Source organism: Dipodomys spectabilis, unplaced genomic scaffold (assembly GCF_019054845.1).
Source record: "Dipodomys spectabilis isolate Male_0828 unplaced genomic scaffold, ASM1905484v1 ptg000067l, whole genome shotgun sequence".
NCBI classification, from domain to species: domain Eukaryota; kingdom Metazoa; phylum Chordata; class Mammalia; order Rodentia; family Heteromyidae; genus Dipodomys; species Dipodomys spectabilis.
Window position 1 is genome coordinate 3,038,437 of NW_024870744.1, and position 136,609 is coordinate 3,175,045.

Below are 136,609 nucleotides of genomic sequence, written 5' to 3' on the forward strand. Positions count from 1 at the left end.
TTGTTGGTTGTAGGCCTTGAACTCTGGTCCTGGGCGCTGTCCCTCAGCTCAAGGCTAGGCGCTCTACCACTTGAGCCACAGCACCACTTCCGGCTTTTTTCTTTTTGCTTATGTGGTGTTGAGGAATTGAACCCAGGGCCTCATGCATGCAAGGCAAGCACTCTACCACAGAGCCAACTACCCAGCCCCTCTTTTTATTCTTTTAAGCCCTTTTGAAGTGTGCAAAGAATTGGTCTATGTGGATAAAAAGATCAAAGATAAGGGTTCTTTGGAGCTAGCTGGCTTCCAGAAAGACCAGCAAAGGACTGACAGCTCTTCCTAAACCCCCTTTAACACCAGCCCGCTCCACTCAGCTTCCTGTCAATCTAATCCTGAGGACCAATCGAAGGAAAGGAAAGAGCACTTCCGCACCTCAACCGCACTTAGGGGGCGGAACATGGGGGGGCGGGAGCTGCAGTATCAATACGGCCACGTGACCACTCCCATTGGCCAAGACACCTGCCGGCGCGGAATGGTTTGGTGATGCTCATTGGCCAGAGCGGGGATGGCCCACCCGGAGGCCACGCCCCCCGCGTCAGGATGTTTGGTTGCGGTCCCGCCGGGGAAGGAGACGCTGCCCTTCCGCAGCCATGGGCTCCCGGGTGAGTGCGGCCGTCCGGGGCTGAGGCTGCCCGACGGAGGGCATCGCGGCCGGGCTCGCGGAGGACTCGGGGGGGCCGCAGGTGTGCCGGCGTCTGTGGGTCGGGACGGCGCCCAGCTTGGAATGGGCGGCGCGAGCGGGTGGCCTTGCATGGAGGGTCGAACGAGGGCGGCCCCGGGCCCGGAGGGGCGGCCTGGGCCCGGCACGCGGCTGGCCGCAGCCGGGGCCAGGGATCCGGGCCGCCTTGCGGGCTCGTGGGCGGCGCCGAGGGCTGCGGGACGGTCCCCGAGGCTGTTCCCAGGATGGGCAGCGCTTGGGGGGCCCGGCTCGGGCCGCAGATGCAGGTATCGCTGAGGTGCGGCGTGGGGGCGCCCCGGGCCCAGGGCTGCGCGGGAGCGCGCGGTGGGGTGCCCTGGACGGCTGGGCAGAGGGTGAGGAGGAGGGGACGCTGCAGGATCAGGTGGGATGGGGGTGGTGCTCGGCCGGAGGCGGCTATCTAGGGCAGAGGTGCCGGTGGAACGTTCGCGCGAGAAGCCGTGGTGTTGTCAGTGCCCTGCGGCGGAGGTGCCATGCCCAGGACTGTGGAAACGGTGGCTGCCCAGGTGGGGACAGACCCTGTCCAGCACTCAGAGTGTCATCATGCGGTGGCATGTTGTCAACGTGGGGAAGAAGTGGAGGCTTCTCTCCTCGGAGCATGGGAGGTGCCGTGCACAGGCTGGGTTTGAACCCTTGCTTTCAGTGAAAAGAAGGGGGGGGGGTCGAGTGTTGTCACCTTTCTCTTGCTGGGGACTCTCAGGCAAAGGCCAGGCCTCAGTCTGTACTTGCATGTCTGGCCCATAGAGCCGGTATCAGCCATTCTCAAATACTACGTGGACTTCTCCGAAGTGCAGAGTCCCAAAGTCCGTGGGGGTGACACTAGGAACAGTGACAATAGTGGCAGACAGTAGCTAAGAGTGCCCGCTACAGCCTTGGGGGGGGGGTGGAGAGGGTCACACAAGTGACCTTGGGTGAGGTTGCTCATCTTCAGCCTCAGTTTCTCCATCCTGGAGATGAACTATGGTTATGGTGTGTATGTGACTGGACTCAAAGCCCTAGCACATAGCCAGTTGGCCTGTAGTGAGAGCCTGAGGGGAAAAATGTAGGCACTGAGCCTCTAATGTTCTTTTCTTTCCTGTAAGCCAAGCCAGGCTGGGGTCAAGAGGAGAGGCTTACAGAGCTGAACTGCAGGCCCTGACCACTGGAGGTCACAGTTACAGCTCAGATGGGGGCCCCTGGCAGGATGTCTGAGTACCCTGGACAACACTGGCGGTTTCCTTAGTCCTAGAACATTATCCTGCTACCCCTCCCAGCCCCCACCTACACCCTCTCCGCCTAGAGCTGAACTGATAGGACCTTCCGCCCTTCCCACTCATCAGGCAGACGCTGTTTCTTGTGCTGGCTCAGTGACTTTGGCTGTCATCCCAGGGAAACAGGGTCTGCCTTGGCCTGTGTGTACCTTCCATTGGAGGCCCTAGGAGACCTTGAAGGCACCCTTGAGTGTAGTTCTCCTGTTAAGGTGATCAAGACACTTCCTGGTCTTGGGGTGGGCTGTAGGGAACCCAGGGCAGGCCTGGGGACCCTGGGGAAAGTGAACTTGCCCTCTGGGTCCTCCCGGGGCTGCACTTCCTCCTCCATGTCCAACTTAGCACAAGGATTGCATTGAAGAGTCTAGAGTCCGATAGACCTTGATCCAGACCCGGATTCTACCACATATCAGCCACATGACTTTGGATTCCGGATTTAGCCTTCCACAGACTGGAAGTTTTCATAGGAAGGCGGGGGCAGCCTGGGGGAGGGAGAGCACAGAACATCTGCTTCATGGAGTCACTGGGATTTAGTGAAATGAGGGCAGCATGGAAGTTCACGGGTCAGGGTGGTAGTAGTGGTGACTGGAGAAAGATTTTCCTAGTCCAGTCTACAGGAAGTGAGTTCTTCTTGGCTTCCTAGAAGGGGAGGGTGGTGTGATGATTCCATCTGGCGCCTGAAAACTCCGATTAGTACGTGGCCTGTGGGATAAAAAGGTGGAGAAAGAGGCTGGGCACTGGTGGCTCACGCCTGTCATCCTAGCTACTCAGGAGGCTGAGATCTGAGAATCACAGTTCAAAGCTAGCCCAGGCAGGAAAGTCCATGAGACTCTTATCTCCAGTTAACCACCAGAAAACCGGAAGTGGCGCTGTGGCTCAAGCGGTAGAGCGCTAGCCTTGAGCTGAAGAGCTGAGGGACAGCACCCAGGCCCAGAGTTCAAGCTCCACAACCAACCAAAAAATAAAATAAAATAAAGGCAGAGAAAGAGCCCAGCACAGAGGCTCACGCCTGCAATCCTAGCCACTCAGGAGGCTGAGAGCTGAGGATCGTGATTCCAGGCCAAGTCCATGGGACTCTTACTCCATTTAACCATCAAAAAGCCAGAAGTGGAGCTGTGGCTCAAAGTAGAAGTACTACTGGAGTAAAAACACTCAGGGACAGCACCCAGGCCCTGGTTTTAGGCCCATGAATGACAAAAATAAAAACAACAACAACAACAAAGGCTGAGAAAAAGTCTAGCAGCTAGCTCTGAGCTGGTGGGGGACCTGTTTGTCTCCCTGGCCCTGGGTCTCTTTGGATCCAGCATTCCAGACCTGGGCTCAAAGTGGGTGTGTGGGTTGGGGGTAGGTGTGGTAGACTGAGGGCCTTGCATTCCAGATGCAGGCTTTGTGCTCACTTGAAGGCGCTCTGGTGTGCATCTCGGCACATTCTTGTATCTAACCTGGTCATCTCTCTCTCAGTGCGGTGGAGGAACTTTCTGGTATGTGTGGCCCTGCCCTGCCGGGGTGCAGACAGTGCCCGGAACCCAGCCAGCAGCCAGTTGAAGACACTGTGTGTGGACACTCTGGGCCCTGAGGGCTCTTGCCTGGGGTGTCGGTCTTGCCATGGCGTTCCGGAGGACCGAGGGCATGTCCATGATCCAAGCCCTGGCCATGACAGTGGCTGAGATTCCTGTGTTCCTGTACACAACATTTGGGCAGGTAAGGATTGGGGTGTATTGGGATCCTGTCCTTTGCTTACCTCCCTGATTCAAGAAACACTGAGTGTTGCCACTGCTGTCCTGAGCATCTGAGTCTGGGGCCCTGCGCCTGGTGTTTGCCTCAAGGCTGTGTAACTTCTAGTTTCTCCAGTCCATGGGAAGGGTCATTCTGGCCTTCTCTGACAGCCTGAGCTGTTTGAGTGTGTTGGAGCCCCTTGACACTCCCCAAAAGCTCTACCCCATGGGACACAGCCCCACCCAGTGCCCCCAGCCCAGCAGCAGAGGGTGAGCGGGAAGCCCTGGGGTGTATTCACATGCAGTGGTCAGGTGAACAATACATTCACTTCCATCAGCTTTGATCATTGACAAATGGGGACCAGCAGACCTGGGCTTGAGGTTTCTCTGTCTGTCTGTGGTCACTTTCTCTCTCTCTCTCTCTCTCTCTCTCTCTCTCTCTCTCCTGTGCCAATCCTAGAGCTTGAACTTAAGGCCTGGGTGCTGTCTTTGAGCTTCTTTTCACTCAAGTCTAATGTGCTCTACCACTTGAGCCACAGTTCCACTCTAACTTTTTGCTGGTTAATTGGAGATTAAAGTCTCTTACTGGGGCTGGGAAGGTGGCTCAGTGGTAGAGTGCTTGCCTTGCATGCATGAGGCCCTGGGTTCAATTCCTCAGCACCACATAAGCAAAAAGAAAAAAAAAACGGAAGTATCACTGTGGCTCAAGTGGTAGAGCACTAGCCTTGAGCTGAAGAGCTCAGGGACAGTGCCCAGGCCCAGAGTTCAGGCCCCACGACTGGAACCCCCCCAAAAAATAAAGTCTCTTACTGCTTGGGCTAGCTTCAGTCCTTGATCCTCAGACCTCAGCCTTCTGAGTAGCTAGGATTACAGGTGGGAGCTACCAGCACGTGGCTATGGTCATTTGTATTAATAGGTACAAGCCTTAGTTTCCTCTGTTGGCAAACGGTGGGGATTCCAAAGCATTGCCTTTTGTAGCAGGTGCCACATGCGTGCCTGTGCGTGCCTGTGCGTGCCTGTGTGTGCACTGGCTTTGTGCTGTGCTACACCTCTGTGGTCATGTTCAGAGAGGCAGGTCCATTCCCCTTTCCAGTGCTGGCGACTTCTGTCTCCACCGAGTGTCCTGCCCTTGGGAGTTTCCCTGGGCTGGTGTGACACACCTCCTCTCTCTTCCCCAGTCTGCATTCTCCCAGCTGCGCTTGACGCCGGGCCTGCGGAAGGTCCTCTTTGCCACGGCTCTGGGGACCGTGGCCTTGGCTCTGGCTGCCCACCAGCTGAAGAGGCGCCGGCGGAAGAAGAAGCAGGTGGGCCCTGAGGTGGGGGGCGAGCAGCTGGGCACGGTGCCCCTGCCCGTCCTCATGGCCCGCAAGGTCCCGTCAGTGAAGAAAGGTAGGTGGGAAGTGCAGGACGGCCACACCCCGAGGATGTCAGCTGAGCTGCCTGCCTGTCTCAAGCCGAGTTTCCCTCATGTATAAATTGGGGTGACGGTAGAGCCCCCTTCCTGAAGTCATTGTTAGGGCCTGGTGGGGTGAGAGCCAAATGCACGCACGTCTGGCCTAGGTACTGGTTGTGGGTGTTCTCATTACTTGAGGGGGTTCTGAGAGCAGAGATGGGGTGGTGGGCATGATTCAGTAGTAGGCATGGCGCCTGTGTGGAGGGGAACGCTCTCCCCAGGAACGGAGAAGGCACTATAGTGTTTCCACCAAACCATCTCTCCCATTTCCACACTAAGAAAAAGGAGAAAAAAAAAAATGAAGGAGCTGGGCACGGGTGCCTCATATCTATGATCCTAGCTGCTCCGGAGGCAGACCCCTGAGATCTGAGGATCGAGATGTGAAGCCAGCCTGAGCAAAAGGTCTAAGATTCTGTCTCCAATCACAAAGTGCCAGACTAGAGGCAGGGTTTAAGCGGTAGAGCACCAGCCTTGAGTGGAAAAACAAGTGAGAACATGCGACCCTGAGTTTAACCCCCTGTAACGGCACCAAAAAAGAAGAAGAAAAAAGATTAATTTCCTTGTAGATTTGTCCTTTTTAGAGCATACTTCCAAGCTTTGACACACGTGAAGGGCCTATTCAGTCATTCCCTGATGCCCTTGTCCCCTTGTTAGTCCCCGCCGCCCCTCTCCCAGTCCTGGCAGTCTGGTTTTAGAAAACCCTGTAGCTCCTGGTTATCTTGTGACAGCTCCTTGTCACACCTATCTTGTCAGGAGAAACCTGTTTTCTTCCCTCACTTGAAATTCTTTGGTACACTGTGGGCAGATGGCTCACGCCTGTAATCCTAGCTACTCAGGAGGCTGAGGTCCGAGAATTACAGCTCAAAGCCAACCCAGGCAGGAAAGTCTATGAGATTCTTATTTCCAGTCTACTACCAGAAAAGTAATAGAGCATTAGCCTTGAACAAAAATGCTCAGGCATGGGCTGGGAAGTTGGCTCAGTGGTAGAGCGCTTGCCTTGCATGCCTGAGGCCCTGAGTTCGATTCCTCAGCACCACATAAGCAAAAAGAAAAAAGCGGGAAGTGGTGCTGTGGCTCAAGTGGTAGAGCGCTAGCCTTGAGCTGAAGAGCTGAGGGACAGCGCCCAGGCCCAGAGTTCAAGCCCCACCACTGACCAAAAAAAAAAAAATGCTCAGGCACAATGCCCACACCCTAAATTCAAGCCTAGGACTTGCACACACACAACCAAATCATATATATATATATATATATATATATATATGTACATATTGATATCTATATCTATTTAAATCTGACTCAACTGTGATTTGGAAAGAGGATTATTAGCCATTGCTCAGCTCAGGTGGCTGTGCCGGGTGAACAGGACACGCGGAGGGTCTGCGTCCCTGGGCATGTCCTTCCTCCAGGGGCTGTGCTGGCACTAGCTTAGGTCGAGGAGGATGGGCAGGAGGGCCCGGTGGGGCACACCCACCTGACCTGCACCCTGTCCTTCACAGGCTACTCCAGCCGGAGGGTCCAGAGCCCCAGCAGCAAGAGCAACGATACACTGAGCGGCATTTCCTCCATCGAGCCCAGCAAGCACTCAGGCTCCTCCCACAGCTTGGCCTCGGTGAGAGGGGGCAGCACACCCTGTTCCAGGGGTCCCACACAGGCACTGGGAGTTCGTCAGGGATGGAGGTGGGGACAGGTGCAGGGAGAGGAGCTGAGGTCCCTGAGAAGGTGCTTATCTGTGCCGTTACCTGCTGCCGTTTCCTGCCGATGCATGGAGCTAGCAGATGCTGCCAACTGGAGATAAGTAAGACAGAGATGATTGTTGGCCCACCGTGTGGCTTTGGTTTGTTCATGTGTTTAGAAATCCATTCAGCAGCTGGAGGCTTAGGCTCCTCAAGAGACTGAGATCTGAGGATCACAGTTCAAAACCAGAAAGGGCAGAAAAGGCCATGAGACTCTATGTCCAGTGAGCCAGCATAAAGCCAGAAGTGGAAATGTAGCTCAAGTGGTACAGCACCAGCCTTGAGTGAAAAAACTACAGAATGGCACCTGGATGTTGCGTTTAAGTCTTAGAACCAGCACAAAATTTTAAAAGAAAAGAAAGGGGAAAAAAATCTGTTCAGCTAGAAGCGAGCCCCAGCTCCGGGGCCTGGGAACATGGGTGTGAGCAAGACAGGGATCTTGCCTGAGGGAGCCCGGAGCTCCTGCAGGAGCGGGTGAGGGGCGCGCAGGGTGGTGCATGCTCTCCTGTCTGGCTGATGGAGCAGGGGCTGGGCAGGTCTGGGCTCCCCAGGCCAGCCGTGGCTCCCCGTGTCCTCTGCCTTGCTACTTTCTGGGAGCACTTGGCCCACTCAAGCAGGGAGGCCATGTGTCTACGATCAGGCCGAGGAGGGGCCACAGAGGGTCGGGAAGGACTCACACCCTGTCCTTGTCTTTGTGCCTGGCCCCCAGATGGTGGTGGTGAACTCCTCCAGCCCTACAGCTGCGTGCTCGGGACCATGGGAAGCCCGAGCGATGGAAGAGTCTGTGCCCGCCACGGATGGCAGTGCTGAGAGCCTCTATGTGCAAGGTGGGTCCTGGGGTGGTGGGAGGATGGCCTTCCAGCATTCGGCACCTCCACTGTCCCAGATTCCCCGATCAGCAGTGTCCACCTCATAGGGCCGCTCCGGACCCAAGCACACGGTCACCTCATAGGGCCGCTCCGGACCCAAGCACACGGTCCACTGGCTCTTCCTTCCATCACTGCCCCGGGGCCGGCCGCACAGTTCACGGGAATCGGGCTGACTCTCCCTTCTGTCGCTGGTGTGCAGGCATGGAGCTGTTCGAGGAGGCCCTGCAGAAGTGGGAGCAGGCACTGAGTGTGGGCCAGAGGGGGGATGGCGGCAGCACCCCCACCCCAGGGGACAACCTCCGGAACCTGGAGATCGAGTCTGAGGCACTGTCGGAGGTAGGCGGGGTGGGAGACGGGCAGGCCTAGTTCATGAAGGTACTCGAAGTAAATAAAGTAGTTTATATAACAGGCTGAGCACAGGGTCTGGATGTGGTAATTGCTGGGTAAACAGACCTGATAATGGGCCAGTCTTATCAACTCTGCTGTGGTGCCAGGTTGGAGGCACATGCTTGAGATCCTGGAACTCTGGAAGGCAAGGCAGTCTGGGCTACATAGCGAGGGAGGGGAGGAGGGAGCAAGGGAATAATAGGATGGGAGGAAGAATAACAAAGAAAAAGTAGAGGCTGAAGGAGGGAGGGAGGGAAGGGGGAGGTGAAGAATGAAGGGGAAGGGAGGGAGTGTCCTGGAAGAGTGGACAGCAGTGCTGCTCTGTTCACAGGCGATTGGATCTCAGGCCTTTGTTGTTTTTTTCCTTACGCGTTGCTTGGGCACCGGTCGAGTTTTCTATAGTATTTGTTTCTCTGTCCTGAAGGGAAAATTTAGGCTAAAAGTAAACATTTCTGTAAAGATCACACCAGACCTCTGTCCTGGGGTGATGTTCGCTGAAGTGGTCTGTGATAGGTCAAGAGCAGGAAAGGCAGCTAGCAATCTGATTGCTGTTAGTGGGTCAGGCTCTCTGTGGCCACCAAGGGGGGGAGGGGATTGACCGGCTGCGGATGTGACATGTTGGGAGGTAAAGTCTCTTGGACTGTACTATATGGGCTGGCTTCGAACCTTGATCATCAGATCTCAGCCTCTTGAGTAGTTAGGATTACAGCTGTGATCCATCATAGGTACTTGGCTATAATCCTTTTTACTCTTAGTAGCTGAAAGGAGATGCTGGGCATGCACAACCCCATCTAGCTTTCTACTGATTGAGATGGGGCCTCAGTCTCTGGAGTAGCTCGGATTACAGGTGTGCACCACCCTGCCCAGCTCACTGTGCTTCTGCTGTCACACCTAAGAAACCTCGGCCTACACCAAGGTTATTTCACGGAGAAAGAGATGGCAGGCATCCACCATGTGAAGCATGGCCGCCCCGCTGCAGCAGCGTGGCCTGTGGGCCTAGAGTCTTGTGCCCCAGGGCCCTGGTTTCTGTTCTCCCAAGCTCTAGCCAGGTGCCTGGGCCACTTTACCTCCTCGAGTTTCCTCTTTGAAAGAGGATCTCGGTGTCCTTTCCTTTCCTGGGGAGGGGAGAGTTGGGGTGGGGGTGGGTACACCTCCAGGCTGAGCAGCAAGGTCCTGATCTCGGCCTCCGCGATGGCTGCCTGTCTCCTCCCAGCCTTGGGCCGACTGCCCCCGTCTCCTCCCCAGGGTCCAGTTACTGCAGGTGCAGCACTAGCAGCCTCTGTGGAAACTAGTCTGGCCGGCTCTCGCTGCACCTGGGGCCTGCTCCCGGTCTGGGGAACAGCACCCCTCTTCCTGGGCCTGAGCCAGGGGGCAGGGCACTCCTTGAAGACAGTAAGCAGAGGGATCTGCACACACCACCTGCCTGTAGCCAAGGCCCTGCCTGGACCGCCTCTTCTCTGCCACCTCATCCTTTCCAGACAGACAGCCCCTTGCTGCCTAGCCCTGCCAGCACCTGGCCATGACCTCAGAGTGTCGTGGTGCTGGACCTCACGAAGCACCCTCATACCTCGGTACTAGCTCTTCCCTGTCTGCCCTGTTGCCTGCATGCGGTAGCCCTGTTCTGCAAGGAATATCTCTACTTCCCTCAAGGCTTTCCCAGGCACACAGGGTTCATGCATTTCAGGCCCACAGCTTGTTTAGAGCTACAAGGTCCTCTCTTTGTATGCAAAAGCAATCACTGTGGCACCGGAAGTTGTGTCCTTTTTCTGCTTTAAGCCTTTCCTGAGACGCTTGGAGGTGGCACTCTTATTTCTGTTGAGGAAGAGGGTGACTGCTTATCAGAGTCCTCAAAGGAACTGGTGCTGCTGAGAGCTGAACCTGGCTGTTCTCAGCTGTTGAGCAGCTCTGTTTGTTTGGTAGAAAGTCTCATGTTGCATTTAAGGTTTTCTAGAAGCTAGGTATGGTGGTGCATGCCTGTAGTCCTAGCACTTAGGAGGCTGAAGCAGGAGGATCTCAAGTTTACGGCTAGCCTGGGCTAGAAAGTTAGACCTTCTTGTGAAACTATAAAGGTAAAGAACTTGGAGCCAGGCGCCGGTGGCTCATGCCTATAATCCTAGCTACTCAGGAGCCTGAGATCAGAGGATCGCAGTTCAAAGCCAGCCCAGGCAAGAAAGTCCATGAGACTCTTATCCTCCAATAAACCACCAGAAAAACAAGCGGCTCTGTGGCTCAAGTGGTAGAGTGCTAGCCTTGAGCTGAAGAGCTGAGGGACAGCTCAGGTCCAGAGTTCACGACCCATGACTGACAAAAAAAAAGAACTTGGGGTATTGACACAACCTGCCGCGACCAGGGACAAGGCAGTAATGGAGACAGGACCATGGAATTGAGGTTTGGGATACAGGGGACCTGGAGCCTTCCTCAATGGCTAGGATTACAGGCTTAGTGGCAGTTTTTTCCCACGCATGTTTACTCCTGGTTTGGGAGCTCAGTGGGTTGAGCTGATGCCTTTGTTCTCACCACAGCCAGAATCTCAGCGCAGGGAGTTTGCAGAAAAGCTGGAGTCCCTGCTACACCGGGCCTACCATCTGCAGGAAGAGTTCGGCTCCACCTTCCCCTCTGACAGCATGCTGCTGGACCTTGGTGAGGGCCTCTGTGGGGAGCTGGGGAGGGGAGAGCTGGGCCTGGGCCCCAGGGCTGCAGATGCATCACAATCTCTGGATCCTTTGCCAGATGGGGAAACTGAGGCAGGAGTAGAGCTGAGATGAGGCCTGGGCATTGCTGGCCCCTGCCCCTTGGGTGCCAGCCTCAGGGCTTAGGTGTCTGCACCCCCCACCCAACAGCTCTTTGGTGGCTTTGGGCGACCCCTTGTCCTGCTGGTGCTCGGCGGTGGGTGGAGGATGGGTTGGCTCACACAGTGGTTAGCCCAAAGCAGGCCTGAAGGCTGAGGCTTCATTGCCTCGTGGAGGTGGGAGGAGGTGGCATCGCTGAAGTGCACTGGTTGCTCAGTGCAAGGCCAGTTCCCTCCTGGTGCCTATGGTGTGCTGTGCCCTTGTAGTGCATGGCACCCCTCCTCGAGCTTCCCAGGGCACACAGGGCCCCTTCCACATCACTTACACCCAGCTACCAGTAGGACACTAGGGTCCAGAGAGCTTGGCCAGGCTCCCCAGCTAACGAGGTTTCTCCCCTCTGGCCTTCAGTGTGGCTCTGCCTGCTGGAGTCCCCCTTCCTCTGGCACTTCCTCTCCTGGAGGTCGCTCAGCCTCCCAGGGAGGGCAGCCACCTGCCAACCACAACACACCGTCCACTCCTGCTGCCAGACCTCAGTCTGACAGTGGGGCTGTAGTGAGCATGCGCACCTGCTCGGTGCTACCTCCCAGCATGCCGTGGGCAGCCTTGCAGCCCCCAGCTCTCCCACCCAGGCGGAGCCTCTGCAGGCTGGCGGCAGCATTGGGTGCTGGGGTTCCCGCCAGCTCTCGTGGGGGCTCAGCTCGGCTCTGTTCTAGAGAGGACCCTCATGCTGCCCCTGACGGAGGGCTCGCTGCGCCTGCGGGCTGACGACGAGGACAGTCTGGCCTCCGAGGACTCCTTCTTCTCTGCCACCGAGGTGACTTGCTGGGGGGGGTGGGGGTGGTGAGGGGGGGCGGGAGGGGGAGCTGGGGGGACCAACCAGGCAGAGTTTGGGGCCCTAGTGGGTGATCACTCTGTCCATACTGACCTCTCGTTCCTCCAGCCCACTGCTGGAGCTCGTGGCACAGCATTGCTTCCTGCCTTTGCCATGTCGGGGGAAACATAATGTCTCCCCGAGGACGAGAGGACAGAGCGTGCATGTGTCCAGGAGGCAGTCATTCGGGGACAGGAACTGGAGGGGGCAATGTGGAGGTCCAGGGTGGAACTTGAGCCCAGGCCTCCCATTCATGGCATGGCGAGGCTCCCTTTGATGTATCCTGGTAGGCCCATGGTTAGAGTGTGCTGCCGGGGAGGGCAGGTGCCCTGTTCCCCCCCCCACCCCAGGGTGCTGCTTACAGGTCTCCTTGCCCTTCCCCCCCTCTCCCTCCAGCTCTTTGAGTCCCTGCAGGTTGGGGATTTTCCCATCCCCCTCTCCAGGCCCGCCGCCGCCTATGAGGAGGCCCTGCAGCTGGTGAAGGAGGGGCAGGTGGCCTGCCGGACCCTCAGGTGAGGGGAGTGGAGGGGTGGGCAGAGGGGGCGGGAGGCTGGGGTGACCTCAGTGACAGCTGAGGGCTCAGGCCCAGTGCCAGCACAAAAGAAAGGAAAAGGAAAAAGGGCCCCTGGGTGGTGGGTGGGAAGAAGGCAGCCACAGTGGCAGAGCCCCTGCCCATCTCTGCCGAGGAGTTTGGCCATTTTCGTCCTTTGTGGGTGAGGATTATCAACGGGTTGTGGCTAACGGAGGCAGACATCAGCATGAGCCTAGCTCTCATGACCAGACTTGCCACCTGCACCCAGGGCCCAGGACCTTGGCACCAGCCAGAGGTCCCCTGCCAGAGCAAGACAGGGCCAGGCTGGGGGCTCTGCTGGGCAGGGCCTGTGTAGTAACGCTGCCACTCGCCTCAGGACAGAGCTGCTGGGCTGCTACAGCGACCAGGACTTCCTGGCCAAGCTGCACTGTGTTCGGCAGGCCTTTGAGGTGAGCACCCCACAGGGGGGCAGGCCTGTGGCTCCCCTCTCTGCCGGCTTGGGGAGGCTGGCCGCTCACCCGCTGTCCTCCTTCATTCCTCAGGGGCTTCTGGAGGACAAGAGCAACCAGCTGTTCTTCGGGGAGGTGGGCCGGCAGATGGTGGCTGGCTTGATGACCAAAGCTGAAAAGGTAGCTGCGGCCGGGATCCCCAGCCCCCATGTGCACCCCCATTCTACCCTGCTGGTCTGTTTCCTTTCCCTTTTTTCTCCCCCCTAAACTTCAAAAGGTTGTACAAAAGCCAGATACCAGTGGCTCATATCTGTAATTCTAGCTACTCAGGAAGCTGAGATCCAACAATCATGCTTTGGGGGCTGGGAAGGTGGCTCAGTGGTAGAGCGCTTGCCTTGCATGCCTGAGGCCCTGGGTTCAATTCCTCAGCACCACATAAGCAAAAAGAAAAAAGCTGGAAGTGGCGCTGTGGCTCAAGAGGTAGAGCGCTAGCCTTGAGCTGAAGAGCTGAGGGATCAGCGCTCAGGCCCAGAGTTCAGGCCCCACAACCGGACCCAAAAAAAAAAAAAAAAAACAACCAACAATCATGCTTTGAAGCCAGGCCAGGCAAGAAAGTCTATGAGATTCTTTTTTTTTTTTTTTTTGTCGGTCGTGGGGCTTGAACTCTGGGCCTGGGCGCTGTCCCTCAGCTCTTCAGCTCAAGGCGAGCGCTCTACCACTTGAGCTACAGGGCCACTTCCAAGAAAGTCTATGAGATTCTTACCGCCAGTTACCCACTAAAAAGCCAGAAGTGGAACTGTGGCTTAGGGAGTAGAGCATGAGCGTTGAGCAAAAAAGCTCAGGGACAGCATCTAGGCCCTGAGTTCAAGCCCCAGTATTGGCATATACACTCATGCACATGTGCACGCGTGCACGCGCACACACACAAAGTAAAAGAAAATACATGTGAAAGAAATGTATAGATTGAATGTATAGGCCTGAAATCTATTTTGAAAAGTAAAATAAAGCTGGGAGATAGTGACTCACACCTATAATCCTACTTAGGAGGCTGAGATCTGAGGCTCATGGTTCAAAGCCTGCCTGGACAGGAAAGTCCGTGAGACTCTTATCTACAATAAACCACTAGAAAACCAAAAGTGGCGCTGTGGCTCAAGCGGTAGAGCGCTTGCCTTGAGCTGAAGAGCACAGGGACAGCGCCCAAGCCCAGAGTTTAAGCCCCACCACCGACAAAAAATAAAACCGAGAATGAGCTCTGAGGGCATCCTGTAGCCATCAGAGATCTGGGAAAGGGCTGAGACTTTCCCCAAACCAACTTTGAAAAATAAGAGGTCTGTTCTGATTTTTTTTTTTTTTTTTTTTGGAGTCCGGTCGTGGGGCCTGAACTCTGGACCTGGGCGCTGTCCCTCAGCTCTGCAGCTCTAAGCTAGCGCTCTACCACTTGAGCCACAGTGCCACTTCCGGCTTTTTTCTTTCTGCTTGTGTGGTGCAGAGGAATCGTACCCAGGGCCTCAGGCATGCAAGGCAAGCGCTCTACCACTGAGCCACCTTCCCAGCCCCTGATTTTTTTTTTTTAGTTTTATTTTCTTGTAAAGATGCTGTACAGAGAGATTACATTTACATCAGTAAGGTAATAAGTACATTTCTTGTCTGATTTTTTTACTTCTGGCTCAATTGTATAAAATTTACCAACTGTACAGTACAACAGTAAAAGGTCCCCTGTGCCCTCTGACCCTGCTGCAGTCTGTGCCCGCCCACCAGCTTCATGGACACTGTGCCCCTTGGACATAGTCCTCAGCCCATGTGCCCTCCCGTCGGCCCACAAACTTGACATTGTGGAATCACAGTGTACCTCATTCATCTCTACACACGAGGACATGGAGTGATTGCTGCTTAGTGCACAGCCCTCCATTGTGTGGGCTGGCTGTGGCCTATTTCTAATACACGAACATGTTTGGGTGGCATCTGCTCTTCACCGTGGGCATCCTCACACAGATCCCTGGGAGGCCCTGGGAGTTCAGGCTGCAGCAGGTCATTCTGTTGACCAGTGGAGCTTGCCAGTTTGGCCTCTGAGAAGCCTTGGCACTTACGTTCCAAGAACATTGTGTCATGCCTGTATCAGTAACCTGAAGTCCTTGTTGTTTTACCTGGTACTTTATGGAGCTTTGATTATGGGCGAGGTGCCGTCATTTTTTCAGTTCATTGCCCACTTGAGCTTGTTTATATGGGTTTGGTACAGTTTTCTCATGTCTGAGTCTTTTTTTCTCACATGCTTAGTAATCCTACAAATCACATCTGAAAAGCCCCGCACTTACAGGCTCACACCTGTAATCCTAGAAAGGCTGAGAGTTGAAGGATTGCACATTCCTGAACAGAAAAGTATAATAGACTCCATAATAACTAGCAAAAGGCCAGGCTGGTAGTATGGCTGAAGTGGTAGAGTGCCTGTTTAGTAAGAGGTAGGGTTTGTAATTCTACTCAGAATGTTGAGATTGGAAGATCCCAGAATCCAGTTCAGAGCCAGCCCAGGCAGGAAAGGCTGGGAGACTTATCTCCAATTAATCACCAAAAAGGCAGAAGTGGAGTTGTGACTCAAGTGGTGGGGCACCAGCCTTGAGCTTTTAGAAAAGCTAAGCAAGAATGCAAAATACTGAGTTCAAGCCCTAGTACTGGCACAGAACAACAAACGAGCAAGAACCCTTCATCGTCTCACCTCTTCCTCCTTTGTAAGATGTCCGTCACGGCTGCCACCCATAATGGGAGCTGGAACTGGTACGTGAGTGTGGGCGCCTCGCATTGTCCAGACTGAGGGGCGCAGGGCTCTGCTGCAGGCTAGATGCTCTGCTGCTGCTTCATGCTGCGCTGCCCTGGGCTTTGGCATGTGGTGCCTCTGCTCTTAGTACATTATTTCCATTGGTTTTTTTTTTGGTAATAGATCCTGAGGCTTGAACTCGTGTCCTGGACGCTGTCCCTGAGCTGTTATGCTCAAGACTAGCACTCTGCCACTTGAGTCACAGCATCACTTCTAGCTTGTTAGTTGGAGATAAGAGTCCTAACACTTTCCTGCCCTGACTGGCTTCAAACCTGGATTGTCAGATCTCAGCCTCCTGGGTAGTTAGGATTACAGGCGTGAGCCACTAGATCCTGGCTCAATTCTCTCTCTCTCTCTCTCTTTGTCAGTTGTGGGTCTTGAACTCTGAGCTGGGGCGCTGTCCCTCAGCTCTTCAGCTCAAGGCTAGCACTCTACCACTTGAGCCACTGTGCCACTTCCAGCTTTTTCTCCTTATGGGGTACTGAGGAATCGAACCCAGGGCTTCATATATGCAAGGCAAGCAAGCACTCTACCACTGAGCCACCTTCCCAGCCCTTCAATTCTCTTTTTAGCTGAAACAACTTAATTGTGAAATATACATGGAAGAGAGCGAGCAGGGAGCTGTAGGATGGCTCTAGGACCAGAGCCTATGGTGCAGGTGGTCAGGATTAACCCATCCAGCGTCTGCCTTCTGACCTGCAGTGAGCTCTGTGCTACACCTCAGTTTACCTCCAGTTGCTCCTCTGCCTGGCAGATGTATAAAAACTAAAAGTAGAGGTGTGGCTCTAGTGGTAGAGTTTAGCCTTGAATGAAAACACCTAGGCCCTGAGGTCAAGCCTTAGTACCAGCACACACACACACACACACACACACACGCACACGCACACGCACACACAATGGAAGGGGCCACTGGGTAGCCCCCAAACACCAAAGCCTGTGCTAAGTCCCATTAGGGGTCCCTAGGCAGATGGAGCCCGGACTGGCCCCACCTGGATAGATGTCGTGCCCAGTCTCTGGAGTTGTAGAATTGGGCCATTTCCTTACTGTCTGTGAGCCACTCTAAAGCCCTTCTGAGCCCTGTGGGCGTGGCCCCGAACGGGGGGGGGGGGGGGGGGGGGGGGAGGCTTGCCTCTGTGGCGTGTTAGCCACGCCTGCATGCTAGGCAGGCCTTTACCACTGAGGCTCTACCCTAACTCCGTGCCACTCTTGCACTGCTGATGTGCACCTGGGCACTGGGCTGGTGCTGCCCAGACCAGGTAAACATGGGGCTGCGCTTTCCTTCTCTTGCTTCTGAGGCACAAGGTTGCAAAGATTTGGATCTTTGCTCCTAGCTGTTTGTGGAGTGGGAGTGTGCTGGCGGGCTTCACACCGCCCTGGCCAGCCGCAGGTGCTCAGTACCTAAGTTCTCCAGACAATACACTGCCATGGGGAGATGATTCCAGGGCGAAGCTGCAGGCCTCCCTTGCAACATCCCCATGCTCTAGCCCAGCTCGCCCCTGCGAGTGTCCAGCCAGGTCTCAGGGCCTCTCCCCACAACACGGAACAGGCTGTACTTTTCTCCACAGAGCCCCAAAGGCTTTCTGGAGAGCTATGAGGAGATGCTGAGCTATGCACTGCGGCCTGAGACCTGGACCACCACCCGGCTAGAGCTGGAAGGCCGTGGGGTGAGTACCTGATCCCCTCTACCGAGGTCATGGCTGGAGGTCGGGCTGTGGAGCTCCACTGCTTCCAGGCAGCCGAGATGGCGCTGGCGCTGGTCAGAACATGGGTTCCTGTTCTATCCCAGGCCTATGTATGAGGGCAGCCCCTGCTGCACCCCAGTACAAAACGGGGAAACGAGGCCTCCACCTGCACATGGGCTCAAGCGCACAAGCCCTCACATGCGTGTGAGCTCAGTCACACGTGGTGGATGAGGCCTTCATGTGCACGCGGGTTCAGGCACTGCCTCCCTATAGGTGGTGTGCATGAGCTTCTTCGACATTGTGCTCGACTTCATCCTCATGGACGCCTTCGAGGACCTAGAGAACCCCCCGTCCTCCGTGCTCGCCGTCCTGAGGAACCGCTGGCTGTCAGACAGCTTCAAGGAGACGGTGGGCCAACCCCCCCCCCCCCTCCACCCCATCACCTGGTCCCAGGCCATTGCCTGAGCCCCTTCCTGCCATCCTTGCTGGGGACACCAGGGCTGGGTGCCCATCAGGCAGTTCCTGTCTGCACCTGCCTCCATGATCTAGGACTGCTGGGGTCCGGTCCAGACACCCACTTCCATGAGTTTCGCATGAGAGTTCCCTCACATGGTTTCACCTGGGCAGGTCTGCTTGGTCAGAGATGGCATGAGTTCAGCCCAGTTTTGATTCAGTCCAATTAGTTAAGCTAAAATAGGGAAAAACGCCAGCCAGGTGCCAGAGGCTCACAACTATAATAGGAGCTGAGATCTGAGGATCGCAGTTCAAACCAATCCGGAAAAGAAAGTCCATGAGACTTATCTCCAGTTAACTACCAGCAGAAATGGTGCTGTGGCTCAAAGTAGTAGAGTGCTAGCCTTGAGCAAAAGAGCTCAGGGACAGTGTCTAAGACCTGACTTCAAGCTCCAGGACTGAAAAAAATTAAATGGCCTCTTACTTTTTCCCTCAAAGCTGATGCTCTGCCATTTGAGCCACAGGTTCACTTCTGGCTTTTTGGTGGTTAATTGAAGATAGAGTCTCACAGACTTTCCTGCCTCCCCTCCCTCCTTGCCTCAAACTGTGATTGTCAAATCTCATCAGATCTCAGCCTCCTGAGCAGTCAGGATTACAAGGGTGAGTCACAGAACCCGACTAGCCTGGCTTTAGCTAAGCTGGTTACAGACATCACTGTTTTTCCCACAAGCCCAGATGAAGTAGACAGAGGAGGAAACTGAGGCTCAGGGAAGGTCAGTAAGTCCAGAGACCCACAGCAGTAGGGACTAGAGTCCAGAATCAAGTGGAAATAGTGTGTCTGACTCCAAATTGAGAGGAGAGACGGGACAGAGCTCAGGTAGATGAGCTTCATCTTCCTTCCCAGGCAAGGGCAAACTGCAGATAAGAGCTTGATCCCAGACCGGGGGCAGATCAGGCCTGTTCTGACACTGGCTGGTCTTTTTCTCTGCCTTAGGCCCTGGCTACTGCGTGCTGGTCGGTCCTGAAAGCCAAGAGGAGGCTCCTAATGGTAAGTGACAAGAGGAGAGCCATGCCAGAGCCTGGGCATGGCCAAGACTCCCTTAGAGGGAGGAAGGGAAGTGGCCGCCACAGGAGGCCTCCTGGAGCTCCTGAGGCCCATTGTCCCCATGGCTTTTTAACTCCCCATGCTGGCTGTCCATCCTGACATTGCCCCTCCTCCCTTAGGAGCTCCCCAAAGGCCATGGAGGACAGTGTTGTCACCTCCAAAGCTGGAAGTGACCCCAGCATGTGTTCAGAAATTAGCAGAGGAGTGGGGCTTGGGGCAAGCAGGAGGCTTGTGCACACAAGTGGGCTGGCTGAGTCTAGACAATGGCGGTGGCAGGATGCCCAGAGAGCCTGCAGAGCCCTCCTGCCCAGCACGCTGCCGGGCCCTGCCCTGCTCCCCTGTGTGGCTCTGCCGCACACAGCCTGTGCCCGGGTGCTTCCTACCCGGGGCCGCCTCACACCGTCCTCGCGCTGCCACGCCCCCAAGCCGCTTTCCCAAGCACTGGACAGGTGAAGGAGCTGGGATATAAAGGAGCCTTTCAGTTGATTCCACAGCCATACCATGGCTTGGTAAGCCCCACCATGGCTTGGTAAGCCCCGACCCCCTGGACCCCACCTTTAGTCCTTCCTCTCCCCCACAGGTGCCCGACGGCTTCATCTCCCATTTCTACTCCGTATCGGAGCACGTCAGCCCTGTCCTGGCCTTCGGCTTCCTTGGCCCCAAGCCCCAGCTGGCCGAAGTCTGTGCTTTCTTCAAGGTACCCAGGAGCCCCCAGAGGTGCTGTGGATGGGGAGGATAGGTTAGAGCCCTGGCCGTAGAGAAGGGGCTCGGTTGGGTGTGGAGAGCATCACTGGGGCACGCACGCTGACGCCTGTTGTACCCCCAGCACCAGATCGTGCACTACCTGAGGGACATGTTCGACCTGGACAACGTGCGGTACACCTCGGTACCCGCGCTGGCAGAAGACATTCTGCAGCTCTCCCGGCGCCGCAGTGACATCCTACTGGGCTACCTGGGGATGCCAGCGGCCAGCAGTGTCGGCCTCAATGGGGCACTGCCCCGGGAAAATGGGCCCCTGGAGGAGCTGCAGTAGTGGCAGGCACAGGAGAGGGCAGCCTGCTGCCTGGGCCTCGTTCACACCGGGGTAGCAGTGAGAAGGTTCCCCCTTCCTTGGAGTTGGTGTCCAAGGGCTGCGGGGCCCAGGGCTAAGCCATGCGGGTCCCCACCTCATCTGGGAACCCTAAGGCCCAGAGGGCGAACATCCATGGAGAGTTGCTGAGCCCCTATGGGTGCACTCGCTGCCCCTGAGGTTCCCCGGGGGAGCTGGAGCTGCCCGGGCCCGGCCGAGAGAAAAGCAGGAAAGTGGTGTGGAGAACTGAGACAGGAGGAGCTAGGGTGCTCTGGTGTGGGACCCCACAATCTCTGACACCTCCCTCTCCCAAGGCTGCAGGCGAGGGGCTGAGGGGAGGAGGCAAAGGGGGGAGCACAGGCAGGCCCCGTGGGACGGGGGCACCTTGTGGCCATAGGCCTGGGCTGTCAGAGGTACGACAGGCAGGGACCAGCTCTTGACAAATGGAAGCACCAAACCAGGGCACTGTCCCCCCACATCATCACGCCCTTCCAAAGACCATCGTTGCTCCCCCATCTCTGCCACCACCAAAGACGGGTGGAGCTGGGTGCCCCATGCCTTCCCTGTGTCTGGAACTCCCTGGTGGTGCTAGGCATGGAGCTGGGGACTCTGGCCCGGGGGTCACCCAGGCCCCTGTCACCTGTGCTGCCACTGGCGGCCAGGGAGCTGGGGAGGGCAGAGGATGCACCCAGCCCAGCGCCGCTCCCCTCCCCCCTACACACACACAGCAAGAACTGTGCCAGCACTTGGCCTTCAACACTACGCACACATGCTCTGGAGCCATTAGGAGTGTGAGGCCCGCGCTGGCCCTGCGGATCTCCCTGTTAGCCCTTGTCCCAGTTGCCGCAGGGGTCCCGGCAGCCCTGCATTCCCCCATCTCGGCCTGAGATGGGGTTTTCCATACTGCCTTAACACCATCTGGAGGAGCTGCTCCTTCCAGAAGACTCCAGTTGTTTCTGTCCAGGGTCTAGCACTGGCTCCTGGCACAGGGTCCCCTCCCAGGAATGGAGAGGGCCGTTGAGGGCAGGGAGGCCCACTCAGGAGAGGGAGATGTTGGGCATGGCCAGCACCCCAGAGCCTGGTCCCCAGGCTGGAGGAGACATGGGCGCCTGCGTGGCAGATGCCTGGAGGGAGCAGCCCCTCCCCCCTCCGCCCCCACATTCCATTTATTTGCACTTTTCCCCATGCTCTGAATGTAACCCTGGACCACGGCTCTGATGGTCCCAGACGGCGCAGAAGTGGCGTTTTTGTTCTGTCCTGTTTACGTGTCCACGCACTGCCTCTAGCACTCAGTCTGTTGCAGCTTCCAAGTCCGTCCGTCATCAGCTGGGAGTCAAATAAACCATTGAAACAGGCTCCGCGCACGCAGCTGGCCATGGGGTGCGGGCTGCTGGCTTCCTGGGCCAGATCTGGGGGCTTTGACACACTGGGTAGAGGCTCCAGAGGACAAAGGTCAGCGGAGATGTGAAGTGCAGACAGGCCGTGGGTGGTTTGTGCTTTGATCCACATGGACCATCTAGGGGAAGCTGCTGCTCTCATGGTAGGCGTCAGTTTCCACATTGGTAAAATGTAAATATTGGACCAGACCTAAGTACAGACTCGCAGGCCGTTTCTAATCACCTGTCCAGGTGAAGGGCTGGGTGGGCACTAACAGCAGAAGCCAGTCCCACCAGTTCTTTGTTTCTTTGTGCCAGTCCTGAGCTTTGAACTCAGGATCTGGATGCTGGCCTTGAGTTTCTTTTTGCTCAAGGCTAGCACTCTACTTGAGCCACAGCTCCACTTCTGGCCTTTTCTGAGTAGTCTATTAGATAAGAATCTCATGGACTTTCCCACCTGGCTAGCTTTGAATCAGATCTCAGCCTTCTGAAGAGCTAGGATTACAGGTGTGAGCCCCTGTCCAGCTCCACCAGGTTTTGTTTTTTGTTTTCTCCATAATGGGTCTTGAACTCAGGGCCTGGACGCTGTTCTGAGCCTCTGTGCTAGTGCTCTACCACTTTAGTCACAGCACCACTTCCAGTTTTTTGTTTTGTTTTGGAATGGTTAATTAGAGATAAGAGTCTCACAGAGACTTTTCTGCCCAGGCTGGCTTTGAACCACCATCCTCAGATCTCATTCTCTTGAGTAGCTAGGACTAGCTGTGTGAGCCACTGGCAGCCAGCTTCCAGGTTTTTTGTTTTGTTTTTGCCAGTACTGGGACTTGAACTTAGGGCCTGGACACTGTCCCTGAGTTTTTTTGCTCAAGGTTAGTACCCTACTACTTTAGCCACAGTGCCACTTCCAGCTTATTCTGTTTATGTGGTACTTAGGAATTGAACCTGGAGGTTCATGCTTGCTAGGCAAACACTCTACCACTAAGCCACCTTCGCAAAAGATCTAGCCTTTTTTTTTTTTTTTTTGCCGGTTGTGGGTCTTGAACTCTGAGCCTAAGCATTACCCTCAGCTCTTCAGCTCAAGGTAAGCACTCTACCACTTGAGCCACAGTGCTGCTTCCAGGTTTTAATGAGTGTAAACCACATTTTATTTTAAAAGAGGTTCCATTATATTTTCACACATGCACATGTTCCCTTTCTTCTTCTTTTTTTTTTTTTTGCCAGTCATGGGGCCTGAACTCTGGGCCTGGGCACTGTCCCTCAGCTCTTCAGCTCAAGGCTAGTGCTCTACCACTTGAGCCACAGCACCACTTCCAGCTTTTTCTGCTTCTGTGGTGCTGAGGAATCGAACCCAGGGCCTCATGCATGCAAGGCAAGCGCTCTACCACTGAGCCACCTTCCCAGTCCCGCATGTTCCCTTTCCATCTCTGTCCCCCTTATGACAATCTCAAGCAGTTCCATTGTTCATCCACACGTGTGCATGTGTGTGTGCGTGTGCGTGTGTGTGTGTGCGTGTGTGTGCGTGTGCGTGCATGTGTGTGTGCGTGTGCGTGCATGTGTGTGCGTGCGTGCGTGCGTGTGTGTGTGTGTGTGCGTGCGTGCGTGCGTGTGTGTGTGTGTATTCATCCCTCTCCAATCTTCCCCTTTCTGCTGATAGCTCACTCCAACACAGCCTGCTTAACTTTCTCATGGATTTTGTGTGTGTGTTTAGGGGTAGTGGCTGGGGGTACAGCTAGTGGTAAAATTCTTGCCTAGCATAAATGAGGCACTGGGTTCTATCCCTAGCACTAGAAGAAAGCAAACTCAAAAGCTATAAAGAACCAGGAGCTTGTGAATCACACCTATAATCCTACTTACTCACTCGAGAGACTTATGATCTGAGGATCAGGGGTCAAAGCCATCCAAGACAGGAAAGTCTGACATTGCTCTTCAAATTTCCACCAGAAAACTGGAAATGGCACTGTGGTGCAAAGTGGTAGAGCATTAGCCTTGAGTGAAAGCTCAGGGACAATGCCCAGACCCTGAGTTCAAGCCCCACCACCGACAAAAGAAAACACACATAAATGGTTGCTTGTTTTTATGAAGCAGGGCCCATTTTGGCTCAGGTTTGAGATGGTGCAGTCCATGGTCACGTGCCTCCCTCACTGCTGAGTCTCGTGATGCCCCCACATTGTGGGGGAGCATGGTGACACAGTGTGGGCCCCCCTCCTAGTGGACAAGAGGTGGAGAGGAAGAGGCCATGGGTCTTGATCTGGGATTTACAGCCCATTACATCATTCCTTTGATGCTTACAGGTTTGGCCCTCAGGACACCCCCTCCCCCCACACATTGGTCTGAGCACTTCTCTCAAAAGCAAATCCTGTGCCTAGGAACGTCTGCAGGACAGTGCCAGACTTGGGGACCACCAGGCCAAGCCCAGTCACCAATTACATGAGTGATGATGAGCAGAATTGCACAGCAGGCCCCAGGGAGGAGGGCAGAAGCCCAGCATGAAGCAATGACTTTTATGTTGGTGGTGCTGGTATTGGAACCCACCATCTTATACCTGCTCATCTTTGTATCCTTGGCTGGTGCTCTGCCACCTGAGCCATACCTCCAGTCCTGATTTTTTGCTTTTTGGAGACAGTCCAGACTTGTCGACTTCTCTGCCCTTAGTTGGCCTCAAACTTAAGTCCTATGGCAATCAATGAAGATCCTGAGTCGTTAGGACTACAGGCATGGGCCTCCAGGCCCAGCTCTAGCAGGGGTTTTGACAATGAAAGTGGCTTCTAGCTTGAGATTGTTTGTGTTTCTAACTTCCATCTTCTGGACACCAGAGTTCCACAACCTCCCTGAGATGGACATTTCACGAGGATGGAACCCAGGCTAGCCAGCTTCCCTCCTCATCCTAGAGGCCACATGTGGCACCATCTTGGCCAGGAAGCCCAAGCATTTCAAGAAAGAGTGAACCTCTGGCCCAGAGAACAGTGCCCCCTGCATCTCAGGGGGTTTCCTAGCCAGTGTGGTGAGATGCTTGCTTATACTTGGGCCAGATGCACTAGGCCGGCCCCGGCTCTGGGACGAGGCTCAGGAGATGCTGGGCTTTGGGCTTCTTTTGGTCCGGTGGGAGAGGCAGCTAGCAGTTTGGTTCAGAGCCACCAGCCAGGTGCCCCTGGCAGATGGATGCGTGCTTTGGGCCTCACAGCTTTCATTTTTTAGCTGGATGCACTCAGAGCTGATCTGCTGGGTGACTGTGAGGGTAGGACTAAGGATGGGGCGCCTCACAGCCACGTCAGGGATACCACGGGTCTAACCCTGGGCTTAAGAGGAGGCGGGCGCCTCAGACTCCTCCCACACATCTGGGCTGAGTCACCTTCACCTCGCCATCATAGGACCAGGTGATGCTGCCTTGGTGTATCTCCAGAAATGCTGTGATCCCAGCTGTAGAATCTGCCTCTGAGACAGCCCAGGCAAACGTGTAAAGTCCTATTAGAAACAAACTAAAGCAAGGAGAGGACTGGAGGTAGGGCTTGAAGCAGAGTGCCTGCTTAGCAAGTTCAAGGCTCTGAGTTCAAATCCCAGTACCACAAAAATAGAGGAAGAAGCTGGGTGCCAGGTGGTTCACGCCTGTAATCCTAGCTGCTCAGGAGGCTGAGATCTGAGATTCAAGGTTCAAAGCCAGCCCAGGCAGGGAAGTCTGTGAGATTCTTATCTCATTAAGCACATGCACACTTGCGTGGGTATGCATGAGTATGCGTGCATGCACACACACAGGCTATTGCTCTACTACTTGAACCACAACTCCACTTTGGCCTTGCTCCCCGCACCCTCCCACCCCCAGAGTGAGATGGCTCATTGGCTGGGTCTCTAACCAACTGAGCCAAGCTTCCAACCCTTAGAGGACTAGCCTTGAACAAGATAAACAAAAGCTCAGCAAGCCCTGAGTTAAAGCCCCAGGACTAGCAGACTCTCTCTCTCTCTCTCTCTCTCTCTCTCTCTCTCTCTCTCTCCCTCCCTCCCTCCCTCCCTCCCTCTCCTCCTCTCCCCTCCCTCCCCTCTCTCAAAAGAGGAGAAGGAAGGGAAGGAGGGAAGGAAGGAGGCCATGTTCCACTGGCTCATACCTTTAAGACTACCTACTCAGAAGGCTGAGAGCTGAGGATTGCAGTTTGAAGCCAGCCTGGTCAGGAAAGTCTATGAGACTCTTATCTCTAACTACCAAAAAGCCAGAAGTGGAACTGTGGCTCAAGTTGTAGAGCATTAGGTTTGAGCATGAAAACTTAGGGACAGTGCCCAGGCCTTGAATTCAAACCCCAGGATTGGCACCAAAAAGTAAAATAAGAAAGAAAAGCATCTCCAGGCATCTCCAATTGGGCCTATTTGGAAAGGACAATGCAGTCCACATCCATGTTGGCTGCCATAGCTCCAGCGCACTGCTGGCCATACCCCAGATGTCCCCAAGAGCAGCATGTGAAATAAATGTTTATTTCTAAGAGATGACACGGCTTGGGCTGGGTGCTGGTGGCTCACACCTGTAATCCTAGCTACTGAGGAAGCTGAGATCTGAGGATCACAGTTCAAAGCCAGGCCTGGCAGGAAAGTCCATGAGACTCTTATCTCCAATAAACCACCAGAAAACCAGAGGTGGTGCTGTGGCTCAAGTGGTAGAGCGCTTGCCTTGAACTGAACAGCTGAGGGACAGTGCCCGGGCCCAGAGTTCAAGCTCCATGACCAAGGAAAGAAAGAAGAAAAAAAAGAAAGAAAGAAAACACAGCTATGAGACAATTTCAGCGTGGACAAGTCACAGCCACAGTGCTCCATGTGAGTCACAGGTCCAGTGTAGTGTTATAGCTTCTGTTTATAGCTGGTGCAAACTCTAGGCATGCCTAATGGATGTCAGAAGTCGTGTGTGTGTGTGTGTGTGTGTGTTGGGATTGGAGTGCTTCTGGGGTCCTGGCTCCTTATTTGGGGGTTGTTTAGCACATCTAGTTTGTAAAATTGCATCAAGCTACATACACTCAATTCCTGGAATTTTCTGCATGTACGTATGTATAAAAATATACATGGGGATGGGAATGTGACTTAGTGATAGAGTGCTTGCCTGTCATGCCTGAAACTCTACGTTTGATTCCTTAGTACCACAGAAAAAGCCAGAACGGGTGCTGTGGCTCAAGTGGCAGAGTGCTAGCCTTGAGCAAAAAAAGCTCAGGGACAATGTCCAGGCCCTGAGTTCAAGCCCCAGCAGTGGCCAAAAATAAAAATTAAGGAAAAAAATACACACACATATATAATGTGATATACATTGATTTGTCAGTGTCATGCTGCATAGCTCAGGCTGGCCTGGAACTTGCCATGTAGCCCAGGCTGGCCTCAAAGTGAAAATCTTCCTACCTCCACCTCCCAAGTGCTAAGATTACGGGCAGAGTTCATCCTTCCAGGCTAGATGTATTTTGTTATTTTTTTTCAGTGTTGAGGTTTGAACTCAGGACTTTATGCTTGCTCTACCACTGACCCAATTGCCTCCGCCCTTTTACTTTTAGCTATTTTTTATACAGAGTCTTGGTTGTTTATGTCTGGGGCCAGGCACATACTTCAATGCCTCTTGCATCGCAGGACCATGCCCAGGTTACTAGTTGAGATGGGGTTCCTCTAACCTTTTGTCCTGCGTGGTCTTGAAAGTGGAACCCCCTGGTCTCTGCCTCCCAAGTAGCCAAGATTTCAGGTGTTGAGCCACCACGTATGGCTAACGTGTATTTAAACACAGACAGACAGACAGACAGACAGACAGACACACACACACACACACACTCACACCACTCCCAGCCCAGGCTTTGGGTGGCCAGGCCACTGTCCCCCTTTCCCTAGTGACTCACTCCCCTTTCTCTTTCTGGCTTAAGCTGTTTCCTCCACCAGAAATACCCCACCCTGTAATTTCCACTCAGCAGTCCCTCAAGTGCTCTCCAGGGAGAGCACCCTGGGGTCTAACAAGCCTGACTTGTGGACTTGGCCTCTCTGGGCCTACTTGGGAGGGGTAGTACAGCACAGAAGGGTAAGGATTGTCTGGCCCAGGGAAGCTATTTTAGAAAGCTCACAACTCATTCCTCTCATCTCCCGCTTCTCACCTGCTAATAATGGCAGTGCCTGAGGTGGCTAAGGGCAGGTGACAGGGACCAGAGACCAGCAGACCCAAACAAGGCTGGGCAGGAAACTGAGTAAACTGAGCTGGGGGAGGGGCCTTCCAGGCCCACTGGTGGAGTCAAAGTCCCCATCATGACCCCTGCCCAGTCCAGCCACCCTGCCAGACTGGTAGAGCGAGCCACTCTGGCTGATGAATTCTGGTTTATCCTCCCTCCATCCATAAACACTAGTGTTGCTAATGGGACCTAGGCCTTGCTCAGGGATGTTGCCCAGGGCTCTTCCAGGTGGGAGTGCAAGACATCTCTATGGCAGCTCCAGGGAATAGAAAAATAACCAAGGTTCCTTCTATCCCTACTGGGTCCAGTCAGGCCTCAGGAAAACCTGAGAATCTTTTCAATTTCCTTCTTCCTTCCCTCTTTCCTCCTCCTCCTCCTTCACCACCTCTTCCTCTTCCTCCTCATCCTTTTTGTCGGTCATGGGGCTTGAATTCAGGGCCTGGACAATGTTCCTGAGCTCGCTCGCTCTCTCTTTTTTTTTTGTCGGTCATAGGTCTTGAACTCTGGGCTTGGGCGCTGTCCCTGAGCTTTTCAGCTCAAGGCAAGCCCTCTACCACTTGAGCCACAGCGCCACTTCCGGTTTTCTAATGGTTTATTGGAGATAGGAGTCTCATGGACTTTCCTGCCAGGGCTGGCTTTGAACCGAGATCCTCAGATTTCAGCCTCCTGAGTAGCTAGGATTACAGGTGTGAGCCACCAGAACCCGGCTCCTGAGCTCTTTTACTCAAGGCTAGTGTGCTCTACCACTTGAAGCCACAGCACCACTTCCATTTTTCTGGTGGTTAGTTGAAGATAAGAGTCTTACCGAGCCGGGCGCCGGTGGCTCACGCGTGTAATCCTAGCTACTCAGGAGGCTGAGATCTGAGGATCGCGGTTCAAAGCCAGCCTGGGCAGGAAAGTCCGTGAGACTCTTATCTCCAATAAAACCACTAGAAAATCAGAAGTGGCGCTGTGGCTCAAGTGGTAGAGCGCTCCCCTTGAGCTGAAGAGCACAGGGACAGCACCCAAGCCCAGAGTTCAAGCCCTACGACTGACAAAAAAAAAAGTCTTACTGAGCGTTGGTGGCTCACGCCTGTCATCCTAGCTACTTAGGAGACTGAGATCTGAGGATCATGATTCAAAGCCAGGCCAGGCAGGGAAGTCTGTCAGACTCTCATCTCCAATAAAACCACTAGAAAACCAGAAGTGGCGCTGTGGCTCAAGCGGTAGAGCGCTCCCCTTGAGCTGAAGCTCCGAGCTCAGGGACAGGGCCCAGGCCCTGGAAAAAAAATCTCACGGGCTTTTGTGCCTGAGCTGGCTTTGGGCCGCAATCCTCAGATCTCAGCCTCCTGAATAGCTAGAATTCCAGGCGTGAGCCACTGGTGCTTGGTCCCCAAAATCCGAAGTGGAGCTGTGGCCCAAAGGGGTAGAGTGCTAGCCTTGAGTGAAAGAGCTGAGGGACAGCAACCCAGGCCCGGAGCTCAAGCCCACAACCGACAAAAAGAAAAAAGAAAAAAAAAAGCTTCCATCTTCCCCTCTTGTTAAGTGTTTAAGGCCTGGTGTACCCCTCTCCTCCCCAGGAAGTCCCTTTCGACCTGAGCACTTTGTGAACAAAAAGGCAGTCTGGTTAGTAGCAGAAGTCGTACTTGACCTCAGTTTAGTCATGGTTAAAAGTAGGTCAGTTCAGACTCCGTGGTGTCCAGCAGATTCCAACAACGGAACCCTCCTGTCTGGGTTGCAGATCCGCTCGAACCAAAGCTCCCACCAAAGCACAACACGCCCCTCATGCTAGTCCTTGATTGGCTCGCCCTGCCCACCCTTGACGCCAAAACACCTTCGGGTTGGCTGTTCTGCTTTCTGTTCAAGGCTGGAACCCTCCCTTTTCCTGATTGGTCAAACAACTCTCTGCGCTCGCTCCGCATTGGGTGCGGCGTGGGCCGGCTCGCAGGCGCCGAGGGTTCTTGCTGTCTGATTAGCTGCTCCTTGCAGCCCAAAGGGCTGAACACTCAATGGCTGCGCCACTACCTATATCGGCCTCTGATTGGGTGTGTGGCGCCTCCCCGGCGTGATAGGTCAGGACCACCGCCCCCCTCGTTCCCCATTGGCTGCTCAGAGAAGCCCGGTCTCCGGGTAAGATGGCAGCGGACGGACAGTGCTCGCTCCCCGCTTCATGGCGGCCGGTGACCCTCACCCACGTCGAATATCCTGCAGGTAAAAGGCGGCGCGGACTCGGGGGACTTCCTCCTGGGAGCGACCCCCCATCCCCGTGCGCTCCAGGCCGCGCGGGCCCGCGGAGTGGGCGCCGAGGGACCGGGGTGGGAACTGTCAAACCGTGAGCCTTGGAGGGGCTCGGCCGGCGCGCGCCGCGCAGGCGCAGTCGGGCGGCGATGAGCTGGGCGAAATTGCGAGCTACTCGCTCGCGCGCCTTGCGGCTGCGCGGCCGGAGCGCTTCCCCGGGGTCGGGGGCCCGGGTGGGCTGGAACGGGGCCGGGGTCCGTAGGGGGCGGGGAAAGGATCCCCAGCCTGGCCCTTGGCGCTTCGGCCCCGCCCTCTCCCGGCCCCCGGGGGCCTCCGCCGCGCCTGGCGTGCAGGGAGTGCCGGCTTCCTTCGGACCCGGGGCTTCGGGGCGCTCGTTCGAGACGGAGCTCCCTGTTGCAGGGGCGCGCGAGCCGGGGCCGGGCCGGGTCGTGTTCTGGTGCCACGCCCTGAGCGGCGCAGCCGAACGCGCCCGCCCGGTAGGCTGGGGGCCCCGGGGATCGCGACTTGCAGAGCTTGCATCAAACATGCCTCTTGAAGCGCCAGCCGGAGGATCCATTAGCGACGGTTCTGGGGGCGGTCGGCGCGAGTAGTGTGGATCCCGAGTCTGGAGAGGAGACGCATCCCGGCCCTGGTGCAGGCTTGGGCCTCCTGCAAGAGCCTTCTCCCGCCCCCCGCCCCCCTCTCTTCTAACGGCGCCTCTCTTCTAACATGGTGTGGGAATCCAATGATAGCAGGCCTCAGGAGACCATGCCCACGGCCTAGCACCAAGTAAACAGCTATAAATACCTGCAGTTAGGGCCAGGTGCTTACTCACGTCAGTAATCCTAACTACTTAGGAGGCTGAGATCTGCAGATTGCCATTGCAAAAGCCAGCCGGCACAGAAACTTCCTTGAGACACATTTCCAATGAACCACTGAAAAGAAAATTAATTGAAAGAGAGATGTAAGTGGGTCTGTGGTTCAAGTGGTATATAGCCCCAGTCTTGGGCTAAAAAGCTAAGGGACAGCATGTAGTACCAGCACCAAACAAAAATTACTGGAGTTAATGTTGCCCACCTTCCCAGGACCCTTCTGGGTAGGATGTTCAGGACCCTCGGTGACTCCTGAGATGCTCTCACTGCTGCCTTGGTCAGAGACAGGGAAGTGAGGCCCTGCTGAGGGCTCCAGGGCTGCATGCCAGAGAACTTTGACTTTGGGTGTTCTGGGTTATGCTGGGGTGGGGCAGTCCTGCCAAGTTCTGGGCCCTACCCACTTGTCTGCCTGCCTGCCTGCCTTTCCTTCATTCATTCAGCCAGGACCCATTAAGCACATTCCAAGCTAGGCCCTGGGTCTGCTCAGGGTTTTAGAATGGTGGACAGGCCTTGTGGGTTCCTGTACTGATATTCTAAGGAAAATGCTTTATAGGAGGAAAACCAATGCTGGAAGAGAGGATGGCTCATACCTGTAATCCTAGCTACTCAGGAGGTTGACACCTTAGAATTGTGATTCAAAGCCAGCCCAAACAGGAAAATCTATACAATGAACCACCAAAAAAACCCCAGAAGCTGTGGCTCAAGTAGTAGAGTGCCAGCCTTGAGTGGAAAAAGCTAAGGGAGAACACCTATGCCCTGAGTTCATGTCCTAGTATTGGCACCAAAAAAAAGGGGTGGGGGCTGGGAAGGTGGCTCAGTGGTAGAGCGTTTGCCTTGCATGCATGAGGCCCTGGGTTCGATTTCCTTAGCACCACATAAGCAACAAATAAAAGCCAGAAGTGGCACTGTGGCTCAAGTGGTAGAACACTAGCCTTGAGCTGAAGAGCTGAGGGACAGCGCCCAGGCCCAGAGTTCGGGCCCCAAACCGACAACAAAAGGGTGGGGGAGTGGAGGAGAGACTTGGCTAAGGCCTCAGCATCTTCCCTCCTTGGCTTTAGAAAAGCTTCTTGCAAGGCTGGAAACTTTGCAAGTAAGAAGGAAATTGGCAGCTGCGAGCAACATGGTGCATGCAGGCCATGATGAGGGGCATTTGGCCAGTGCCCTGGAAATGCGTCTGAGACCCCTGCGCTTCTCATACCCCTGATCACACTGGACTTGCTTCCCTTATGCATGCTTTAACCTAGTGTTTGTACCTGGACAAGTGTGAGGAGCTAAGCTGGGGTGGAGTGTAGGGAGAAGTGGCTGCCCCGCTCCTGCATCCTTCAGTGTAGAGCGGGAGACAGACGGCCTGGTGGCTGCACCAAGTCGCAGACTGAGAGAGCTGCGTCCCAGTCTGACTTTCTCATTGCCACTGTCGGGGGAACTTTACCCAGTTTGTATTTGCTGCCCTCACCCCAGCAGCGTCCCAGGTGGGGAAGCAGTGTGTGCAAAGGCCTAGAAGTAGGACAGAGTACAGGGTGTCCAGGGAGCTGAGAGCTCCAGGCTTGGAACTGGCGCAGAGCGTGTTAGGGAAGCAGGCCAGGCCGGGCAGCTCAGAGCCTGTGAGCGGGCCTGAAGGACACGCAGCCCAGGGGCGGTGGGAGCCACAGACGGCGTGGGGAGTGGTGAGGCCAGAGTCTTGGCATCAGCTACAGGGTGGCCAATGTGCTGTCACTTGCTGAGGGGACAAAGCGGTGGGGGCACTGGCACGCCTGTCCTGCAGTCATCGGGGCTGGAAGGAGGTGGATGGGGAGGCAGGTGTTCAGAGAAGGAAAGGAGCTAGAACAGTCAGGCGTGGTGGCGCGGTCCTGGACTCTCACATTGGGGAGACTGAGGCTGGAGGTGCACAAGTTCAAGGCCAGCCTGGCTCACATATTAAGACCCTGTCTCCAAAAACAGGAAAGATCTGTTACCTGTTGGTACGGTGGCAGCCCCAGTAATTGAACCAAGGTTGCTGCCCTTTTCTCTAAGGCCAATGCTGAGTGAGCCCCCCTCTGGGTAAGGCCAGGCGGGTACAGCATCTCTGCAGGCCCAGAGTCTGTGCTCAGCCCTCTATGCACACCTCCCTGTTGCTGCGTGAGGCCAGGCTGGTAGTGTGGGCCATCTCACTCACTGTCACCTGCGTGAGTCTCGGCAGAGACTGTGTCCTCGGTGCTAGAGACCATGTCACAGGCTCGTGCTATCCTGTTGGACTTCGCCCAATCAGAGTCTTTGATGTGGACCTAACCTGGGTGATGTCCAGAGAGTGGCAGACTTCTCCAGAGTCCCAGGGTTCAGCAGGGCAGTCCTGGGGTGGCACTGTGGAGGCCCCCTGTGCAGTCCCAGCCTGCCTCTGGTGTCACAGCCTGTGGGGTCAGGATGGGCATAATGGGACCAGGCCAAAGACCTGGATTTCCACCTCTTCCTGGCTCTGACTTTGAGCAACTCACAGACTCCTGCTGGGACTCAGTTCCTTTCTCCTACAACGGGGACGTATTAGAGCCACCTGCTCAGAGCTCACAGTATATGAGCTTCCCATGATATTAATGGCTCATCTGGTCACTGGGCACCCATGACTCTGGTTCTAGCTCTGTGGGGGCCTCCTCTTTGGTCTAGGCCCCACGTGACCTGCAGGGGCTGGCCCCTCTGATGCCTGCGCTCAGTGCTCTTCCTGCCTCCTCGTAGGAGATCTCTCTGGATACCTCCTTGCATACCTGAGCCTCAGCCCTGTTTTTGTCATCACTGGCTTTGTGACCCTCATCATATTCAAGCGGGAGCTGCACACAGTAAGTCTGTCTCTCCCCACCCCCCAACTCCCTTTGCCACTCCGCAGTGCCCCCACCCTGCCAAGCCCATCTGCTTTGCCTTCTTCCTGTCTCTGCCTCCCTGTGTCTGTGTGGATCCCTGGCTGGCCTGGGAGGTCCAGTGTGAGGCTCCGATCACTGATACACAAAAGGCCCAGCTGACTGCATGCGTTTCCCTGGCAGATCTCATTCCTCGGGGGCCTGGCAGTGAACGAAGGGGTCAACTGGCTGATCAAGAACGTCATCCAGGAGCCTCGGCCCTGTGGAGGTAGGGCCTGGGGTCCCCCAGGTCGGGGCCTGGCTGGGAGGTCCCTGTCCTCCGTGATGCTCTGGTCTCTTCTCTCCCTCAGCCCCCCACTCAGCAGTGGGCACCAAGTACGGGATGCCCTCCAGCCATTCCCAGTTTATGTGGTTCTTCTCCGTCTATTCCTTCCTTTTCCTGTATTTAAGGTAAGCTTGGACCTCCCCCGTGGTGACCCAGGCTGGGCTCTGCTGGGGCCTCCGCTTACACCTGGGGACAGCCCTTGGGGTTGGGAGGAGCTGCACTGAAACAGAAGGGGCCTGGACCCCAGGCTGAGGTCTAAGGCTGTCTGATGGGCCTGTTTTCCCAGAATGCACCAAACGAATAACGCCAGGTTCCTGGACTTGCTGTGGAGGCATGTGCTCTCCCTGGGGCTCCTCACGGCGGCCTTTCTAGTCTCCTACAGCAGGTACGGAGGGAGCAGGAGCCAGCCCACCCACAAGTGCCCTGCTGCACTCTTGGGCCTTGGACCCCACCAAACCCTGGTTCCAGAGCCTGTGGGGCAGGGCTGGAAAAGGGCCTGAGGCCTCCAGTTTGAAGGGGCAGGGCTTTAGTTGCCCCCTTCTAGCTCATTCAGGGAGCCTGAGATTCTGGAGACAGCTCTGTGGATTGGCCATTTGTGCCCAGCTTCCTAGAGGAGCCCCTGGAAGACAAAGTCAGAGATCAAAGGCTGGACAGGAGAGAGGCAGCTCCCAGTCAAGCTAGCACATCTAGAGGTGGGGAGCCATTGGAGCCATTATTGGGGTGCAACATCCTGTGTCCTGGTAGAGGTGGAGTGGAGGCTGTGTTCTGGGAGCCTGTCCCGTGGGCACGTGGCTCCACCCGTGTACACACAGGTCCCTGGGGAGCTGGCGCTCGGACATGGGGAGTGTGCGGGCCCGTGGCTGGCTGGCTCTCATCAACTTCCCTTCTGGCCTTGGCCCAGGGTCTACCTGCTGTACCACACCTGGAGCCAGGTGCTCTACGGGGGCATCGCTGGAAGCCTCATGGCCATCGCCTGGTTTGTCTTCACCCAGGAGGTCCTCACCCCGCTGTTCCCCAGGATAGCAGCCTGGTAACCGGCTCCTGGCCATCCCACCCTCACGGCACTGGGGCCTGCTCGTTCCTGTGGGCACAGTGGTGGCAGAAGGGCCCTGTGGTGGCACAAGGCTGCAGGCCTCACCTGCCTGGCTTCTACCTCCCCAAGGGGCTTGCTGCAGGGACTCAGGTCTCCCCAAGCCCAGAAGCCAGAGTGCCAGCCTTTGCTGTTGCCTAGATTCTCAGGGACTTACAAGGCAGCCACAGTCCTGCTGGGCTGTGGGCAGTGTTCCCACCTGAGGTGACACAGTGACACACCTGGGTTCTGGGGTCTCAGGCCAGGCCATGGGGGCGAGTGTGGTGTGGGCCTTGGGAACTGGCAGGCATCTGCCCTGGCGGCAGGCTCAGGGCTTTCTGGTGTCTATTCTCCAGGCCTATCTCTGAGTTCTTCCTCATCCGGGACACGAGCCTCATTCCCAATGTCCTCTGGTTTGAGTATACAGTGACCCGGGCAGAAGCCAGGTGAGTTGAAGGGACAGCGGTCGCCATGGTCCCCACTGGCTTTTCCGGTATTGCCTCATTGAGTTCTCCTGGGCCCCATTTTACAGATGAGTAAACTGAGACAGGAGGGAAGTCCCCACCCGAGCGCTTTCAGGTAGTGGGGGGGGTCGAGCGGGGGGGCTGCTGCGCCTGGCACTTCCCAGGAGCTGGTTATTGGAGACCAGCCTGCACTTGCATAGCAAGTCAGGGCGCAGCTGGGCTGTGCCGTCTCCTGACTCAACTCACCTCACCGTAGCTTCTGGATGGGCTGCCTGTCAGGCTGAGGAGGGCTGCTCCTCCTCCCCAGGGCTTCAGAGGGGCAGTGAGACAGGTCAGGCTCCAGAGGAGGCCTAGGGCAGGGTGGGCCTTGCACTTAGGGAATGTGTGAGTACCTCAAGGTCCAAATTACCCTAACCAGCTTAAGGGCAAAGCCCGGATCCACGAGGAAAAGGGATTTGAGGGTTAGGGCAGGGCAATCTCATTAGAGGAAGAAACCCCAGCTGGCCCAGGAGCTTTCCCCCAGCCTGGCCTGCCTGGCTGGATGCCACCTGCCTTTGTTTACCTAGACACACACACACACACACACACACACACACACACTGCTGGCTGATCACACACACACACAGACACACACACCCCTCTGCTGGCTGGATCACACACACAGACACACACTGCTGGCTGGATCACGCACACAGACGCACACAGACACACACACCCCTCTGCTGGCTGGATCACACACACACACAGACACACACACACACTGCTGGCTGGATCACGCACACAGACACACACACCCCTCTGCTGGCTGGATCACACACACACACACACACACACACACACACACACACACTGCTGGCTGGATCACGCACACAGACACACAGACACACACACCCCTCTGCTGGCTGGATCTCACACACACACACACACACACACACACACACACTGCTGGCTGGATCACGCACACAGACGCACACAGACACACACACCCCTCTGCTGGCTGGATCTCACACACACACACACACACACACACACACACACACACACACACACTGCTGGCTGGATCACGCACACAGACACACACAGACAGACACACACACACACCCCTCTGCTGGCTGGATCACACACACACACACACACAGACACAACCCTCTGCTGGCTGGATCACACACACACACACACACACACACACACACACACACTGCTGGCTGGATCATGCACACAGACACACACAGACACACACACCCCTCTGCTGGCTGGCACACACACACACACACACACACACACACACTCTCTCTCTCTCTCTCTCTCCTGCTCTGTTGTGGTGTGGCAGCCAGGGGACTGTGAGGAGCCAAGGCTGGCTCTGTGTGAGGCAGGTCAGGAGCGAAGTTCAGAGGCTTGTCAGCTAGTGACAGGGGTCCATTCTCCTTGGAGTGATGGGACAGAGCAGACAGGGCTGATGGGGGGGGGGCTGGCAGGGAGGGCTCCTGGCAGAGAAAATGACCTCAGTAGGCCAATGGCTGGGGCCATGTAGCTCAAAGCCTTCTGGGCCTTAGTTAGGTTTCTAGATTTTAATGAGGACCCTAGACAGGCCCTATTTTCCTTTCTGAGCCTTGGTCGATACCTCTAGAAAAGAGGGATAATGGGCCAGGTATATAGTGGTTAATGCTTGTAATCCTAGCTAGTCAGGAAGCAGCGGAAGGAGGTAGTAGTCTGAACAAACTTAAACAAAAGGACTAGGAGTGCTGGGCTCTGGTGGCTCATAGCTACTTAGGAGGCTGAGATCCGGAGATCCATAGTTTGAAGCCATCCTAGGCAGAAAAGTCCATAAGGCTCATCTCCAATTAACCACAAAAAGCCAAAAGTGGAACTGTGGCTCAAGCAGTAGAGTGCTAGCTTTGAGCACAGAAGCTCAAGGACAGCACCCAGGCCCATAGTTCAAGCCCCAGGACTGGCAAACAAACAAACAACACACCCACACAAAAACAACAGCCAGTGCCAGTGGCTCACACCTGTAATCCTAGCTACTTACCAGGCTGGGATCTGAGGATGGTTCAAAGCCAGCTCAGGCTGGAAAGTCCACGAGAGTCTTATCTCCAATGAGCCAACGAAAGCCAGAAATGGAGCTGGGTGACTCAAGTGGCAGAGCACCAGCCTTGAGTGAAAAAGCTAAGGGACAGCATCAAGGCCCCAAGTCAAACCCAGTACTAAAACTAATAAATACATTTAAAAAATAGGGTGATGAAGCCTGCTTCCCTCAGGTTGCTGAGCCCGTTGTGGATATGAGAACCCTTTAAGCCAGGGGCACTGTGCCCCTGCCCGGCCTCCTGCTCCACACCTTCCATGCACGGAGGGAGGGCGCTCTGTTTCGGTGCTGACACTGGCGCCCCCTTGGTTCGTTTGTCTGTACAGAACCGGCCAGCAGCTTCTCGCCTCCCTTATCCCACCCCGTCTCCTGGTTCTTTTTCTGGGCTTCCAAGTTGGGAGGTTGGGATGGTGATGGAGAGTAGCCATGGGCTGGCCGTCTCCAGCTCCCGGCCCGCTGGCTCACACCAGTCACCACTGCCACCATTTCCTGGGTACTGTGACGGGGAGCAGCAGGCACAGGGGCAGGCCCCTGGACACCCGTGTCTCCACACTGACCCCACCCCATTTTACAGGAACAGACAGCGCAAGCTGGGGACGAAGCTGCAGTGACTGGTGGGCCTGTGTGGCCCGCATGGCGCCCGCAGGGTGGGCAGGATGACAGATGGAGGGATGAACAGAGACCTCACCTGACCCAAGTCACCAAGTGGAGCCTTTTTGTTCTTTTCGTTATTTTAATTTTAATGGACAAGGTGGACCAAAGGGCCGAGCCAGTCCCTCCACCAGGACCCTGGAGGGCCTGCTGCCTGGGAGCCACGTGGTCAGAGACCCCGCTGTGCTGCTGCCAGCCTCTAGCTGGGCAGAAAGTGCCCTTGGCCTGGGCACCAGATGTGGGGTAGTGGATGGGGGCTGTGCCTCTGGTCTCCAGCCAGGAATTCCAGGTGAAAAGTGCACGCTATTTATTTTGGGGTTTGTTCAAAGGCAGATGCGATTTGGGGGGAGGGGCTGGAAGAGCTTGTCCTGCAGAGGGGTCCGGTCAGCTTGCAGCCCCTTGCCCAGGCCGGGCCAGGAGAAGCGAAGCACCCGCGCCCCCCCTGCTACCATTGCCATTCCAGAACCTCGCCAGTGTTTCCCGTATGGGGTAGGCCCAGCGAGCACGCACGCGCCTGGCGGCTGCTGCCACCACTCCACCCCGGGTCATCCTCCTGACACCACAAGGGCTTTTTCTGCTCCCTGTCCCCGTGTCCCCTTGTGACAAAAGAGCCTGCACATGTGGGTGCGCCGCACCCAAGGGTTTACAGCTCCTTTTGTCTGGCCATCCAGTAGCAGCGTCACCATCCCTCCTCGAACAAATCGCAAAGGAACCCGGAGTTGGGGCTCCCCCTCCCGCGTGCCGTGTCCGTGCCCCCGTCTTTCCTGGCCGCCCCATCGGCTGGAGCCCCCTGCCCAGCCTGGGGAAGGAAGGGCTCTTCCTAGGGGACCGTCTGTCTCTAGTCGCTCTGCCCCACTCGTTGGAGATGCTTCCAGCCTCCTGGAAGTTTCCAGAAGTGAAGCAGACCCCTCTCTCTTTCGAGAGGTCCGCAATCTGCTGCTGAAGCACAATGTCGTGGTGCTTTACTCGCTCATTTGGTAAAGGATTTGGTAAAGGCTGTGTCCGAAGCCATGGCAGACAGGCAGGGCCGGGCTGGCTCCGGAGGTGGGGCGCCGCCGCATCCCTCCCTCCCTCCCTCCCCGCCGACCGACTGACCGACTGACCGACGAGCCAAGTGTGCGGTGGTTTGATTTAAGGAAATTAAATGAAATTGTTTACTATTGTTTTCAAATAAAATCTTAAACTCTGGTGGCTTGGGCTCATGAACAGAGGCTGGGACACCTGGGGGACATGACCCTTAGGAAAGCACACACTTAGGACCAGGAAACCAGAAGCACCAGGTCCCCTCCAGACCCTGAGGCGGGGGCATGAATGGCCTGTGACATTTCCCACCAGTGCCCACGCAGCCTCCGCACAGGCCTCTCAGCCCACCGCCCAGCTCTCGGCCACAGAACTCGTCCTGGGTCTTAGGGACCCTGTGTGGTGCAGGCTGGGCCAGGCCCAACTCCTAGCATGAGAAGCCCCAGAACTGCCCAGAGTAGAGTGCAAGAGCGCATACAGCGCCCACCCTTCCTAATGTCTCGCGTCCTTTGTTAAGTCAGTACTTCTGCTGTGGGTGGGACTGTCGTGCTTTGGCACATCGAGCTGGGCTGGTAGAGGTCTTGTAGAACTGAGGTGCATGTAGGTCATCCCCACAGCTGGCTCCAGCACGGGAGCTGATCCGCAGTGAGCACGGGTAAAGCAACCTTGTTCTCACATAAGCGTGGGGGATGGGCAGGCTCAGAGGCCTCAGAACCTTGATCTCCAACGAAGGCCACTCCAGACTGGTAGTGACCTGAGGAGGATTCAGTTAGTTGTCAAACTGGTTGTGTGTGTGTGTACTGCTGCTCGGCATTGAACTCAGGGCCTGGACGCTTGTCCTTTAGCTTTTTCCACTCAAGGCTGGCACTCTACCACTTGAGCCACCACACCTGTACTTTTGAATTTTAGGTACTTCATTGGACCTAAGAGTCTCACTTCCTCCCCAGGCTGGCTTTGAACTGCAATCCTCAGATCTCAGCCTCCTGTGCAGCTAGGATGACAGGTGTGAGCCATGCGAGTTACAAGAGCCTTCTCGAATCTCATCAGGAGACTGTGGCAGGCAGGCTCCACCTCCACCTTGCCCTGGGGAGATTTTGCCAGAAGGGACCTGCACTGGCCTCATTGGATCAGCCCTATCCGTACCTCTTTTGCCAGCTTGAACCTGAGTCCTCCACCCACTGCCCTGGGGTAGCTGGGATGACCGTGCAGATGTGGGGTGGGCCTGGGGCTCCCAGGACAAGTCCATCCACTGCGGTCACTTAGTGTTCTAGCAACCTCAACCTGTAAACTGGTTCATCTTCAGATGGGCAAGCCAGAGGCCTCGCCCGAGGGGAGGGCTGCAGGTCAGGCCTGCAAGTACTGGGCTCACAGGCCACCAACCTTCCACCCCGGGGACTTGCTCTGGGGTTTTGAGTGTGCCCCAGTGACTTTGTAAAGGCCTGTGGCCTCTACCTGGCCATGAGCCAGGGGTTGGTCCCTGGCCCATCTGGAACAGGTGTTTGCCCTTGGGGTGAACGTACCTGCCCTTTCTAACTCGTTAGGTTCCATGGGAACAGTTGGGTCAGTTCTTGGGGCCCTGGCCACACTGCCAGCTCCCAGCTCAGGGGACCCTGGAAGGCCCAAGCCAGGATAGGTGAGGAACGCAGCCCTGGATCTGGCACCATCCTTGGCCCAGTGCGCAAATGCGGGGCTGGCCTGCGGCTCCTTTTGGCTTCCCCTGGGAACCCTGCGGTCCAATGGCCCAGTGCCCACACCCCTGCCCCCTAGCCGAAACACCTGCTTAGCCCATTCCCCTTTATTTATGGATTCTCCGGCATGTCCACATGAGGCAACCACGACTGTGGTTCAGGAATCAAGCTGAGTTGGAAGCAACAGGGCTGAGGCCCAGGAGTCACATTATCCAAAAGAGAATGGCAGCACACGGGGCGATGCCTCCAGGTGGGAGGGCCAAGCAAGACCTGGGGGTCTCCCTCCATCTGGAGGCCCCGCCCCTAGCCCCTCAGCCTCAAGGAGGCTCAGAACTAGTCCTCTGTCTCCAGGATGATGGAGCCTGGCCTTGGAGATGACAGGCTTGGGCCAGAGCTGAGCTGGGGAGAAAAGGAAGCTTTTCGACTTCCCTAGCCATGGTTTGTGCATGGCCTGATCCCTTCCTCAGGGAGGCCTCCATGGATGGCATGCTGGGGACTCAGGCTCTCTACTCAGCCCCAGCTGTTTGGGTCTCAGCAGGCCCCCAGGACAGCCCACAAAAGGTACAGGGCTTGGGCCTGCAGCTCCACTACCGATGCTGTCCCTGGCTCAGATCAGGGATCGGGGACACCAGAGCAAAGGAGCGGAGCCCTGGCAGGTGCCCTTCCCCGGGAGGGCTTGGCTGTGGCGCTGGCAAGCTGGGCCCTGGGCTCAGAGCTTGGCCCGAGGGTGGCTCTGCAGCAGCACCCGCATGTCCAGGAGAGCCTTCTCCAAGTAGTGGGCCATACGGGCAGCGTTGGTCTCAGCACAGCTGTTGTAGGCTGACACGGAGAAGTTGATGTGGGTCTCCATGGGGTTATAGCAGACGCCATAGCCATCTGGGACCACAGGCCCAAAGAACATGACACAGTCTGTCTTGGCGGGGACCTGGACACAGTAGGATCAAAGCGCTCAGCCCAAGGCCCACTGCTCCTGCCACGCTGCCACAAGAGCAGCTCCTTCATCTTCCAGCCCTGTGGTCACCTCTTCTGTGGAGTCTTCCTCAGTCTCCTCAGAGACCTGAGCTCTCCCTTCCACCATTCCTCTGATTTCTGAACTTCCCAGGGGGTACTGCTGCCCCACGGCCTTTCCCTGGCTGTACCCTAGCACCTGGCACAGGCTGATCAGGTGTTTCTCTACAACTGACCAGCAAATGACTTAAGTGGGTTCTCTTGAGGGGTTCTGATGCCTTCTCAGCCTGTCTGGGCTGCACCTAGTTCTTTGGGACTCAAACTGCCTTGGCAGTGGGCTTCTGGTGGCCTATGGGGGCCATCTCTCCCCTCCCCCGAAGTCCAGCTGTCAGCAGATTCTCTTCTGCTCCCTGCACTAGGGTGGCTGGGACTGTGGCCTACCTGGCTGGTGGAGAGGTTGAAGTGCATGGCAATCGCATATGAGGTGTCCATGAAGATATCAGGCATGCTCACTAGGTCCTCGATGGCCTGCAGCTTCAGGCCCAGCAGGTGCCGGTCGAAGGCCTCCCCACGGATGGCCTGCAGGGGGCGGAGGAGTGTCAGAAGCAGGTGCTAAGGACCTAGTAGGCATCCTGCCACCTGACTCCTGTGGCAGCCCGGCCCCGTCCGGCCACCGGTCCATCAGGACTAGAGGCCAGGCAGAAGAGCTCCTGACTTCCAGATGGGGAAACTAAGATCAGGGAAAAGCAGAGAACTGTTCTGGGAAGCAGGACAGAGAATGTGGGCTCTGGAGCTGGGTGTGGCTGTCCTGGCTGGGGCCCTGTGGCAGATCCTGGCACTGGAGCCTCAGGGACTTCAGCTGTGGCATGTGGCAGTGAAATCTAGATGTCTGCATGGGACTGGGAACCATCTGTGCTCAGCCAGAGCCAGGACAGGCACACAATCCCTGCCTCCCTGGCCACAGCTGGAGCAGCTGGACCTCCCTGGCAATGGTCACCCTCAGCATCCGGGAAAGAACATGGCTCAGGCGCAGGGGCCTGTGCTATAAGGGATTAGGGACCAGGGAGTTACTGGGCCCAGCCTTGGCTTTTCACTTTAAAATGTGGCCATGCATCTTCAATGAGACATGGCTACAGGACTCACTCACTAGGTCAGTGTAGGCTCGGTGGGCCTGCACGGCCTTCCGCAGTAGCTCCACTTTCTGCTGCTCCTGGAAGGGGGTAAGGATCAGAGGAGGCTGCAATACCATCTCTGCCCTGCTCCTTTCCGACCTCAGTGCCCTCTCCCCACCCAGCTCTAGGGTCCCAGCTCCTTCAGAGCCAAGTATTGGGACCTCCATCTCTCAGTCCCCAGTCAGAGCCCAAAAGAGAGTGGGTGCCTGCTGACAGTCAATAATGAAAGGACAAATGGCTTCCTTTTCTCTTTGGCTGCCAGGAAGCACAGAAGTAAATTCATGGCCTAATCTTCTGTTAGATTATTGCCCACTCCCGGATGGGAATACCGAAGATGCTAATCAATGTGTGCTGACAATGAGCAGGAAGGGAGATGATTCAAGCCCGGGGTTCCCTCCCTGCCCTAGACTGCTCACTGCCACGCTGCAGTCATCCATGGCCTTGACAAAGGCCAGCGAGTCTGTGGAGGCCGAGCGGATGGTGTCGGTGCGGCCCAGGTGGAACATGCGCAGGGAGGCGCTCTCGTACGTGGCACACGCCTGCCGGTAGATCCTGAGTGGGAGACGGGGCTGAGTGCACACCCCTCTGATCCCAGAGGCTGCCCCTCCTCCTGGGGGTGGGGCACACCTGTAGTAGGCCAGCTGTAGGGCCATCTGGATGAAGGCATCGGGACTCATCTTCTGCGACTTGGGGAAGTCCTTCCCAAAGTGGTGGAACACCATCATCGTGATGTCCAGGTCCTGGATCATGCTGGGAGAGGATGTGGAGTGGAATGAGAGGGGAGAAGGCGGCGCCCAATGGCTCGTTGCCAACCCCAGGGACGCCATCTCTGGGCAAGGCTGGGCTCACTGCAGGGCCTTACATGCCAAGGTTCTGCTTGGCCTTCTCGATGTCGTTCTTAATCTCGGGAGTGATGTTGAACCGCAGTTTCTTGGGCATGGGCAGGGGCACCATGGGGGCCCGCACGAGCTCCGGCTTCTTCCTGCAGGAAATGGACCTGGGAGCTCAGGCTCGCACCCATGCCACCAGAGCCTGGAGTTGTCCGGGGGGAGGGGGGGAAAAGCCAAGCTGGCAGGGCCTCTTGGGTGGGCTCTTTGAAATTGACAAGTGGAGAAGGTCTGGGATCAGGCCCCAGGCAGGGGACAGGGGACTTGTCCATGGTCCCAAGGCCAGGAATTCAATGCTGTCCTGACAGACTCTAGAAAGTGTGTCCGCTGCAGCTTCCTGGAGGAAAAAACCACCTTCTAGGTAACAAAGGGAGTGACACGCCACAAGCCACATTTGTCACCTGCCTGTCTCCTCCGGGCTCTGGGGGACAACGCTGTAGCCACACTCACGTGTACTCAATGACGTGATCTAACAGGGTGACGATGGGGGGGCCCTCCGCGGCTGCGTGTTCGTACACGAGCCCACAGGAGCCATCTTCTGCCACGATGAACTGTGGACAAGAGGGGACACTGTCAGCCCCAGGCCCCTGGATGGTGGCCCCTGAGCCAGCCACTCTCTGGTCGGTGTCACAGGAAGGCCCTGAAGCTGAAGTCCGCTGTGCGGACCTCAGTGGCTCCACAAGCTTGCCCTGGCCATGAGTCCTGAGTTACAGGTGCAGGTCACCCCAGCAGGTCTGCGCTCAGCAGCCAGTGGTATACAGACCCCATAATGACAGGCCACTATATGGTAATTACCATGGCATCCAGTTTGTGGCTTCCCTTCAGCGTTACCAGTGGGAGGCGAGGGAGGCCAGGCCAAGGAGGGGCCGGAAGTGCTGGTTCTGGGGCCCAAGCTCAGATATGTGCCTTTGTGGGTGGGAGGCCCTGCCAGGCCCTCACTTGCCTGTAGTGTCTTGTCGAACCAGCGGTTGCCGCTGTTGAGTTTGCTGCCGCCCCCATGCAGCATCTGGCCGGCCACATGGTTGCGGTAGATGTCCTCTGAGACCCTGGGCACCGGCTTGTCCAGACACACAGTAAAGATGCTTTTCTGGATGGAGTGCACCGACTCTCGGTTCACCTTGTCTGGGGGTGGGAGGGAGGGGTGGAGCGATGTGAGGTAGGGTGAGTCCCTGAGGACCTGGGCTCTTCTGCCCTGTTTGTCCCCTTCTGGGAGAGGTGGTCCCCTGCCTCTGGGGCTTCCATGGTATTTCCTGAGTGCTGGGTGCACATTTACAGTCCCTCCGCCATCCCCAGGGTCCTGCACCGCCCTGTGCCCCACCCCACATGCCTGAGGGAGAAGGGGAAATGCAGGGCCCCAGGAGCTGGTGTGGCTGGCAGTGATCTCACAGCTTAGGCTGTGACTCTTGAGGACGATGCCTCTGACTAGTATGGGACTTGGGGAGCGAGGTGGGAGAGGAGGCATAGATGGAGGTGTGCTCCTCAGAGAGAGAAGACTCACCACCCTGACCAAACTGAGCTTCTATGTCCCTATCCCCGATACAGAGTTGAGAGGCTGCAGACCCACACATGGCTGCGCCAGCCTCGTCCTGGGTCCCGGCCTGGCACGCCACGAGGCCTGCACAGGTGGCAGGCACCTTTGATGAGGTTGTTGTAGGCCTTGGCCCAGGTGTTGCGGTGGTTGGAGGTGAGGATGCCCACAGGCTCCTTGTTGGTCTGCAGTGACGAGTTCCAGATCTTCTCCAGCTGCACGAAGATCTGATCGGAGGTGAGGGGCGTCCCATCGCTGTGGTACACGTCCAACTCAAAGAACTGCCGGCCACAGGCAGGGGAGAAAAAGGGGCTGGCTCAGGGTGGCCGCACCCACGGTGGCCCACTAGCCTCCAAAACCTCCCCAAGTGTGGAGGGGACGGAGTCAGGCTGGGGGTAAAAGAGGGAGGTGGTCCTGGATCCCTCTCCTGGGCCCCTCCCAGGCCCCCAGCCCTGAGTGCCCAACCCCTACCTGATAGTTATGCACCACTGTGATATGGGAGGGTGGCTTCTTGCTCTTGATGAAGTTGAAGATGGAGTCCTGCTTGGGACCCGGCACGCGGCAGGAGGACAGGATCTGGTAGTACTGGTTCATGCACAGAGGCTTTCCACCCAGGTGCTCTACTGGCAGGGTCTCGCTGTGGGGAGAAGCACACTGGGCAGGTGATCGGGAAAGAGGCCGGGGGAGAGGCATCCGCTAGGGGCTGTGTTGGCCAGTGGGCACTCACACAAGCAGGCCCCTGCCCCTGCTCATGGGCAGGGCTAAGTGAGTATCAGGAGAGCTGCATTTCCTCTGAGGAGCACTATTCTTTTTGTTGTTTTTGTGTGGTTCCTGGGGCTTGAAGTCATTCAAGCTCTTTTCCTCAAGGCTAGTAACTCTACTACTTGAACCATAGTTCCACTTCTGACTTTTTGGTAGTTTATTGGAGATAAAGTCTCATAAACTTTTTTTTTTTTCCCCCAGGCTGACTTTGAACCATGATCCTCAGATCTCAGTCTCCTGAGTAGCTAGGATTATAGGTGTAAGCCACTGTGCCCAGCTGAAGAAGCACTTTTTTTTAATCGGTCCTGGGGCTTGAACTCAGAGCCAGGGTGCTATCCCTGAGTTTTTTTTTTCCTCAAGGCTAGCACTCTACCACTTGAGCCATGTCTGGCCTTTTCTGTTTATTGAACCCAGGACTTCATGCATGCTAGGCAAGTACTCTACCACGAAGCCATATTTGCAGCCCAATTTTTGTTGTTGTTGTTGGTTGTAGGGCTTAAATCCAGGGTCTAGTGCTGTCCCTGAGCATCTTTGTGCTCAAGGCTAGTGCTCTACCACTTGAGCTATAAAACCACTTCCTTTTTTTTGGGGGGGGGGGACAGGGAGGTTAATTATAGATAAGAGTCTTATGTCTAAGAGACTTTTCTGCCTGAGCTGGCTTCAAATCTTGATCCTCAGATCTCAGCCTCCTGAGTAACTAGGATTGCACATGTGAGCCACTAGTGCCCTGTTCTGGTGGTTAATTGTGAGATAAACTTTCACAGACTTTTCTGCCCAGGTTGGCTTTGAACTACCATCTCAGCTTCCTGAGTAGCTAGAATGACGGGTATGAGCCACCATGCCTGGCTGGAGAAGCACTGTTTATGAGCCCTCTGGAAACTCCCTCCCTTCTTTCTCCCAGGCTTGATTTTGTCACCGACATGATGAAACATGGAGTCCCCTGCTGAGGTGAGATGGGATGAAATCATTAGGAGGAGGTCCCGGTAACTGGGACATGGGACCTAAGCAACTCAGCTTCTAGTGGCCATTGTCCCCAACTCCTGTGGAGACTGAGCCAATAGGAAATGCAAATGACCTCTGAGCCTGGGCTGACAGGTCAGGGCTAGGGGCCAAGTGTGGCGACAGTGTTAGGCAGGCCTGGACAAGGAAGAGGGTGGGGGTGGGGCTGCTTACTTGTCAATCATGGCCTTGAAATCCAACACACCTTCGATGAGTTTGGCAGCAAACCTAGAGGGGTGGATTAGAGATGTGAAGTTGTGTGGCCAGGTCAAGTGTTGGGTGTGGGGGAGGCAGAGCCTGGGCCAAGCACCCGCGGATCCCTTGTCCTGGGATCACCACCTGGGAGCATCCTCTGTAGGGCTCAGGGGGATACAGGTGGCCAGCCAGCCCCACCCACGGAGGGCCTTAAGGGAGGCTGTCACTGCAGTGAGGGCGGTGGCTGGCAGTGTCACCTCAGATCCTTTTCTCCTTCTGATCTTCCTTCTTACCAACCTACAAGTCACTGCAGTCAACCTGGATTTTCTCCCTGAATATTTTTTTTTTGGTGGTTTTACTGAGCTGTTTTTTTCCCTTTGGTTTGGGTCTTGTACTCTCACTTACCTTTTGTGCTCAAGGCTAGTACTCTATCACTTGAGCCACCCTTCTATTTCTGACTTCTTGGTGGTTAGTTGGAGATAAGAATCTTTTCTGCCTGGGCTTTGCTTTGAAACAGGATCCTCGGATCTCAGCTTCCTAAATAGCTGGGACTACAGTAGTGAGCCACTGGTGCCTGGTCCAGCTGGGCTTATGAAGAGGAGTGTCCTGGCCCATGCCAATGATCCCTAGTACCTAGGTCCACCCCAACACAGGGATCACAGCCAGAGTTCTGAGGCTGAAGTTCCAGCCCTTCCCAGGGTGCACTGGTCCCTTTATTCATTATTACGTGTGTGTGTGTGTGTGTGTGTGTGTGTGTGTGTGTGTGTTGCTAGGGATTGAACTCAGGGCCTCATTGGTGCTCTTGCTTGCCCTGGTCTCTTTAAGGGAAGCAGGTGGCAGCACAGAGTGATTAGCAGGTCCTTGGACAGGAGATCCCAGTTGTTGGTATTTTTATCTCTGTTAGGACTGGAACGGGGACTAGGGCAGGGCAGGGCAGGTGACGTGACTGAATGTGGAAAGGGGAATGTGTATAAAGGTCACCCCTGTGGCCAGCTGAGGAGAATTAGGCAGGCCTGGTGCTGCACAGTTAGAAACAACCTATCACCTGAATGGTGATCTCAGTTTCCCCATCTGTAAAGCAGGGACAATGCCTCTTTTCTATTTGTGGAGATAAGAGAAGAGCAGGTTGCAGTCTCCTGGGGAATAGACTTTGGGGTGTTGGAATTTGCAGGGCCCTGGTCCCTGGCTTTCTCCCAGTGCTCACTGGCCCAGCCACTCACCGAAGCTGACCCTGTAGATCTATGAAGTCCTGTTTGGGTAGCATCACGCCCGGGCTGGAGCAGATGACCACAGGCTGGCGGAACTGGAGGTAGGCAGTCTTGAGCCACCAATCGGACAGCTGAACAAGGACCAGGGCGTCAGAGGCAGGGGCACAGGGACTTGATTGGCCCTACTGGCCCCCAACCTTACTCTGCAGCCCAGATGTCCAAGTGAATGTGGAGGCCCAGGCACCCCTTTAGCCCACTGTTTTCCTCTTCACCTGTGCAGTGGATACTGCCAAGAAAGCATGCAAGAGAAGAAACTGGGCAGAGGGCAGTGGCAGAAAGGTGAATAATTTTTCTTTTCTCCCTGTGGTGCTAGAGATTGAACCTGGGGCCTCACACTTACTGATAAAACACATACTCACACACTGAGACACTTCTAACCTCTTCTTTATCTTATGTTCTGATGGTGATTATGCCATATTAGTAGCCCAATACTGGTGGAATATACCTGTAATCCCAGCTACTCAGTAGGTTGAGATCTGAGGATCAAGGTTTGAAGCTAGCCTGGGCAAGAAAGTCTGTGACACTCTTATCTCCAATTAACCAACAAAAAACTGGAAGTAGGGGCTGGGAATGTGACTTGGTGGTAGAGTGCTTGCCTAGCATTCGTGAAGCCCTGGGTTCAATTCCTCAGTACCACATAAGCAGAAAAAGCCAGTGGTGGTGCTGTGGCTCAAGTGGTAGGGTGCTACTCTTGAGCAAAAGAAGCTCAGGAACAGTGCCCGGGCCCTGAGTTCAAGCCCAAGGACTGGAAAAAACAAATAAACAAACAAACAAAAAAACAAACCGAAAGTAGAACTGTGGCTTAAATGGTAGACCACTAACCTTGAGCGCAAAAGCAGCTTAGGGACAATGCCTAGGTCCTGAGTTCAAGCCCCTGGACTGACACAAAAACAAAAACAAACAAAAAACCAAACCTCAAATCCACAATGATACATTCATAAGTAAAAAATGCACCCCTGGAGAGACAGAAGGAAAAAATGGGAAAGACATACTAAAAAAATGTTCAAGCCAGGTATGGCAGCACACACACCTTTCACCCCAGCTACCTGGGAGGAAGATGCAGGAGGATTCAGGGCGCTGTGCCAGCTGGGGCAAAGTGTTAACTAGTTCCTTGCTGAAAAACAAAATAAATACAAAAAGGCTCAGGGCATAGGTCAGAATGGAAAAGCACTGCCTAGCGTATTTGAGAGCTAAGTTCTACCCCAGGACTCAGTACTGAAAAAAAAAAAAAAAAGGTCCAACGAATGAGGTTTTGAACCGGGACCTGTTTAAGGGGGCCCTGGTACAGGGCCGCCCACAGCACCTGGCCCTCCTGTTTTATTGGTATCTTGAGGGGGACTGGCGCTGAGGGTAAATTATTGTGTTGTTGCGGGATGTTGATGACACATCCTGACGATCCTGAGGGACCTTGCTCCGCGTGGGGTGGGGGCAGGGACCTGCCACCGGCACCAGGTTGAATGGCTGCCTTGGGGTTGTGCACACCCAGGTGCCTGGCATGCTTGACTCGTCTGTGCTGACTGCGACTCTCCCCAGTACATGTCCTCCACTGTGCAGGCCCCAAACCCACCGTGCCTCCTCTCCCCCCGCCCCCCAGGCAGCAGCAGGAAATGTCTCTTTGCCACATAGGGAGGGGGGTGCTGCCCACTCAACTCAGGCAAGAGGAGATTGGCGTGTTCCTGAGGACCGCCATGTGCTGACTCATAGCCTGAGGACTGCACTGCCGGCCTTCCTGAGAGGGTCCTCACGAGGCCCTGGCTTGGGTCTGTCTCTCTGGGCCTCAGTTTCCTTGTTGGCAGGAAAGGGCAGCCAAGGGCCTGCAGCCTACCAATACTCCCTAAGCCCCTGGCTAGAGAAAGGGGGGCCTGCAATGTGGGCAACCCCAGAGACAATGCCAGATGGTGGCAGGAGTTCTGTGAGGGGAGAGGTGTGGCGTCACCCCTTTAGTTAGAAGCTTCAGTTTGAAAGAGTCCTTGGTGAAACAAAGCTGGAAAAATGTGATTTTCCTCCTCGGGTCAGCATCCTGACCCCCTGAGGCAAAACCCTGACCTGCCGCCCCCCCCCAGCCCCACACACAACCTTTCTCATTCAGCCATCCTCCAGATCTGTGGGTTCTGTGTCCAGCTTTAACCAACCCAGAATGGAGGATGTTCGGGAAAATCCTCACACCCATACATGCCATGTCTATGCATGTTTTTCTTTGTCATTATCCTTTAAAGCAGGGCATGGTTGGTAAATGTCCCATGTGTGAGCCAAATGAGGTCCTGGAAGTCATTTGGAACCTGGCTAGACAGACCCAAGCTCCTCAGATGGTTCTCGTCAGCCTGTGTGCCCTACTGGCACTGATAAATCTGCATGCCTCACAAATGTTGGTATACATATCCAATGGCTGCTGGGAGCAAAAAGCCCCCTTCCCCCTGTGTAACTTAACTAGTGACAGAGTTCACAGCATGTCAAGCCTTGGAAGCAATCCACAGGTGATCTGGGGTGTGCCGGAGGGTGTGCTTAGGTTAGAAGCAAATGCCATAGCATTTTAAGATGGACCTGAAGGTCTGTGGTGGGTGACCGCTGTGGAGGACATGGCACCACCTTCTGTGGCTACTGAGGGATGACTATGCTTCACAGGCCGGAGCCCAGCTCTGCTTCTTTCCCATAGCTTGCTTCTCCCTTCCTCACCCCAGACTGGCTCTTCACCAAGTTGCTTTGGATCCTATCACGAGTGCCATTGACTGTCTCTTAAACAGTGAGGACCTCACTCACTACCCACCCTGCTCTGAAGCACCAGGTCCAATCCACAAGAATCCCCTCTGGGCTGGGAATGTGGCTTAGTGGTAGAGTGCCTGCCTAGCATACATGAAGCCCTGAGTTTGATTCCTCAGTACCACATACAGAGAAAAAGTCAGAAATGGCGCTATATGGCTCAAGCGATAGAGTGACAGCCTTGAGCACGGAGAGGCTCAGGCACAGAGCCCAGGTCTTGAGTTCAAGCCCTAGAACTGGCAAAAAAAAAAAAAAAAAAAAGGAATCCCCCCAAGTGAAGCACCGCCTCCCCACTCCCACTTCCCTCCTAGTGGCTGGGAGGGAACATAAAATTTTTATGTTTGAATAGAGGACAAATTCAGTGAAATTCAGGATGCAACAGCATAGATGTATTTCCCAAGCTAAACACATTTGTTTAACAGCTCAGACTCAAAACTGGGTGGCACAATCCCTTAGCTGTTTTGCTCAAGGCTATACCACGTAAGCCACAACTCCACTTCTGGCTTTTTGGTTAGAGATAAGTCTCATGGACTTTCCTGACTGGGCTTTGAACTGTGAGCCTCAGATCTCAGCTCTTGAGTAGTTGGGATTACAAGTGTGAGCCACCCACTAGTGCCCAGCTCCTTCCTTCTCTTTGACTTCCCTGGCCCCTGCCCTGCACACCAGCCCACATCTGCCCTAATGGCTCAGATCCTAACCTTCCTGTTGTCCCTCTTCCTGCCCTCCCTGCCCACTCAACATAAAGATGCTGCCATTTTCCAGCCCTCACTCCATCTCCCTCACCTTTTTCCCCTGAGGATTAGGGAAGAACCCAGATTTTTGCATATGCTTTACTACTGAGCCACACCCCAGCCTCTCCTACCTGTGTGCTGTCTATCATTTGTCTACTTCATGGCATGACCCTGCTTGAAATGACTTCACCTACTGCTGTGTCCTCTTTACTGCTGCTTGAGTATCAGCTCTAAGAGGCTCCAGCTAGTCCCTCTTGCTCACCCAACACCCCGGGAGTTGCCAGACTCAGTGTAAGTGCTCAGGAAGCTTCATGGGGTCAAACGTGGGTACATGCCAGAGCAGCAATACTGGAAGCATCTGGTTGTGCAGCTAGTAACAGGCCACAGTGAGGGATTTCTAGGAGGAGCCCCAAGCCCCTGGAACCCTACAGCGGCCCCTCCCATTGCACTCACCCAGTTTTCCATCTTCTTGGCCCTGCGCTCCAGCCCCTTCTGCAGGCGTTCCCCTACACCTCCTGAGGTACGAAACTCATCCACGAGCTGCTTGGTGTGGACCCACTCCTCCTCGCTCACGATGGGCTGCAGTGCCTTGAGGTAACTGTCCAGGGACTGCTGGAGCGAGGGCACGGGCAGCCTGGGCAGTGCATCCTGGTGGGCCTTGAAGCGACTGGAGACACTCATCAAGGTGGAGGGCTTGAGGAAGCCCAGGGGCTTCACCTGTGGAAAGCAGAAGATCTTGCTCATTCTCTCTCCAGCTCCTCACACTGCCACTCTTCACACTGTGGACCTGGGCACTTATGTGCCATTCCTGGGTTTTATGGGTGGTGCCTGCCCTGACTTCCCCGCCTCTCACTGACCTGGCGCTGTAGGCGGGGTGTGGTCATTGATCCTTGGTAGGATTCAGTGGACCCCAGTCAGGATGAATGAACTTGTTTGAGTGGCAGAGGCGAAGGCTGGATGCAGAGACCCCCTACCCCCGTACTCTGGGAAGACAAGTCAGCTAACAGAGTGAGCTAACAGCTCACTCTCCAAGCCCTCCACCTCCCTTTCTCCCACCCATTGGGAAGAGAAAAGCAGAGAGCCATACCGTGACAACACCTCTGGGCGAGGCCACGGTCCCTGGCTTTCTCTTTGTTTGTGAAGTGCAAATAGTGAATGTGGGCAGCCCTGCAGCAAGAGACAGTGGCCTGGCATGGAAGGTGAAAGGTGTCAGAGTGAGAGCAAAAGCAAGGGGGGGTGGTGGTGGTGGAGAGTCCTTGAGACTCTAGAGGTGGCAGAAAGAGACAGAAGGGTCCCAGACTGCTGGCCTGGTCGATCTCTGGCATACTTTTGCTGTCTGCTTCCCATCTCCTATGGCAGGCTGAGGTTCTGAGTCCTGTCTGTCTGCCCTGGCTGGACTTCTAAGCCTAACTGTACTACCAAGTGGGTGGGCAAGCAGAACCTAGCAAGAGGCAGACACCTATTTGGCTAGAAAGAGAAGATGAAAGCCAAGATTCAGGGGGAGGTAGGGTAGCAGTGTTGATGGGTATGGTGGCATCTGGTTGGTGGCAATGACAAGGGAGCTACTAGAAAGCAGCCTCCAAGAGAGGAGAGAAGAGCAGGTGAATGGGTCGGTAGTAGGCAAACGGAGGAAACTTGGGAGGTTTTTTTCCCTGCCTTCAATGGATGGGCCCAGTGCCAGGGAGGTAAGCCAGGAGGTTGTTAAAAAAAAATCCACCTGTCAAAATCTGCACAGGGATCTCTTTGATGTGGGAAAACTTGGCTGGAGGGCAGAAACTGCTGGGCAGATGAACCACCACAGCCATATCAGTTCTGAAATTAGGGCTGGTGCAGGGCAGCAGACACCAAGAAAGGGACACCAGTGGGCAGTGGCTGCCAAGAGCCCTGTCCACTGGTTCTCTCTGAGACTCCTGGGACCCTTCTGGGCGACTCCTCCTCCAACACATGGTTTTCCTCAGCTGGGGTTCATACGGCTGATGGCCAAATTTGGAGGGCTTTTGGTATGAAAAGTGAGGCAAAAGACACTGGCTTCGGGATTGGACTAACTCTGAATTAGTTGATGCAGTGGTCTAGCCAGTCCTTCCTCTCCTTGGTTTTCCTTGCAGTTCAGGGCTCAGGCCAGTCTGGTGGTCCAAACAGATGACCCAGAGGCAGTCTGTGGGACAGGGTACAGCTCTGTTGGAGATGGAAGGGGTCAGATGGACACCAGGCACCACTGGGGTGCCCAAATGTGTTCCCCAAGCCTCTGGCCAGAATGTCTGAGACAGAGCCACAGGAGCAGAGATGGACTTGGATCAATCAGAAAGAAAAGGAATTCAGAACAGGATAGTGGTGTCCGTGGCTGCCCTCTGGGGAGGAGAGGTGGAAGGGGACAGGCTGGGGAAGGAGCTGCCACCTGCCGCCTTGTGCCAGTTCTGAGGACTGCCTGCACAGTCCAACCTGATCCCTCCAGGAGTTCCTCTTCTTACATACAAATCCTGGTGGGCCACTTAATAAACCTGAAGAGAGGAGACTGACCACTCAGATAGGCTTGAACAAGCGGCTGTCGCCTGGACAGGAGCAGCCCAGGGCTGAGCCAAGTGGCAGTGTGCTCTCACACACTGGGAGCGTGGTCCTGGGGCTGGACTGTCCTGGTCTCCTACTTGTCTTGGAGTCTCAGGGTGGAGGCTGGCCCCCGGGTTAGTCAGCATTTTCCAGATCGTTGGGACTAAGCGCTAGAGGACATGGGTTCGAGCCTGCCTCTGACCTAGCTCTGGTCCTGTCAAACTCAGGAAGCCCATCGGCCGACCCCACCCTGGCAGCAGAGGCCTGGGCGGACAGCTGCTGCTCTGCGCTGTCCGGCTCTCCGGGGCCCGCTTCCCTATCCGGGTGCCGCTGCGCAACCCGCCGGGCCCCGCGTCCCCCCGGCCGGTCCAGGGCCCTCTAGGCCGGGCGTTGGCCGCACTCACCACGGTCCTGGCGGCAAGGGCTAACATGTTCACCGTCCGCGTGTGGAAACGCAATCCGCTCCGCCCCTCTCTCTGGGCAAAGTTCGCGCCGCTGCTCGGGCCACTGAGTCTCGGCTAGGTCTCTATCTAGGTCCAAGGTCACCGAGTCACCACAGCGGTCAGCCGGTAGAGGCGGCCCCGCGCCCACCGGGCCGGGCGGGCTGCGGGCGGGCGGCCCCGGGGAGGAGAGCGTGCGTGGGGCGGGGCCTCGGTCGATTGCGGCCCGGGGTGGCTAGGCGCGAGCGGGGCCGGGGACGGTGGTGGGCGGGGCCAATGTAGTGGGCGGGGCCCGGGCCGATTGCGGCCCGTTTGGCTAGGCGCTGAGGGGGTGGAGCCTACAGTGGGCGTGGCCTAGCGGGGGGGGGGGGGAGCGGGCCCGGCCCGGAGCCGCGATGAGCGGTTGAAGACCCCGCGTGGCGCTGGAACTCGAGGCACGGCGGAGGACATCTCCCTCCTCCGCCTCCAAACGCCGTCTGAGCATGAGGAGGCGGTGTCGTGCACCCTTCAAGTCTATCTGGTGTTCTTGAGCGTTACCCCCAGAGTGATAGGAAAACACAACTATGTTGACAGGGAATGGCCTTTCACACTCCTGAGCTCAGCACCACTCACAAAGATGACAGGTGGACTCGGCCCCGCAAAGACATGGCCGAACTGTGCATCGAAACCTGGCGCCCCGCAGAAGTATGGCCGCTGCGGCTTCCCGTCCCGCGGCCGGTGGGGGCGGGCCCGTTGGCGGCCGTTGATGCGCATGCGCCCCGGCGCCCCTCACCAACATGGCCGCCACCCTGGCCGGCACGGCCTCCTCGCCAGCCGTTGGCGGGCTCACTCGTTGAGTGCCCCGCACCGGCATGGCGGTCGTCTTCGCGGGGGTGACTTCAATGTTCCGTTTCCGTTTGTAGCTCGCGGGTGCTCATTTCTCTTTTGGAAGCTCCGAGTCCGCCGCGGACCGGGACGCGGGAGGTCGCGGGGGTGAAAGGGGAGCGGGGCCTCGGGATCCCGGGGCCGGCTGCCGGCGGGAAGATGGCTGAGGGCGAGCGGCAGCCGCCGCCAGGTAGGGCCTGCGGGGCCGGGGCGGGCAGGGGTGGAGAGGGGCGGCAGGGGGCCGGGGCGGGGGCGCCGCGGGACCTCGGGGGGTGCGGGCGGGGAAGGACCCGGACCCCGGGCCGCCGGGGCGGCGGGTGGGGCGCCCGGCGTCGCCTGGGGAGCCCGGGCGTGGGGTGGGGGGCGCGGCGGCCAGCGGGGGGGGGCGGGCTTTCCCACGAGCGTCGCCGGTGCCCGTGGAGGGCTTGGACCCCGCGGGAGGAGTTGGATGGCCGGGACTGGAGGAGGGAGGGCGGGGGGGGGAGGGAGGGCGGGGGGGGGAGGGAGGAGAGGGAGGGCGGGGGGGGGGGAGGGAGGGAGGGCGGGGGGGAGGGAGGAGAGGGAGGAGAGGGAGGGCGGGGGGGGGGGAGGGAGGGAGGGCGGGGGGGAGGGAGGGCGGGGGGGAGGGAGGGAGGGCGGGGGGGGGGGAGGGAGGGAGGGCGGGGGGGGAGGGAGGGAGGGCGGGGGGGGGGGGGAGGGACTCAGGTGCTGCCGCGTTGATGAGACCTTGCGGGGCTGGGCCCAGACCTGCCCGTCGTTCCCTCCTCACCCCCCCCTCCACCCCCGCTCCCCACCTCCCATTCCGGGGCTCTACTGGGCTTTCTGTGGCTGCAAGTTTTATGGGGAGAAACTGCCCTCGGTATCCAGACCACGAGTGCATTTCACATTAAAAGACGGGTTGGGCCGGGAGATGAGAGTCCTGTGGCATCGCCGCCGCCGCCCTCAGAAACTTATTTACAATCGTGGCCTCGTTTCGGTTCCAGGAGAAGGAACAGGCTGTTTGCTGACCCCCTCCACCCCCGGAGCTGTGAAGGACTGGCCGTAGATACCTTTGAAAATTCAAGGGAGGGACAAATAAGTTGGTCAGATACCCACCCTGCCTCACATTGAGTGGATCCCAAGAAAAGTCGAAGGAAAGAGAAACTTTTCATAGAAGATATATTCTTCAACGTATCCCAAAATAGAGTAGCAAAGGTTGGATTCGTTCTGTTAGGGAACTATAAAACCAGGCATTTTGTCTTAATCTGTGCAGAGCTCATGTACACATGCCCTTATAATTTCCGGTGGTAATATCAGGAGAAGCTAGATACAAGGCAGCCAGAATAACAGTGAGGTAGAGACTGATGAATTTGTCTCCACCAGTGGGGGATAGGACCTGCACACTGAAGGCTTGTGGAGGTTAACCCTGGCTTCTGGAAAGATCTAAGAGACCCATGTTGTTTTGAAGCAGCCCTTTCTGGATCAAGTAGAAAGTAGTTCTTTGGAATCTAGCCATTACATTTTTTAAAGTTGTTATTATAAAGGTGATGTACAGAAAGGTGACAGTTACATAAGTAAGAATACACTTCTCTTTGGACAATGTCACCCCTTCCCTTGCTCTCTCCCAGTTTTCCCCTCCTATTCCCACCTACAAATTTTATAGTTAACTTTCAACATAGTGTCCAGTGAGTGTCCCTCTGTGCCTCCCCTTAACCTCCCAAAGACATATAAACCAACAAACAAGACAAAAGGAAAAGAAACAAAAACTGCAAAAAAGAAAAAACAAACCCTGGAGTTCACTTAGATAATTATTATTTCATGTGATCAGATGCACATAGGCATTATACCTTTCTGTTCCTCTCCCAACAGTATCCTCCTCTGGTCTCACCTTGTGAATACCTAGACACCTGTATAATTTATTATGTACCAGTGTATTTTAGATCTAGCTTCTACATATGAGAAAAGATGTATGTTTGTCTCTTACCTTGGCTTACCTCATTTAACATGAGTTGTTCTAGGTCTATCCCCTTTCCCTGCAAATGACATAATATTCTTTTTTTTTTGGTGGGTCATGGGGCCTGAACTCTGGGCCTGGGTGCTGTCCCTCAGCTCTTCAGCTCAAGGCTAGCGCTTTACGACTTGATCCACAGCACCCCGCTTCTTGCTTTTTCTGTGTATGTGGTGCTGAGGAATTGAACCCAAGGCCTCATGCATGCGAGGCAAGCACTCTACCACTGAGCCACCTTCCCAGCCCCCCCCCCTTTTTTGGGGGGGGTCTGGTTGTGGGGCCTGAACTCTGGGCCTGGGCGCTGTCCCTCAGCTCTTCACTTCAAGGCTAGCGCTCTACCACTTGAGCCACAGCGCCACTTCCGGCTTTTTTCTTTTTGCTTATGTGGTGCAGAGGAATCGAACCCAGGGCCTCAGGCATGCAAGGCAACCGCTCTACCACTGAGCCACCTTCCCAGCCCCCCAGCCCCTTTTTTAAAAACATCTTTTTTTTTGGGGGGGGGGGTCGGTCATGGAGCTTGAACTGTCTGTGCCTGGGCACTGTCCCTGCGCTCTTCAGCTCAAGGTGAGCACTCTACCTCTTTAGCCACAGCACCACTTCCGACATAATATTCTTATGCTGTGTAAAATTCCATTGTGTGTGTGTACCACATTGTTTGGATCCGCTCATCTATTGTAGACCTCTGGGCTGTTTCCACAACTTGGCTATTGTGAATAGTGCAGCAATGAACATGGATGTACAAGTGTCTTTATGGTATCCTGGCTTGTGATGTTCTGGGTAGATGGACAGGAATGTTATGGCTGGGTAGTAGGGAAAATGTATGTTTAGTTTTTTGAGGAACCTCCAGAGTGCTGTCCAGAGTGATTGTACTAGTTTACATTCCTACCAACAGTACAATAGGGGAACCCAACCATTTTAAAGTGTCACAGAAAGTTCCTTTCAAGTGAACATACCTCCAGATTCCTTCCCAAGGAAAAACACTTCTTGGTCTGTACCTGGCCTTGAGGGCAAAGGTTAGTTTTCTGAGAAGCACCTCAACAAGTCACTGAAGCAAACATCAGTCTGTCCACAGAATATACAGTCCCAAGAGTGAGCCTTCAAAGACAGGACTCTACTATATGAAGTCACATCCAGTCTCCAGCCTCAGACTCTCAAAAAGAGCCCAGAGCATATTGAGTTCCTCTGGCCTCCCAATATAAGAAGGCAATATCCAGAATTTTAGAGCTGTGCCTTGAAAAGCCCAAGAGGGGGCTGGGAAGGTGGCTCAGTGGTAGAGCACTTGCCTTGCATGCCTGAGGCCCTGGGTTTGATTCCTCAGCACCACATAAGCAAAGAGAAAAATAGCCAGAAGTGTCACTGTGGCTCAAGTGGTAGAGCACTAGCCTTGAGCTGAAGAGCTGAGGGACAGCGCCCAGGCCCAGAGTTCAGGCCCCACGACCAGACCCCCCCCCCCCCCAAAAAAAAAAAAAAAAAGCCCAAGAGGTGCTCCAGGCTCACACCTGTAATCCTAACTACCCAGGAGGCTGAAATCTGAAGATTGCGGTTCAAAGCCAACCTGGGCAGGAATGTCCATGAGACTTATTTCCAGTTAACCACCAGGAAGCCAGAAGTGGTGCTGTGCCTCAAAGTGATAGAGCCCTAACCTTGAGCAAAAGAGCTCAGGAAAAGCATCCAAGCCCCATGATCAACACATACACACACACACAAAAAACAAGAGTGTGGCCAGATGTGGTGGTATATGCCTTTAATCCTAGCAAAGCTAAGATTAGCCTAGACTACATAATGCAATCCTATCTAAAATAGTACTGGGCTACATAGTGCCCCCATCTACAGATATCCCAAGAACGTGTTGTATTACCAAATAGATGGTAACATGTCTGGAAGCATTACAGCATGACCCGTGTTTCCTTACATCTGATGTAGCACACAGCTCCACAATAGGCTCATTTCAAGAGATGCCTGGAGTTTTCAGGACTGTGACTTGCCAATCCAAAATTGTCACCACTGCACTGAATGAAGCATAACTTATTTTTCTTTCTTTTTTGGCCAGTCCTGGGGCTTGAACTCAGGGCTTGAGCACTGTCCCTGAGCTTTGGCTCAAGGCTAGCACTCTACCACTTGAGCCACAGTGCCACTTCTGGCTTTTGCTGTTTATGTGGTACGGAGGAATCAAACCCAGAACTTTGTGCATGCTAGGCAAACACTCTACCACTAAGTTACATTCCCAGCCCAGGAGCATAACTTCTTTGCATTTGATCCAGAAAGACCTGTTTCAAAAGGACCTGGATCTTTCCAGAAGCCATGCATAACCTTCTAAGCCTTCAGTGTACAGGTTCTCTTTCCCAGGACCTCTCCCCCTATTTATGGCGACACACTTTGTCTCTATCTTACTGATAATTCTGGTTGCCTTATATCTTCTCTGTATTTACCAGATCATTGTCAAGATTCTTCAGAGGAGACTCCTCCAGCCACACAGAACTTTATCATTCCAAAAAAGGAGATCCACACAGTTCCTGACATGGGGAAATGGAAGCGTTCTCAGGTATAAGTGTTTGTACTTTGAGGTTGGAACTGGGGTGAGAACTTGTGCTTCCTTAGACAATGGTTTTGTAAGCATGATGGGCTGTGATTTCCTGGCCTTTCTTGCTCTTGGAACCAGAACTGTCAAGCTAGGGAGCTGACAGAGAGCTGATGTCTGTCCTCAGGAGCAGCCCACAGAGATGCTTAATCAGGAAGTTCCCAGTGTAGGAGCCCTGTTGCTTATAGACCATTGCCCCTTGAAACTTTATTTATTTTTTGTCAGTCATGTGGCCTGAAATTGGTGCCTGGGCACTATCCTTGTGCTCTTCTGCTCAAGGCTAGCACTCTACCACTTTTTTTTTTTTTTTTTTTTGGGTCTGGTCGTGGAGCCTGAACTCTGGGCCTGGGCGCTGTCCCTCAGCTCTTCAGCTCAAGGCTAGCACTCTACCACTTGAGCCACAGCGCCACTTCCGGCTTTTTTCTTTTTGCTTATGTGGGGCTGAGGAATTGAACCCAGAGCCTCGAGCATGCAATTCAAGCGCTCTACCACTGAGCCACCTTCCCAGCCCCAGCACTCTACCACTTTGAGCCACAGCACTACTTGTGGTTTTGTGGTAGTTAATTGGTGATAAGAGTCTCAAGGCCTCCCCCACAGTATAACCCCTGCTTTCACTGTATTTGATGTCGGCATAATTTGTGGAGGGGAAGGGGAAAAACAAGTCGTTTAAATAAGGATACAGGTGGACCTGTTGCAACAATGAGAAGTACAAGTTGTCCTGTCGAAAACGAACTTTACAACTTGGGAGGGGGAGGATTGGGTGGGGGAGAGGGAGGATGGGAAGGAATGGGAAGGATAAACAAAGGAGGAGGCTACAATACTTGATAAGAAATGTACTCACTATCTTGCCCATGTAATTGTAACCCCTCTGTACAGTATTTGCACAATAAAAAAAAAATAAATAAAAAAAAAAAGAGTCTCAAGGCCTTTTCTGACTGGGCTGGCTTTGAGCCACAATCCTCAGATCTCAGCCTCCCAAGCAGCTAGGATTACAGGTGTGAGCCATCAGTGCCCGGCTGCCCCTGAATCTTGTTGGACTAATGAACATGAGTCTCCTAAATGATGGCATTCGCCGATTCTTGCTTGCACATAAGGGTAGGTAGAAGACAAATGCTGAGAAGAGAAGAATCTATGTGTCTGAAGGACGCTTTGGCCAGGTACATTGCTGAGCCTAAAAACAGCTGGCAGCTGAGACCTAGAACACTGGGTGTCAAGTTGGCTTTTTCTGCTGCTCAACCCCAATAGTGGGCAGAATGAAACAGCTTGGACCTTCCAGGTCTAGACTGAAAAGATGGAGACTGAGCCAGGCACCAATGGCTCACATTTGTAATCTTAGCTATTTAGGAGGCTTGAGATTGAGGATCACATATCCAAACTAGCCTGGGCAGCATAGTCTGTAAGATTCTAATTTCCACTGAACTACCAAAAACCCAGAAGTGGAACTGTGGATCAAGTGGTAGAATGCTACTCTTGAGCAAAGAAGCTCAGGGACAGTGCCGAGGCCCTGAGTTCAAACTCCAAGACACACACACGCACACACACACACACACACACACACACACGTCTGGGAAAAAGCAAGTCCATTTTGAATTTCTAGGGAAAGTCAAGGACAGATGGTTCTTGTAGGGCTTGTCCTATGTGTTATAGTAGGATCTACCTACTTGCCATACTCCTTGCCTCAGTTGTCACAGCATACATGTCTGTCAATAGATGTCTTTTAGGAGTCAAACCCAGCTAGGAAGCACTCCTTACCCTGACCCACTGAATCCAGGAGTGACTGCTTCTTTTGTTGCTTTGCATGGCTGTGTACTGGCTGCAGTCAGGGCAAGGCTCACACTTGCACTGGGTACAGAGAGTTGTGATCATCACCTGCCTGCTGAGGGCTGTTCTGTAGACTGGCAGGAGGACTTGAGTGCTCCTTTCTAGTACTGGTTTCTGTTGGTTCTTTCCGACATCAGTAGGCTTGGATCAAGAAGAGGGAAGAGGGGCTGAGAAGGTGGCTCAGTGATAGAGCGCTTGCCTTGCATTCATGAGGCCCTGGGTTTGATTCCTCAGAACCACATAAGCAAAAAAAAAAACTAGAAGTGGTGCTGTGGCTCAAGTGGTAGAGCGCTAGCCTTGAGCTGAAGAGCTGAGGGACAGCGTCTAGGCCAAGAGTTCAGGCTCCATGACTGACCAAAAAAAAAAAAAAGAAGAGCTCAGTGCCAGTGGCTCACACTTCTAAGCTATTCAGGAGGCTGAGAACTGAGGATTGCAATTTGAAGACCATGAGACTCTTCAATTAAATAGTAAAAGAGTGGGGTGTGGAGCTATATCTCAAGTAGTAGGACACTGCTAGCTTTGAGCAAAAGAAAAGCTCAGGAACAGTGCCTAGGCTCTGAGTTTAAGCCCCATGACTGGCACCAAAAAAAGGGGAGAGGGAGAAGAAAAGAGATGAAGAGGAAACAAAATAAGCAAGAGTCACTTGCTCCCAGTAGCTGCCTCACTCCATGCTTTTGTTTTTTTAATGTTCAAGAAGGCTAGTACTCTACCACTTGAGCCACACTTCCACTTCTGGCTTTTTGCTGGTTCCTTGGAGTCTCAAGGACTTTCCTGTCCAGGCAGGCTTTGAATCACAGTCCTTAACTCTCAGCCTTCTGAGTAGCTAGGATTACAAGTGTGAGCCACCAGTGCCTGGGTGCTTTCTCATCTCAGTGCTAGGCCAACTTGCAGCCCCACCCAGAAGAGAGGGTCCTGTTAGAAGCTAGATTTGCTGAGAGATGTGGCTATAAATGGAAAATGTCTCTTCAGAGTAGGGCATATACACTTCCATCAGACAACCTACCTGACCTGCCTGGTGGGAAAGATAGCAGGGGTACCTCTTACGCTTTGGTGGTATAGCATGATGGTCACACAGCTGTCTGCTCAGCTTTGCAGTTAGGTTAACTGGATCCTAGCTTCTTGTCTGATGAGATCTGGGTCTTGGAAGACCTTAGGCAGATCCCTTATTACCTTGAAGCCTTGGTTTTCTCACCTGTAAAATGCAAACAGTCGTAGTATTTAACTCATGGGAGTGTCCTGGAAAGCAACTGCCAGTAGCCATTGTGAGCACTCTGTAAATGTCATTTTGATCACTGGATTGCCAGTTCTAGTGGCTGTGTGTTTATTTGGCATTATCGGTCTACTTGTCCTATGACTGGGGTTGGGAGCCAGAGGAAGTTTGGGTGGAGCTGTGCTGGTGGACTCTGATACTCCTCTCTCTTCACCCCTCTCTCCTCTGTTTGATAGGCATATGCTGACTACATTGGATTCATCCTTACCCTCAATGAAGGTGTGAAGGGGAAGAAGCTGACCTTTGAGTACAGAGTCTCTGAGGTAGGCTCAGCAGGGGCCTCTGTGGAAGACGGGGTCTACATATGCAGTTTACTTTTGTTGTCCATAGTTGCAGTTTTTGAAATCTATGAATGGATAAAATTTTTTATTTGGTTTATAGCATATGGTAAATACGCAGTAGCTGTTGTCTGCCAATTTTTGCTGTTTTAAAATATTTTTATTGGCCTATGCTAATTACACATAGGGGATTCACTGTGATGTTTCCATACATGTATGTATTTTACTTTGGTCAAGTTGATTACTTTTTTATGTAATTTGAAATTCAAAATGACAAAAGAAGCTGGGTACTGGTGGTTCATACCTGTAATCCTAGCTGCTCAGGAGGCTGAGATCTGAGGATCAAAGTTTCTCTCTTTCTCTCTCTCTGTCTCCCTCTGTCTCTCTCTCTCTCTCTTTCTCTGTGTCTGTCTCTGTCTCTCTCTCCTCCCTCCTCCCCCCCTCTTTCTCTCTTTTTTTTTTTTTTGGCTGGTCATGGGGCTTGAACTCTGGGCCTGGGTGCTGTCCCTTAGCTTTTCAGCTCAAGGCTAGCACTCTACCACTTGAGCCACAGCACCACTTCCAGCCTTTTCTGCTTATGTGGTGCTGAAGAATGGAACCTAGGGCCTCATGCATGCGAGGCAAACACTCTACCACTGAGCCACCTTCCCAGCCCCTCTTTTTTTTTTTTTTTGGGTCCGGTCATGGGGCCTGAACTCTGGGCCTGGGCGCTGTCCCTCAGCTCTTCAGCTCAAAGCTAGCGCTCTACCACTTGAGCCACAGCATCACTTCGGCTTTTTTCTTTTTGCTTATGTGGTGCTGAGGAATCGGACCCAGGGCCTTGAGCATGCAAGGCAAGCGCTCTGCCACTGAGCCACCTTCTCAGCCCTCCTCTTTTTTTTTTTTTGGCCAGTCCTGAGGCACAGTTCCACTTTTGGCTTTTTCTGTGATTTAATTGGAGATAAGAGTCTCATAGGCTTTCTTGCCCAGGCTGACTTCAAACCATGACCCATCTCAGCTAGGATGGGTAGCTAGGATTATAGGTGTGAGCCACCAGCACCCACTAAAGGTTTTGAAATCAACCTGGGCAGGAAAATCCTGGAGACTCTTACTTCCAATTAACCAGCAAAAAACCAGAAGCAAAGCTGTGGCTCAAGTGGTAGGGCACTGGCCTTGAGCAAAAAAGATAGTTCCAGGCTGTGAGACACCCTCCACCCCTCCCCACCCCCCAGTAAATAGACAAAAAGTAGACTGAGGGTGTGTACAATTCAGTGGTACAGCACTTGCCTAGTGTGGAAAAGGCCTTGGGTTCAGTCCCTTACACAACAAAAAATTAAGGAAAGATGACAGAAGGTTCCCTGGTGAGAAGCATGTATAGCACTAATAAGGAAGTGGGCATCACCCTATGTCTCCCTTCATACTCAACACTTCTCCTCTCTGGGGCTGGAAGTGGCTGCTATACTGAGTTTGGCCCTCATCGTCTACATTGCCCTAGCTTTAGACTTTCTGGCTGTACCTGTGCGTTGGGGCTCTGACATGCTTAACCATACATCTGTGGGCCTTATTTCCTGAAGATGCATTCCCAGAAGTACAAAACGTGGGCCAAAGGGCATAGGTTTTGGTTTTCTTGTTTTTGTTTTTGTTTTTTTGGCTGGGGGGCAGGGGGGATGTGTGGGTTACCTTTGGGTTTACCCTACTCAGTGAGTAGAAAATCTTTGGTTGTTTCAGAGAGAGGCTGTTGGCAGGTGGAGGACCCACTGGAGAGTATCTGTTTGCTGTGGCAATGCCTTCTCCTAGGACAAAGTTTCAGGTCCCCAGTGGCCTCTTGGGTTCATGTCCCAGTTGGCCCAGAACCACCTTAAGCCTCCTATCTCAGACAACTGGGCATAAACAGCCAGTTTCAGTACTTTGGTTCACTTAGCTCTCTAGCCACAGGCTCAGGCCTATTAGGTAAGGTCTGGCCTTGCCCTGGCCCAGTTTCTTCACCTGTCCCAGTCAAACATTGCTTATCACCTTGCCCCTTGGAACTGGCTCTTGCTGGCCCTCTGTGGGTGCTGGCCACAGACACACATCCTGTTCTGCCCACTGAGGGGAGCTGGGCCTGTTCTGGTGTGGCTAGCCTTCCCTTAGGACCACGCCCAGCAGTGGTTCCTTGGATTGGTTCTTCTGTAACAGTGGCTTTGCACAGGACGGTTGGGGGAGGGTGGTGCTCAACTGCTCAGTGTGCCAGAAGTATTGAGAAGAGTCATTAAGGGGGGATGTTGTAATTGCCCCTGTGAAGGCTAGTGCCAAATCCCCGTTGGGTCCTCAGTTGCCTCTGAGGTCTTATGGGAGGTAGCCACAATGAGCAGGTGTTACCTTGGCTTTAAAGCTATTCTTTTAGCAGGATTGTGGTATATTTAAGAGCTAAGATTATGGCAGGGTTTGCTAACGCGCCACTTCTCAGCCGAGTGACCTCAGAGTGGGAAGAGTCAAGCACTCATGGTAACACTGGGAGGAGCCGCCGGGTCCTGCTGGTCCCTACTAAATGCTTTTCCTCTTCTTCCCCTCTGTCACTAGGTGTTGCCCAGCTTGATGTTCAGCAGTGCGCTGTTGGTTTAGCTGAGGTTCAGGGCTCTTCCTGAGCCAGGCTTCTCCTCAGTGCCCATGGGTGGTCAGCTCCTCATTGTGTGTTGAGGGGGTGACTGGCCTTGTCTCCAGAGCTCCTGTGTCTGCCTGTTGCTGTAGGGGCAGCAGCAGGTACTGCTCATGGCATGTGGTGACTCCACACAGGGTTCCCCCCATTGGGGAAAAACTGTGTGTCTCTGTATCCTCTTGCTGCCTTCTGCTGCACATTGGGCTTGAGAGAGCGTGGGATAACTATGGGGGCTCCTGGCTTCTACCCGAAGTGAACTAGAGAACTTGAAGGCAGGGAGTTTGTCTAGACTTGTGGTTGGAAGCTGTCATTTATTTATTATTTATTTACTTAATGTGCTATTACTGGGGCTTGAACTCAGGGTCTTGTTGCCCTCTTGCTTGGCTTTTCCATTCAAGGCTGGCCCTCTGCCACTTCAACCACACCACACTTCTGACTTTTTTTTTTTTTTTTTGTCGGTCGTGGGGCTTGAACTCTGGGCCTGGGCGCTGTCCCTCAGCTCTTCAGCTCAAGGCGAGCGCTCTACCACTTGAGCCACAGCACCACTTCCGGTTTTCTGGTGGTTTATTGGAGATAGGAGTCTCATGGTCTCTCCTGCCCGGGCTGGCTTTGAACCGCGATCCTCAGATCTCAGCCTCCTGAGTAGCTAGGATTACAGGCGTGAGCCACCAGCGCCCGGCACTTCTGACTTTTTTGCTGATAAATTGGAGTAAGAGTCTCATGGATTTGTCTGCCTAGGCTGACTTTGAATTGTGATCCTTAGATCTCAGCTTCCTGAGTAGGAATACAGGTGTGAGTCACCAGTGCCCGCCCAGTTGTTTTTGAGGCAAACTCAGCCTGGGTACATCCCTGAGCTTTTTCTTAGCTCAAGGCTGGTGCTCTACCACTTGAGCTATAGCTCTGCTTGCAGCTTTCTGGTGGTTATTGGAGGTAAGAGTCTCACAGACTTTGCTGCCCGGGCTGGCTTCACACCATGATCCTCAGAGCTCAGCCTAGGATTACAGGCATGAGACACTGGTGCCCAGCTGCTTTGATTTTTTTTAAAAACATACCAAAGAGCATAGAAAAACGGCCAGTAAAACTTTAGGGAAGATTTCACTGGTCTATGAAATGTGTAAAGGAAGTAGCTGGGGAGAACAGCTCAGGTTATTCTTTGAACTTCAGTGGAGTTCCAGCCCTTATCTCCCCCCCCAACCCCCCCTTGCTCTCCCTGCCTGCCCAACAATGGAGGCAGTCCTGGGTCAAAAAGTCCAGCCAGAAGGAGGAGGTGGCAGTCTTAATTATTCATTGATTGAGCCGAGCTAGCAGCTGAGCCTTTGCTCCTGCTGGCCTCCAAGCCACCTTCTTTGTCCCTTTCAGAGTCACACCACAGCCACAGACTGAAATCTCCAGGGGACCCGGAACTTCCTGGGGCCAAGACTATGGCTCATCTCTCAGAAGCCACAGCAGTGTGTGATGTCAGCTTTGGTCTGTGCTGGCAGCATTTCCTGATGACCTGGTTCTCAAAGCCAGGCTCTGGCAGCCCTTACTGTCACATTTCAGCATGGCACTTTGTGCCATCCCAGCCCTTTACCTCAACCAGTGGGAAACTGACTTCCTCCTACTCTCCAATCCAAGCAGTGGGTGAAGAAGAACAGCAGTCAGGGAATAGAGCCAGTGTATATTGCCACCTGCACCCCTGGAGCTCTGTACCGCTGGCCAGGAAGTGTCCTTGTTTTCTGGGCAATCTGCACATGGTGCCCACCCTGACTTCTGCCCTGTCCTCTCAGGCCTAGCTTCCTGTCAGCCTCCTGCTAGTTCTTACCCAGTGCCAGGTATTCTGGAAGTTTGTCCAACCATTTATTCTTATGGACATCAGTAGGATCTGCTACCCAGCAGGGACCTTCATCCTAGGGTGGCTGACTGCTGCTGCGGGGTCATTGCCCTCCACTCCTGTTTCTGGCTTGTTTCTCCTGGGAAGGAGCAGCTGCCCTTCCCTCATAGGCCTTTGCCCAGCCTGATTTTCTGTTTGGTACCGAATAGTGTGTTAATGCTTCACACACGACAGGGTCAACTCCTAGTCTGGTCTTCCCTAAGGAAGCGTTGTGCACCATCCAGGGCTTTCATGAAGAGTCAGCTGCAACATTGTTTGACCTCAGATTGTCTGTGCAGTAACCTAGATATTTAACAATGAAGAATTTTCTGGACAAATCATTCTATATTGATTCAATGAAACATTATTGTGCTTGTGCTTGTTAAGCACTTGAACCATAGGCCAGCCTTTTTTTTTTTTTTTGCCATTAGTATTTTTGGATAGAGTTTCAGATGGGCACTGGTGCTCCTACTGGTACTTCCCTCATAGCTGGGATAACAAGTGCGTACCACTAGGCTCAGATTATTGGTTGAAGTGGGATTTTAATAACTTTTTCCCTGGCCAAGCTGGAACTATGACCCCCTTGATTTCTGCCTCCTAAGTAGATAGTATTATAGACATGAGCCACTGTGCTAAGACCAATATCCAGCTCTTAAAGGCTGTCATAAAGTTCTGTTTACATGTTGTCATGGAATGTGGCTTTGGAGGAAAATGAGCAGGCTGCAGAGGGGTGTGTGTCCCACGATCCTACTCTCAGCGTCTGTATATGAGTGTATCTCATCATTATGCCAGGCGCGCTGTGCCTTTGGAGGCCTAAGTCATCCTGCTGTTGGACATGAGTACAAGAGGCCTAAGATATTAAAGGAGCCCAATGGTATGTAGCTAAGATTTGAATACAGGTGCATCTGCCTTCAAATCTTTGTTGTTGTTGTTGTTGGTCCTGGGGCTTGAACTAGGAGCCTGGACACGTCCCTGAGCTCTTTCATTCAAGGCTAATGTGCTCTACCACCTTGAGCCACACTACCACTTCCAGTTTTTTGGTGGTTAGTTGGACATAAGAGTCTCACAGGGGCTGGGAAGGTGGCTCAGTGGTAGAGTGCTTGCCTTGCATGCATGAGGCCCTGGGTTTGATTCCTCAGCACCACATAAGCAAAAAAGAAAAAAGCCGGAAATGGCGCTGTGGCTCAAGTGGTGGAGTGCTAGCCTTGAGCTGAAGAGCTGAGGGACAGCGCCCAGACCCAGAGTTCAGGCCCCATGACTGGACCCAAAAAAAAAAAAGTGTCTCACAGACTTTCCTGCTTAGGCTGGCTTTGAACTGCAATCCTCAAATCTCAGCCTCCTGAATAGCTAGGATTACAGGTGTGAGCCACCAGCGCCCAGCCTGCCTTCAAATCTTTACCATGCTGAACAGTAAAACATACTAGAAAAAATGAACAGAGGGTATGTTTACATGTGAGGCAAGCATCCCAGTTACCTGTCTGTGTCTTCCACATTTCTGTGCTGTGTGGAGAGAGGTATTGTGCCTTCAGGGGGGAACCCTCAGGGAAATCACACTTAGCAGAGATCAGGGCTGGAGTTCATACTTGTCCAGCAGCACCTACCACCTCTCAGCCTAGTGCTCTTTCCTCTCTCGAACCATCTTTCTGGATGTCTGGGAAGAAAAGGGACTGCCAGGAGAATGGACAGTAGGCACCATTCCCTAGGGTCACCACTCATCAGCAGGTGGCACTTCCTTGGTGGCTCTGCCACTCTAGTCTCTGGCTTGGCCCCTCTGTTTCACCTCACAGGCCATTGAGAAGCTGGTGGCTCTTCTCAACACGCTGGACAGGTGGATTGACGAGACGCCGCCAGTGGACCAGCCTTCCCGATTTGGGAACAAGGCCTACAGGACCTGGTATGCCAAACTGGACCAGGTAAGGCTGCTACAGCATATCCGTGGCTGGGCTGGTGGGAGGGCAGGTGCTCCATGGATAAAGGCCTGTGTCCATCTGAGCAGGCATTTCAAGCTGTCAGGCCTATAAAACTCTTAGGGGGGTTATTAAATGGTAGTTCCACTTACCTAAACCTAAGAGCATTTATTTCCTATCCCAACCATCTTCTGGGAACTGCTGCTGTGGTTACGCTGTGCCCTGTAGGAGGCTGCTTATTAAATCTTAGTATTAGCAGCAATGTCCCAGATACCCATCTGGAGGGGGTCAATTAATATACTATGATGCCTGCTTCATGGAGTCTGTGTAGCTGTAAACAAGAAAAAGGAAGCAACAGGCATCTGTGACACATGCCTGTAATCCTAGCTGCACAAGAGGCTGAGATCCGAGGATCCCAGATCAAAGCCAACCTATTCTATCTAGTCTGTAAGACTCATCTCCAATTCACTACCTAAAAGCTGGACTTGAAGCTTTCACTCAGGTGGCACAGGCATGAGTGAAAACACTGAATTTGAATGTTAGCCCCTGAGTTCAAGCCCCAGTTCTGGCCAAAAATAAAAGGCTTGAGATGCGGCTCACTGGAAAAATGCTTGGCTGGCAAGCTAGCAGCTCTGCACTGTTTCCAGTACTGCAAGTAAGTAAACAGTCAGCAAGCCCAATATAACAGTGTGCCTGGTAAGCTGCCTTGAGATGTGAGATGAAGAGGGGACATAGAAATACATATCGTCCTGCCCACATTTGACATGGAGGTACCCTGCAAGGAAGGCACTCTGAGAGAAGGGAAGAGGGTGCTGAGGCTTCTCTGCATCATTCTCCAATACTTGCATTTTTGAATCCTATGAAGGTGTTACTTCCTGTCTGGCACAGCGGTACATACCTGTTATCCAGCACAAGGAAGGCAGAGACAGAAGGATCAACACTTAAAGGCCAGCCTAGACTATGTACCAAGACCTTGTCTCAAAAATAGGTTTAAGGACTGGGAATGTGGCTTAATGGTAGAATGCCTAACAAGCATGAAGCCCTGGGTTCGGTTCCTCAGTGCCACAGAAACAGAAAAAAGCTAGAAGTGGTGCTGTGGCTCAAGTGGTAGAGTGCTAGACTTGAACAAAAAGAAGCTCAGGGACAGTGCCAAAAAAAAAAAAAAAGGGCTTAAAAAAAAAGTGAACTCTGGGCACTGGTGGCTCACCCCTATAATCCTAGCTACTCAGGAGACTGACTGAGATCTGAGAATCACGGTTCAAAGCCAGCCCAGGTTGGAAAGGCTGTGAGACTCTTATCTCCATTTAAGCACCAGAAAACTCGGAAGTGGCTCTGTGGCTCAAGTGGTAAGAGCACTAGCCTTGAGCTGAAGAGCTCAGGGACAGGGCCAGGCCCAGAATTCAAGCCCTATAACCGACAATAACAACAGCAGCAACAATAATAATAATGATGTGACCTCTCAGCAAATGAAGAATAAGAAGAAAGATTTCAGGCCTGTGCTCAGCAGACTCACACAATGCACAGGTCTGGATAGGGCCTGAGGATGCCTGCGTGGTCTGGAGATTCTTGTCCGTACCTGGACGTAGAAACAGTTTCCCACAGAGCAGAGGACCTTCGTGAGGACTGCCTGGCTGCCTCTGGTCTCCAAGGTGGCACATGGTCACTTAGAAAAATGCTGACAAGTCAGCTTTACAGCTTCATGGCTGTTCCATGTTTTTACCATACACCTATTAACTGCCGTCAAGCTATAGAACATACTAGTTCTCCAGCAGGCTTTAAGGCTTTAATGTTCCTCTTACTTGTCATCCTCAGATTCTCCTGGTTTCTTTTTTTCTTTTTTTTTTGGTATAGGTTGTGGGGCTTGAACTCTGAGCCTGGGCACTGCCTTTCAGCTCTTCAGCTCAAGGTGAGCACACTACCACTTGAGCCACAACACCACTTCTAGTTTTCTGGTGGTGTATTGGAGATAAGAGTCTCACAGACTTTCCTGCCTGGGCTGGCTTTGAACCATGATCCTCAGATCTTAGCTTCCTGAGTAGCTAGGATTACAGGCATGAGCCACCAGTGCCTGACTTTCTTCATTTTTTGTTGTTGTTGTTTGTTTGTGTTTTGTGCTGGGGCTTGAACTCAGAGCCAGGGCACTGTCCCTTAGCTTTTTTGTTCAAAGCTAGTACTCTACTACTTGACCGTCTACTCCACTTCTTGCTTTATTTAGTGGTTAACCTGGAGATAAGAGTCTCACAGACTTTCCTGCCTAGGCTGGCTTTGAACCTCAACCCTTAGACATCAGTCTCCTGGGTAACTGGGATTATAGGTGTAAGCTACCAGCATCCAGCTCATCTTACCATCAATGGACATTTAGTTGTATTTTTACATTGGCTGCTATAAATAATGCTGCTTGGAACATTTTCATATATGTCTTTTGAAAAACTTATAGCGCAAACTTACTGCTCCCCTTTTGTGGGAGTGTGAAGGGAGCTGGTGATCATAGTTGTGATTTCCCAGTCTCTGGGAGCCTCCAATGCATAATCACATGGGAGACCTGATCCCCTGCTGTGGCCCTGGCTGCAGATGATAAGCCCCTCAGGCGCTTTGTGTGGGAGTAAATACTGTCTCCTTCTGTGGCTATTCAGAATGGGAGCCAAGTTCTCTGGCAGTCTGGGCTGATGTGCTTCTGGGCCCTACCCCTCCAGATGCTGCCTAATCGACTGCCACACTTTATGTCTCTTGTGTTATCAGGAAGCTGAAAACTTGGTGGCCACAGTGGTCCCTACCCACCTGGCAGCTGCTGTGCCCGAGGTGGCCGTTTACCTGAAGGAGGCGGTGGGCAACTCCACACGCATTGACTATGGCACAGGTACCGGATGCTTGCAGGTTCTGCCCTCTGTGGCCTACCGCTTCTTTTCTTGGCCTATTTTCTTACTCCTCTGAGCAAGCAGGGGTTGGTCAAGACCCAGGGATCCAGGGCGGGTGGCCTGATGATGTGGCTTTAGCTTGGTCCACCAGGGGGAGCTGGTGCCATGTGCACAGAGCTGATCTTCAACATTGAAAAGATGGTCCCTCTGCAAGCTCCTTGTTAGCACTCAAAACAATTTTTGAGCACTGTATGTATCTCAAGGAAACCATTTGAAGTTTTTTTTTTTTTTTTTTTTTTTTTTTGGGTCTGGTTGTGGGACCTGAACTCTGGGCCTGGGCGCTGTCCCTCAGCTCTTTAGCTCAAGGCTAGCACTCTACCACTTGAGCCACAGCGCCACTTCTGGCTTTTTTTTCTTTTTGCTTATGTGGTGCTGAGGAATCAAACCCTGGGTCTCATGCATGCAAGGCAAGTGCTCTACCACTGAGCCACCTTCCCAGCCCCCATTTATAGAAGTTTTGAGAAACAAGAGAGGTGGTTTTTTTTTTTGGTGGGTTTTTTTTGGTTTTGGTTTTTGTTTTTGTGTTTTTTGGTTGGTCGTGGGGCCTGAACTCTGGGCCTGGGTGCTGTCCCTCAGCTCTTCAGCTCAAGACAAGTGCTCTACCACTTGAGTTACAGTATCACTTCTGGTTTTCTGGTGGTTCATTGGAGATAAGAGTTCCACAGACTTTCTTGCCTGGGCTGGCTTTGAACTGCGATCCTCAGTCCTCAGTCTGCTGAGTAGCTGGGATGACAGGCGTGAGCCACCGCTAAACCGGCTCAAGAGAGGTTTTTTGGGTAGCCCCTGCACTGTTGTCGCCTGCCCTCACACCCTTTGTCCCATAGCCATACTCACTGCTATTGAGCTCTTTCAATCTATCATCTGCTTTGGCCAAGCTCTCTTGGACTTGGAGGAGAGGGCTGTCTGCATAGGGGTGGCCTCTGGAGTGGGAGACCTCTGCCTTAGTAAGGGCCTCTCCTTTCCTGCAGCAGGTGACAGGAAAGCTGCTGGGAGCCAGGCCTCAGGGTGGCCCCAGGCAGCCTCTGGATGGTCCTTGCTCCACTGCAGCCAGTATTCTGAGACTTTTAGGGTGGTGCTTTGGCTACAGTCAACAAAGAAAAGAGCCAAGCAACTGGGGCTCATGCCCGCAATCCTAGCTACTCAGGAGGCTGAGATCTAAGGAACGTCTGTGAGACTTATTTCCAATTAACCAGCCACCAGAAAACTGGAAGTGGAGCTGTGCCTTGAAGTGGTAGACCTCTAGCCTTGAGCAAAAAGAGCTCAAAGGGCTGGGAATATGGCTTAGTGGTAGAGTGCTTGCCTAGCATGCATGAAGCCTTGGGTTCGATTCCTCAGTAGTACCACATAAACAGTAAAAGCCAGTGGTACTGTTGCGACTCAGGTGGTAGAGTTGCTAGCCTTAAGCAAAAGAAGCTCAGGGACAGCACCCAGGCCCTGAGTTCAAGCCCCACAACCAAAAACAAAACAAAAACAAAAAAGAGAGGAGCCCAAGGCAGACTGGCAAGGCTATAGGGGCTCCTGGATGCAGGCCCCTAAGTCAGAGCTTGTGCCTGGCCCACACTGGAAACTGTTCCAGGTGGAAGTGTCTGAGGTCTTGGAGTTTCCAGGCCCTGAAGGGACTTTTTTTTTTTGGTGCTAGTACTGCGTCTTTAACTCAGGAACTCAGGGCCTGGGCACTGCCCTTTAGCTTTTCACTTAAGGCTGGTGCTCTACCACTTGGCTTTTTGGTGATTAATTGGAAATAAGTGTCTCATGGACTTTCTTGCTATCTTTGAACTGTTATCTCAGCCTCCGAAGGAGCTGGAATTACAGACAGGAGCTCTGGAGGGATCTTTATTCTGCAGAAGCATTACATTGCTTGCCTGCTTGTCTGCCTGCCTGCCTGCCTGCCTGTCTTCCTTCCTTGTTTCCTTGCTTCTCTCCCTACTTTACTCTTTTTTCTTTCTTTGTTAGTTGTGGGGCTTGCTATTTAGCTTTCCTAGCATATATTACTGTTTGACTGAACTTGTCCAAAACTTGTCCACATTAGAGACCATCTTCAACTTCAGTATCTTGTTTATTGAAATAAACAAAATATTTGCCTTTAAGTCATATTTGCTTTATAGGAAAAATAATAAATGCCATTGTTCTCTATAAATGTTCTAGCACCTGAACTACAAATGCAGTGCCACAAAAGGGAAGATTATTTAGGGTTTTCTTCCTTTTTTTTTTTTTTTGGTGAATCATGGGGCTGCATGGGTCTTGTCTCTGAGCTTTTTTGCTCAAGGCTAACACTTTGAGCCACAGGGCCATTTCTGGTTTCTGATGGTTAATTCGAGATAAGCACAGACTTTTCTGCCCGGCATGGCTTTGAATCGTAATTCTTAGATTTTAACCTCCTGAGTAGCTAGGATTACAGGTATGAGCCACTGGTACCCAGCTAGTTTCTCTCTCTCTCTCTCTCTCTCTCTCTCTCCCCACCCTCCTCCGTTTTCCTTCTATCCTTCCCTTCCCTTCCTTCCCCTCCCCTTCCCTTTTCTTTCTTTCCTGGGACTTGAACTCAAGGCCTGGGCATAGTACAGTCCTTGAGCTTTTGTGCTCTACTGCTAGAGGTACAGCTCCACTTCCATCTTCATTTAGTAGCTTTTGGAGATAAAGAGTCTCATGTACTTTCCTGCTAAGTCTGGCTTCAGACCATGATCTCAGATCTCAGCCTCCTGAGTAGGATTACAGGTGTGAGCCATCAGTGCCTGGCAGTTTTTTTTGTTTGTTTGTTTGTTTGTTTTTTTGGGTCAGTTCGTGGGGCCTGAACTCTGGGCTTGGGTGCTGTCCCTCAGCTCTTCAGCTCAAGGCTAGCGCTCTACCACTTGAGCCACAACGCCACTTCCGGCTTTTTTCTTTTTGCTTATGTGGTGCTGAGGAATCGAATCCAGGGCCTCAGGCATGCAAGGCAAGTGCTCTACCACTGAGCCACCTTCCTAGCCCTTCCTGGCATTTTTCTTTTTTTTTTTTTTTGTGGGTCGTGGGGCTTGAACTCTGGGCCTGGGCGTTGTCCCTCAGCTCTTCAGCTCAAGATGAGCGCTCTACCACTTGAGCTACATTGGAGATAGGAGTCTCACGGTCTCTCCTGCCCGGGCTGGCTTTGAACCGTGATCCTCAGATCTCAGCTTCCTGAGTAGCTAGGATTACAGGCGTGAGCCACCAGTGCCCGGCTCCTGACATTTTTCATAGTTACTATTGTGCTGATCATTACTACAGACCTTGTAGTCTGTCCGTGTGTCCTCTGCTTAGAAGCCTACCGTAGCCAGCATCCAATGGCTCATCCCTGTAATCCTTGCTACTCCAAAGGCTAAGATCTGACAATTGCAATTTGAAGCCACTTGAGGCAGGAATATCCATAAGAGGCTTCAGTATAAATGTTGGAAATGGAGTTGTGGCCTTGAGTTAAGTAGTAGAGCACTAGCCTTGAGCAAAAAGCTAAGGGACTGCACCCTGGCTTGGAGCTCAAACTCCAGTACTGACACCAAAGCCTGCTGTGGCTCCCAGGGCTCTCATGGTAAAGCATAATTTGAAGCCCGTCTGATAGATTGCTTTCTCCCTTGGTCTCGGTGCTTTAAACATATAGTGGCTTTCTTAGGGATCTTCAAACAGGAGCTTTCTCCTGCCCTAGTTCTTTTGCACAGGCTGTTTCTTCTGGCTGGAATGCATTTTCTGTTTCTCTCCTTCTGTATCTCTGAATCCCATTGGTCTTTCACAGTAACTGTTATTTCCTTTAAAACCATGAATCCTTACGTCATAGCCCCAGTTATCACCTTGTTTTTTTCCTTCAGAGCTAGAGCTGTACTAGTGACTATATATTTTATTCTTGTTTTCTCTGATCATAAGCTCCCTGAGGGCAGAGACTTGCCTCTCTACCCAACATGGATGGTGACGGCCCACATAGAAGGTGCTCAATAAATTGGATCTGATTATGGAGCGAGTTAATCTCATAAAGTGTAAATGACTGTTTAAGAAGTGAACAGTCTGGGCCTCTTAGGAGCGGAATTATAGTACTGGTGGTTCTTGAAGAGATGAGGTCTTTCTGGGTTATCTCCATGTTGGTCTTTCTTGGAGGAACAAGAACATCACTAGTTCTCTTTCTGGAAGCATGTAAGCTTTGGCTATTTTTCTCTCCTAGGGCACGAGGCGGCCTTTGCTGCTTTCCTCTGCTGTCTCTGCAAGATCGGGGTGCTCCGAGTGGATGACCAAGTGGCTATTGTCTTCAAGGTGTTCAATCGGTGAGGGCGAAGAGGGGTGTGCTGTGTGGGAGGGAGGCGGTCCTGTCCCAGGCATGCTGTGGCACTGGTCTGCCGTCCAAGATGGCTTCTAGCACACTCACTTACCTCCATGAAAGACCAGGGAGGGCAGGGAATGAGCTCTGTGGAGCTTCCCCTCCCCTAGTGACCATATCCCTATGACTCATTTATTCTTTCAACACCCTATGAAGTAGATTCTGTTTTAGAGATGAAACTGAGGCATTTAAAAAGTCAGATCTCTCCACCGAGGTCACACAGCCTTCTGAAGCCTGGCCATCGGGCTCTGCTCTGCTGCTCTACTCAGTGCTGCTCAGCACAGGTGTGCACAGTTAGCCCCTCAGGCAGCTCCCCTTTTTGCACATTTTGGGGGGCAGGTCGCCTGGATGGAGGCTAGAGAAGCAGAGCTTCCTGCCTGAGCTTGTGCAGCTTGTCAGGAGTTGGTGTGCTCCACTCAGCTTTTTGTTCTTCTCCCTGGGGAGGTGAGCTTGAGTGTGGGGACGTGAGGGGACAGGCCACTTGCGTACTTCCTTGAGTGCATTCTGGGTGAGGCGCCAGGCACTCTGCCACTCGCTGACCTGTGCTCCCAGTGGTGGTAAGTGGAAACAGTGTTCTTACCTTCGGCCCCTTCCCTTTCCTCTCCCTCCCTCCCTGCAGGTACCTGGAGGTTATGCGGAAACTCCAGAAAACATACCGGATGGAGCCTGCCGGCAGCCAGGGGGTGTGGGGCCTGGATGACTTCCAGTTTCTGCCCTTTATCTGGGGCAGTTCGCAGCTGATAGGTACAAAAGGGGGTACCCTATCCCCCTCCTTTCTCCTGCCCAGGCTCACAATGATAGTGTATAGTGCAGGCTATTGGCTGGGCTGTAGCTGGAGGTTGGCCACCTTTTGCTTTGAGCCAGTGGGGAGCGCCAGGAAAAAATAGAAGGTGACATAGGCCAGTACAAGGGTGCACACCAGTGCATAGTGGACTGGGTGAATGAATGCTCCCTGCTCTTTTGAAAACAAGGCGCTCTCCAGATTCAGTGATCAACATCTTCACCACTGGAGCTGTGTGCAAGGGCTCATTGGGAACCACAGCCCGGTGCTGGGAGGCACGCAGGCCTGCTCTATCATCGCACCTGGAAACCGTGTTCAGGCATGTCCTGCAGCTGAGGGCGCCTGTGCTCCTGTCTGGTTAGGTGTAGAGTAAACTACCTCTAAAACACTCCTAACCTTAGTCTGCTCAGTGGCCCTGTGAAGGGGCTTTGCCAGATTAAGACCTAGCTCTGGTGGTCATTTTTGCCCTGTGGTGCTCAGTGGTGTGTAGAGCCCTGCTGCGCAGGTGAGGACACAGAGCCCTGAGTGCTGATGGCATCCATCTGAAGTCCTCCACTAGAGAGTTGGAGCCAAGTGTGCTAGAGCAGTCCCACATCACTGGCAGGATGTGTATCCGCACCCCGGGTGGCACAGACCAGTCACTCCATGTGGCTTCCTGGTGAGTCCCAGACTGGAAACAAACATGAGGCAGAGGCAACTGCTGTGTGTATAACAAAACATGGCTTCATGCCTGCCACTTGTGGCTTGTGCCTGTAATCCTAGCCACTCAGGAGGCTGAGATCTGGGATCTTGGTTTGAAGCCAACCCAGATAGATAGATCCTTGAAACTTACCTCCAGTTAAGCAGTAAGAAGCTGGAAATGGTGGTATTGCTCATCTAGAGCACCAGTCTTGAGCAAAAGGCCAAGGGAGAGTATGAGGCCCTGAATTCAAGCCTCAGTATTAACATAGAAGCAACCAAAACCAGTATAGTGACAGTATTGTTTGTTATTATTAGCGTTATACATAACATATAGTCGTACGTATTCTGTGATTGCACTAAAATCAGATGTGTACTTTGATATTATGATGGCACTTCACTATGTGATAGGGATTTTTCAGCTCCGTTATCTTTGTGTGTGTGTGTATGTGTGTGTGCGCGTGCGTGTGTGCGCCCACGCATGTATGTGTCTGCAAGTGCTAGTACCAGAGGCTTTAACTCAGGGCCTTGCACTCACTTAGGTTTTTTGCTCATGGCTGGTGCTGTAGTACTTGAGTCACACCTCTAGTTCATACTATTTTGGCTGGTTAGTTGAAGGTAAGAATCTCCTGGGTTTGTCTGCCTAGGCTAGCCTTGAACCTCAAGTCTCATATTTTAGCCTCCTAAGTAGCCAAGATTATAAATGTGAGCCACTGGTGCCAGGCTCCATTACAGTCTTTTTTTTTTTTAATGTATGTGGGGAATACACCTAGGACCTCATATCTTCTTAGTTAGCAAATACTTCCCAGCAAACCATGCCCAACCCCTCCATTATCTTTTTTTTTTTTGTTGTTATTGGTTGTGGGTCTTGAACTCATGGTGTGGGCACTATCCCTTAGCCTCTTTATACTCAATGCTAGAGCTTTACCACTTGAGTCACAGCGCCACTTCCCATTTTCAGCTGGTTAATTGGAGATAAGAGTCTCGCAGGAACTTTTCTGCTCAGGCTGGCTTCAACCCACAATCCTCAGGTCCCAGCCTCCTGAGAAACAAGGGTTACAGGTGTGAACCCGGCCAGTGTTATCATATAACCAGCGCCCAGCCCGATATCCTATTTTAATAGCGTCATTGTCACGTATGCAGTTGGGATGGCTGGACACAGACAAGAGAGGCATGGAGGCCTTGTGCCGAACCCCAGAGCTCTTTGCTTTTCCCAGACCATCCACACCTGGAGCCCCGGCACTTTGTGGATGAGAAGGCCGTGACTGAGAACCACAAGGACTACATGTTTCTGGAATGCATCCTGTTTATCACTGAGGTGAGGGGCCCCTGTGTGCTTCCACGGACTGAGCAGCCAAAAGTGCTGCACAACAGTGGCAGGGCTGCCACCAGAGGTGGTGATGACAAAGCTGCTCTCATCCCCACCGAAGGAGAAAGGAAGTCTCACTAGTAAGCCAGGCCTCCTTGCCCAAACTCGGGGTCCCTGTGGACCCTACAGAGCTGTTGGGCTGGGAGGCAGCAGGTGTGGAAAGGCCTGCTGCGGGGGAGGCGGCCTGCCAGGCCTAGCAGCTGCACTCTACTAGGAGGGTTGGCTGCATCCTGGGGGCTTGGAATGACTTCTGCACCCTTCCTCTCCGTCAGCACCTGAGGACCAGGGCCTCAGCAAAGTGCTAGGGGTGAGAGGGAGAGGCCTGGGGTGACAGCTGCTGTGCCCCAGCCCACATGGTGGAGGCTCTTGCCTTGCTAAGGCAGGATTCCCCATTGAACCTTATATGGCTGTCCACAAAGGATGAAGTTTTTTTGTTTTGGTCAGTTGTGGGACTTGAACTGTGGGACTGGGCGCTGATCCTGAGCTCTTGAGCTCAAGGCTAGCAGCACTCTACCACTTGAGCCATAGTACCACTTCTGGTTTTCTGGTGGTTAATTGGAGATGAGAGTCTCATAGATTTTCCTGTCTGGGCTGACTTTGAACCACGATCCTCCCATCTCAGCCTCCTGAGTAGCTAGGATTACATGTGTGAGCCACTGGCGCCCAGCAAGGATGAGTTTTTGAGGTGCATATTCCTGGGCTTCACCCCGGCATTCTGAATCAGAATCTTAGGGTGAAGGGACAGATAACCTAAGCAGGCCTGCCAGGTGATGGCACAGAAAGCCTGGGAGCCATGTTGAATGGGCCTTGCTTCTGGGAGGTGTCCGCTCTCCCTGTCCTCTACCTTCAGCCCTCCGTCCCCTAGCTCTGCTGTCCGGAGATGGTCCTTGTCTTCTTTCTCCTTCCCGAGGCCCGCTTGCATAGCTGCCCTCTGGCACACTGTGGACCTACCCACGGCTGCTCTCTCAGCTGCCTGTTCTGAGCCCAGAAGAGGGAGAAGCCCGGTTAGCAGCCTTGGCGCCAAGCTCCTCCTGGTCAGCATTCCACTCAGGCTTCTGCCAAACTCCAGGGGCCAGAGGGGAATGACACATTTTTTTCCAAGTCAGCAAATGGAGCCTGGACTGACGGCTGGGCGGCCACTGCTTCATTCTCCCAGATCTGCTGCCTTCAGCAGTGCAGCCGGCCCAAGGTCAGAAGGACTCAGGGGCGGCCTGGCTCCTTGCCCTGAAAGCTAGTCATGCGCTCCTTTCAGCATTGCGTGCGAGGGTCTGTGGCGCCCTGGGAGAGCCTAGGAGAGAGGGAGGAGTTGGGGACGGGAGGCAGGGGTACAGACCTGCCCCCCCCCCCAGCTGAGCAGGGGCTGTGCCTGCTCCCCCTGGTGGCAGGCCAGGCTTTAGGGATTGAGGAACTCTGTACCATGCATGCAAAGACTTGGTTTTTGTTTGTTTGTTTATGCCGCTATAAAACCCCAAAACTTTCCTAAACTTTTGGACTCAGGTCCACTGTCAGAACATCAGAGGTGCCACAAGGTGGCGCTAAAGGCATTTGCCGGGAGAGAGTTTCAGTCATATTTAATTTAGGGAGAGGTAGGAACTTGGAGGGCCAAGGAAGCTGCGGGGTATAGTTTGGGGCTGTGCTGCACCCTTTCTGCAAGGCTGTTTTTCACTTTGAGCCCAGGCTCTCGGATGGTATTGAGCAGTTGCTGTGGCCGGGCCACTTTGGGTTGCCTGGCTGACCCCCGACTGCCACACACTGCCTCCCTCCCACTGAGCCTTTCCCCTTCAGAGCAGCAGGCAGCAGTTTGTAACCCTTGCTTTGTGAGTGCGCTTTCTAGCTTCGCTCACCCAGACCCCTGGGCTCAGAAACCTGGATGCCTGCCCTGAGTTTGCTCTGGTTAGGAAGGGGGCACTGTTGCCTTTGGAGACCTGGAACTCCTTTAGGACTGGTGCAGCAAGGGGACTCCACCAGATCTGAAGAAGTGGGAACTGCCTTTCCCAGGTTCCCTGCTAGCACCGGCCCTCGAGCCCTGGTAGCCAGGCTGCTGGTGAGGGAGCTGCTTGGCAGGTTTCTGCTTCAGGAAATACAGCCCTGGCGCCTTTAAGAGCGCAGGGCAGGCAGGAAAAGAATTTCAGTTTCAATCTGGCTTCTAAATTTGGAGTTTTGGGAAGGGAGGGATCAGATTTCAGCTGGAAGGGAAGGAGCTGACAGGAAGGGCTGCGCAGCCTCCCCACCCGCCCATCCCCCTCGCTTACTGACAGAGGAACCATTTACAAAAGGCCGATTCTCTGGGGAGCGCAGAGCAGGAACGCAGCGTCTGTGAGTAATTTCCTGCTCAATATGGCTGCTCTGACTCACGATTCCCCCGGGGTCACTGCGGGACTGCAGCTTGCCTGCTCGCTCTGCTCGTTCTGCTCCTTCTCTTCTCCCTTTGTGGCTAGAATGAGCTTTTTTTTTTTTTTCTCTTCTCGCCCCCGATTCCATTTTTTCCTCTCGTCTGTTTTTCTTTCCCAGCACTGCAGAGTCTCCTTCTGAAGGACTTAAGGAGAGTGGTGCGGGGCACAGCCCCTGCAGAGATACAGCACCTCTGCCTCCATGCTGGGCCAGGCCACTGGCCACTGCAGGGGCAGCACATCCCTCCTGCAGGCCCAGTGCCCCTGGTAGGCCAAGTCCCTCGCCTGCCTTGGCCTCCAAGCCCTTGCAGAGCTGTCCCTGGAGCTCCTGGTGTGAATGGTGCCAGCAGGGGCCTCCTGGGTGATTTGCTCACAGCAGAGATGCAGTCACCCCGGAGTGGCTCAAGGGTGCCCCTAGGGCCAGAGCCTTGAGGGGGGAGGGCTTGGGGGTGGAGTCTGAGTGAGTGGGACAGTGGGCCCTGTGAGGCTGAGGTACCTCCCGTAATTCCAGATCAAGGGAAGAGACCTGGGTGGGCTTCGTATCTGCTCTTTGTGTTGCTGTAAGCCTGACCTTGCTACCAAAGTGGCAAGTTGTGACTCTCTCTGGGGACTTGGACAAGGGGAAGCAGGCAGTGGGGATAAAATGGCAGCTTTTTCTCTCTTAAAGCTGAGCAGTTTTGTCCCAGCTGCCCTTAGCTGAGGCCTGCAGTTGGGCCACCAGGGGCAGCACACCTCCACGCCAGGGCCTGTGATCCTGCAGGGCCTTTATGGTCACCATACCCCACTGCGGAGAGAGCTTTGGGTTCTTCCTGGAACAACCTCCATCCCAAGCCTCCATGCACAGCTGCTTCTGGAACCTTCCACCATTTCAAGGTCCAAGTTTCTGCTTCCTTGCCAGACTCAGCACTTTGCTTTTCAGAATCTCTCAGTAGTCTGGACCTGTACAGAGCCCTTGTCCCTAGCACAAATGCTGTCTTCAGGCTGGAGGATTGGGGGGAGGGAGGGGGGACACGACAGGGTGAGGAGTGGCTTGTGAACTTACTGCTACCAAGCGTTGGCCTTGTGTCGGCGGATGGATGCTCAGGCTCAGCCCCCTCTCCCAGTGCTGTGGTTTCTGATGCCATGGGAACGGCAGGATACCTCTCCTCTTGGAGGGTCAGACTTGGGCAAGAGCCGGATCCAGGATGGACTGGCTGTGCTGCTGCTGCCCCAGCTGCCGTGGTCCTTCTTTCCCTTCCCCCTGGCCAAACCAGCCTGGTTTCCTACACACACCTCCGTCCCTGTCTACCCATTACTGATTTCCCCCCTCCCCCTGTGGAGAGCAGTGTGACGCCCAGGGCCTCCCCAGTCCCATCCCCTGCCCTTCTCGCTCTGCCTGGCAGGTGCAGCTCAGGCGCCCGCCAAGGGGGGACACTGGGCCTGAAGGGTAGTCCGGGTGCCTGCTGGTGTCCTTTGAATAGGAATGAGTTCCATCCTGGCAGGGGCCTCTGTGGCTGCAGAGGAGACCTGGGTGCAGGTCTTGTTTTCTTGTTCCTGCTGGATTTGCTGGATGGTAGGAATCAGGCCTTGGTTTTGGCTCTGGGGCAGAGTGGTTATCTGAGGACAAGAAGGTAGGCAGACATGGAGGTTACAGTTTTCTAGGAGGCCTTGATGGCCAGGGGCCCATCTCTGGCTCATCCTTGTGATTGCTGGTGCGTGCCTCACAGGCACATGTATGGCTTGGCCGCATGTGTGTACACGCATGTGTGCAACCCGGTGGGGCAGTGCTGGCAGGAGTGGGGATGTCTCCAGCATGGGGGCCTCGGGACCTTCTCTTCCAGATGAAGACTGGCCCCTTCGCAGAGCACTCCAACCAGCTGTGGAACATCAGCGCTGTCCCCTCCTGGTCCAAAGTGAACCAGGGCCTCATCCGCATGTATAAGGCTGAGGTGAGTGGGGGCTGCCTAGCACGCTGGTCCCTGGGGACCAAGAAGACGCACATTGTTTTGCCAACACTTGGGACCTCAGAATCCCCCACCTAGGGATGGGCAGTCCAGGAGCGCTGGGCGGAGGTCCACCTAATCTGTGCCATTAACTCAGGCTGAAACAGGCCCTGCTGCTGGGTGAGGCTGGGGCTGAGGTCTCTTCCACTTGTCAAATGGCCGAGGGCAGCCTCAGTGTCCTTGCCAGAGAGAACAGTGGTCTTGGGATGGGTGCGATCCTCTGGAGGCACTGTCTTGGTGGCCTAGGGCTCGAGTGTTCGGTGGCAGGCATGGGGGAGAGGGGGAGAAAGGAGGGTGCAGTGGTCCTGCTGCCAAGCAGATCTGCTGCGGGGAGGGGCCCTGGGTCCCCGAGCTCCCCCTGCTGGGGGGCAGTTACCTTTGTGCTTGTCCCCCTTGCTGAGGGCCTTCTGCCCTCTCCCCCTCCTCTGGGCTGACCTCCCAGCCAACAGACTGATCAAGGGGGTCACTGTTTGTTTCTTTCTCTCCTGGCCCTTCCGCACCCCTCCCCCAGCTTGGGCACATTAACCTGAAGCCTGGAACTGCTTGACCTCCCCTACCTGCAGCCACAAGTTCACAAAGTCCTCCCTCCCTTTTTTTTTTTTGGCCATCAGGCTCACCCTGGCGCCTGGCTAATGATGTGAGGTATGTCCAGTGGCTGTCCATCCAGATGCTTGGCCACCCTGCCTTGCCTTCTTTTCTGGGAGGAGGACCCTAGTATATACTTTGCTGTATCCTGACCTTACTTACATCAGCAGTCAGGACACAGAGAAGGGATGGGAGGGAACCTAGTTTGGGAGCACATGTGCTCCCCGCCTGGCTCCTGCTCCCTTGGCTTGGCCCTGAAGGGGTTAACACACATGAAGTGACCTGGCCTGGCCCTCTCTCCTTCCGCCTCCCCTCTGGACCTCACACCCTGTGTCTAGGCTCCAGCCCACGTAGCTCTAATCTCAGAGGCCTTCAGGCTCTGTGCTGCAGCTTTCCAGCTCTTGCGCACCTGGGGCCGGCCCGCCCTCTACCCTGTCCTTGAGGGTCCTGCGCCTGCCTGCCCCTCCTGCCCCTCACCCCGAGGGGCCCTCCCCACTGTGGGGTGCAGGTTCTCCTAGGACTCTAGCTGTCTTCCCTGCTGGGCCCCCAGGTGCTGTCCTGTCTGCATGTCTCACGAGTGGCTCCAAACCTGTCTTGGCCTGGGGTCCCTCTCTAGAGGCAGAGAGCTGGAGGCTGACAGGCCGGGCAGGGCGGGGCACTGCGGGGCAGCGCTGGAAGGTGATCAGGGTTTCTGTGCAGAAGGAAGGATACATCCTGCCACCACCAGCCCGGGAGGCCAGCAGCCAAGCAGGTGGTGAGCAGGCGTCCCCCTTGAGGACACAACACTGGCACTTGGCTCCCCTGGGTGCTCTGCCAGGCCAGGCTTGTGTAGGGCTTGGTAGCGCTGGGCTTGCTGGCTGTGGTTGGCTCTCCAGCCATGGCCTTGTCAGTCGCTGTGGTGGGCCACAGGGAGGACCTTCAGACCCTCCAGCTTTGAAGCTCAGACGTGCGTGGGCTGCAGTGCAGCGCCAGGGCGCTGTGCTGCTTCAGGGCAGGCCTGGCGGTGTCCAGGAGGCCGGTCCTGAGCTTGGGAAGGGCAGAGCCAGGCACTGAGTGAAGGGGCCTGTGAGCGCGGAGGGTTGCCCCTCCTCCCCGGCATCGCCCAGCACCACAGGCCTGGGCAGGATGCTGGAGGGCCTCGGAGGGTACGGGTTCCGTGCTGAGAGGAAGGTGAGGCTGCCAGCATCTCCTGGCCTCCCAGGGCCTCGGCTGCCCTGGCTCCAGCAGCCTCCCTGGCTCCCAGGAGTTCTGAGGGCCCAGCCCCCACTGCCTTCCCCAGGAAGAGCCCCGCAGGTTGACCTTTGACCCTTTCTGGAATTCCAGCGCCCTGGGGGCCCTTACCAAACTCCCACCACTTCCTATGACCTAAGCATCCTGGTAGCTGCCTTGCCTCTGGCCTAGACCTGCTGTTCCTCCCCCGGGCCTGTTCCTCACTTTCTCTGCTCAGCTCCAGCCTGGAGCCTGGCTGTGGCCTTAGCTCTGTTCTTCCTCTTCTCCGGAGCTGAGCCCCATCCTTCCCCCTCCTGCCTCTCCCTCCACATATCCACATATGTGCGCAACCCCCACCCCCAGCATCGGTACCTGTCCTCCTCAGACCAAAGTCAGCAAGGCCCTCACTCCGCTGAGGCCCTAGATCTTGCTCCCAGGCCAGGAGGTAGCCAGCTGCAGAGGTGAAGGCAGGGGCCAGGTGCAGCGCCTTGATGCTGGCCACGGGGCAGGGCCCTCCAGGACCAGGCCAGCTTCAGCGGGGGGAGGCTCCTGTGGCTCTCCGCTTCCCCTGTGAGGCTGTGAGGGCCTGGGCTGGGTGTGGGGAGTCGCTGTCCTCCGCTCTGCCCGCGCCCGCGCCGGGGCTTCGGAGACTTGCCGAGCCACGTCGGCTGCTTCCTGCTGTCTCACTCGGAAGTGCTAAGACGCCTCGTTCAGTCCAGACAGCTGAGAACGGGGAGAACCGGCCCTGGCCTCTTCCCTGCGGCCACACACCTGGGCTGGCCGGGGGTCCTCAGGGGTCCTCCCCGTCCCCTCGTGATCAGCTTTCCCCTTGGGACCAAAATAGGCTACTTGGTGGCTTCTGCTCTTGGCTTCTGCTTTGTGGGCTTGGAGCCCCCTCATGAACAAGGGGTGTGGTGTGTGGGGGTGGGGATGGGAGGTCAGGAGGAGGTTGGGTGCTGCTCTGACTGGGATGCACCTGGGGCCATGGATAGCAGTCTCCCAGGGCTGCTCTGGTCTGAGCCTCTCTGCTGTCCAGGGCCCCTTGGGCCCAAGAGGCAGGGCAGGCCTCGGCAGGGTGCAGAGTGGCCCTTACCTCTCTTCCCTCCTCCTCAGTGCCTGGAGAAGTTCCCTGTGATCCAGCACTTCAAGTTTGGGAGCCTGCTACCCATCCATCCCGTCTCGTCTGGCTAGGGGAGCTGAGCTGCCAGCGCTGCCCAGGCAGGGCTCCTGGGCCCCGGGCCCCTCCCACCCTCCCTCTGTTCTTTCTGTTTGATGAGAAGCTGTTTACTGGGGTGGGTGGTGAGCAGGGGGCTCGACAGTGGCCAGTTTCCGACTGCTGCTGTGGTGGGCAGGCAAGAAGAACTGGGAACTGGTGCCTGGGCCCCACTCTTGTTCCTGGCCTCCCTGGCTCCTGTCCAGTCCATTGAGAGGCTGGGGAGGCATCAAGCACTGTTCCACTCCCCGTCCCTTCCCTTCCCTTGCCTTCCCTTCCCTTCCCTTCCCTTCCCTTCCCTTCCCTTCCCTTCTGTTCCCATGATGCCTTGCTATGGGTTGGAACAGCTGTCCTCCGGAGCTGGAGGTCTGTCTGGGGCTGGAGCCTTCGTGGTGAGCTCTCAGTTGTTTCAGCCTTCTCAGAGAGGCCCCTGGGCCCGCGGGCATCTGCGTCCAGAGCTTCATCTTGGCTTTTCTCTCCTCTGGCCCTTGGCTTGGCCAGGTTTCCTGGCTATAAGCGTAGTTCCCCTCCCCAGGGGTAGTTTTGTTCTGGAAGCTGCCCATTGGGTAGACCCTAGGCTCCTGGCAGAGTCTGTGTGATTGGCTGAAGCCTTTTTCCAGACCTTTCCCCTGCAGGGAGGAGGCAGCAGGACTCAGGGAGCGGCTGGGGCTGTTGTGTCTCTGGAGAAGCTAGGTTCTTGCAGTCTCAGGCTGACGCTGCTTCTACCTCCATGCTGCTGCGAGCTTTACCGGAGGCCCGGGGCTGCCGCTCCGGTCCTCCCCTGGGTGGGTGAGGATGGGCCTGGAGGGTGGGAGGCCGCAGCCACACCCCTTGTCCTGCCACCTCTCTTCAGGGGACAGGTAGGTGATGGTGCCTGGTCCCAACACGGGGCCTGAGCTTGGGCGGGGCTTCCAGGCCTGGCCCACCAAGGGTGAGGGTTGCTGGCAGCAGCTCCCCAGTTTTCCGTCTGCTCCGGGCTGGTGGCTGCAGGCCCGCTGCCCCAGCATCCAGGCCTGCCCCTGTGGGCCGCAGAGCCCTCGGGGAGGGGATCCTGAGGAGCCTGGCCCTGGGCTTGACTGGGGCCGGGATGGTCTGGACAGAGGCTGGGACAGGAGTCATCTGTGTCGCAGACAGTTTGTTAGGAAATGCCCAGCGCCTGCCTCCCTCCCAGGGCCAGACCGCTCCCTTCCCGGCACCTCCAGCCCCGCACCTTCCTTGCTGTTCGGATTAAAGCCTCTGTTTTGCACCTGTCACCTGTGTGAGATGCATCTCTTTCTGACACCCATCCTCTGAGTGACTCCCTGTCACGTCCGCTTCCCTGAGCTGCAGGTTCAGATGCGCCACCAGCCTGGCCCACCCTGGCTGCTGGCCCTGGAGTTGAGAGTAGAGTTCGGGTTTTGTGTACAGTAAGAACCTGGAGTGAAGCCCCCCAGATGGTGTGGCCCACTCGTGGGGTGTGAAGCGGCGGCGTAGGTATGTGGCGGTGTCACCAACAGGAAGGAATGTGAAGGAAGAGGGGCCAGGAGGAGCCCCAGGTCTTGGCTTGTGTGCTGCCTGTCTGCTCCTGAGGGGGCGGTGCCAGCGCTGGGCTCTGCTGCTCTGGCAGATGGGCAGGTGGCTGCAGAGGCCGGCATGGAGTGACCACCAGCATGAGGCGCAGTGCACTGCCACCCACACCGAGTGCCAGCAAGGGCACGTGGGCTGGGTGCCCTTCTCCCAGCGGGGGGCACAAGACACGAAGGGCTCCTCCCAAGAGTGACAGGATGGGAAGAGGTCCCCAGGGTGACACGGGCAGCCACTCCCAGCCGTGGGTGCTGCTTGCCACCACTCAGGCCAGTGTCCCCTCGCCCTGCCAGGTCTGTGCATGGGGCAAGCAGGCGTGGGGTGCCCTTGTGCCTGCCCCCTGCTCTGCAGAACTGGGGCTGAGAGGTCCGGCTTTGGGCACGTGATGATGCGGGCGAGGGGAGGGAGCAGGCCCTGGCTGCCTCCCTGCGCATCCAGGTGGACCAGGTGGACACTGGTTCTAGAGGGAAGGCCAGTCGGGGATTGCACCAGGTTTGCCTTGGCACAGAAATGTGAGGCAAGGCTGCCGGCTACAGAGGGCCGGAGGGAGGTGTATTCCGCTGTGGGAGGATTCGAACCTCAAACCTGTGAGGGGAAGCCAGCAGACCCAGAACCCAAGGGAGACAGCAGCCTGTGCCCCATCCTGCTGCACAGCGCAGAGGTAGGGGGGAGGGGGCGGTAAAGGCCCCTTCAAGAGCAAACCAGCAGCAGTTGGGGTGGAAAGAGCTCAGGGCTGGGTCCCCAAGACTCAGGCCCAGATCTGGGGAACCCAGCTAGTATTAAGTGTGGAGATGACACAAGGTGAGAATCCTGCCTTCAGGAAACTTCTGACTTGGTGCAAGAATGGTTTCTAGTCTAGAGGAAGGTCATGCAGGCTGCTGGCCAGACTTGGAGCTGTGGAGCCAGTGAGGCTCGGTGTGCAGCTGTGGGTGGCTGGAGGCAAAGGTAGGTGGTCCTGGCTCCAGGGCGTCTGTGCCAGGCTTGGGGGGTCTCCTGCAGCGAACCCATTGCACATGGCTGCAAGCCCCTACCCCAGCTGCCTTTAATTCTCTGCAAAATACATGAGTGACAGCTGGGCGCCGGTATTCATGCCTGTCATCCTAGCTGCTCGGGAGGCTGAGATCTGAGGATCACAGTTCAAAGCCAGCCCGGGCAGGAAAGTCCAGTAAACCACCAGAAAACCAGAAGTGGCGCTATGGCTCAAGTGGTAGAGCACTCACCTTGAGCTGAAGAGTTCAGCGACAGCACCCAGGCCCAGAGTTCAATCCCAACGACCGATTTTTACAAAAAAGTGTCACCTGTGCTCTGCAGGGTGAACTGAGGGAGAGCAGGCACTACCGGCCTGCCGTGGCTCTCCCAGTGCCCAGCACAGAGGCTGGCAGGCCGCAGGCACCGGGTGAGAAGCTGCAGTTGAGGGAGGTGGAGAGGGTGGGTGGTGGATCAGAACCTGGGACCTGGTTACCTCAGCCCAGGTAGGAGATGGTGAAGGCCCAGTGTGGGCCAGAGAGAGGCTCTGGGCTTGGAGGAGGGAGATGGAGGCAGGTTTCCGTGCTGGGGAAGAGGAGAGCTCTCTGTGACCAGAAGCCCAGAGAAAGGACTGGAGCTGGCTGTGGAGGATGTGGAGTGCAGGGACAAGGCCAGAAAGCCCTGCTGGGCCCACGACAAGGCTGGCAGGACTGCCAAGATCCCACCCTACTAGGGTGGCGGACCTGATGCAGCCACAGTCCACAGGCCTGCTGAGGCTCCGAGCCCGCCTCTTAGCTCGTGGTTCCAGCCGTGCTAGACCTCCTTTCTGTCCTTCCAGCTTTGGGCCACTGATCAGTTGGGCCCTGTTCCCACAACTTTCCTCCGCTGGGGGGAGCCTTGCCCCTGTCACTCTTCAGGGCTGGGCTATGGCTTTCTCTGAGAGGCCTCAGCTGGACCCATTGATGGTGGCCACCCCGACCCTAGCTGGGCAGTATAGCTGTCCTAAGGCCGGCTGGATGAGCTGGAGGTGCCGGGCTCCGAGGGTGCTGGGCTTGTAAGGCTGGGGAGAAATGAGGATTTAGGATGGTGGAGAGAGGCCCCGTGTGTCCGCCAGCTTGGGGAGCAGCAGGGGTAGTGAGGATGGGCAGGGCCAAGGAGACCAGTGGGAGCTGCCCTGGCACGTGCTGGCCGGGCCCGTGTTTCTTTATTCACTTGGCATATGTGGGCAGCACTCTGTTCCAAGGCCAGTGTGGGCTCTGGGATGCTCAGCCAGCCAGTTAGGCCGCATAGGTCACTGGCTGCATACGCTACCGTGGCGTACCCCAAGAAAACGCTGGAAACACCCTAGGTGTCCAACAATTGGGGATCGTTAGAGTCAAGGGAGCAGCCTCCAGTGGCGGGCGGATGACAGGCCTGTGTGTACTGATCTGCAGAGATGTCTGTGATCGGGCAGGTGGCTGCTACAGAGACTGCACACTCGGCTCTGCAGACTCTTTATCCACTTCCGTGGACAGAGGTGGCCATGCGCTCAATCTGGGTGGTGGGGCCACGGGGATTGTTTTCCTGACTTCCAACGATGGTAATGAAAAAACTGAACCTGACGGCAGCCGCAAAAGAGGGATTGTGGGTATGAACTTTTGTCTTTTGTTTTCCACATTTAGTTTTCAGATCTTTGCACAATGCCTGTGCATGACTTTCATACTAAAAAAGAAGGAAAACCTTCTTGATTAAAACCTCGTTCCCTGAAGAGCTGGGGAATGGCATAGCTCTGGCAGGAGATGCAGAAGACAAGGTAAAAGGAGAGTTGCGCATTTTCAATAGGTGATTTGGCTCACACCCTCGGTGGGGGGTGAGCCAGGACTGGAGCCCAGGCTGCAGAGCTGCAGGGGCAGCCTCTGAAAGTATTTGCACTGGACAAAGAGCTGTGGCCTAAGCTGGGTGTCATCCTAGCTACTCAGGAGGCTGAGATCTGAGGATTGTGGGTTGAAGCCAGCCCTAGCAGGAAAGTCTTTGAGACTCTTTGTCTTTAATTAACCACCAAAAAAAGCCAGAAGTGGAACTGTAGCTCAAGTTGTAGAGTGCCAGACTTGAGTAAAAAAGCAAAGTGATAGCCCTGAGTTCAAGTCTCAGGGCTGGCACAGAAAAAAAAAACAACAATGCAGGCTGGGTGCTGGTGTCTATGCCCAGACCCCAAGTTCAAGCCCTACCACCAATAAACAAAACAAAAAACAGTAGGGCTGGGAAGGTGGCTCAGAGGTAGAGTGCTTGCCTGGCATACATGAGGCCCTGGCTTCGATTCCTCAGCACCACAAACAGAAAAAGCTGGAAGTGGCGTTGTGGCTCAAGTGGTAGAGCGCTCACCTTGAGCTGAAGAGCTGAGGGACAGCGCCCAGGCCCAGAGTTCAGGCCCCATGACCGACAGAAAAAAAGCGGGGAACTGGCAGCTCCCAGGTGGGTATCTACAGCTCCCTCATCTGGTGGTGCCTTGGAGGGTTCAGACTGCTCTCAGGACTGGCAAATACAGCTGTGAAGGAGCACGTGGGCCCACTTTTTCCATTCCTTTTTTTTGGGGGGGGAGGGGGTCGATTGTAGGGCTTGAACTTGAGGCCCTTCTGCTTTCCCATTCCCACTGCCAAGTTTGTGGCCCCAGGGCCTTTGAACCTGCTACTGACTCCACTGGGTCTACCTGGGCCCCAGACTTAGCAGGGTTTCAACTGGGTGTCTGAAGCTCAGTTCCGATGCTGCTTCCCCAGCACAGCCTTCCTGCCCTCTATGAGCTTTTCCCCAGCCAGCATGTGCAGCCTCTCCTGTGCAGCACTCATACCTGCCACCACACGCATGGCCTGGGGGTTTCCTCTCTAGCTTTTCTTCCTCAGTGAACTTAGAAGCAGGCTTGCTAGTTACCATCGAGTTACTGGTGGCTCTCCCGAAATAGGTAGGTGCCCAATAATTCGTGGTGTGTGTGTGTGTGTGTGTGTGTGTGTTGTAGGGTTTGAACATAGGCCCTCACATTTATTCAGCTTGCATGCTCATGGCTCATGCTCTACCACTTGAGCCACGCCTCCTATACAACTTTTTGCTAATTCATTGGCGATAGTCTTAAGGACTTCCCTGTCCAAGCTGGCCTTGAGCCTTAGTCCTCCCCGCCTCAGCCTCCTGAATATCGAGGTTTGCAGCCGTGAGCCATCGGTGCTTGACTCCAATAACTACTTATTGAACACAGAAAGGATGGCGCTCCTGTCCCGGAAACGTGCTGCTCAGTGCCCCCTGCCGCTGTGGTGGCTGCAGGAGCTCCGGTGGCGGTCCAAGCTGGCAGGATGTTGTCGAGCAGCAAAGGGAGACCGAGTGTGGGCTGCCCTGCTGTGGGTGGCCCAGAGGGGTCATCAGGCCTGGAGCCCATCCTCGCAAGCCTAAGGCCCTCCTGCAGGTGGCATCCCTTGGCTGTCTTCTGTCCCCACCTCTGCTGCTCTGCCAGAGCCAGCGCCATGCCAGCCAGCTCCCCAGGGAGGGATTCCGACCCCTGCAGAGGTTTAGCAAAGCCCTGCTCTGTGCAAGCCTGTTCTCAGCGTGGCTGGCTCAGCCGACCGAGCTGCCAAGGGGATTGGGCTAGTGGAGGAACACAAGAAAACAGGACACAGCCTTGTGTCAAATGGGTGGGGGGGTGGGGGTGTGTGAGGGGAGTGTGATTTATAGTGCAGGTGACAGGTGAAGGCAGACTCCAGTGGGAAAGGAGTTAACCATGCAAAAAGCCTGAGAGAATATTCCCTCAGAGCCATGGCAAGTGCAAGGGTCCTGCGGCGGGAACAGCCTGGACATTCTGGAGGTGCGGAGCAGTGTGAGGAGGCTGGCACACATGGAGAGCACGGAGTGCATGGTAAGGGCAGGGAGATGATCAGCAGGACCCGTTAGGAGGGCAGCTGCGCGGTGTAGGCCAGAGGCAGACAGGAGGAGGTGGGTCACCTGCCGATGGGACAGAGTGGGCTGGGGCAGACACTGGTGGCTCCTGTCTGGCAGGGGTGGTGGGACCGGTCAGCGTTGTCTTCCCGCAGTGGCTGTCAGGGCCCGGGGTGTGTGCGGCAGCTGGAGAGCTCAGGGCTCTGTGGCACTGGGAGGAGGCGGGAAGGGGAAGGCAGCCAAACTTGGGCACGTGGAGGACAGAGAGGAGGAACCCCAAAGAAGGCTGGGGGGGGGGGATGAGCAGATGGAGAGGGGCGTGGACTGCTTCCTTCTGCCCAGGGTTGTATTTTCCTGGTTCATGTTGCAGGTATGGCGTGGGCACGGTGAGTTGGGTGGGCAGCTGCTTCCCTCTCTAGAAGGGGCTGAAGAGGGGCTGACCAGCTCCCTGGGCTAGGGACAGTCACATCCCCTGACCCAGCCAATCAGGGAGCCCCTGGCCTTTCCGTCCTTTGTGATTGGCTCAGGGACGAGCATGTGACCCACGTTGAGCCAATGAGTGTCCCGCCTGTACTTCCTGTTGGCGCTGCTGGGAAGAGTCCCCTTCTGTCCTGAGGGGCCGGGAGGCTGGGCCAGCACGGTCAGAGGGGCCCAGTGCAGAGTGGAAACACAACCCCTTGCTCAAAATGCAGGGAAATGGCACACCCACAGTCACTTGTCACGATGCTTTTAATTTTGTCCAATGCCATTCTAAGGAAACATGAAAAGTTTCAAAGGACATGAATTTTACCCTCATCTTGCCCTTGTGCCCTACTAGTTTTAAATACAAATGCCAGAGCATTTAACTCATATGCAGAATGTCAGTTGTGGGGCTTGAACTCTGGGCCTGGGCGCTGTCCCTCAGCTCTTCAGCTCAAGGCTAGCGCTCTACCACTTGAGCCACAGCACCACTTTTGGTTTTCTGGTGTTTTTACTGGAGAGAACTCACAGACTTTCCTGCCTGGGCTGGTTTTGAACTATGATCCTCAGATCTCTGCCTCCTTAGTAGCGAGGATTACAGGTGTGAGCTACAGCTGCCCAGCACAGCTTTTATTTTCTGGCTTGTCCTGAAGAGTTCCTAGAGGTGGCCAGAAAAGGCAAGCACTTAGCTGGACACTGGTGGCCAGTGGCTCACGCCCGTAATCCTAGCTGAGATCTAAGGATTGCTGTTGAAAGCCAGCCCAGGCAGGAAAGTCCATAAGACTTCATCTCCAAAATAAGCAGCACAAAACAGGGCTGGAAGAGTGATTTAAATGGAGTGCCTGCCAAGGGAGCATGTTGGGCAAGCTTAAGGACCTGAGTTCAAATCTCAGTACTGGTAAGAAAAAAAATAAAGCGGATTCAAAGTTTCAGTATTTATCAGTTTTTAGATGGCAACTGAACTCCAATTATAGCACTGAACTCCAAGCCTGGGGTTTGCATGTGGGAACCCCGTGCAATTCCTCAGGGCCTGGCCTGCCTTGTTCATGCCACAGGAAACCTAAGATGGGGGGAAGGAGACACAGGAAGTGCAGAGAGACAGCCAGTGAGCTTAGATGATGCATGTGAACCACAGACTCCAGCTGTGCCCAAGCTAAATCTCCATACCCCCTCCCCTCTTCCCATCCCCGCCCGCCCGGAGGCCAGGCCCAGAGGCTGGGAGAGGAGAGACTGCAGCCTGGGAATATTTACCCCTCCTCCTCCCCTTTTTATTTTTTGTTTTTATTGTTTTGTCGGTGGTGGGGCTTGAACTCTGGACCTGGGGCGCTCTCCCTCAGCTCTTCAGCTCAAGGCTAGCGCTCTACCACTTGAGCCACAGCGTCACTTCTGGCTTTTTCTGCTTATGTGGTGCTGAGGAATCAAACCCAGGGCCTCATGCATGCAAGGCAAGCACTCTACCACTGAGCTAGCTCCCCAACCCCCCCTTTAATATTTTTGAGACATCATCTAGCTGTGTAACCCTGGCTGGCCTTGAACTCATGATCCTCCTTCCTCAGCCTCCTAAATTCTGGGGTTGCAGATGTGCCTGACTGGGTTTCTTGGTTGCTGTAGAGAATCTCAGGTAGGGACGTGCAGGTTGCCAGTGCTCAGCTGCCGCCTTCCCACATGGCCCTGTGTGTCCTCAGGATGCATGCTCCTCCTGTCACAAGCACAGAAAGAAGCTGGGCACCGTGACCCAACCCTGTAATCTCAGCTGCGCAGGAAACACAAACAAGAGGCTCATACATGGTTCAAGCCGGCCTGCATATGAATAGGAGTATCTATTCAATAATACTAATGTAACTAAAGCAAAAAGGGCCGAGGTAGCCTGCAGTTCTGAGTTCAAACTCCAGTACTGAAAAGAGAAGCAAAAGCAGTGGGTTGTTTCCTAGAGCACCAGAACCCGGGATGCACTCACCGTCTGGGAGGCTCCAAAGCGCCAGCCGCGGCTTGGGCCTGGCGTCCAAAGTCACACTCGCTAGCTGTTTAGGGGAGGAGGGAGCCCTCCCCACCCTGCTCTCTGCCTGGGGTCCCTAAGATGGAGGTGTCAGACAGCACCAGACCCAGAGCCAGCCAGCCACAACCCGGAAAACTGGTCGGGGCGGCTGGAGGTTCGTCTCTGCTGCCTGGCCCCGCCCCACCCCACCCCTGCACTGACCTGGGGGAAAGGAAGGAGCTTCCTGCACCACCCAGAGTCCTCAGGATTTCTGAAGCGCCTGCCGGGCGCCAGGCCGGGCTCCAAGTCTCTTCCTAGATCATGACTGAATCACCCAGACCTCAGTCTCAGAACTATCAGGAGCTCATTCTAGACCCACCGGGCAAAAGCTGGGGCTCGGCCCGTGAGCCAGGTACTCCAGGATCCAGCACAGAGCTCCCCGCCCAACCCATCCCTGCCTTCCTTCCTGGCCCCATCTCCTGCCCCTCCCCACCTTTTGCCCTCTGACGGTTCTGTAACCATGCCAAGCAGCTCCCAGGTTTTCCTTCGCCTTGCGGTTCCTTCTGCCTGAGGTGTCCTTCCACCCTTGTGTGTTCTGCTGGCCTCCTCTGAAGCGGTCTTTCCTTCCTGGTCCTCGTGTGGCTTCCCAGCGATGGGAGACATGCTGACCAATGGGCTGGGATGGGGGTGAGCAGAATCAAGATTTGCAGGAGTGCCTAACCCCGATGCTGGCCATGGCGCTGAGACAAGCAGCCCACAGCCCAGTTCTCTTAGTTGGGCTTTGAACGCTTGCTGGGAAGGTGGCTCAGTGGTAGAGCGCTTGCCTTGCATGCCTGAGGCCCTGGGTTCGATTCCTCAGCACCACACAAGCAAAAAGAAAAAAGCCGGAAGTGGCACTGTGACTCAAGTGGTAGAGCGCTAGCCTTGAGCTGAAGAGCTGAGGGACAGCTTCCAGGCCCAGAGTTCAGCCCCACGGCCAGATCAAAAAAAAAATAACATCTTCATATGTTAAATCTTGGGGATTCATTTGTTGCTGCAGCACAGAGTATCTCATGCTGACTAATGTAGCAGACCCGTCCTGGTCTCCACGCAAATATGCAACAGTCTAAAATATACAAGGTCCTCCCATTCCTTCTGGACAGTCTTCTCTAGCTCTGATTTCATTTTCATGTAATTTTTTTCTTTCTTTTTGTGTGTCGTGGGGCCTGAACTCTGGGCCTGGGAGCTGTCCCTCAAGCTCTTCAGCTCAAGGCTAGCACTCTACCACTTGAGCCACAGCGCCACTTCTGGTTTTCTGGTGAATCACTGGAGATAAGTATCACAGAACTTTCTGCCCGGGCTGGCTTTGAACCTCGATCCTCAGATCTCAGCCACCTGAGTAGCTAGGATTACAGGCGTGAGCACTGGTTTTCATGTAACTTTTTTTTCCCCTGAGGTTTCTTGGTTTTCTTCTTTTCTTTCTTCCTCCTTCATCTTCTTCCTCCTCTCCTTTCTCCCCCTTCCTTTTCCTTCTTCCTTCCTCCCTCCCTCTACACACACACACACATGCTTGCACCAGTACCATTTGAACCCATGACTTCTAATTCTTTCAGTCAGTGCTCTACCACTTTTAGCCATGCCTCCAACCTGGAATTTTGCTGATTAATTAGAAATGGGAGTCTTCCAGACTCAAGTCCTAGCTGGCTTTGAATGGAACTACAGTCCTCAGATCTCAGCCTCCTGGGTAGCTAGGATTACGGGCTTGAGCCGCTGGGAGCTGATGAGTGAATGATGGTGTCTAATTGAAGCAGTCAGCATTGGGCAGCTGCCAGTGCTCATCGTAGCCACTGAGTCTGCTGCAGCAGCACCTGTGTGCTCCTGACTGGACACTGGACCTCTGACTGCTGGGCAGCTGGGGCCATGATGGCTTTCAGCTTGGTTTGGGGCCTAACTTCTCTCAAGAGCTTTCAGAGAAGGGACCTGGGTCTGTCAGGGAAGCAGCTCCCACAGGTGCCCGGGGAAGCTGGAGACTGAGCTGGGGTTGGTCCTTCCGGCTGTGTGTCTCCTCAGCGCTGCTCCATTGGCTGCCCACCCACCAGACACCATCTTCTGTGCTCTCTTCATGGGCAAGCAGCAGCTCTGAGCAACTGGTCTATCATGATGGCAGCTGGCGTGGGACCTGTTGGGATGACGTGGCTGTGGCCAGGTTCGCTCCAAGATGCAACCGTGAGCCAAGCGCTAGTGGCTCATGCCTGTCATCCTAGCTACTCAGGAGGCTGAGATCTGAGGATCGCAGTTCAAAGCCAGCCTGGGCAAGAAAGTCCATGATTTACTGGAGATAAATCGTCTGGCTGGGTCTCCCCAAGTCTAGGACAACGTGCTCCTCAGCTTGGCTGGCCTGTCACCAGGCACCTCCCTTTTCCAGAAAGGGCTTCTCTCCATCTGGGAGGGTCCGAGGAGGCTGCAAGCTGCCCTTGGCCTGGCCACAGGCTTGGGACGGCACCTAGGTTAGCCACATGGCAGACTCCTTGCCTGGGATTTTTTTTTTTTTTTGGTCAGTTGTGGGGCTTGATCTGGGCTGGGGGCTGTCCCTCAGCTCTTCAGCTCAAGGCTAGTGCTCTACCACTTGAGCCACAGTGCCACTTCTGGCTTTTTCTGTTTATGAGGAATCGAACCCAGCACCTCATGCATGCAAGGCAGGCACTCTACCACTAAGCCACCTTCCCAGCCCTGGGATTATTTATTTTTATATGCTCAACTGCTTGAACTACATTAACTATTTATATGCTTATTTATGTATGAGTCAGGGTCTGGGCGCTGTCCCTGAGCTTTTTTGTTCAAGGCTAGTGCTCTACCACTTGAACCACAGTTCTACTTCCAGCTTTTTTTGGGTGGTCAGAGATTGGAGTTTCATGGACTTTCCTGCCCAGGATGACTTTGAACATTGTTTCTCAGATCTCAGCCTTCTGAGGAGCTAGGATTACAGGCATTAGCCACTAAGCCCAGTCTACTTGCTCATTAACTTTGCTAGGCTGCCTGCCTCCAGCTCCAAGGAGCTGAGATTATAGGCATGCGCCACCACACCTGGTTCTTTCCTATTAACTACTCCCAGAGCCAGGCGCTGGAGGCTGAGATTGGAGGATGGCAGTTCAAAGCCAGCCTGAGCAAGAAAGTCCATGAGGCTCTTCTCTCCAATAAACTACTCAGAAAAAGCCAGAAGTGGTGTGGCTCCAAGTGGTAGAGAGCTAGCCTTGAACAAAAAGAAGCTCAGGGACAGTGCCGAGGCCCAAAGTTCAAGTTCCAGGACCAGCAAAAAATAAAAATTAAGAAAACGAATCCCAGTTAGCAACAAGGGAAGTGGACAGCCCAGCCTGTCTGGTGCAAAGCTATGGGGTTTGGAGGCTGGTGCTGTTGTGTGTAATTACAATGAAAAGATGGTCCTTAATAGGAGAGTGGGAAATGTGAGTTTTGGATGTCAGAGGGCACCTGGGAGATTTGTGCCTGGCTCCAGCTGTACCTGAGGCTCGATGCGTTCCCTACTGATCACACAGTTCAATGCCATGAGCCATGAAATCCTACCTTTTGCTTTTGTCCAAACAGATGCCAGTTAAGCTTCTGTCTCTTACCAGATTGTCTTAAAGGGGCAGATCCTGTGTCTCACCAGCTATTGTTCCTGGAACTTAACAGCATGAACCACTGAGAGAGGAAGTGCCAATGTTTAAGGCATGATCAGGTTGGCTGGGCCAAGTTCCAGCATGTCCAGTGTGGCCACTATACTGGGGTTTGAACTCAGGGCCTCATGCTTGTTAGGTAGGTGCTTTACCACTAAGCCACCCCTTCCAGCTGCTTTTCTCAGGCCTAAAAGGTGACACAAATAAGCATCTGCTTCGGAAGATCCCTGGGAAGATGAAACAAGTCACCCTGGAGAGACGCTAGGCTTGCTGTGTTTGCGATTTGCTGGTTTTGTTTGTGGCAGTCCGGTTACCCTAGCGCTGGGCACTTTGTAAATGTGTCTCCAGTGAATGGAGAGGCGTGACACACACGGCTCCTGGCACGCACACCCGGTGCTAGTGGGACATACATGGTCACACGTGTGCTGGTGCTTTGTCTAACACGTGTGCGCGCACACATGCAGAAGCTGGCCTCAGTGCCCTGCTCAGCAGTCCTTCTGGAGCCCCACCAGGACTCGTGGGCAGCCTGCACTGCCCATCTCAGAACCCCCTCTCATCACTCACTGGGGCCCCAATCTCCTCCAATGCCAAGCTCCCAAGCAGCCTCTCTGCATCCCGCCTGGGGGCTCTTGGCCTGGACTGGAGTCAGGCGGCGCCCCGCGCCCCAGCAGCCCCTCTGGGGCTTTCTGGTGTTCCTTGCGTGGGGGCTCGTGTGGGTCTCTGCGGTCATGGGGGGCCGGGGAGGGGGTGACTCAGGAGGCGTGCCTCCGGGGGTCAGCACCGGGCTGTGCACCCCTTGTTTTGGTGGAAGGTTTTCATGGGCCTGGATCGCCATTAGCTGGTGCTTTTGGTTTATGATGCTCAGGACATGAACCCTTTGGATGACAATCCTGGGTCCTGAAAAGATAAGAGGAGCGGGGGGCAGTGGGGGGGCATGGACTTTTTTGGGGGGGAGGTAGGGGGTCACCAGAGCTCTCCAATCTCCCCACCGCCTGTCACTCTCCCAATGCATTCCGAAGCTTAAGCTCAGACCTCTGAGAGCCGAGAGCCGAGGAGGGCCCGGGTGTGATTTACAAATCGGGATTCCTCACTCCACCCCCCCACCCCGACCCCCGTCACCGCGGGGTCCCTGCGGGGGACGCAGAGCCCCCCCAGACCCCGGGCCGCTCCCCAACAAAAGCGCCGACCGCGTGCCCCGCTCGGCGCGGACCCGGCGGCCCGGGGTCCAGCTCGGGCCGGGACCGCGGCGCCGTCCCGCGGGTGCGCGGAGCCGCGCCGCCCCGCCCCCTCCGCCCGCCGCCGCGCGCCGGGGCGGCGCCAGGGGGCGCTGTGGGTCCTGGCTGCGCTCGAACCCCGGCCCGGCGCGGCACCCGGCTCTGCCGGGCGGGGCGGGTGAAGGCGCCTCTCCTCCCCCCTCGGCCCGCGCCCCCCGACGGCCCCCTCGCTCCCCCCGCCTCGGGGGCCCTTAGGGCCCCCCCGCGTTCTGTAGAGCGCCCCCGAGAACTTTCGCCTGGCGGGCGTGACCCGGGGCCGGCCGAGGAGACCCCCGTCCCCCGCCCCCGAGACCAGGGCCGCCGCCAGCCCCGGGGCGTCCGGGCCGCGGCTCTCCCCGGCCGCCCGGGGAGGTGCGAAGCCGGGGCGGGGGGCGCGGGGTCGCGGTCCGGCCCGCGGGGTGGCCGGGAGGATCGCCCAGAAAGGGGGCGCGGGGGTGAGCGCCCCGCCGGGCGGCCCCGCTCCGCCGCCCCCCCTTCCCGCCTCTTCCTCTCCGAGCCCCTCGGGGCCGAGCGGAGCCGCCCGCGCGCGCCGGGCCGGGCCGCGGCCGCCGAGGCGTCCGGGAGCCGGGGAGAGGCCGAGCCGCCGGCCGGGCGCGTCCCCCGCTCTGAGGTCATCACGTAGGCGGGGGCGCGCGGCGCGGCCCCGAGCCTGGCGGCCGCGGGGGCCGGGAGGGCGCGGAGGGAGGGGCGGGAGGCGGGAGCCGCCGTCAGCACACCACCCAGTGGCACGGAGCAGTGATAACAAACTCAACTTAAAAAGGAAAGGGAAAAAACTTCCTCAAGTTGCGGCCCGAGATTGCCGGCGTGCGTGCGGAGCGCGGGCGGGGGCCCGGCGCGCCCCGGGTCGCCCCCTCCCCAGCCGCGGGGGGCCCCTGCTGCCCTGGCCGCGCGGGGCCGGCGGGGTCACGGGGCGCTGGCTCGGCTTCCGGCTGGCGCCCCGGGGCCGGGCGGGTGGGGGGGCGCACGGCACCCGTTCCGTCCCCACCCCCGGCCTGCGGATGTGGGCCGACCCCGCCCGCCCAGGCCCCGGAGCGGGGGCTGGCTGGGGGCAGGGGGCGGGAGTCCCCCTCCCCGCCCCCCCCCAGCCAGCTCTCGTGAAGACGGCACCGCCGGGCGGCTCCTGCGAAGTTTCGCCCACAATCCAAGGCCGCACACACAGGCGGACGGGGTGCGTGGGGTGGGGGGAGCGGGGCCCCGCACGGAAGGGCTGGCAACTTGGGAGTGTGCGCGCGGCCGGGGACCCGGGGTGGTGGGCGAACCCCACCTCTAAAACAACAACAGCAACAAAAGGCTTCTAACTACAAACAACCTCCGGACCGGAGCGCCGGCCGGGGCTGGCGGAGGTGGGAACAAAGCTGGCCTCCGGAAGCGCCGCGCCGGGGCTCGCCGGGGACCGCCGAACTTCGCGGCTCCCGCAGCCCCCGCGGACCGGGAACTTGGTGCGAAGTCCTCGGCGGCGTCGGCGGCCCGGCCCCGCCCTCCCCCGGGGCCGCCCGCGATCCAGGTGGAGGAATCGACTTCCTTTTTTGTTTGGCGAGGACCGCAGTGCGGGGCATGATGGGAAATGTAGTCTACCGGGCTCGCCCCCCACCCTCTTCCCCCAAACAGTGACCGGGAGGGTCGGGGTGCCGCTTCCCTCCCCCTCCGCCCCGCGCCCCGCAGGAGGGGGGGAGGGAGCCGGGGGGCGGGCCGAGGAGGGGCTCGAGACGCCCGCCTCGGGAAGAAAAGAAAAAAAACCAACAAAGTTGAAGTGTTTTCATTTCTGCCTTCTCATTTGGAGAACTTTGGCGGCCGCCCCCGGGAGGAAGCGGGACCCACACGGCCCCTCGGACGGAGACTTTGCCTTTGTTTTTTCCGCCCCCCCCCTTAGGATTTCACCAGCCCCATTTCCCACCCCGCGGGGGGGGGGGGGGGGGACCGGGGGAGCCGAGCCTCGGGCTTCCTGGGTCTGACAACTGCGTTCGATCGGCGTCCCCGGCCCCGCGCCCGGCGGGTGCGCTGCGCCCCTGGCGCGCCCCGCTGCCCCGGGCGCCCAGGCCTCGCCCCCCTGGCCGCCGGGCACCTCCTCCGGGCAGCCGCCCTCCCTCACGTGGCAGGCTCCGCGCTAAACACCACTGCAATCACTACAATAAAAAGGGGGGGGGGGAAATAAAGGGAGTCGGAGAAACACAAAGCGTACTTAAACAGGCGCTTCCTCTTTCCGCAGAAATGAAGCCCGAGATTGCCAGATTTCTTTTTTTTATTTTACAATTTTATAAAACATCAGCCTTCTCCTGCTCCCTCCGCTCGCCCGGGCGCAGCCCCCCGAGTGGCCTGGCGCCCGTCCCCTCTCTCTCCTCCAGCCCCTTGGCTGAGTCTTTGTCTGGCCCCAGCCCCGCGGGGGCCCCAAGTCCCTGTGCCCTCGGGGGTCCCTAGAAGGCGACAATGGCTCGAGTCCAGGCGCCGAGGCTGGCGAGCGCCTGCTTGGCGCACAGCTGCCCGTTGAGCGGCGGCGGCTGCTCGGCGGAGTCCGGCTGTCGGCTCACCAGCCCGGAGAAGCCCGAGCCAAAGATGGAGATCAAGTTTGAGATGTTGGACGCGTCCGGGGACGAGTCCGGGCAGAAGTCCTCGAAGCGAGCGCGTTTGCAGGGGGCGAACGGGGCGCCCCCGGGGGGCTCGGCCCCTAGGTCGCCCGCGTCCGCCTCGTCGTCGTCGTCCTCTTCCTCCGGGCCGGGGTAATACTTGCGTTTGCAGCCCGCGGCGGGCGCCAGGCCGGGTCCCGGGGCGCCCTGGCCACAGCAGGGGCAGTGGGCGGAGGCGCAGCAGTCCTGGTGCAAATAGCCGTTCTCCACCGTGGTCACCACGTGAGTGTCCAGGTCCAGCACGGTGGTCTGGCTGCTGCAGTGCACGCCGAAGTCCGAGGGGGCCGGGTACGCGCCCCGGTAGAAGCCAGGAGAGGAGGCGGGAGCAGGAGAGGCGGGCGGGGAGGCGGCAGCGGCGGCCGGAGAGGCGGCCCCCGGGGGCGCGGAGGGCGAGGAGCAGGCGGCCGAGGCGCGAGGGTCCCGCGGGCAGAGCGGGGCGGAGGGCGCGGGCGGCGACGGCGGCAGAGGCGCGGGACCCGGCGGCAGGGGCTCCAAGGGCTGCCCGCGATGGGGCGCGCCGTGCGGCGGCTGGAGCGCAGCGGCGCACCCGGGGAGCTCGGAGAGCGCCCCCGCGCTGCCTGCGGGCGCCCCGGCCGCCGCCGCCGCCGCCGCGCAGCTCCGGGGCGCCGGGTGCTGGTGCTGGTGCAGCTGCTGCTGGAGGTGAAGCTGGTGGAGCTGGTGGAGCTGGTGCAGCTGGTGTCGGGCGACCGGATCGCGCGCCTCCGCGTCCCCGCCACCGCCAAGTTGGAGCGGGCCGAAGTCGGCCGCGCTGGCCGGCATGCCGGGCGCCGCGTACGCGAGGGGCTGGGGCTGGTGGTGGGGCGGTTGCTGCTGCTGGTGCTGCTGCTGGCGCCGGTAGAGCTCGGCGTAGCGCTCGCTCAGGTAGAGCTGGCGCGCGTTGCGGAGCACGTAGGACACCAGGAGGTTCTTGTGCAGCTTGATGCCGCCGCGCTGGGTCCGCGAGCTGTGGATCTTGCGCAGGGAGATGCTGATCAGGCTCTGCGCGTCCAGGGCGCACTCCATGCTCCCGCGGAGACGGCGGCGGCACAGCAGCCGCCGCCGCCGCTGCTGCTGCTAATGTTGTTGCTGCTGCTGCTCTTCCGGCTTCCAGCCGGTCTCCGGGACGCACCGGGCAGGGGGCAGCCGGAGCTCGAATCAGAGGATCGGCTGCGCTCCGCGAGGAGCCGCCACCATGCGTTGCGCGCCACCCGCAGGCTCGCTCTCCCCGGACGGCGCCAAAGCAATGAGCCTCCTCCGGCCCGGGCGCCAGCTATTTAACTGGGCAGGCCGACTCCGCCTCACACCGGCTCGGCCAATAGAAATGCTCAGAGCCTCCCGAGTGACAGGCGCCGCCCGCCCCCGGGCCGCTCGGCTGGCCAATCAGACCAAGGCGGTTCCTTTGTGCTATTCAAATACCGAACGGACCCCGGGCCTCCAACGCCGCCGCTGCCTCGAATGTTCTCCTGGGGCCGCGGCACCGCGCGGGGCTCGGAGCCGCCCCGGGCCGCCGTCCACAGCTCGCCTCGCCTCGCGGCGGCCACGTTAGAGCCCGCGGCGGCTCCGAGCCCGGCTCCCGAGAGCTGGAGGGTCGGCTCACCTGAGGACCCCGCGACGGCTCCGCCCCCTTCCGCACCTGCGGCAGGTGCGCGCGGTTCCCCGGCCGCGGCGCCGCGGCCTTCTCACCTGCCGGACCCCGCGGCCCGCGAGGCCGAGGCCTCTGCAGGAGCGAGTGGGGCGGAGGAAGGGAAGGTCGGGGTGCCGACACCGCAGAGTGTGTGGAGCTTGGCTGCCCTGAATCTTGAGCGAAGGAGCCCCTGGGAATGGACGAGGAAAGGGTGTCCTTTGCATCCGTCTCCAAGCCTCGAGGTGTGTGTGCGCATGCGCGCCCGCGCTGATCATGAGACTTGAACTCAGGGCCTGGGCCCTCTCTGAGCTTTTATTTATTTTTTACTCTCTGTTGGTGCTCTACCACTTGAACCACAGCTCCACTTCCTCTGCTTTCTGATGATTCCTTAGCGGTAAGACTGGCTGACAGTCTTATCTGACAGGCTGACTTTGAAGCTCAATCCTCAAATCTCAGCCTCCTGAGTAGTTATGATTATAGGCATTATAGCCACTACCGGGCTACTGCAGAATCTAGATCCGCCCCCCCCCCCCACCTCTGCCAGAAGCTTCCAGGCCAGGCTCTGCCCCCAAGGAGTTAGGGACCTGCCAGCTCCTGGGATCCCAGGGCTTCAGAGGGAGTCGGGGAGCCTCCTGACTGCCACTTTCATGACCTCTTCCTTGCCATCTCACTAATAATAATGACAATAGAGATTGTTTTGTGCCTGGCAGGGGGCAGACCCTTTCGGGAGGCTAGGGGTGGAGAGACTTGAGGCTTCCTGCCGCCCAGCCAGCCCATCCTAACCCTGCAGAGTCTCCTTTTAACTTAAGAATTCTCACGATTTGTTCCTTTAGACAAAGTTCCAGCACCTTCACAGTGCCAGGCGGCAAGGCAAAGACAAAGCTCGTATTTACCCCTTTTTTTCAGGTGGGAAAACATGAGCACTACCAGTGCAAAGGACTTGCCCAAGCTTTCCCTGCTTTCTGAGCTCTGGGGACCAGGACTTTCTCTTCGGGCCTCCTGGAAAAGTCAGGATTGAAGTTGGATGTCAGCCTGGGTAGTAAATTCCATGAAATTCCATTTCCTAAACAATCAGCAAAAAGCAGGACTGGAAGCGTGTCTTAAGTGGCAGAGCACCAGGCTAAACTCACAGGAGTTTGCTCACTTTTGAACCATCACCAGCATGAGAAGGGAAAGGGGCGGGGCTTTATAGCTGTGATGTACAGCCCCCTGTCCCATATTTATTGGGGAAACTGAGTCTTGAGGTCCCACAGCCAGCAAGGGGTGGAGTTAAGGTTTGAAACTAGGTCTGGGGGTTTCTAGAAGTGAGCTTCCATGGTGAGTGGAGCTGGGTCCTTGGGGCCAGTTCATGACCTTGATGTGACCCAGTCCCACCACTCTCTCTCTTTTTTTTTTGTCGGTCATGGGGCTTGAACTCTGGGCCCGGTGCTGTCCCTCAGCTCTTCAGCTCAAGGCTAGTGCTCTACCACTTGAGCCACAGTGCCACTTCTGGTTTTCTGGTGGCTTATTGGATATGACTCTCAAGGACTTTCCTGCCCAGGCTGGCTTTGAACCATGATCCTCAAGACTTCAGCCTCCTGAGTGAACCACTGACACCTGGCCCCCACCACTCTTTTTTTGGCCAGTCCTGGGGCTTGAACTCTGGGCCTGGGTACTGATTCTGAGCTTCTTTTGCTGAAGGCTAACACTCTACCACTTGAGCCACAGCATCAGTTCTAGTCTTTTTTGTGTATGTGTTACTGAGGAACCCAAGCCAGGGCTCCATGCATGGGAGGCAAGCACTCCAACACTAAGCCACCTTCCCAGGGCCGCCCCCTCCCACTTTCATTTAATTTAATTTATTTATTTATTTTGTCAGTCGTGGGCCTGAACTCTGGGCCTGGGCGCTGTCCCTCAGCTCTTCAGCTCAAGGCTAGCACTCTACCACTTGAGCCACAGCGCCACTCCCGGCTTTTTCTGCGTATGTGGTGCTGAGGAATCGAACCCAGGGCCTCATGCATGCAAGGCAAGCACTCACCACTGAACCACCTTCCCAGCTCCCCTCTCACTTTAAAAAAAAACAGATTATTTATATTTTATTTTATTTTTACCAGCTGCTGTAGGACCAGGGCCTACAGGAACCCATAAGGAAGTGTTGGCCAAGTGCAAGTGTCAGAAGGCTGAGGTCTGAGGATCACAGGTTTGAAGCTAGCCTAGGCAGACACTTAACTCCATTTAAGCAACAAAAACCTGGAAGTGGAGGTGTCTCGTGGTAGAGTACCAGTCTAGAGTGAAAAAGCCAAGTGTAGTATGAGGCCCTGTGGTCCAGCCCAGTACTGACCCGTGCACTTGTGCATGCTCACACGCATACACACACATGCACACACACAGAGCAAGCTTCAGCATTCACAGCCATTCTCTGAGCTGGCTGGGGACCCCAGGGAGGAATGGAGGGGGCGTGGGTGTGGCAGGCCCTCACTTGGGCAGCTCTTTTCGGTACCTCAGTCATTCACGTAGCTTCTGCTGCACCCGAGTTGCTATCTTTATTGATATTATTTTTGGTTGATCTGGGGTTTGAATCTAGGGCCTCACGTGTGCTAGCCAGTTCTTCTGCCTTTTGTTATTCTCAGGTAAGTGTTTTTTGCCTTCAGAGCCAGGCTCCTATTATTCTCTCCACACTACCACCTGGAATTCTAGAAGTGGACAGAGATGCTTGGCTTATTTATTGAGATGGGGGTCTGACTTTTTTGCCCCAGCCGGCCTCAAGCCATGATGCTCCTGAATAGCAGGAATTACAGGCATGAGCCACCACATCTGGTTCGTTTTGAGCTCTTTTAGGGACTGTCCATGCTGCCCAGTGGCCCACACTCCCCTAAACTGTCCTCCTCCTCCCTCCCTCTCCCTCCTTCCACTCCCGCTCCTCAGTTGAGGGGCAGGCTGGGTGGAGGGAGGGCAGGCTAAGCAGTAGGCCTCCTTGGTCTTTTTCGGGGTGTCCTGGTGAGGGCCGTGGTCGCAGTTGTAAGCACACACCGATGGGCGCTGGCAAGGGCACAGCTGAGCTGGCGGGGAGCTCGAGGCCGGGCGCCGGTGGCTGAGATCTGAGGATCGCGGTTCAAAGCCAGCCGGGGCAGGAAAGCTCCAAAGCCACCAAAAGCCGAAATGGAGCCGTGGCTCGAGTGGTAGAGCGCCAGCAAAGATTCAACAAGAAAACTCAGAAGCCAACAAGAGCGCGAGGCCCTGGGTTCCAGCCCCGAGTCCGACGCACACGGGAAACAGGAAACAGCGGAGCGCGCGTGCGCGTGCGTGGGCGCGCAGGGCGGGGCCCCGACCTCGGTGCCGGCGCGCATGCGCGCCTGGGCCCTCAGCTTCGGCCCGGACCCCCTGCGTTTCACGTGTTCACTCTCCGGTAGTTCCAGAACCTTCCTCGAGTCCCTGGAGGTGGAAGAGGGGACGAGGCGAGACGTCCTTGGGAGGCTGCGAGGCGAAGGTCGGGCCTGCCGCGGCCCGGAGGGTGAGTGAGGCGGCGCGTGGGAGCGGAGGGACCGCACTGGCCGGACGCCGCCTGTGGAGGCCGAGGCCGAGGCCGGACGCCGCCTGTGGAGGCCGAGGCCGGGGCCGGGGCCGGACGCCGCCTGTGGAGGCCGAGGCCGGGGCCGGGGCCGGACGCCGCCTGTGGAGGCCGAGGCCGGGGCCGGACACCGCCTGTGGAGGCCGAGGCCGGGGCCGGACACCGCCTGTGGAGGCCGGGGCCGGACACCGCCTGTGGAGGCCGGGGCCGGACGCCGCCTGTGGAGGCCGGGGCCGGACGCCGCCTGTGGAGGCCGGGGCCGGAGGCCGCCTGTGGAGGCCGGGGCCGAGGCTGGACGCCGCCTGTGGAGGCCGAGGCCGGACGCCGCCTGTGGAGGCCGAGGCCGGAGGCCGCCTGTGGAGGCCGGAGGCCGCAGGGAGGGGCCGGCCCGCCAGCTTCGGGGTTAGGCCCTGAGAGCGCTTGTGTGACTTGCTGGGGTCACGCAGCGTGGGGTGTGCTGAGCCCGCCGGGAGTCCTGCAGGCTGACCTCCGCGCGCTGGCAGACAGCAGCCGTACACTCGGCCGTTCACCGTCACTCATTCATTCATTCACCCACAATCCCATCCACGCAGTATTTATTCTCATTTATTTATTCCCTACCCGTCCGTCCATCCCCTCGGGACCTCGGTGTGCAGAGTGGCCGTGAGTGGGCATGGCGCCGGCCGATCTCACTGCAGAGGGCAGCGAAGGGATCATGTTTATTTCACAAGGCAAATAGCTGCCCCTGTCCTCACGAACTTTCCCTGCATTCCGGACAGAAATAGGAAGCAGTGGGAGAAGTACACAAGAGGGAGCTGATGCAGGGGCAGAGCTACAAGGGGGCAGAGGTCGGGAGGGTTGAGATTCAAGGTCAGCCCAGGCCCCACCCCCCAAAAAAATTCAGGAGACCTCACTTCAGCCAGTAAAAAGATGGGCATAGTGGTCCCATCTATAATCCCAGCACTTGAGAGGTGGAGGTGGGAGGGGCAAAGAGTCCAAGGGCAGCTGGGTGCTAATGGCTCACACCTATAATCTTAGATACTCAGGAGGCTGACAATCTGAGGATTGTGCTTAGAAGCCAGCCAAGGCAGGAAAGGCCAGGAGATTCTTATCTGCAATCACCTAAAAGTGGATTTTGTGGCTCAAGCAGTCCAGCACTAGCCTTGAGAGGAAAAAAAAAAGCCAGGGACAGCACCCAGGCCCTGAGTTCAAATCCCAGGACTAAGGGGTGAGGACATAGTTCAAGGGTAGCTGGGGCTGCATAACAGAAAGAGGGAAAAGACTGAAGGAAGGAGGGAGACCCAGCCTCCCAGGGTACTGGGCAGAGGTCCCCATGCTCCCCCTGTTCTGTGTCCCCCCCCCCCCATCCCTTTTGGAGCCCGAGACTCCCAGCAGTGTGTGCTGAGCTCGCGCCACCCCATCCCTCGCTCCCCTCACACTGCTGAATTCTGCATGCTGGTTCCACGAACAAAGCAGAGTTTTTGTTTTTGTTTTGAGAACGATTCTCTCAAAAAGTCATTTCTCAAGTGTGTGTGTGTGTGTGTGTGTGTGTGTGTGTGTGTGAGAGAGAGAGAGAGAGAGAGAGAGAGCGCGCCAGAGTGCAGTGAGTGCTGTTTATTCATTTATTCATCTGTCCTGAATTCTTCTCCCCAGCTCCTTTCTTTCCCTGCTTAATTGAAAAACAAAACAAGAACCAGGGCCAAGTTGGATTTCCGTTCAGGCCCTTGTGCTGGGAGGGGCTACTCAGTGAGCCCGGCAACCCCTGTCCTCTGGGGGCCCAGCCCCGTTGTCCCACAGGTGAGGAAACTGAGGCAGAAAGGACAGCGAGTGGTAGAGTGGAGGCGGGATGCAAAAGCAGGCCGTGCAGTGAGGCTGCGCGCGCGCACGCTGTCCTCCGGCTCTGCGCATTGTGCACGCGCCCTGTCCCTTCTCGGGCTCTGTGTGCCTCCGCAGTCTCAGCTGGGGCCTCAGGAGGGTGTAAATGAGGGTGGGAGGCACGCCGGCCTCCCCGGGGAGCAGCCCGGTCTTCTGGTGGCCGGTGCCTCTTCTAGCTGCCTTCCTGCGCATTTCCATGCGGGCCGCGCGCTTCATCCTGCGCATCCATCAGTGCTTTTGTTATCACGCTTGTCCGGGAGGCACTTTGTCAAGTTGGAGGTGACCAGGACCCCGAGAGCTGAGTCTGCTGCAGGTTGTGTTAACTGTTGAGTTCCGGGCTGAGGCTCATCTCCCCTTGGTGGGTCCTTGTTGCATGACCTTTCTCCAGTCTGATTGTCCTGCTTAGCGGCACAGGGCGTTGTTAGTGTCCCTGCCTCACCTGTGAGAAGATGGGAGCGACTCTTGTAGTCTGTGCGTTGGGCTGGATTCTGCTGCAGTAACAAGTAAGACTCAGATCCCAGGGCCTTGCTCACTGATGGTGATGGTATGTCTCTTTTCCATGCCCAAACTCATTTAGGAAGCTTCCAGGCTCTGCTCATTGTATAGCTTTGCCACCATGCTTCCTGCCTAGAAGATGCTCAGAAGAGATGGCGAGGGTGTAGAAAGAAGAGGCAGGAAGTTGTCCCCCGCCCCCAGTTGTGGGGCTTGAACTCTGGGCCTGGGCACTGTCCCTCAGCTCTTCAGCTCTAGGTGAACACTCTACCACTTGGGCCACAGCGCCACTTCCTTTTTTTTTTTGGTGGTTAATTGGAGATAAAAGTCTCACAGACTTTCCTTCCCAGGCTGGCTTTGAACTGCAATCCTCAGATCTTAGCCCCCTAAGTAGCTAGGATTACAGGCGTGAGCCACCAGTGCCTGGTGAGGCAGGAAGTTTTATGCTGGAGGCTTAATTAGCATTCTCTGCTTCCATTGGCCAAGACAGAGTCACATGATAGCACCTAGCTGCAAGGGAAGCTGGGAAATGTTCTCCAGTGTATTCAGGAGGTATAGGACCCACTTGAGTGAACAAAGGCTTCGCGTGACACAGGTTGTGATGGACACAGAAAGGGAGCCTCGACTGCCTCCTTGCAGCTGGCAAAAAGAAACCGCAATCTTAGCTGGCAGGGGTCAGGGACTAGGGAAGAATGCTTAGTTTTTCTGCCAGTCTATTTCTCTCCCTATTAGACTATAATTTTCCTGAAGGCGGGGCTGTTAGTCTCTGGGCTTGACAATTCTCCTGGCAAATCATAGATGACCAGTTGGTGTTCGCTCAATAAACAAGCGTCCGATTTTATGTTTTAGCTTTGCAGGTATAAGGTGGGCACAAAAATGTATTTTAGCCTTTGTTGAGCTTCCGAAGGCCCTGCTCCCTCTCCTTCCTTTTTCTTTTTGGTGGGATGGGGTTCAACTCAGGGCCTTGCTTAGCAGATGCTCTGCCACTTGAGCCATGCCCCCAGTCCATTGCTTGTTGGCTTTTCAGATAGGGGTTTGCTCTTTTGCCTGTCAGGCCTCAGAAAAATCCTTCTCTTTTTACTTTCTGTGGAGCTGGCAGTGTATTCTTGGCCTTTTTTGTGCCGGGGCTTGAACTTAGGATCTGGACACTGTTCCTTACCTTTTTCACTCAAGGCTAGTGCTCTACCACTTGAACCACAGCTCTACTTCTGGCTTTTTGCTGGTGGATTGAAGACAAGAGCCTCACAGACTTTCCTGTCCTGGCTAGCTTTCAATCATAATTTTCAGATCTCAGCCTTACAGATGTGAACCACTAGATCCCAGCTCTCAGGTTGTTCTTAAGAGAAGGTCTTATTAACTTTTTGCTGGGGTGGACTTGAATAGCCATCCTCATGTCTTGGCTTCTTTTCTTTCCTTTTTTTTTTTTGTCGGTTGTGGGGCTTGAACACTGGGCCTGGGAGCTGTCTCTGAGCTCTTAAGCTCAAGGCTAATGCTCTACCACTTGAGCCATAGCACCACTTCCTGTCTTGGCTTCTTGAGATTACAGCTATGTATCAAGACACCCAGCCAAAAGATCTCTTTAAAAAAACAAACATTTAGGGGCTGGGAAGGTGACACAGTGGTAAAGTGCTTACCTTGCATGCATGAGGCTCTGGGTTTGATTCCTCAGCACCACGTAAGCAGAAAAAGCCAGAAGTGGCACTATGGCTCAAGTGGTAGAGCTCTAGCCTTGAGCTGAAGAACTGAGGGATAGCGCCCAGGCCCAGAGTTCAGGCCCATGACTGACAAAAAAAAAAAAATTATTCAAACATTTAGAGCTGGGCTCAGGTGGCTCACGCCTATAATCCTAGCACTCAGGAGGCTGAGATCTGAGAATCTTGAGAATCTTGGTTTAAAGCCAGTCCAGGCAGGAAAGTCTGTGAGAGTCTTATCTCCAATTGACCATTCAGAAAACTGAAAGTGACACTGTGGCTCAAGTGGTAGAGCACTTGCCTTGAGCTGAATTGCTCAGGGACAGCACCCAGGCCCAAAGTTTAAGACCCATGACCGACAAAACAAAAAACAAACAAAACCCCCAGTTAGTCAGTCTTGGCATTTCTCTAGGAGTACTCATAGTTCTTTAAGACAAACATCATTGTTGATTAGTCTGTTGGTTCTTTGATGACTAGAAAGGTAGATTGATTTAGTGCGCCAACAGGTATTTGTTGAGGATCTAATGCGCCTCAGTGTTTTACAGAATGCATGTGAAGAAGGGGCCATGGTGTGAGATAAAGCTTTCCCTCAGGAATTAAACCAGACTGTACCTAATTCCATGCAGCTGCAGAGCCAGGACAGGCCCAGGCCTAGGGCAGGTCCAGAAGAGACCCTGGCCCAAGACAGGCCCAGGACAGGTTCAGGGCCTGGCTCAGAACAAGTCTAGGCCAGGCCTAGGCTCAGGCTAGGCCCAGGACACTCCAGGTTTAGGACAGGCCCAAGCCTAGGACAGGCTCAGGTTCCGGACAGGCCCAGTCTTGGGGAAGACTCAGGCACACACAAGCTCAAATCCAGGCCAGGCCCAGGCTCAGGGAAGACCTAGGCTCAGAACAAGCTCGGGTCTAGGAAAGGCCCAGGCCCACAACAGGTCCAGGCTCAGGCCCGGGTGGATTTCTCACTTGGCTATCACAAAGTAGATTTGACCTTTGGCCTGTTCCAGGGCTCTCACTTCTCCCAGGCCCAAGGTCTGTGAGATTTGAAAGCAGCCTGAACCTCTCCTGGGCTGTGGATGATGGCTTCGGGTTGACACAGGCTGAGTGTCTTCCTGGTTGGGTACTGACGTTCAGAGCACTGCACGTCCAGTGGCACGCTGTCCCGCTAGTGGGGGGGCAGGGTGGAGGGAAGGGAGCCGAGGCAGCTGGGCTATGTAGCCAGGCTGTCTGTGGGACTTCTGCTGCCTGGAAGCGTGGCTTGTATCAGAGTTGTACCAGACTAAAAGGTGAAGGTTTTCTAGAATTTTTCCCTCATTGGAGGAGCTTGGGTCCCTACTCAGCGCTGGCTCCCAGAGCCCATGTCCCAAGTCATCCTGTACTAGGCCTGGCCTGTGGCCACCAGCCCAGTTCCCAGGGCAGGGGACAGGGCAGGAAGCCCCTGCTCTGAAGAAACTCATGTCAGAAAGTGTCTGAGTTGGGTTCCCTGGGCAGAACCCTGGCACAGAGGGCTTCCTGCGGCCTGGCTGCTGCTGTGGATGGTGGATGGGTGGAGGGGCGCAGCTCCCTTGCTCATCTGGGGCAGAGGGAGGTGCGTGGAGCCGGGCCCTGCCTGGCTGCTGACCCCAGCATGATCGGAGATGAACTGGTTCTTGCAGTGAACGCTCTACAGACTGTCAGCAGTTCTGGGAAATCAGCGAGGACATAGGAGGGTGGACAAGCGTGCCCCACCTGTGGCAGCCTGTGCGGTGAACTTCCCCACTCTGGTATCAGCTTCCCCCAGCAGGGGGTTGGATGGCACTGCCCCTCCCCTCCCTATCCCCCAGCTTCTGAACCAGTGACCCCCGTCCCTTAACCACAAACAGAGTCAGATATTGGCCGGCTGGGCTGCTGTCCCCCAACATAGTAAGATTGGTATTTTCATCAGTCCCTCTTCAAAGCGGAGGCTCGGAAAGTGTGGTGGACTGGACGGTGGTGCAGCAGCTTCGCAGGCGCTCCGTGTGGAACAAGACAGGCCAGCTGTCTCAAGAAGAGTCCTACCAGATAGCCTGAGTTTCTGGACTACCTCTGCCGCATTTATGATCTGCCATGGCAGAATATGTCCTGCTTTACTTCTGGTCCCCAAGAATATCAGACACCTGGAGCAGACAAGCCCAGTGGGCAGGGCCAGGGTCAGCCAAGCCCTCCGCAAACAAAGTAACCAAGGGGAGCCAGCCAAAGTACCAAGCTTCAGCCCATCTGCAGACCAGTTAGGGTGAGAAGCCTCTAAGAGTTTGGGGATGTTTGTTACACAGCATCGCTTTGTCAAAGCTGACTGTTAAATAAATGTTAAGCGCCTTGATGAAGGACATATTCCTAATGACTGCAAAAGCCTAGAATTTTGGTATCTTTAGATTCTCCATCTAGTGATTATCTGCAGGCCCTTCAAAATGCAGCCAGTAGGGGGAGAGGAGGGATGGAGGGTTCTTTTGGGGCCTCAAGGACTTTCTAGCTTGCTGATTCCAACTGTCTAGTGGAGAGAGTAAACTCAATGTATAGACAGTCCCTGACAGGGACTGGAACCTACCATAAATTGAAACTACCTAAGTCAAAGTTGCAAATAGTGGTGCACACCTGCAATCTCAACTACTTGGGAAGTAAAGACTGGAGAATCTCAAGTTGGAGACGTTTATCTCAAAAGCGAGTAGCTCAGGTGGTACATTACCTGCCTAGTAAATGCGAGGCCCTGAGTTCACCCCCAGCACCACTGAACAGCAACAGCAAATGATCAGAAATGTCTGTTCCTTGCTGGGCACCGGTGGCTCACGCCTGTAATCCTAGCTACTCAGGAGGCTGAGATTGGAGGATCGCAGTCTGAAGCCAGACAAGACAGACAAAGCCAGGAGACTCTCACCTCCAATTAACCACTCAAAAACTGGAAGTGGTGCTGTGGCTCAAGTGGTAGAGCACTAGCCTTGAGCATAAAGAGGCTCAGGGACAGTGCCCAGGCCCTGAGTTCAAGCCCCACAACTGACAAAAACAAAAAACAAGTGTTCCCCTGGCATCCATCTTGCCTCAGCTACCTGGTGCCCTGTGCAGGCCGAGTGCCTGGAGTCCACCCATGCTGTGCTGCCGACTGGACACTCAGCTCAGTGCTGCCAGGCTCAGAGAGCATGGCGCGGAAGATTGCTAGCCAGGAAAAGGGCAAAATTTTAAACAGGACAGACAGCTCCGACCATGCTGGTAGGGCAGGCTGTGTACTGACTTGCCCTGCTTTCCCTGGAATTGTATTGCTGTATTTGAGTTTGGAGATGGGGAGTTGTTGTTGTTGTTTTGGGGGGGTTCGGTTGTGGGGCCTAACTCTGGGCCTGGGCGCTGTCCCTCAGCTCTTCAGCTCAAGGCGAGCGCTCTACCACTTGAGCCACAGCGCCACTTCCGGCTTTTTTCTTTTTGCTTATGTGGTGCTGGGAATCAAACCCAGGGCCTCAGGCATGCAAGGCAAGCACTCTACCACTGAGCCACCTTCCCAGCCCCTACAATATGTCTTAATGGTGTATTATTTTCAAAATTGTAAGTTTCTTGTTATTCATTGGGATTTGAACTCAGTGTCTTGTGCTTGCTAGGCAGATGACCACTAGTTCACAATGCTTCCAGCCCTCTAAGTGCAGGGCTTGACAGCTCCAAATACCTGCTGGCTCAGGCGGTCTGGGCAAATATAACCATGCCCACCCACTCCCATTCATCCGTGCAAATAACTAGAAAGTGGGGTGCACTGGTTGTAAGAGAATCCCCCTCCCAGTCCAGCCAGGCTGTTGCTGAGGGTGGCTGTGGAGTCTGGTGGAGACCTGGGGTTTGCTGGCAGAGCCCGCAGTGTTTGCTCATTGTAACAAAAGCACCCAGGAAGGAGCGGGGTGTACAGACCCAACGGCCGCTCTGGGGTGGTGGTCACAGCGTGGCCTGGCGGTGGCTTGGGAGGAGCTCTTCTTTCCTCTGGACCACTTGTGTGTGACACACTCTTCTTTGTCACAATTTGCATTATTTTTATGCTGGTCCTGGGGCTTGAACCTGGGCCTGGGCGCTGTCCCTCAGCTCTTCAGCTCAAGCCCAGCGCTCTACCACTTGAGCTATAGCACCACTTCTGTCTTTCTGGTGGTTTATTGGAGATAAGAGTTTCACGGACTTTCCTGCCTGGGCTGGCTTTGAACCATCTCAGCCTCCTGAGTAGCTAGGATTACAGGCGTGAGCCACCGGTGGCCTACCTCCTGAGCTTTTTATGCTCAAGGGTGGTGCCCTACCCCTTGAGCCACAGCTCCACTTTTACATTTTTGGTGGTTCATTGGAGATAAGAGTCTCCAGGATTTGTCTGTCTTGGCTGTCTTCGAACCTTGATCCTCAGATCTCAGTCTCCTGAGTAGCTAGGATTGCAGGCACGAGATGCCACTGCGCAGCTGCAGTTTACAAGTGCTCCGGGATCCTGAGCTTCTCTCTGGAAACAGTGACCTTTCTGGCGAGCACCCTGGGCTGCCTCCAGTCTCCAGGCCACTTCCTGTCAGCGTGGACATCAACCTGGTGGCATCCCAGTCAGGTACCCATGCTGTCCCCCTGGCTCTGTGACTCAGGTGTGGGCACACACACCCTATTTTCCACATGGGGAAACTGAGTCATGCAAGATGAAGCCTGTGTTAGCTGTCAGGCCTGGCTACGGATCTGTTATTCCCTCACAGCCTGGGGTGGGAGGCCAAGGTCACCGGCTCTGCCCCGCACCCCTTGCCCCCCCTGGCATCTCCTACCCCCAGGGAAGCTGGGGACCCTCTGGGCCTTCCAGAAGGAGAGAGATGAGCACAGGCAAATGGCCACAGGGAGGCCGCTGGCCTGCCGGCCCCTGCTTGGCCCAGCATGCCTGGGGCCTCTGTGCCGCCTCTGCTCATCGAGCTTTGTGGTCCTGGCCGGGTGGGAGGGAGCCCAGCCCTGCCTGGCCTTCCCCAGCCCACACCAGGCCCCGAGCTGCCTGTCAGCTTCCCCCACCCTCGGGGAGGCCAGCATCCCCTCCTCCAGGAAGCCTTCCTTGATGTCTCTGCAGGCACTGCTCAGCACTGCCCGTGGTTCCTAGGCTCTCCGTGGGCTGGGTCTGCACTGGGTTGTTTGTCTTGGCCTCCCTGGGTGGCCACCCCTCCTCCGAGGGGACATGGTAGCCTGGGGGGCTTCTCCCCAGGGTCTGGGGAGGAGAGGGCTCTGTAGTGGCCTCGCCCCATCATAGGGGGACCGGAGCTCAGGACTTGGCATGTCTGCGTGGGGGTCTGCCATGGCTCATCCTGTAAGTTAGGCAGAGTTGTTTAGCCCGTTCCCAGCCTCAGTTTCCTCATTTATTTACTTATTGTTTTTTGGGTCCGATCGTGGACCTGAACTCTGGGCCTGGGCGCTGTCCCTCAGCTCTTCAGCTCAACGCTAGTGCTCTACCACTTGAGCCACAGCGCCACTTCCGGCTTTTTTCTTTTTGCTTATGTGGTGCTGAGGAATCGAACCCAGGGCCTCAGGCATGCAAGGCAAGCGCTCTACCACTGAGCCACCTTCCCAGCCCCAGTTTCCTCGTTTATAGAGCAGCCATCACCAGGGCCCCCCACTTTCTGGGCAGTGAGGAGATTCAGAGCTGCCGCAGGAGCCCTGCGATACCCTGCCCCGCTGGAGGCGTGGCCCAGACAGGAAGCCCCGCCCCACCCCTTCCCTACAGCCAGCGCCCCTCCAGGGCACTGGACTTGAAGGGGGAGGTTCTCTGCCCTTCCCCATCATCCCCCTTTTTGAAGACCACCAAGGAGTGAGGAGGCTGCTCCGTCACGGCATGATCCAGGGGAGGCTGGGCGTCCTGAGTGAGGCTCCTCCAGTGCCCTCCCTGCAGGCTGCGGGTGCTGTCCTGGTCTTTTCCTCATCCTCACCTTTGCTCACAGTGAGGTGCTAGGCCTACTTCTGATCACCGCTCAAAGGCTCCTGGAGGACCTGGTGCTGAGTCAGGACGTGACAGCCTGGCCTGTGGAGGCAGGGAGGCTGGGAGGCAGGGACAGCCTCTCCAGACATCCCTATGGCTTTCCTAGCATGTGGTACAACATGGCTGCTTGAGCTCCAGTTACTACAGTGTTCCAGGAAGGACATCTGGGGTGGGGATTAGGGGAGGGTGAAGGGGTAAAGGGCAGAGGCCCTGCCAGCTGGTGTTGTTTTTCTTTTTTTTGGCGGGGCCTGTGGCCTGGGCACTGTCCCTGAGCCTCTCTGCGCTCAAGGCAAGCGCTCACTTGAGCCACAGTGCCACTTCCGGCTCTTTCTGTGTATGTGGTACTGAGGAATTGAACCCAGGGCTTCAAGAATGTGAGGCAAGCACTCTACCACTGAGCCACCTTCCCAGCTTCCTTTTTGATTTCCTGGCTGTTCCCAGAGGATTTCTGACTTTTGATTTTTTTCTCACAACCAAAGCTGGGCTAAATGGCCTAGCTAAGCCACAAAGGGGTCTGGGAGGTGAATTTCTCTCCCCTTCTCTCTCCCTCTCTCCGTCTTCTCTCTTTCTCTTTCTCTCTCTCTCTCCCTCTTTCCCTCCCTCCCTCTTTCTTTCTTTCTTTCTTTCTCTCTCTCTCTCTCTCTCTCTTTCTCCCTTTCTGTCTTTCTCTCTTTCTCTCTTTTTCTGTGTCTCTTTTTGGTGCCAGTAATGGGGCTTGAACTTAGGTCCTGGGTACTGTTCCTTAGCTTTTTTCTCAGGCTGGCACTCTGCTACTTGAGCCACAGTGCCACTTCTGGTTTTCTGGTGGTTGGAGATCAGAGTCTCAAGGACTTTCTTGTCTGGGTTGGCTTTGAACCACGATCCTCAGATCTCAGCCTCCTTAGTAGCTGTGATGACAGGTGTGGGCCACCCGCATGCGGGTGGGGGGAATGTTTGGTGTGTCTGCCTTGGGAGAGGGAGAGGAGGGTGGCACGGACCCCCATGGTGCAGGGCTGGAGCTCCACTCCAGAGGAGCCGCACCAGGGGTCATCATCCCTGAGAAGCAGGGAGCCCGCCCTTCCCTCATGGAGCCGCACCGGGCGCCCAGCAGAGAGCACTGCTGCAGGACTGTCTGTGGGGCTGGAGAGGGAGCTGGGTGCTGGTGCGTCCCGCACATCCAGAGGCTCTGGGTTTGGGTTTTCCATCTCTTCTGGGGATGGGATGGCTCAGGGTGTGTGTGTGTGGGGGGGCTCTTCTCCTTTTTGGGCCTTCGTGCTGTCCACATTTAGTCTCCTTTGTGCTGCGGGACCAGAGCCTTGGCAGTCCACCCCCACCCCTCAAGCTTTCTGCAGTGCCCACGGAGGCAGCAGCCGGGCCATGGGGCCGCACGCAGGAGGCAGTCGCCAGTCGCCATCCACATCCTGTGAGTGGCAGACCTGGGACTTGAACCTCCCAAAGTGAGGGTGCCATGCTGGGTGCAGGAGTGGGGGCGGGGAGGGGAGCACCAGGTGGGGAGGAGCAGTGTGGGAGAGAGGGGAGCTGGGGCACAGGAGCCTACACAGGTCCCGCCTGGCACCCAGCTCTGAGCCACTGGCTCCCTGGGAAAAGCTTATATTTTTGTCGTCGACTCAAGACACTCCATGTCATGGGGCTGCTGTGCTACAGAGCTGATTTGAAGAGAGAACTGCCATGCACGATGGGGGGGGGGGGGGGCTGGCCTCTTCACTCAGCAAGAGGCAGGCATGGACTGGGTAGGCTATGCTTCTACTGGGTTTGTGGCTGTGGTTGAGGGAGCTGGGAAGGGAGGACACTGGGGAGGTCCTTGCCCTGAAGATCTACATCTCCTAGGCTGGTACAGGCAACCAAGACATTGAAATAGTTCTTGTTATCCATGCATGAATGCATGCATGCATGCATCCATCCATGTGTTCATCCATCCATCATATATCCACCTATCCATCCATCCATCCATCCATCTACCTATCCATCCATTACCCATCCACCTATTATCCATCCACCACCTACCCATCCATCCATCCATCCACTCACCCATCCATCCATGTGTCCACCTGTCCATCACCCATCCTTCTATCACTCATATATCCAAGTATCCATCCATCCATCCATCTACCCATTCATCCACCTATCCATCACCCATCCATCTATCCATCCATCCATCCATCATCGATACATCCAGAGATTTACCCATCATCCATCCATGTACCCACCTTTCCATTTTCCATTTTCTACTCATCCATCCATCCATGCATTCATCCATCCACCCTGTATCCAAATATCCATCTATCTACCTATCCCATCCATTATCCATGCATCCATGCATCCATCTTTCCATTCTCCACTCATCCATGTATCCATCCATGTATTCATCCATCCATCCATGTATTCATCCATCTATCCGTCCTTCCATGTTCTCATGTATTCATTTATCCATGCATGTATCCACTTATCTATCCACCCATTATCCACCCTCCCACACATCCCTGTGACCAGCCAGCCAGCCACATATTCATTTATGCATCTATCTATCCATTCACGTATTCATCCACTCATTCATTTGTTCATTCAACACACACATATTCTGCTGCCAGGTGCTGGTGCGGAGCAGGGGATGGAGAGGCCAGTCTGGCCGTCTTGGTGTTGATGCCCTGGGGCGGAGTTGGAATTTCACCGATGGAGACTGCAGTCACTCCGCTAAGGTAAGTGCTGGAGGCCCGGAGTCAGGCTGTGGCCAGAGCTGTTGCAGCAGGGCTAGGGGTGCCAAAACCTTGGCCCACAAGGCACCGCCGGCCTTCAGGCAGAGGAGATGAGCACCTCAGAGAGTAGAGAGAGCGGGGTTGGCCAACGCGCCGTGAATCAAGTTGACAAGCCTTTATTGATGTCTGCCACAAGTCCGGGATACCAAGGCAAGTGGTCCCGTCAGTGAGAACCTCAGCTTCCTGCTGAGCAGGATGAGCGAGCGAAGGAATGCAGCCCCACGTGGCAGGGGCTGTGGGGACAGGAACAAGCTCCTGGGGAGACACCCCCGGGCTCTTCACACCGCAGTGGGAGGGAAGGTCTTCCTGAGGAGCTGAGACCAGAAGGAGAGGGAGCTACACCTAGTAGGCAGGCAGCGCAGAGACCCTGGGGCAGCAAGGGCCTCAGCCTGATGGAAGAACCGAGATAGCTGTGCAGCAGCAGCAGCACAGTGAGCACCAGACCAATAGGATGTTGGCAGGGGCCCTTGCTAAGGGCTGTGCATGGCTAGCATTATGCTCACTGCAAGCAAAGAGCATTTCTTTATAGGGCTAGGCATAGTAGCTCATGCTTGAAACCCCACTTATTCAGGAGGCAGAGATTAGGAGGACAGAGGTTTAAGAGCGGCTCTGGCTAACATACAGAAAGCGATCAGCCGGGCTGGCACATAATAAGTGCTCATGAGACGGATTTGCTCTTTGTTGTTAGTGTGACTAGGAAGATTCTGGGAGAGGGGCTGCCCCTTGTCATTGGCTGGGGGTGGGGGCTCCTTGTTCCCGAGGTACCCAGAAAGACACCTCTGAGCCCAGCCAGGGTCGATCTCTGCTGAGTGGGCTTCTACAGGAGAGCCAAACAGCCTATTTCTCCAGACCCCAACTGTTGCTGAGAAGGGGGGAGGGAGAGTCGTTCGCAGCCTCCTCCCTCACCCTGCTGCCCACAGGTCCAGAGAGTGGCCATGTTTGAAGATTGGAAACTGGGTCCCAGGACATGCTCTGCGGCTTGGGTTGCCCCCACAGAGCAGGCAGCCCCAGCATTAAGCCACATCCTGGGCTCCGGCTTCCACAGCAGTGGTGATATCGTGGCACATGTGCGCGTCCTTCCATCGGCCCCACTGGGAGCCCAGGCTCTCCGGGCACCTCCGGCCCCTGGGCTTCTCGAGGGTCCCCTGCACACTTGAGATAGCCCAGCAGATACCCTGCCCTTCCGCTGGAAAGGCCCTGTGTGTGCACACGTGCGTGCATGGCGCTGGCACAGACAAGAGCATCGCAGGGTGGCCTTGTCCGCCAGATCAGAGGCCCGGCCCGGCTGTGGTTTGTCTTTGATTAATAAAAAATGGGAAGCAAATCAATTACCCCCTCACAAATGCAATTCAGATGGCGGGAAAAATCTCTGCAGGCCGGGGGCTTCCCTGGCATGAAAAGATGGGGCACACAGGGGTGGTGGTCTGAGAAGTCCCAGCCCATCTGGCTGGTGGTGGGGACCGGGGGCTTGGGCCCTTGCTGGAGCTTGGGGAGGGGCTGGGAGGTGGAGGCAGTCTCTGACCACAGAAGGGGAGAACTGAACTGAGGGCGGCCAGGCCCAGGATGGCAGGAGGGATGGGGACACTGGACACGGTTTCGCAGAGCCCCTGTGCCACAGGGTGCTCCCGAGGATGACATTGTCTCTGCTCCACTCTTCACCCTTGAGTGGGCCTCAGACTTGAGATACTTGCACATCTGCTGGCTAAATGCAGATCCCCAGGTGGAGAGGAGCAGGGTGGGTAGTTGGGAGGAAGGCAGGCAGCGGTCAGGCTCGCTGTGGGCATGTGTGCGGGCTGCACTTGGTGCAGCTGCAGCCAGACTGGCCAGTGCAGCCCAGGTCTGGGGTGTAGCTTGGGGTGTGGCTTGGAGCACTGTGGGGTGGGAGACCGGCCACAGCGTCTCCTCCGGAGAGGATGGAGTTCGCGCAGCCAGGCCGGTGGACATGCTCTCCACACCCCGCTCAACCCTCTTCCTCTGCCTCCCGCAGGCAGCCCAGCAGCACTGTGGCTTCTTCGGGATTGCATCTGCTTTCTGTTTTCTCCTTGGGCTCTGAGTTCTTGGGAGAAGAGCCTCAGCCTCATTTCCCCTCTGGCCAGAGTGTGGGCTGCTGTCCTGGACCTGGCTGCAGATCCACCCCCAGCCCTGGCTGTCAGCAGTCCTGCTTTCCTGTAAGATTTATCCAATCAGAGCGTTCCACCCCCCTAGAGAGCTGTGGGGGGGCAGTCACGTGACCCAAGGCTGGTCAATGAGATGCAGCCTGGGACTTGTACGCACAAATAGGGGGGAAGTAAGCTCTGTGCAGAGACATAGGTTGGGGAGTAGGCTGGCGCTGCCTGGGGCGGCCACGTGGAGGCCTGAGCACTGACAGCCCACGCGGTGGCCAGGCTGAGCGATGATGGTGGGGGTGAGGGGTGGGAGGTGCATTGTTGGAGCGCCTGGATCCAGCCTGGCCTGAGGCTGTCTGTCCCTTTTGGCAACTAGCTTTGACTAATGCGGAAAGTTTGTTTCACCCTCACCCCCTCCCTGCGCACTTGCTCACCCCTGGTCCTGAGCACCTGCTCTGTCTGCCCTCAGGGCTGAGTTTCAAGAGGGAGGTGACAAGGTGACACAAGATAATGCCTTGTCCTAGGGGAACTCTGGGCAGACTTTGTGGAGGAGGTAGCCCTGGGCTGGGCTTTGAGGCACGGGCAGGGGACCCTCCGGAGCAGAACACAAAAAACAGTGGGAAAGGCCAGAAACACTGGAACTCCGTGGCCTGGGTGGAACCTGGGGTTTTGTGGCCAGTTGGGGTTAATAGTAATACTCATTAGCAATGCCAGGTCACCGCACTGGCCAAGCGAGGGCCATGCTAGCCTGATGCTTCTTTTCTTTCATCTCCATCTCCCAGTGAGCAGAGGTGCCCACAGCCTCCACTTCACAGACAAGCCCTGAGCCCAGGGCTGGGGTGTGGCTCAGGTGGGGGGCCGGGGCTCAGGTGTGGGTGGGTGGGGTGTGGCGGGGCTCCAATGGTGGAGTGCCTGGCTAGCCAGTGTGTGAGGCCCCGAGTTCAATCCTTAGTACCAGAGTGACAGAGAAAGGGCCACATAGCCCTTCCTGTCATCCACCCGATCCCCTCTGTCCTCACACCCGTGGTCCTAGCCCAGCTCTGCCCGTCAGCATCTTTAGCCTGGAAGCCCGGGGAGGTGGGGTAGAGGCAGGAGAGGTAGCTCTGGGGCTTTGTGTTGTCCAGGGCTGGGTGGAGGGTGCAGGCAGCTTCCCTAGCTCTCAGGCCCTCCCCGCCCTCAGCAGCCACAGGGATGGGCTGTGACCCGAGGCCTCCTGCCGGCCTCAGCTCCTGCGCCTCAGTGCTCCCTGTCCTGGGCAGAGCAGACTGCTCCTTGTGCTCTCCGTCCTCCCCTCCTCTTCCCTGTGCCTCCGCTCTCCATTCTCCCTGTGCCTCCGCTCTCCGTCCTCCCCTCCTCTTCCCTGTGCCTCCGCTCTCCGTCCTCCCCTCCTCTTCCCTGTGCCTCTGCTCTCCATTCTCCCTGTGCCTCCGCTCTCCGTCCTCCCCTCCTCTTCCCTGTGCCTCTGCTCTCCATTCTCCCTGTGCCTCTGCTCTCCGTCCTCCCCACCTCTACCTTGTGTCTCTGCTCTCCGTCCTCCCCTCCTCTTCCCTGTGCCTCCGCTCTCCGTCCTCCCGCCCCTTCCCTGGACTCCAGTCCCATTGGGAAGCCTGGCTGCCCACCCTCTGGTGAGAAAGTCAAGTGCAGAGAGCCCCTTGCGTTGCCCCCAGGTTCATCCTCTGATAACGGGGTGGCCCCCGTCCTGGGAGAGGGGGAAGGGGCAGGAGGAGGGCCGGTGGGAGCTGGCTTCCTGGGTGGCACAGGACTAAAATGGAGTGATGCTCGGCCCCACTCTGTGCTGTCCCTTGCTTTACTGCTCCTCAGCCAGAGCTCCTGATGCCTGCGCAGGTGCGGCCGCCTCTCGCTGGGGATGGGGGCGGGCCTGCATTTGTCTACCTCGGTCACCACACACGGCGTCTGGGGGGTAACATCCCTGACACACTTGCACATGGCAAGTGTGTCCATTGTGGTTTGTCTGATGTCCCCCAAAATTGCCCGAGTTGAGAGCTTGGTCCTAGTGTAGCAGAGCTCCAGGGTGGAGCTTTGGGGATGATGGCATCCCAAGGCTGAAACCTCGTGAATGGACGATCCATGGATGGGCCTATCGCTTAGTGGGGTTCTGGGAAGCTCTGGGTGGTGGGGCTTGTGGGAGCAGGTGGGTCGTCGCTGGTTGTCTTTGAGGGGGTGTTGGTTCCCAGGCCCCTTCTCCCACTTTCCCCCAACCTGCACTCACCTTGATGACAGAGCCGGCGCACGCAGCCTGCAGCCTTTCCTCTCTAAATGTGATTTGTCTCGGGGATACTGTCACAGGAACAGAAGACATAGTCTATGATGGGATATTATTCAGCCTTTAAGAAGGACATTCTGCTGGGCGCCGGTGGCTCACACCTGTAATCTTAGCTACTCAGGAGGCTGAGATCTGAGGATCGCAGTTCAAATCCAGCCAGGGCAGCAAAGTCCATGAGACCCTTATTTCCAATAAACCACCAGAAAACCAGAAGTGGTGTTGTGGCTGAAGTGGTAGAGCACTAGTCTTGAGCTGAAGATATGAGGGATAGTGCCCAGACCCAGAGTTCAAGCCCCACGACCGACAAAAAAAAAGAAAAAGGACATTCTGACACCTGCTACAACCTGGAGAACCCCGAGGACATGATGCTAAGTAAAGTAAGCGCACCCAAGAGTTCACTGTACCTGGAGCAGCCACACGACTAGAGACAGAGAGTGGATGGGAACTGGGAACTGTCCAAGGCCGGGGGGGAGGGGAGGGAGAGGCGGGGGGCAGCGGGCCGGTGTTTAACTAAGACAGAACTTCAGGAAGATGAGTTGGAGGGGAGTAGTGGTTAGACAACAGTGTGACTGTGCTTCATGCCACTGAGCTGGGCACCTGAAATGGTTCTAATGAGCTGGTCATCAGTGGCTTATGCCTGTGATCCTTGCTATTCAGGAGGCTGAGATCTAGAGGATCACAGTGTGAGGCCAGCCTGGGCAGAATAGTACCAGAGACTCCATCTCCAGTTAACCAGCAAAAAGCAGGGCCAGAAGCATGGCTCAAGTAGTAGTATGCTAGCTGAGTGAGCAAGCCCAAGTGTGGGGCCTTTAGTTCAAACTCCGGTACTGGATGACAACAGCAAAAGTTCCAACGGTGGGCTGGGAAGGTGGCTCAGTGGTAGAGTGCTTGCCTTGCATGCATGAGGCCCTGAGTTCGATTCCTCAGCACCACATAAGCAGAAAAAGCCAGAAGTGGCGCTGTGGCTCAAGTGGTAGAGCGCTAGCCTTGAGCTGAAGAGCTGAGGGACAGCGCCCAGGCCCAGAGCTCAGGCCCCATGACTGGCAAAAAAAAAATAAGGTTCCGACGGTTAACTTTGTGCTCTGCGTGTTTTGCCGGGATGGAAATGGGAAACAGGATGGAAGCTCTTCAGCTTTCCCTTCTCAGCGCAGAACACCGCGGGCTTTTACAAAGAAATGGAGAGAAGGGGAAGGGGGGCGCCTCCTCCCTGCCACCTCTCCCTGTGCTCTGTAGCCAGGGCCACGTACAGACACGAGGCTCCAACCTAGCGTGCCACTTCGGTACCAGAGGAACGCTGGTCCCCTTCCTCATTCCTCCCCTGCCTGGCCTCCCAGTCTGGGCCCTGTCCCTTACCTTTTTTACTGAGGGCTGGCACTCTACCACTTGAGCCACAGCTCCGTTTCTGGCTTTTTGGTGGTTGATTGGAAGTAAGAGTCTTGTGGACTTTCCTGCCCCAGCTGGCTTTGAACTGTGATCCTCAGATCTCAGCCTCCTGAGTAATAGGATGACAGGCGTGAGCCACCAGCACCCAGCTCCCTTAGCTTTTGGAGACAGTCTTGCTACATGGCCTAGAACTCTGAATCCTTTTGTCTCAGCTACCCAAGTGCTGGGATTACAGGTGTACACTACACGCCTGGCTTGTAGTTATTTTCATGTGGAAGTGATGTGTGTGACCTTCTGGTCTTGTCTCCAGCAGGCTCCTGGCCCATTTTCCCCATGCTTGGTTGATTTGGGGGCCTGAATCTGGGTCTGGATCCTTCTGGCTTTGCTCTGGTGCTAGGCGAGCTGTTTTTCTCTGTATTTCTCTAAGTTAACATCCAGGGGCACAGCCCTCCCCCTTTCCCCTGCCCCCTGACACAGGTTTGAGTCCCAGGCACGGGCGCCCTCCTGCCTGGTGGGCCTGGCCCTGGGCCCCTCCTTTCCCAGATGCTGGCAGCAGAGCCCACACTGTGACCCCCTCCATGGGTGAGGGCCTCAGCAGGGGGCCAGCAGCTCTGGCTCCTTCTCCTGTTTTCTGGAATCTTCCCATCTGTGAGGGTGCTGGGCTCCGACAGGTGGTGGGGTATGTCCAGGTGCCAGTCCTGGAATTTGAGCTCCAGGTCTTGGGGTGACAGGTGCACCCCTACACCCATTTCCTTCTGAACGCCCAGCACTGCGATCCTCTCAGTCTCGGCCTCCCAGGGAGCTGGTGAAGACAGATCCCTGTGTGCCTAGCTGCAGGTTGGGAGAAAGGGGTCTTGGACTTTTCTGCTCATGCTGGCCTCACACCTTGATCCTCCCATTCTCAGCCTCTGAAGTAGCTGGGATTACAGGCGTGAGCCACAGTGTCTAGCCATGTTTTCAGCAAGGTTTTCTCTTAGAAATAAGCTCAGCATTTCACCGCCGTGCGCCACAGTGCGAGGTGTGCGCCTCAGCTCGGCCGCAGACTCCTGCGCCCCTGCTGCGTCTCAGGCAGAATCCATGAGGCCACGGCTACCCGTGTCCCGTGTGGCCCTGTATGCTGCCAGCCCCTGAGACTGGCCGTGAATCCTGGCTCTGCACCCCTTCCTGACTTTGGGGCTCAAGCCCTCCAACCTGAACCTGCACACAGCTCCCCAGGGAGCAGGCAGCCCCCTCTCCCCCCTCCCCCCCCACCCCGCTGGAGCGTGTTGGTTGTGTGGCTGGGGCACAGCGCCTGCCCACTTGAGCGTCCTCCCCAGGGAGCTGAGGACAGCAAGGGGACCACAGGGGGCTCAGGGGCAGCAGGAGGGGCTGCTGATGCGGACCCACACCTGCCCTGGCCAGGCCACGCTGTGCCTGCCCACAGAGAGGCCGCACTCACTGGGCAGCCGCAGGTCAGCCTGCAGGTCAGCCCATGGTGCTGTTTGAAGGCAGTCACGGTGGCTGCGGGGTCCTGGGGCTGTTTGTTACACGGTGTCTTGGTGGCAGGAACCTGACCAAGCCACACGAGTGCTTGGAGCTCACGGCGCTGGGTGCTTCCAGGCTGAGAGGAGAGCTTACCGCGCGTGCGTGGTGCGTGCAGCTCTCCCCACGGGCCGCACAGCCCCTCCCGTGGGGCAGCCCCCGCCGTGTGGAGCCACTGGCCTGCGTCACCCAGCACTGCCCGGATTCTCCCGTCCACGGAGCCCACGTGCCGGTCTTCAATTCTAATTTCATTTTATGATGCTACTGGGGTTTGAACTTAGGCCCCTGTGCTTGCTAGGTAGGTGCTCAGCCGCTTGACCTACACCTCCCAGCACTCTTTTTGCTCAGTTTATTTTTGAGATAGGGTTTCGAGTTTTACCCAGGCTGGCCTGGGCTGAGATCCTTCCATGTATAATTCCTACATAGCTGAGATGACAGCCATGTACTGCCATGCTCAGATTTTTCTGTTGGGATGGGGTCTCACCTCACTTTTTGTCCAGGATAGCCTGGAACTTCCATCCTCCTGATCTCTGCCTCCAGAGTAGCTAGGATTATAGGAATGAGCCCCTGGCACCCAGCCTGGCATGTTTAATTTTGAATTTCCTCCTGGTGAGTAAGTCTCCTCTCTGGCCTGACGCAGCTTGGCTCTCTTGGGTGGGGCTGGGCGTTCAGCAAGAGGCCAGGGTTGGGAGTCAGACCCCAGTTAGAGTTCTGGATTTTCCACGCTGCTGCGTGACCCTGCGCAAGTGATCTACCTCCCTGAGCCTCGGTGCTTTTTCTAGAGCAGAGGTCAAGGCTACCATAAAGAATGCACTTCCTGAGATGTAAGGATTAAAAGAGATTGTGTGTGTGTGTGTGCCGCGTGCGTGCGCGCGCATGAGTGTGTCTGTGTGTGTGCGTGTCTGTCTGTCTGCCCAGGATGAAAGGCGTAGAGAGAAGTGTGCTAACCCACGGTTCTGGATGCGAAAGTCCGCGGTTGCTAGGCAACCCTCCTCTTGGGCTTTGTGTTTCCCTCCTTGCGTTTTTAACATCAACTAGAATTTCCCAGGTTCCCTTGGAAGGCAGCGCCACAAGCTGTCAGTCAGCAGGGGCCCCAGGGGGCCCTGGGCACCTGTGGATGGCGGGTGGGAGGGTCCGGTGTGGGGGTGAGTGTGGTGGGACTCGGGGCAGGGAGGGGCAGGAGGCCCTGTGGCTACCCCAGCCTCCCTGCAGCTGCTCGGTGCAGACCCTGAGCAGAGACTGCCATTTTCCATGCAGGCCACCAGCGCTGCTGCGCAGCTCAGGAACTGGAAGCACCCCAGGCCCTCAAGTCCTGGGGTGGTGGGGACGGGGGTCCAGCCTGTCCGGGGCACAGGTCCTCAAAGCCACCAGGAAGCGGCCCTGTGGCGCCTTCCGCCTCTCCTCCCCGCGCTGCTATTTAAAGTCATGGTGGCTCCGCTCCCTCTTTTTTTTTTTTTTTTTTAAACCATTCCCATATTCGAGCTGAGTTCCACAAGGCCAGCTGTCACCACTAAAAATGTCTGTCGTGAGACAGCCACCAGAGGAGGTGGGAGGAGGCAGCAGGCCCCGGATGGGACCACGGATGGCTGGAATTTAAAAACCACAGAAATCAGATACCTAACTTCCTGCTCAGAGAGACCCAGGTACCAAGTGGCCCAGTAAGAGCGGCCCGGTAAGTCATTTACACGTTGGTAACAATAATCTCAACCCCTCCCCCTGTTTTGCTTCCTGAGGTTTTAGCTTCCAGTTGTCAAATTGGGTTTAAAAATATTAAGTGGATCTGGGCACCGGTGGCTCACGCCTGTAATCCCAGCTGGTCAGGAGGCTGAGATCTGAGGGTGGCCTTTCAAAGCCAGCCCGGACAGAACCTGTCTGTGAGACTCTTATCTCCAACTAACCACCACCAGAAAACTGTTAAGTGGCCCTGTGGCTCAAAGTGGTAGAGTGCTAGCTTTGACTGAAAAAGCTTATGGAGGGCTGGGAAGGTGGTTCAGTGGCAGGGTGCTTGTCTTGCATGCACGAGGCCCTGGGTTTGATTCCTCTGTACCACATAAGCAGAAAAAACTGGAAGTGGTGCTATGGCTTACATGGTAGAGTGCTAGCTGAAGAGCTGAGGCCCAGAGTCTAGGCCCCACAACTGACAAAGAAAGAAAGAAAGGAAAAGCTGATGGACAGCGCCAGGCTCTGAGCTTAAGTGGAAAATTTCAGAAGCAAACAGTTCCTAACTTCAAAAGTATGTCCTAAGTCGAGTGTCGGTGGCTCACACCTGTAGTCCCAGCTACTCAGGAAGCTGAGATCTGAGCATCAGCTGGGGCAGGAAAGGCCTTGAGGATCTTTTTTTTTTTTGGTCGGTCATGGGGCTTGAACTCTGGGCCTGGGCGCTGTCCCTCAGCTCTTCAGCTCAAGGCGAGCGCTCTACCACTTGAGCTACAGCGCCACTTCCGGTTTTCTGGTGGTTTATTGGAGATAGGAGTCTCACAGTCTTTCCTGCCCGGGCTGGCTTTGAACCGCAGTCCTCAGATCTCAGCCTCCTGAGTAGCTAGGATTATAGGCGTGAGCCACCAGCGACCGGCTGGCCTTGAGGATCTTTATCCTCAAGGATAAAGGATAAAGGATCCTTTAACCACCAAAAAAGCCAAAAGTGGAGCTGTGGCTCATGGGGTAGAGTGATTGCTTTGAGGAAAACAGCTAAGGGATGGAGCCTAGACCCCAAGTCAAGCCCCAGGCCCGGCGCATGCCCACAGAGAACACGCCCAAAGGGAGTGGGGGGACCCCACGCCCTGCTCCCTCTCACCCCGATTGTCTTGGGCCAGCGTATGCCCGCAGCGTGGGTGCTGCCCTCAGTCACTCAGCTTAACCGTGTGCCTGCACAGTGTCTGTATCTGAGGATGTTCACTTAGAAACGGCCACAGCGCAACGGTGCTGCTGTCAGAAATCTGGACACAGTCTGAGAGGCTGTGAAGAGCGTGGATACAGAGAGGCACATGAAGATGTGTGTGTCCAAAAACCCATCATCGGTCTGAGCACCGTGTTGCACACTGCTAATCCTAGCTTCCTGGAAAGCTAAGATCGGGGATGGCGGTTTGAAGCCACCCTGGGCTGGAAAGTTCATCAGACTTCTTTTTTTTTCTTCGGTTGTGGGGCTTGAACTCAGGCCCTGGGCGCTGTCAGTAAGCTCTTTCACTCAAAGCTTGTGGCTTTACCACTTTGAACCCTAGCACCACTTCCAGTTTTCTGGTTTTCTAGTGATTTATTAGAGATAAGAGTCTCACAAACTTTCCTGCCCAGGCTGGCTTTGAACTGTGATCCTCAGATCTCAGCCTCCTAAGTAGCTGGGATTATAGGCGTGAGCCACCAGCGCAGGCTTGGGCTGGAACTTTTTACTGACCCCCCCCCCCGCCCCCCTCCCTTACTACCCTTCCCTCCTTTCTTTGTGGTACTAAGGATTGAACCAGGCCCTCCTCATGCTAGGCAAAACACGTCAAACTTTCCAGCCAAGCCTTCAGCCATTTTCTTTGAATTTTATTTTCTGCTGCTGCTGCTGCTGCTGCTGCTGCTGCTGCTGCTGGGTGTGTGTGTGTGTGTGTGTGTGTGTGTGTGTGTGTGTGTGTGTGTGTGTGTGTGTGTGTGTGTGTGTGTGTGTGTGTGTGTGTGTGTGTGTGTGTGTGTGTGTGTGTACGTGTACTGGAGTTTAAGAGCAGGGCCTGGGACTTGTCCCTGAGCTTTGTGCTCAAGGCTGGCACTCACTTTACCACTTGAACTGGAGCTCTGTTTCTAGCTTTTTACTGGTTAACTGAAGATAAAAATCTCGTGGACTTCCCTGCCCAGTCTGGCTTCCACCATCATCCTCACATTACAGGGGTGAGCTACTGAATCCTGGTTCTCTGCTGTCTTTTGCCTGGGCTGCTCTCCTGCCTCCTCCTCCAGGGTAGCTGGGATTACAGGCATACACTACTTTGCCTGGTTGATCTCTCTTCCTTTCAGCTCTCTCCTTCTTAATTCCATTCATTAAATCAGGAACTATTTGGTGGATGCCTTCTGCATGGCACTAAGCTTGGCCTAGGGACATGGTGGTAACAGGATGCCCCCCCCCCCATGGGACCTGTGGCTCTCTCTCAGGACAGGCAGGGCGGGGCCTTGTCTCCTGATGTACTCTGTATGGCACTTGCTATTTGCAATACTTATAATACTTGTAAAGAAGGGACCTTGTGGGGCTGGGAAGGTGGCTCAGTGGTAGAGTGCTTGCTTAGCATGCATGAGGCCCTGGGTTCGATTCCTCAGCACCACATAACAGAAAAAGCTGGAAATGGAGCTGTGGTCCAAGTGGTAGAGCACTAGCCTTGAGCAAAAGAAGCTCAGAGACAGCGCCGGGGCCCTGAGTTCAAGCCCCAGGACTTGCAAACAACAAAAAATTATCTTGGGTGGCCTCTCCGAAGCCCTGTGGTTGGCTCAGGATCTGGAGAGCCTCCCCTCTCCTTGGCAGCTGGAGGTCGGGCTGGGGGTGGTTGACAAAAGCCAGGCCAGCCCACCACCAGCCAGGCTGGCAGAGGGTCAGGGATGGGGGAGGAGGAGCGGGGAGGGAGCAGGAGTCAGTCCTCTGAGGCAGAGGCCTGGTGCTGCAGGTCTTTGGGCTCTGGGCTGTCCCTGCTCCTCCCGCCCCCGGCACATGGGGACATACCCATTCTTTCTTCCTTGGTGAGGATGAGAAGAGGGGAGAGGAAGGACCCCAGGGAGGGAGGGGGAGCCCTGGCAGGTGAAGTGGTGGTGGTCGGGGGACCCCACCATGAGAAGAACCCCAGAGAATCTTGTCCTTGCACAATTCCACTCACCTATTTCCCTTCTCAACCTTGTACAGTTATTGATAATCCCTGAGGTGGCAAAAGCTTGTAACTACCCCAGGACCTTTGCACATGCTGTTTCCTGACCCTGGTTGTGTCAGTTTACTGCTGTAGGGCCTTTGAGGTCTCAGCTCATTTGCCATGGTGACTGAGGAGCTTGTGCTGTTGGCAGGCAGCCGGACTCCACGCCGCTGATGGCCTTGCCTGGATGGCGAGGGGGAAGTGCGCTGCTGGATGATGACACTGCTGTGTGGCACCACCACTGTCCAGTCCAGGGTCCTGCGAGCCTACTAAGGTCTGACCTGCAACATGTCACTGTTAGGGAGGTGGCCCAAACCCCAGCCTGACTTCACCTTCACCGTGGCCCCTCAGGGCCTGGTGTGTTCTGGAAATGATCCTGTGGGAGTCTTCATAGTCCAGGGTTGGGTGGGGACGGCTCAGGAGAAGTCTTGTGAGAAGAGGGTTGGTCTTGGGGTCCAGCCAGGCTTGGAGGGGACATGGGGGCCAGTCCAGCCTGTGCTCTCACCATAGGGGCCTTTGGGATGCAGAGGACTGGTAGGATACAGCCGCCCCATTCCAGAGGTGCTGGGCCAGCCCTTCCATTTGCAGGAGTGGCCGGGGAGGCACGCCAGGCAAGGCCCGGACCACCTGAGAGGGGCCACGCGCTACACGGGCAGCTGCCCTGTCCTCCCAGCATCCCCTGCGGGTGAGGTGCTCGCAGGGCTGGGTGCCGCCTCTTCCTGCCAGTCCTCCCAGAAGCCTGTGCTCATAGCAGCTGCGTCAGTCATGGGGACCATGCCACCTGGCTGATCTGCATAGTCCCCAGCTTTGCCTGGCTAATTTGAATAGTCCTCAGCTTCTCTTGGTTAATTTGCATGATCTCCCTAGTCATCCCATTCTGCAGATGGGAAAATCAGGCCCAGATGGGTTGTACTCAGTTGTATGTAGCTGTATGCAGTTGTATGCAGTAGTTGTACTGGATGGGATCTAAACCCAGGAATCTAAAGAGTCCAAGCTGGTAAACTGCTAAGCAAGCTGTCCAGAGAAGTGGCCTGCCTCCCTGCTGTGTCTGTGCAGATGGGCTGGGGCCTTCTGGCTGGGCAGCAGGCCTCAGAGTGCGAGGTTCGTCATCTGCACGCCCCGTCTCTTGCGAGCCCTTGTTTGCTCTTCCGTAATAAACTCTTTTTTTTTTTGCCTGCACCATGTGGCAGTTTCCTTACATCTACGTGTTCTGATAAGTGTCCTGTTAGTTATATTGCTGAATCTAATCTTGCTGATTTATTATTCATTATTAGTTAATTAATTAATCTGTGTTGGTGCCAGATCTTGAACCCAGATCCTCAAAAATCCCAAAGCTTGCTTATTGGGCTGGAATGCTCTACTGGAGCCAGGCCTCCATCCTCACTTTTTTCTGTGCCTAGAGCTTGAACTCAGGGCCTGGGCGCTATCCCTGAGCTGTTTTGCTCCAGGCTAGCGCTCTACCACTTGAGCCACAGCTCTGCTTCCAGCTTTCTGGTGGTTAACTGGAGAAAAGGATCTCACAGACTTTCCTTCCCAGGCTGGCTTTGAACTGCGATCCTCAGGTCTCAGCCTCCCGAGTAGCTAGGATTAAAGGTGTGACCCATGGGTGCTTGACAGTCTTCACTTTTTGCTGGTTATTGTATAGATAGAGTCTCGTGGACTTTTCTGCCCTGGCTGGCTTTGAATTGGGATTCTCTAGATCTCAGCCTCGTGGAGCAGGTAGGATCACAGGGCGAGACTTTTCTGAAGATGCTTCAGTGCGATGCAGACACCGTGAAGTGCTCTCCTCCCTCAGCCTGGGCAATGGCCGAGGTGCTGAGGGAGGAAGCCCTGGTCCCGCCACACCACGGGCACCCGTGTGGGCTCAGGCTTGTGTGACTGTGAGCTTCCTCCCTCTCGTCCACCCCAGAAACACCTCCAGTGACGAATGCGTACGGGATGTGGTGTGGGTGCTGCACCCGCCCAGCCCTAGGCTGGTGGGTGCTGCCTTGAACGTGTCCTTGTCAGGTGAGTCCATGGTGTGTGGTCTGCCTCAGGAGAGGGGTGCCCAGAGTGCACGTGGCTGCCCCTCAGGGCCAGGGTCAAGGAGAGTCGCCAGCGATTGCGTCAGCATCCCGATCCTTGTGTACAGCTGCCCCGATCCCGTCCCGTCCTGATCTGTCGCTCAGCCTGGAGGCAGAGAGACACTGTCTCTGCTTACTGCAGGCCAGGAGCCCCAGCGGTGACCCCACCAGGCCTCTGCTGGGCAGATCTGAAGTCAGGAAGAGGAGGCCGCAGAGGGACAGCCTTCTGGAAGGAGCCAGTGGTAGGGCTGAGGCCCTGAAGCCTGAGGTCTGGTGTAGATGGGGCGTGGACGGCCACCGTGGACAGCCACCGTGGACAGCCACCATGGACAGCCACCGTGGGCCCCGGTCTCCAGCTCAAGCTGGCACATAGTTCTGTTTTTATGTATTTATTTTTGTGCCAGTCCTGGGGCTTGAACTGAAGGCGTGGGCGCTGTGCCTGAGCTTTTGTGCTTAATTCTGGCACTCTACCCTCGAGCCATAGCTTCCCTTCCAGCTTTTTGGTGCTTCATTGGAGAGGAGAGTCCCAGCGCCCAGCGTGTCCATTTTCACGCGTGCACATAGCATAGTCTGGTGGCCTCCTAGGTTCTGTCCCCTG

At 55.6% G+C, this 136,609-nt stretch overlaps 5 protein-coding genes and 1 long non-coding RNA gene across 9 annotated transcripts; 3 read left to right on the forward strand and 3 right to left on the reverse strand.

Annotated features, from left to right (window-relative positions):
* Positions 1 to 571: 571 nt before the first annotated feature.
* On the forward strand, positions 572 to 21,255 carry Miga2 (mitoguardin 2). Its single transcript, XM_042681131.1, has 16 exons — positions 572 to 641; positions 3,445 to 3,684; positions 4,877 to 5,087; positions 6,648 to 6,760; positions 7,594 to 7,711; positions 7,953 to 8,089; positions 10,663 to 10,780; positions 11,643 to 11,743; positions 12,197 to 12,312; positions 12,709 to 12,781; positions 12,875 to 12,961; positions 17,156 to 17,254; positions 17,546 to 17,680; positions 18,720 to 18,773; positions 19,411 to 19,527; positions 19,657 to 21,255. The coding sequence occupies exons 2-16, from the start codon at positions 3,589 to 3,591 to the stop codon at positions 19,861 to 19,863; spliced, it is 1,782 nt and encodes a 593-aa protein (XP_042537065.1). The 5' UTR covers positions 572 to 641; positions 3,445 to 3,588; the 3' UTR covers positions 19,864 to 21,255.
* On the reverse strand, positions 20,471 to 27,426 carry LOC122109000. The gene is made up of 3 exons (XR_006147651.1): positions 27,411 to 27,426; positions 27,249 to 27,263; positions 20,471 to 20,550 (listed from the first exon to the last, which is right to left on the reverse strand). It is a non-coding gene; the product is annotated as an uncharacterized LOC122109000 (long non-coding RNA).
* Positions 27,427 to 29,381: 1,955 nt separating this feature from the next.
* Dolpp1 (dolichyldiphosphatase 1) lies at positions 29,382 to 39,130 on the forward strand. Of its 2 annotated transcripts, XM_042681275.1 has the most exons (8): positions 29,383 to 29,629; positions 33,232 to 33,332; positions 33,534 to 33,618; positions 33,701 to 33,800; positions 33,962 to 34,060; positions 34,577 to 34,705; positions 35,101 to 35,190; positions 37,866 to 39,130. In XM_042681275.1, exons 1-8 carry the CDS (start codon positions 29,554 to 29,556, stop codon positions 37,900 to 37,902), a joined length of 717 nt encoding a protein of 238 aa, XP_042537209.1. In that variant the 5' UTR covers positions 29,383 to 29,553; the 3' UTR covers positions 37,903 to 39,130. The 2 variants fall into 2 exon arrangements, with proteins under 2 accessions (XP_042537211.1, XP_042537209.1); XM_042681277.1 differs by lacking the exon at positions 34,577 to 34,705 and having other exon boundaries at positions 29,382 to 29,629.
* A 1,612-nt stretch (positions 39,131 to 40,742) lies between these two features.
* On the reverse strand, positions 40,743 to 55,081 carry Crat (carnitine O-acetyltransferase). 2 transcript variants are annotated; one of them, XM_042681136.1, is made up of 14 exons: positions 54,846 to 55,081; positions 52,351 to 52,614; positions 48,362 to 48,480; positions 47,121 to 47,174; positions 45,657 to 45,822; positions 45,292 to 45,466; positions 44,601 to 44,779; positions 44,108 to 44,208; positions 43,633 to 43,752; positions 43,398 to 43,520; positions 43,187 to 43,322; positions 42,746 to 42,808; positions 42,040 to 42,177; positions 40,743 to 41,575 (listed from the first exon to the last, which is right to left on the reverse strand). In XM_042681136.1, the coding sequence occupies exons 1-14, from the start codon at positions 54,870 to 54,872 to the stop codon at positions 41,360 to 41,362; spliced, it is 1,881 nt and encodes a 626-aa protein (XP_042537070.1). In that variant the 5' UTR covers positions 54,873 to 55,081; the 3' UTR covers positions 40,743 to 41,359. The 2 variants fall into 2 exon arrangements, with proteins under 2 accessions (XP_042537070.1, XP_042537071.1); XM_042681137.1 differs by lacking the exon at positions 54,846 to 55,081 and adding an exon at positions 53,944 to 54,066.
* Positions 55,082 to 55,635: 554 nt separating this feature from the next.
* Ptpa (protein phosphatase 2 phosphatase activator) lies at positions 55,636 to 88,736 on the forward strand. 2 transcript variants are annotated; one of them, XM_042681042.1, is made up of 10 exons: positions 55,636 to 55,935; positions 60,165 to 60,274; positions 63,578 to 63,664; positions 69,933 to 70,058; positions 72,792 to 72,909; positions 77,124 to 77,223; positions 77,896 to 78,020; positions 79,953 to 80,053; positions 84,315 to 84,422; positions 87,384 to 88,736. In XM_042681042.1, exons 1-10 carry the CDS (start codon positions 55,905 to 55,907, stop codon positions 87,459 to 87,461), a joined length of 984 nt encoding a protein of 327 aa, XP_042536976.1. In that variant the 5' UTR covers positions 55,636 to 55,904; the 3' UTR covers positions 87,462 to 88,736. The 2 variants fall into 2 exon arrangements, with proteins under 2 accessions (XP_042536976.1, XP_042536977.1); XM_042681043.1 differs by lacking the exon at positions 55,636 to 55,935 and adding an exon at positions 62,082 to 62,134 and having other exon boundaries at positions 60,171 to 60,274.
* Positions 88,737 to 103,495: 14,759 nt separating this feature from the next.
* Ier5l (immediate early response 5 like) lies at positions 103,496 to 105,114 on the reverse strand. The gene has a single exon (XM_042681129.1). The coding sequence runs from the start codon at positions 104,906 to 104,908 to the stop codon at positions 103,676 to 103,678; it is 1,233 nt and encodes a 410-aa protein (XP_042537063.1). The 5' UTR covers positions 104,909 to 105,114; the 3' UTR covers positions 103,496 to 103,675.
* Between the last annotated feature and the right edge of the window lie 31,495 nt (positions 105,115 to 136,609).

Excerpts from the sequence above, each read along its gene's own strand:
- Ier5l (XM_042681129.1), bottom strand. The coding sequence starts at position 104,908 with ATGGAGTGCGCCCTGGACGCGCAGAGCCTGATCAGCATCTCCCTGCGC.
- Crat (XM_042681136.1), bottom strand. The coding sequence starts at position 54,872 with ATGTTAGCCCTTGCCGCCAGGACCGTG. Across the intron at positions 48,481-52,350 it reads CCAAGAAGATGGAAAACTGG|CTGTCCGATTGGTGGCTCAA; the intron begins GTGAGTGCAATG and ends GTCCTTGTTCAG. Across the intron at positions 43,521-43,632 it reads GCCAAGCAGAACCTTGGCAT|CATGATCCAGGACCTGGACA; the intron begins GTAAGGCCCTGC and ends ATCCTCTCCCAG.
- Dolpp1 (XM_042681275.1), top strand. The coding sequence starts at position 29,554 with ATGGCAGCGGACGGACAGTGCTCGCTCCCCGCTTCATGGCGGCCGGTG. Across the intron at positions 33,333-33,533 it reads TCAAGCGGGAGCTGCACACA|ATCTCATTCCTCGGGGGCCT; the intron begins GTAAGTCTGTCT and ends TTTCCCTGGCAG. Across the intron at positions 35,191-37,865 it reads GTGACCCGGGCAGAAGCCAG|GAACAGACAGCGCAAGCTGG; the intron begins GTGAGTTGAAGG and ends CCCATTTTACAG.
- Miga2 (XM_042681131.1), top strand. The coding sequence starts at position 3,589 with ATGGCGTTCCGGAGGACCGAGGGCATGTCCATGATCCAAGCCCTGGCC. Across the intron at positions 12,962-17,155 it reads TGATGACCAAAGCTGAAAAG|AGCCCCAAAGGCTTTCTGGA; the intron begins GTAGCTGCGGCC and ends TTTTCTCCACAG. Across the intron at positions 17,255-17,545 it reads TAGAGCTGGAAGGCCGTGGG|GTGGTGTGCATGAGCTTCTT; the intron begins GTGAGTACCTGA and ends GCCTCCCTATAG.
- Ptpa (XM_042681042.1), top strand. The coding sequence starts at position 55,905 with ATGGCTGAGGGCGAGCGGCAGCCGCCGCCAG. Across the intron at positions 55,936-60,164 it reads CGAGCGGCAGCCGCCGCCAG|ATCATTGTCAAGATTCTTCA; the intron begins GTAGGGCCTGCG and ends TGTATTTACCAG. Across the intron at positions 60,275-63,577 it reads GGAAATGGAAGCGTTCTCAG|GCATATGCTGACTACATTGG; the intron begins GTATAAGTGTTT and ends TCTGTTTGATAG.